Source organism: Primulina eburnea, chromosome 12, assembly GCF_022965805.1.
Source record: "Primulina eburnea isolate SZY01 chromosome 12, ASM2296580v1, whole genome shotgun sequence".
Lineage (NCBI taxonomy): Eukaryota > Viridiplantae > Streptophyta > Magnoliopsida > Lamiales > Gesneriaceae > Primulina > Primulina eburnea.
The window spans coordinates 32,086,801-32,230,979 of record NC_133112.1 but is presented as its reverse complement, the minus strand read 5'-3'; the positions used below and the strand labels follow the sequence as shown (position 1 = coordinate 32,230,979).

Here is a 144,179-nt window from a genome sequence, read left to right as displayed (position 1 = left end):
TCGGTTCCTCTCCGTTCATCGTCGTCGTCGGTATATCGTGCGTATATTACGCAAAGGCACGCTAACATCTTCCCTTTTCTCATCCAATACATCATATATCGATCGCTGAAATGCATGTGTACAAATTGTGAAGTTTTATTACGGTTTTTACGTATTCGTGTTGCGATCTAACATGTTCTTGTATCGATTCATGTCATGCTTGTTTTAGGGGACTGCCATGGTGTTACTTGTTGTCTAGATAATGTTTTCGGGGCAAGACACAACCTCTTGAACGCACCACAACCAGCAGAAACAGAAAATAACCGAGGGAACCATAGGCAGTGGGTTGCTGTCTTGAGTGTTGGGGTTCGGGTTCCATGAGGGGGTGGCGGGCTTCGCCTAGGCAGGGGCCAGGGCTCGGCCAGGGGCTGTTCTTGGTCCAGGGAGGGTCCTAGCCATGCTAGGATTCAGTCTGAACAGCAGGGAGGAGTCCTTGCAAGCAAGGACTCCCACCCGTGAAGGGCACAAACCTGTGCAGTTTTCGTGAATCAGTCCAGGGGTGAGGGATCAGTCCAGGGTTCAAGGGCTGGGCTGGGACGAGTCTTTAGGGTCTTAGGAAGGTGTGGGGGTGACTGGTTGGGGGCCTGGGCTCGTGGGCTGGGTCCTGGAAGCAAACCAAAGAAACCTGCCACACTAGAACTCTCGGCCAGCATAGGGTATTGTTGAAGGCTCACGTTTTCTTGGTGTGGGTCAGGGTCTTGGCAATTTTTAGTGACCAGTAGGCTAAACAAACATGTTGGGCACCTTTGGGCTCGGTTTGGTTCGGGGGTAACTCGATAAAATTAGGAGATGGCTCGGGGTTGAAATTCGAGTGTCAAAATGAGTTTTAAAAATAAAGAAAATTGGAAAACGGCTCACGAGGGTCGGGTCGTGGTCCATAAAAGCTAAAATAATATAAAAAGACTAAATTTAGAATTTAGGAATTTTATATTAAAGTTTGGTATTTTTCGGGATTAAAACACCGTTAAAATATCTATTAAAAGATAAATTGAAAAGTCTAAGTTTTAAGCCAAATAAAATTACGAGAAAATTCTTATAAGCTTAAATATTTATTTGGGACATGTTAGAGTCATGAAATCAAGAAAATAGTCGATTTTTGTAAAAAGTCGAGTCCAGGGGTAAAACGGTCTTTTTACACCTAAAATTAGTAACGGTCATGGCAGTGCCCTAAATGCAGTTTTTTTGTTATTATGTGAATTTTTAAATGCTTATGAATTGTTCATGATTTATTTATGATTTATTCATGATTTATTTTAAATGTCCATGAAATTTTATAATTAAAATTGACATTTAAAATACATGGTGCATGCTTGGTTTCAAAGGAAAATATATTCATGCATAATTTTATAAGGTGATGAAAACATGAAAAATATTGAGGAAAGTGAAGTAATTGTGACTATGAGGAATTCAGGATTCAAGTTTATGATCAAGATTAGGCCAAGGCTCAGTTGACGATCTTGTGTCGCTGATGTCCCCGCCGCCCAGTACTGTGGTTTCACGTAGATGGTACCATCGTCATGTCATGTCATGTCATGTCACGTCAGGAAAGTCACAATTAACGATCTGAATTCAATCAAGAAAAATATAATGTTATGATCATGAAAAGATTCACGTCATGTTATCACGTCATGTTATTATATCATGTTATCATGTCATGTTAAGCTCAAGGAAAGAGGTAAAGGTTCATGTTCCTGTTATGCATTTCATGAAAATATTTACGAAAATCTTCATGCTCAAGTTTATGCATTTTCATGAAATGCTATTTTAAGTACAAGTAATTTCACTACTGCATGTGATTTTATACACGTATTACTCGTTACAAAGATTTGGTGTGTTGAGTCTTTAGACTCACTAGGTGTGTTGGATGCAGGTGATGTTGAGGGAGGGCTTGACGTATGAGATGACTGGACTGAAGGTGCACACAACCCGAGGACCAGCGCTTCTATTGTTTTTCCGCACTCATGATATTGATTATGATTTTACGTTAAAGGATTTTTAAACCATTTATTTATGCCTTAGAGTGGTTTTGGAGAGGAAAATACGTTTTCCCGGTTATTGCTTTTTAGGTTCGGTAACTCATGCGATTATTTTGATTTATGACGATTGCAATTGATTTTTAAATGCTAGCTAGCGAATGTTCTAGATCATGGACAAAAATATTTTATTAAAATATTTTACAAGGACCGAAAAAAAAAAAAAAAAATTTCTAGTACTTTTTAAACACAAGAGCATGGGACGTTTCATGAATTCTCTACGAATGTTCTTCAGAAACTCCTTTCTTTATTCTTCTAATCAGGTTCACGACTAGATGATTTGTTCATCTTCTAATTTGCACTAGAAAAATTAGAAGAGATTTTACGTTGGAGATCAAAGTTTGAGAGACGTCCCAAACTTTTCCCCAAAGAGAAGTGGCCGAAATTTGGAGAGGATGAGGAGAAGGGAATTTCGAAAATTCCAAAGTGTTGGGAGGCTAGGGTTATGGTTTGCTCTCTCCTATTTATAATTAAGTCAAAACCTAATACACATAATTAACATTAATGGGCTTGAATAATTAATTAGGCTAGTCCAACTAGTTAATTAATTAATCAAAATCAATTAAGAACTTTAATTATTTAGTATGTTGGATTTGTACTCCTACAAGCCCATTAAACATACTTCCCACCAATTTTAATTTAATATTTGATAAACTCAACTTTTGAGCTTAATAAATTAAATCGATTATAAATTCAATTATTTAAGTTATAAATTCAACTCCTTGAAGTTTATCACCTCCAAAATTTAATATTTAATAAACTCAACTTTTGAGTTTAATAAATTAAATTATCAGATTTTATAAATTCAACTACTTGAATTTATTCTCCCAAATTTTATAAATTCATAAATTCAACTTCTTGAATTTATTATCTTATAAATTCAACTCCTTGAATTTATTTTTCTCAAAATTTAATTATCATAAATTCAGCAACTTGAATTTACTATATCATAGTATAAATTCAACTATTTGAATTTATTTTCTCAACGGGAACAAACGATCCAGTGCTTGTGTGACCCTCAATGGTTCAGGGATACAGCTAGCCGTGGGTTCACAACTCCTTGTGATTCAGGACATTATCCTTTATGCAGGCTTACCCTTATTTGCCCCATTCTATGTATCAATAATTGATCATGAGAATGTCAGAAATCATATTTCTGATTAAACCTATCGAACCATGGTAAGAGCGTCTAGTAGCATCGCCCCATGTTTCCCTAGGTATCACTGATAATGCCTGCAAGAACCAGTCGATTATGATTAGCGTACAGTACGGTGTCTTCATCTCATATATCCCGATCGAATCTGCAACCATTGGTTCATCGAGGGTTGCATAATAATTCGATAAATATGTGATACATATAAATAGTGGCATCGCGTGTACTATTAGAGAACTCTTTCTCTAACGTACATCTCACACTCTAGCCAGAGATTCCACGCACTATTATTTAATCAGGTCACATAGGATATCCACACCCGTAAGTGAGCGGTGAATCCCCGATTACAATGCATTGCCTCCTACATGTGCCGCAACTGTACCCAACCTCGCCACCTGATGACTCTCCTGGAGCCGATAAACGAGTCAAAGCACAGCCCTAGCATATAGAGCCTCAGTGTTGTCCCGGGTCGTAAGGACTAATGGTGTGCAATCATAACCACATGCTTATTCTCTCGATGAATGATAACCACTTGGAAAGTTCGAGGGAGGGTTGTTCGGTATAATCATCATATGACTACCCATCTGCATGTTTGAACATCTCTATGCCTTTACCAAGAAACGCAGTACACAACATCACAGATGCTAGTTTCAAGCTCAAGCGATCTTTATCCATGTTTTAGGCGGCTGAATCGACTAGGAACAAATTTAGATTATACAGTGTTTACAAACGAGTTTCAACATCGAATTACGATTCATTTGTATTAAAGTATAATCAAGGTCTTTATCTATGTTGATCACATGTGTATACAGATAAAGAAATAACAAACAATGAAATAATGAATTATATTAAAATAAATATTGTTTATTACAATTGAGTCAATAAAATCCCTAGCCAACAATTGGCTTGCAGGGCATCTACTTTAACACCGGTGTGGGTGGAGAACGTGAGGTGTTGTTCGGTGCATGTCACGTACGGGAGGAAGCGTGGATTGCCACAGCCAGAGTTGGTGCCGAAAGGGTATTTGATTGGGATCGTGCCGCAAGTCTTGTGACATGTTTGTGAGGAGATTAAGGTGGGGAGAAGGACGAGAAAAGTGGTGCAAAGCATGGTTTGGAATGAGTTCCTTGACTTCATGTTGAAGAGGTAAATATGCAATATAGCAAGCTAAGTGGAGAGGAAGAGAAGTGAGATTTTAAGGGTTGACATAAATAAACACAATAGATTCTCATATATTACTCAATCAATTATATTGTGTTTGGATTGATGGATTTCAAATCCATAATTTTAAAATGTATTTTTATTGATCAGAGAAGTAAGATCATAAACTTCAAATTTACCTCTTACATGTTTAGAGAGAATTAATACCATAAACTTCAAATTCATCTCTTACATGTTTATATAGTATTTTATGTTAATTAAGATGAAGTTCAAGTTCATACAATTATGATGTCATTTGAAATTCTTTTTATTTTGTATTAATAATATGTAAATAAGTAAGATACCGATTTAAGATTTGATGTATTGCTTCATTATAAATAATAAAACTATAATCAAAATGATTTAAAATTCATCTTCACAAACAAAACCTTAGCTTTCTTCCCAAATTTTGTTCAAAACTAATTATACCTTACATAATTAATTTTTATTAATCTAGCATAAAAATCATGCACGTGCAAATTATTTTATAATGTAATATTTTTTGTAAAAATTGTGGATATTTTTATAATTATCGCTAATTTGTTTTTATTAGAACGATTAATACTTCACCATACAATGCCATTCGGACAAATTACTCCACAAACACATATTTATAATATTGTTTTAACAGTCCAACAATTAGCATAATATAGTTTTGGGAAAACTTGAGAGGACAGTTTATTGTTATTTAGTAAAAGAGTGCTTCTATTCAATAGGAATAAACTTTAAATACTTTATCTTAATTTGTAGGGTTAATGAGCAAAGTTTTAAAAAGCAATAAAGCCTCACAAATTTAAATGAGATTAGCATGAAGTTAAACTGAAAAAATATTTTAAATTTTCTTATCAAATCAATCAAGAGTACCGTCTCTTAGGAGACGGTCTCACGAATCTTTGTCTGTGAGATGGATCAACTCTACCGATATTCACAATAAAAATTAATACTCTTAGCATAAAAAGTAATATTTTTTCATGAATGACCCAAATAAAAGATCTGTCTCACAAAATACGACTCGTGAGACCATCTCACACAAGTTTTTGCCAATCAATTAATAGAATAAAAAGATATCAACATACAAAATCTAAGAATAAATATATAGATATTAGATCACTTTTGTGCAAAGGAGATCGAACTTATAATTTTTACAATTTGTAAAAGGTAAAAAAGAAGGAAATGATACTTCTGTGAAATATTGAAATTAACAAAAAAAAATCATATTATTCTAACTAATCATCAAAACTTCTTATGAAAAATCATATCTAACTTGTTAGTTTCGACAAAATCTCTCATTTTTTTAATACAAAAAGTTATAATAAATAAAATATTTAATTCACAGGCATATAATTTATGTATAAAAATACCAATTATTTAATTTATGTGCTCTAATTCCAATTTTACTAGCGGAGATTGAGTATATTTCAAAGCCCAAATAACAGACACTAAAAGCCCATAAAACCAACAAATATATTGAAGACAAACACAGCATTCTTCGCTACACTGGCGCCTTCTTTGTGCAGGTTAGCTTTGGAAGTAAAATTTTAATTACCAGAAATTAAAAGTGGTTGGGTTTGCACTTTGATTCGATTAATATTTTTCTTGGTTTTACTCTGCACGTTTGATCTACCTTGCCTATTGTAACACTTCTCTGATTTCTTATTGGTTTTTAGATGTTGAAACAATGTTGCACTTGTGGGTTATATTTGTCCAAAGATTGGGTTTTTAGTATTTTAGTCGATTGTTTTAATATGAGTTTGTTCAAAAGATTGAATCTTTTACTGTTTTAATCTTATTAGTTTTATAATTTTTTGCAAAAACGATCTGGTCCTGCAAGTTAAATTTTCAAATGCTCGCTGTGAAGTGTATTCGGCATATGTTCATTAGCTATTTGATAAATTTCCTTTGAAAGTTATGCGGGTTGTGATTTGTGAAAGAATTTTTGGCAGTGTATATGGACAGCCCAGTTTCTTTTGGTAGATGCCTAGAGGATAAAGGTGGATTGTTCCCCTTGAATTGAAATTTTAAAAGGAAATTCATGAAGAATACCAAGAGTTAAGTATTAGACTTATTATGAAAAGCTTTTGAGTGTACTTTGGTCGTCAATTCCCTCTAGGTTACCGAATGCTTATTCTTCTCAAGATGGAAGCTTGAATTTGCCACGAGTCGATGAGGGTTGGGTATAAATACGATCTTTTAAGATTTTGCCTGATATTTTTAAATATGTTGGCTCATGAGCTTTAAATTTTTGAGAAATATCTGGATCTATAGGTAAAGATTATTGGCAGAAAGCTGATGGTTTGATATTCACCGTATGTTCCAGGAACAGTGTCTATTGTATGTTCAAGTAATTCTCGTTTACTATTTTTGTGGGTGATTAATTGTGCAGTGAACACTGAAACTATTTTAATTAATACTTCAATCATGCATTAAATAGTGTACAGGTGATGCGGTGATGAATAAGCCTGCAGGAGAGCCCTTCCATGTCAAATATGTAGTTTTTGTAGGCTACATTGATGGGCCTCTCATCAACATGAAGAGACACACCATCATCTTTTCAGCATACATTCGTCAAGTGTTTTCTTGTCATTCACAGCCAAGTTCGAGCATCCACAATCTCTCAATTTTTTGCTTTTCTTGTTCTTCATTCCGAATGCTATCTTCCTTTGGGTCAACCACTATAAGATCTTTTCCTGATTATTCGCCAAAGAAACCTTCCATTAGAGACTCTGAATTTGTCCACCACATTTCAACTGTCATCAAGCAACGCTGCTATGAGCACCTTCGTCGAATTTTGAAGCCCTATGAATCCAAATTCAGGCCTGATCATATCATCTGGGTTCTCATGGAGATAAAGAATGATTATAAACTAGTATTGAATTTCTTTGACTGGTATTGCATACGAAGGGATCCATCATTTGAGGTCTGTTGCATTATTATTCAAATTGCTGTTGCTGCAAAAGATCTAAAATTGGCTCAAAAACTTTTTCATGACCTCCTGACAAAATCCAATGCCGATGGTAACATCTCATTCTCCCAGTTTCTTGAAAAGTTAATATACACTTACAAGGATTGGGGTTCAAATCCACTCGTCTTTGACATTTTTTTCCAAGTTATTGTTGAAATTGGCCGTCTTGATGATGCTAGAAAGATTTTTGATAAGATTCTGGCCTATAACGTTTTTCTATCTGTTGATTCATGTAACCTATTTCTTTCCCGATTATCAAAAAATATTGATGGTCCCAAAATGCTGCTAAAGAATTTCAGTGAATTTTCTGAAGTGGGTATTAAATGGAATACTGCATCATATAACATAGTGATGCACTCACTTTGTCAATCAGGAAAAGTGAGAGAAGCTCACAACCTACTTATGCAAATGGAATTAAGAGGTTGCATTGCTGATGCTATAAGTTACAGTACCATAATTAATGGATATTGCAATATTGAAGAACTCCAGCTGATGTTAAAACTATTCGATACCATGCGGCAGAAAGGAGTAAAGCCAAACAGGTTTACCTTTAATAGTGTAATCCTTTTTTTATGCAAGAATGGTAAAGTTATGGATGCAGAGAAGATCTTGAGAGAGATGATGTGTGAGGGAGTTTTTCCAGATAATGTTGTTTACACAACTCTCATTGATGGATTTAGGAAAATTGGAAATGTTGGTTCTTCATTTAGAATGTACGAGGAAATGCAGACTCTGAAAATAGTTCCTGATTTTATTGCATATACTGCTCTAATTTGTTGCCTATGTCAGAACGGAAAAGTTTTGGAAGCTGATAATCTCTTTCGTGCAATGATCAATATTGGATTAAAAGCAGATGAGTTTACTTATACAACTCTTATTGATGGTTATTGCAAGGCTGGTGACATTAAAATGGCATTTTCTCTGCACAATGAGATGATTCAGATGGGTTTGGTTCCAAATATAGTAACATACACTGCACTGGTTGATGGGCTCTGTAAACATGGGGAGGTTGATACTGCAAGTGAACTTCTTCATGAGATGGGTGAAAAGGGACTTGTTCTGAATATTTACACTTGCAATTCACTTCTCAATGGCCTTTGTAAATCGGGAAATATAGCTGAAGCAGTGAAGTTAATGAAAGATATGGAGGTGGCTGGAATATTGCCTGATACTTTTTCCTATACCACACTTATGGATGCTTATTGCAAATCTGGAGAAATGGTTATGGCACACCAATTGCTTCACGAGATGTTGCAAAAAGGGATTAAACCAACTGTTGTTACATTCAACGTACTGATGAATGGTTTTTGTGTGTCGGGGATGCTAGAAGATGGCCAGAAGCTGCTAAATTGGATGTTGGACAAGGGTATGATGCCTAATGCCACCACTTATAACTCTCTTATGAAACAATACTGCCTTAGAAATGATATGCGTTCGGCAATTGAAACATACCGAGGGATGGGCCATCAGGGAGTTGTGCCAGATGCAAATTCATATAACATAATGATTCGAGGGCATTGTAAAGCGAGGAATATGAAGGAAGCATGGTTTTTGCATAAGGAAATCATCGAGAAAGGGTACAATCTCACGGTTGAGAGCTATAATGCGCTAATCAAGGGATTTTTGAAAAGGAAAAAGTATCTAGAGGCAAGAGAACTTTTTGAACAGATGAGAAAAAAAGGGCTATCTGCCGATAAGGAAATTTACTGCACCTTTGTGGATGTGAACTACGAGGAGGGCAATATTGATTCAACTTTCGAGCTTTGCAATGAAGCAGTGGAAAGATGTTTCAAAGATGGAACATAAAGGTCTATAAAACCAACAGATCTTTTGCACTTTACACTTTATGTTGGGTGAGCGACCTCTACTCGACCGGCTGAGAAACTTGGTAAATCCACTTTTCATCTTATTCTTTGTTCTTGGTTTTCTCATTAATTTGCCGACACATGCTAATCTGCAGCCTGCATGTTCTATGGTAAATGCATACATGCATACTAACATGAATATAATAAACAAATGTATATATAGAGAGAGACAACATGCACACGTGTATAGACACACATGTATATGTCTATATACGTGGAACCACATAGGATTTTTATGACTTCGACATGATTAGTATGAATGTAGTATTATAATGCCGATTGATTGAGTGAAAATAAAGTTGTTTCTTGTTGTTTTGAGAAGAAATAGGAACAGTACAATTTGGAAATACACATGGATCAAGAAAAACTCATTTTATTCAATTGGATTTTTCATTTTTTTCCCTCCAAATTAGATAGTTTGCTGTTTCTCACTTCCTGGGCATAACTAGTCAAATGCATACTAGGTATATGCTAGTTATCGTTTTAATATAAACTGATTCCCGTCCTCGAGCAAAAATTTGTGGAACACTTGTTGCTTTGACATTTCTGTTTGGCCAAAAAGTGATTCGTATTCATTCATTGCTTTGTTAAGGGCTAGTTGAAGTCTGAAGAATGGCCACATGGTCGCTTCCGGATTAAATTTTCATGAAAAACATTCTTGGACCAAGGTTGGTTGATTCCCTGAATTCCCCATTAAATTTTAAACTGCCCTGTGTTTTTCATTCTATTGCCATGAAAATACAGGAAATTCGGGAAATTTTGAACCTAAAATCTGGGAAGTTGTAGGAAGTTTATCCTGAAATTGCGCAAATAACATATTTTCTGTTCTACTTGAAAAGAGGTAAATAAGAAAAGCATGTGGAGTGGCGTCTTGCTTTTTGATTAAGAACTTAAGGATGCCATTATGGATGGACAAAGGAAACACGTACGATGATTATTGAAATCGGTGCTCTGGTCAGTGCCAACTGCCAATTTCACAAGTGTTATCGGAAGAAGATAAATCTTTTAAATCTTTGCAGATGAATTCTGGGAATCCTTGTTAACTGGTGTTCATTTGGTGCGACTTTATGTTGCAAGAGTTCCATATGGTACGTGACAACAAATTGCCTCAACTCCAGGCTTATTAGGCATGCTTGATCTGGCGCTGGTCACTGATTTGTGCCTGATATGTGCTTGTGCTGTTCTCAGGCGTTATTTCTGTTGATTAAGATAGCTTATACATGATGCATCACTTATTCTTTACTACAATTACTTATATTTTTTAATTGAAAATTTGCGACTTTACAGAATGAGGGAGGCACTATTATCTTTTCTTAAGAACAATTTTGAGGTCTGAGAGTAAGTTGCAAGAAACATTGGAAAATCAAGCATAACTCTGCTCATGCAGTAAGATGCGCCTGTGATTCTTGTAAACTATGGGATATGGACACAAACCAGAGGACAATTGTTTTCACAACATAATATTGTTCATCAAATCAAACTGCCACAGAAAAATAACCTCATGAAAATTGAGAAGCAACCCAAGAAAATGTCACTGAAAATTAAAGCTACATAACTGATTACTCCTACTGTTATTATCCTGATTACTCCTATTGTTACTATCCCAACATTTTTCAAAACGAACCTTACTGATATGTTACAAGAAAAGTTCCATAAATGCCAACACTGCAGAAACCAGAAACATCAATCCCATATGAGGAATTGCCACGACATAACCACGAGAAGGAGAAGCCTGAGGAGGCTTTGTAGTGGTTATCACTTCTTCCTTTGAGCAAGCATAGCTACATCGACTTGGACGAACTACCCTGTACACTCCACTCTGTGTTAAAATGTACACATCTTTTCTGTTATCTTGCCCAAATGAAAATATGAACTTTAAAGCAGGAAGATCGCTATTAGGCACTGATTCACACTTGATGGGAGAGTCTGTAGCACAGCTAAAGGAAATGTCAGTAGTCGTGAAGTTCCCGCTGTTTTGTGGTGTTTCTGATGCTGCCCAAATATGACTTGCATATAGATCTCCATACAGGTAACTAAAAAAAAATGAGCACAGAAAATTAAAATGACAGATTCAATTACGTAGATGTCATAAAGAGATTTTTATATTATAGTTCTAGCCACAACCACAACCCCGGGCTATGTGAAAACATGATAACAGTAGCTTGATTTCACCTTCCATAAATGCATGGATCAGTCTGTGCACGATAGAAAAATCCACCGGATATTGCTGCAGAACCGAGCTTATTTATCTCAGAATGGTTGTATCCCACCACAGGGAAAATGGGATCGATTGAATCAGCAGAAGTGTTTCCTCCTGGACTTTTTTGAGGCTCGAAAAGAAGAGGGCCTTCGTATACACGCCATCCATAGTTTCCTCCCTTAGTTATTATGTCGACTTCTTCATATTGATCCTGAATAAAAGTAATATTCAGCAGGCAAAAAGGACTGAAAATTTAGCTACAAATCTTTAGGTGAAAAGGCTTTGAATCTGAACCTGTCCAACATCAGCACAAAGGAAATAGGAAGGCCTTTCTGAATCAAAACTACAGCGCCAAGGATTTCTTAGTCCATAGGCCCATACTGAAGGTTCCATTTGTTTATCTTCCAAAGAAGGGTTATTTTGTGGAATACTGTAGTTTCCCCATAGGCTATGCTTAGCTATGTCCTCTTCACCTGAAAACCAAAAATTCGTTACACTGGAATGATCAAAACTGACAAAACTATAAAAAAAATCTTGATTGATAAGCTCAGAATTTGATGATATGCATCAGAAACTGAAAAGATTTCAAAGTTAATCTACCAGGAAACTACGATAACTTTTTTTTTAATTTGCATGGTGACTTACTTGGTATATTGTCTACATCAACCCTCAGGATTTTTCCAAGTATTGACTTCTTATTCTGCGCAAAATTGTATGGATCACCTTTGCTTCCTCCATCTCCCATCATTATATATAAGTAACCATCTGCTGGACCAAAAAGAATTTGGCCACCGTGATTTGAAGAGAAAGGTAGCCCCATAGTAAAAGTTCTCCTCACTTCAACTGGACTTGCTTTCTCTGCCTAGAATCAGGTATAAGACATCTTAGATTCATTTAGATGTTTCTAAATAGTTTAAAAAAATCCCATTCAGATATGGAGAAAAAAGGTTTACTGTAGACAGGCTTGAAGAAGTCCCATTAGCAGTATACTCAGCAACAACCACATGATATCTGCAAGGCTTTCCTGAATCCACTGAACTTAACTCTGAAGGATCACACGAAACATCTGAGTTACACGCACATCTCCCTCCACAGGCTGGAGACTTCTCTTTGTCACAGTTAAATGATGCAAAGAATCTACCATTTGTTGCATAGTTTGGATGAAAAGCCATTCCCATCATTCCAAAGCTCGCATCCAGATGAACTTGATCGGTTAAGTCAACAAACGGACTTGATTCATCGAGCCCTAATATATCCCCTGAATCTTGATCAGGGATAGTGGCTAACCAAATTTTGCCTGGTTGGCTAGAGAAAAAGGCGCGATTGGATCCATCAGGATGAGCAACCATATTAAGATAAGATCCATTGTCAATTTTTTCGAGGCAAATACCTTTAGGGGGAGATAATGTATCACTTTGGTTGAGTGAAACAGGTTTACCACTGAAGCAAAGAGATTTTTCGTCAGAAGAACCAGAAAATGAATTGCAAAAATCAGACTCTGATTGCCAGAGGTCAGTTAGAGTTGATGAGGTTGCGTTTCGTGGCAATTCAGCTTTGGTTTGCAATGCCGGAGCAAAGGGAGAATTCAAGATTGATACGGTTTTACAAGCTTCCCATACAGATGAGCAAAAGCTATTGTTTGTTTGGCTTGACAAGGACGAAATTGCTACACCACCTGTGGTGTTGCAAAGTATTGGAACTGATCGTGGATTTGAATTGACCTCAAATAGTTCTGCAGAGAATGGATCACAAGTCTGCAGTAAAAAGAAAAACATTCATAAGCAATCTTGAAGATAAAGCTGAGTGTGTTCTTCATTGTTCAAATCATCAATCATGTTAATCTTACGAACTGTAAAACCAACTCTTTCTATTTCGCACACAACCCGAACTAAGATCAAGTCTCGAGAAACCAACTGCTTAACAAGTCGTTCATAAATGAAAATCAACGTGCTCTAATGAAATTGCAATTGAATTTGAGTTAAATTTCCACCATAAGTGTAGACTCATGCATGAAATTTAACTTTCTGTTTTGCATTCGGCCATGGTTGCCCAGATCTCCAGATAAGGATAGTTTACAAGATTATTCTAGACAAACTGACAGTAAAAGAATCCAGGATCAAGAAAATCTGGAACACATCTTTCACGGGATTGCTTAAAACAACAAAATCTCACAACGAAATTCTTCCACAGCTCAGGCAAGAATTCCGGCCAGGTCCCCAATTTCCAACAAAAAGCCGATTGAGAGTACAACAGAGAAACTAACCGCACAGATGATGGACTTCACAACAGCAGCACAGACAGAATCAGATATATTCATAGCATCAAAACGCTTCCGCAGCTGCAGATCTTCTGCTGTATTGCAGCACACTTTCCCATTGTAAGGACAGAATGCTAAATGCCCCTTTACGCTAGTAGGTGCTCCTATACACATAATTACACAACTGAAAACATGAATTCAAAAAAATGGCAAGGAAAAAAAATCAAGAAAAGACCACTCGGAAAAACAAAACACTACCGACTTTCTCAACTGACTGCACTTTTAAGTCCAAGAAAATGGCACTCAAGAATCAAGAAAAACAGACACTTACTCAAGCTAGTGCACAATGGCAGCGAATAAGAAGGAAGAGGGAGCAGCAGCAGTAGACTGAACAATGTGAGGAAGTTTAAAACGCCATCCATTTTCCAGTATTGTAGAAAGAATAATTGGACAGTAACTATATGTAGCAACCACTCAATAAATAGCGTCTCTTATCTGGTACCCAGAAACAAAGCTAGATTTGTTTAATAAAACACAGCCTCTCTCATTTGAAATTTGAAAAGGAACATATATCAGTGCATTTATTCTCTGAAAGCCATGTCCTGCCATAAAGGGGGGGGGGGGGGGGGGGGGGGGGGGTGGACTTTTGCACTCAAACTAGTATGTTGACTTGTTTGTGAACAAAATCTGAGTGGGTGAAAGTTGTTCAGCTCAGTTAAGAAAATAATGAAGTTCGAATAGAGAAAAGGCCCAAAAGATAGCGGAAGTGGGTGATTGTTGGTGGCACTAAATGAAACAATTTGGCATTATTTGTGCTTTTTAAATTTTGGTTCTTGTACCTTTTCAAGAATTCAAAAGGTTGTAAAAAGCTAAATGCAGTGCATGTGCAGGTGATGATAGTGAAGAAAGTGGAAATGGAGAATGGGTGCATCAGCATGAACTAGGTAGGGGCTTCATTTTTGTCCTTCAATGGAGAATCGACTCGTGTCACCCCTTTATAGTAACCAAAAATGAGAAGATTGACAAAATAGATAGATGTAGAACATATCTAAGTAGTGCGAACTACTTTTTTGTGTGGTCGATTACTTTGTAGTTTATTTGATATCAAAAATTTTAAATTTGGAACGAGATCGTGGTTCGAAATTATACGATAAGCTTATAATGAAATGATAAGCGTATATTGTAAACTATTCAAATTTATTTACTTGTCCGACAAAAATCAAATATATTTTCTTACCTAATCTATATGTTTATTTCAGTCTATCCATAATTTATCAAATTGTTTCAAATTGAATATGTTATATATGTCAATTAATTATTAGTTCAAAGAAATTAATAAAAAATAATATGTTATAACAACATTTATAAAATTCTATAAAAAAAATTTCACAAAAATCTATAAAAATCTTGCAAAAAAAATCTAAATGAATTCACATAAATCTGTTTATAAATCCGTGAGATTCTGTAAAAGTTAATAAAAATCTATCAAATCCATAAAAATATACAATTTGGAAAAATCATTAAAAATTATTAAAACTCTGATTTGAATACACCTCACTAAGTTAAGGTGGAGAAGTATTTTTTTTATTGAAGAATAATCATAAATTATTGAACATAGACGTTCAATTATTATTGGATAACGTGTCATTATTATTATTATTATTATTATTATTATTATTATTATTATTATTATTATTACTGATTTAAAATATAAATGAATAAATTTTTAAAAAAAGTTCGTGATATAACTTTAGCATGGAGCGAAAGAAATACAAATGGATAATCAAATCAATTGATAATTATTACACCTATTATTGAAATGAGAAATATCAACAGTTCTAGAATTGAAGATTCAACAGTTATGTGAGAAACCGAACTTCAATTCAACAGAGCTAAAAATTTCAACAATTAATAAATTCAGTAATCGATCATTTTTCAATAAACAAAATTCAGCAGCAGCACAAATTCACCAACAGCAAGCATTGTGCAACAGGTTACATTTTCAGTAGCTGACCATTTCCAACAGGTGAAAATTCAAAAGCCGAAATCACATATCATGTCAACAATCAGCCGATGATTCTGATACAAACTTATAACTTTAGCATTAAACTCAAAATCATGTCATATAATGACAGATAACGACCATTAATTGAGAGGCTAATCACAGATTTTTGCCTATAAATGCATACAAATTTATGAGGAGTTACACATATTCTGAGCAAATCACCCAAAACTTAGAAGAAATATTTCGAGCTAAGAGAGGGAATTTTCGAGCAAAAGTCCAATAGTATTTTCGAGCAGCAATACAATAACAAGAAAAATAGAAAATTTCCAAGTGTCAGCCGAAATTATTTTAGCAAATACTGTAAGTGAGGTTTCTATTTTAACTCGTGATATCTGATTTAAAACCGAGCAGCATGTATTGTATGATTTTAAAATTGATTTCAAAATATGTATGTTTGAAACACTACAATTTATGAATGAATGCTAGGAATATACATTCCAAATATGCCTTATTCATGTTCTTCTTGATTGATGCCTCACTATTTAGATGATTAAAATATAAGAGACTGACATTAGTTAGCCATAAATTTCATTACATGATCAATGCATAAAATAGATATTGTTTATTTCTGAAAAATATGTGATTTATGTTCCGTTTTTGTATATGCGATTTCTGTTAAAAATGATTTTAAAAGTTGAGATGATTTCCTCTATTTACCGAGTAACAATTATATCACTCATCAACTCAAACCCTTCTTAGATAAGAGCGAAGAAACTATAGAAGATGAGAGCAAACCAACTCACAGGGCCCATCGGATAACGTCCCCAATTTTTTTAGTAGTTTTATTTCTGTTTTTCATAATTGGGGATGCTTCGCAAAATTGATGTCGGAACGACCATTTATTTCAAGAACATAACATATTTTCGTTTTAATCGGAGATAAAACAACTGATTTGCACAATTTTCTTACCCTAATTTATGTTGTGTGTATGGTAGGTGAAGAAAAGTGGCGATTGTGGGAAAGATAGGGAGGGATTATGGATAAGAGACATTGAGTGGTCCTTTGATTTTGATTTTGATTTTGATTTGATTTGATTTTGTAATTAAATGGGACCAACAACCAATTTTGTAATGTTTTATGATTTACATTAAAGTTTATTAATTTAGACATTATTATCATAATTTTAAAATATAAGTTATTATTTATAAAATAAAAATGATCATTTTTTATTTAACAGATATAAAAATCAGTTTTTTTTTCTAATTTTGAATAATTAAAATAATTATTTTTATTTTAATAAATAATTAAAATAATTCTATTTTATTTCAATATTTTTGTTCATAATTATAATATTGGACGAAATTCACTCCAAAGCTTTTAATTAACTAAGTTCATTTTTTTAAAACAATGATTTATTTGTATATTGGTCTTTAATTAGGGGTATATTGGTCTTTAATTGTAATTTTATAGATGTTTCTCGAATTCATTCATACTACATATGATATTATTGACTATTCTTTTTTTTTTTTTTGGAATAAATATTATTGACTATTCTAGTGACTGTTATACGTGCAATTTTTTTTTTTCCTAAATTGAAGTTGAAATCTTGTTTGAGATCGATCAACCATGACTCAACAAGATTGAATGCATTAGTTACGATTTCGATTGAGATTGAATTTTTAGAAAAAAAAAAACTTAATTATAAAATATTGATTGATGATGTTTGAGAGAACCACAAATTTTTTTCCATGTAATTATTTATTTAAATATATACATGTATATGAATGTATTTTCGAACTATGATACTATTATAAAATAATAAATTCGAAAATATTAAATAATATATGGTATTTGAATTTTCAATAAATATATGAAATTAGAAAATCCAGTACAATATATTAAGTAATTTTGAAATTTAAGTATATGATATCAATCAAATTTGGAATAAAATATACGAAATGCAGCTTTTGTTCAAAAGTAAGTTAATAAATTCAATTCAGTCTAGGTACATCATGAACATGTACAAGAAAACAATCTACATTCAACCATATAATACAATATAAATTTCAAAAATTGCATATACTTAGGGACCAAGTTTTCAAATTTGGTAAGTTAATATATATGGAAGAATTATCTCAAAACTATGGAAGAAATATCAACCAAATTATAGTAAATTTTTACCTCACCACCGATAAATATCTCACTCCATTCTCAACAATTACACCCTCACATTTACTATATATTTCGAAAATCATCTCCCAAGTGCTGCAACATTTTTGAAGATTTTGCAACTGTCCATTTTTCGAGTGATACGTTCAGACCAAGTTTCGGTCAAAATCCGTTTTACACCGTTCAGAATACACTATCATATTTCAAATTCATCCAAATCCAACAGACATACATATGGTTTTTCGTCCATAAATTTGTCAAAAAGACTTCCAAACCTGTAATGCCCGAGAATTTGATTAACATAATCTGAGATGATTTATTGATTATGAATTGATAAGATTATAACCGGGCCATTCCGAGATCAAATTTGGGCAAATAATATAGAATGTATAAATTGGACCGAAGGTGTGGCACCCGGGCGGAAATGTTTAACCGCCCGAGCGCCAGTGTCTAAGGGAGAAACCCGAATGTGTCGCGCCCGGGCGGAAGTTTTTGACCGCCCGAGCGCGATTGTTTATTTTGTGGGGTTCGAGAGTTCTGCGCCCGGGCGATACTTTCTTACCGCCCGAGCGCCAGGCATGCAGAACGAAAATTCGCCACTTGCCTCAGCATGCAACGTGTGAATATATATATATATATATATATATACACACACACACAAGAGTCTTCATCCGTCCAGCAAAGAAAAGAATCGAGAAAAAGGAAACGAAGAAAGCTACGGATAAAGAGTGAAAAATCCTTACGCCTTTTGCAAGAAATCCGTCCGTCTGATTTCAAATCTGACTTCAGTACTGAGTTCCTATCGACGAAGTCTACAATTGGACGTAAGTTTTGTTGCGTTTTGACATGTTTCGAAATTATGATATTGTCAGAATTGAATAAGATTCATATATGATGTTCTTGTCATATTAGACATCATAGAATCGAAGTCAGATTGAGAAACAGACTGATTATGAAATTGTTATGATTTTTGGAATCGATTTGACTGAGAATTCATATCAGATATGTATTGTTATTGAGATTATGACTGGTATCGGTACTGATTACGAATTCTGTTATTATATCTGTGATGTTGGAATCGACGGGGTTATCCAGACAGTATTGTTATGCCGTCGAAACATCAGTTGATTAATATCTATCAGATTATGTGTTTTGATTTGAGTATTGATCAGAACAGGTTCTGAATTGAGTTGTTCATTGATATTATATCTGTTCGGTATTGATATTACCAGATTGGGAATGGACCGAGATAGAGTCGGGATTTCTTCTTCTTCTGAGCGAGAAGATACAGGTATAAATTAATGTTGAGTTGAGATTGCACAACTCGAGTGAGGTTTGACTCGAGTTTCCCTAAATCACATACTTTACTTTATTGAATTGATATTTGCATTGAGTTGATTTATGTACTTGTTCTCTTGAATTATAGAAAGCAGGTATTGGACGAGTAATCTTGTGACAGAAGTGCCTGATAGTGGTGGTATCGCCACGGGCACATTCCACGATGTCTCAAGATAGGATATTAGCGATAGAGCTACAGTCCATGACGGTTAGGTCAGGACACCGGATGTTTGGTTATATCGAGTAAATAGAATTGGAATTTCTTCTATTACGGAATTCGATATAGGAACACCATATTTGGTTATATCGAGTAATAGGATCAGAGTTCCTTCTATTACGGAATTCGATATAGGAAAACCACATCTGGAAACCGGGATCCCTAGGCTAGGATTGAGTCTAGTCTAAAACGTAGAGTCACGAATCCGAGTGACAGCTATATTGATTTATATTGCTTGATATTGAATTATGTTCCTGATGATGGTACATGTTTAGAATCGAATCTATTCTTGATATTGATTTATGTTCCTGATTAGGGTACATGTTTAGAATATGATTTATTCTTGTTATTGATTCATGTCATGATTTTGATATAGGATATGATTTTCTGTTATATGCTTTTATATTGTTTATATGATTGCATGTATACATGATTTATACTGGGATATTTATATCTCACCGGAGTTATCCGGCTGTTGTCTTGTTTGTATGTGTGCATGACAACAGGTGGGGCAGGATAAGGGTCAAGAAGAGAACGAGGCTGGACTAGATAGCGTGGAGATCCGGGCTTCAGAAGCAACTTAGGATTCAGTACGGATATGTAGTTGAACCTAGTGAAATTATTGTTGATCGTACAATAATTGTTAAGTTATGTGTAATATGTGATTTGAATTTAATCAAATTACGTTTCCGCTGTGCATTTTAAAAAAAAAAATTTAGACCCTGTCTATACTAATTGATTAATTAGTCATAATTATTATTTAGAACATGATTAGCGTCCGGGTCCTCACAAAACCGATATCCACTTTTCAAAATTTATTTGACGTAATTTGAACATAGTGTGAAAGGTTAAGCCCGATCAAACAGTTAAGTCGACGAGAATCCTGAAAGGTGACTGATTTTCCAATCGAAATGCTGCTGCGTTTTCGAAGTGTCGTTTGCGTGATTCTTATGCGGTTTTCGAATTCTTCAAGCAATAATAAAGTAAGTGAGAAGTTTCGGTCGAACATTATTTTTTCCTTCCCCATCTCGTGATACGATATTATGTTTAGACATTGTGAGGATTTAACTAGATATGGGCGGGAATACCATCATACGATAAGTTTGTAGCACTTATATGGCGTGATTGTAATCGTTATATGGTCTCGATCTCTTACAGGATTAAAAATTAGATACTAATATCAGTAAACTATGGAATGTAGATAAATCTCAGTGCTTATGCCAAGTTATGGTTGTTATGGATGATATGTTATTTTGAAGATCGTGTATTTGCTATGTATGTGCCCGAACGACCTCACTTGCTGAGTGACGACCATATCACTCATCTCTTATTATACCATTCCCAGATAACTCAGAAGAGAAAATCGAAGAACACAAATAAGACCAGTTTTGGGGTTGATAATAAGAGAGAGTAACAAGCTTATTTTAGTTTTTAATTCAAGTTGTAAACGTTTCCGAAATTTTTTATTATTTTTAGAGTTTATGTTGTAAAGCCGACTATATTTTATTGTATTTATGAAATAAACTGGTTTTGATTTATACTGTATTGCGAGACTTGTTGTTTGGAGATTATGTGATTATTAAACAATGTCGGTGTCGACTAATCTTGGGCTCGAGGCGTGACTATGAAAATGAAGAAAACTGACTCTTACTCGAATGCGACTCATTGTCATTACTAGTTTGGATCCAATGTGTCCAATTAATGAAATTGTCTTTATATCATCTATTCTAAGCTTATTTTTTTATATAAATAAAAAGGGTCCAATTATTTTTTCACACCAGTCCATTAATCAAAGATGTATAGCTATATTTCTTAAATAAACATATTCGAATTTTTTTATATTTATTTTTTAAAATAATAATTCTTTTTTAACATTCAAATAAAATGTGAAACGGACAAGCACAGCAACATGGATCTTCCGTTAGAAAAATGACACCAAGTTTATTAATAATAATAAAAAAAAAATGCAACAGCTAAAAGAAATCTGATCTAGATAATGGAAGCGCGTCATTCTCACGTGAATTGATTCAGAAAAAAATAAATTAAAAATTTCGGATAAGGATAAAGATCGGGCCAGAATGGGCTGAGCCGCAAAGGATTTTTGGACTCGATTCCTTCCAAAAGTGGCCTATCTACCGACATCATGGAAGCAAATGTAATTTGTAGGTGTATTTGTTTTAAATAGAAAAAATGTAAATTCAAATTGAAAAAAAATGGAAACTGAATTTTTTAATTTGGATATAAAATTTAAACTAAAGTTAATATGGATTGGTTTTTGATTCTATATATCCAAATCAAACTGAGAAAACCAAAATTTAATTTAGATTAATAATCTTATTTATATTTATATTCGGATTATATATTCTATGAATTATATTTAGTGAATTAAGAATATCATGTTAATTTTTAGTTGATTGTTATTTATTGAATTCATTTAAACTTTATATTTAAAGATTGTACTAAAAAACTAAATAAATGATAATATATTATATAATATGAGACGGAAAACGATTCAGATAACAGATTATATAATTCTAAAATCTCGGTTCTTGTCCACGACGAAAAGCCGGTTCGCGAACCCCTTATCGAATAGTCTTGTAGAGTACTGGAGTATTTCGATTGTCTGATATAAGAACATAATGCTGATTGAGCGAAAAGATCCTAATATTAGCGGCACATAATTAATTAGACAATGCTGGATTATTATTTCCCATCACTATATAAATCCTCCTGAAATATGTTCATATACTTTCACTACATTTGAATCAAAACAAGTTCTTTTTCTTACTTCTAGGTTTTGATATACCACTGAAAGTTATGCTTTGTCAATCTCCCTCTCCTCGTCGACAAAGCTTCTGCTTACTTTGAATATAATGACATGTCTTTCTTGTTCTTGCGTCGACTTTCTTCTCTAACAATCGCGGTTGCGATATCGTTGAAGACTAATGTTTCTGCAAGGACATTATTGGTCATGATGATGATGAGTTGATAGTATGAATCAGGTAAACTTTGAAGTAGAATCTCTGCACGTTCAACTTCTGTTATTTTATGGCCTAAAGAAGTGAGTTGCGCAAATAAAGTATTTAATACATTGATATGATCGATTACTGCTGAGGAATCCGTCATTTGAAGATTGTAAAGCCTTCTCTTTAATAAAATCTTTTTGTGGATTGACTTGTCCTCGTACAAATTTATGAGATTATCCCAAATATCTTTTGCAGTTTCCTTTTGAGCAATTCTCGATAATACTCTCTGTCAGAGCCAAATTCAAATTGACAATAGCATCACAATTCATCTCATTCCATTAATCATCATTTGTGATTTCTTTGGGCCTATTATCCAATAGCTGCCAAACAATTATCCTTTCGTAAAACTGCTTGTATCTTCATTTTCCATACCATGAAATTGATTCCATCGAACTTTTCTATCTCGAACTTTGCTGCCATTCTGATAATTTGATAGACAATACGAAAAAATTTACCACAAGAATCTATTACCTTAATATATCCCTTGAAAATAATAATAAAAAAAAACTACCTCACAATATATTGAAACAAGCTTCTCGATATTCTACCGAATGAGAAATTTTGGAATGAGAATAAGAAAAAAAGAGCTTTTTATAAATGCATTTCTCAAATGGGAACTCATGGGAGATGAGAATTGAGAAGAAAATGTTCCATAAATTTTAGTCAAAAAGAGCTGCCAAAATCATTGACATCCAACAAAATGACCTACCTCAATTAAGGCATGCCTCTGCCCATGACAGCCAATCCACGGCGCGGGTTGTCCTAACTAGAGCTTAGCAATATCATATCGAAAAGTTCTACTAAAAAGAAGAACCTAAATTACCCAAACAAGTACAGGCGATTGATAATTTTGGATATCTGGCATCCTTTTTCTCTTGATGCGTCTATGAATCTTTATTCCCATAAGCCACGATAATGAAATTTTACCACTTGAATTAATTTATTGAATTCCATGTGGTTTGTGTTTGGATCGATGATTTGATTCGAGAAATGATTTTAAGTATGAATTTCAGACGATATAAAAATTGGATTTAACAGAAGTTCATTTAAAAATGTTTTAGTAGAGCTTAAATCCACTTTAATTTAATTTCATTCGAACAAGTAAAAAGTTTCAAGTCGTGTTCTCAAGTACATCGACCCAGATGCAGCAAAGATGCGAAATCATCAGTTACCTCGACATTGTTCTTGGATCCACTTTGAGATGGCTTCAGGTGACGGAGATTGTTCTTGAAATCAGAGCGCTGGATCGAAACAAGACTCCAGAATTGGCTGAAAGAGCATGTTCCTTTTGCTCCGGCGATGTGTTTTTCCGGAGACTCATCAGCTTTTGGAGCTTAATAGGAAGATCCAAGATTTTATAAAAGCTGGTTCTATTAAGCTATATTCAACCACAAAATCTATTTTGGTGCAACTTTTACACTAAAATAATGCGATTTCTGTACCAAATACAAGTTATCTGGCTTAAATTCTTGTCTACTATTTTTCTTCGTGATGGAATCTAATTAAAAAAAGAAGCCATTTCAGGCCATTGGCCGACAAAACGGGGGCACAAGAAAAAATAACTAAATGTGTTTGAAAGGAACTGAGTTGCGAAGTTCCATCCATGATAAGTTGAAATAATTGAAAATTTTGGTTGATTTTTGTATAATATGCTATCAAATTTCAATTTTTACTTTCTATATTTTGAATTTTGCCATTTTTTGTATTTTTCGGATGGATTGATGATATGATATAATACAAGTAAGCGTGACATCGACATCAAGTCATATTAAAAAAAAACTAAAAATTGAATTATAAAATTTATTATGATGCTAAAGTTGAAAATTAATAACATAGAAGACTAAAATATCAAAAAAAGCAAATATATAACATCAAAATTACAAATTTTCTTGATAGAAATAACATATTTCTTATCATTACTTTTGCTTGTTTGCGTTGGTCAATTTAGCATCTGTCTAGGATGGCGATATTTAAGATGCAATGAGAAGGGTGAAATTTTCACGTATGTACAATGATAGGCATTCCCTCTCTAGCATATACTGTTAAGTAGAAACTCTATTGTAGAAAATGAAGTTGAAACAAGAAAAATGAATAATATAAAAGGATTCTGGCTTAAACCACGAAAATGATTTGCTGTCCTTGAGCGATATTTGCACTCTCTGTAAGATTGTTATCGGGTTCTCAAATGGATCAAGATCAAGATCAAGAAAAAGGATAATATAATCTAGAAATTTCAAAATTTTCAAGTTTTTAATTTATAATTTTCGAAATTATATAGATAGAGAAAAGTCTACATGATAAACAAATACAGATATGGGAAATTCAAAAGTTTGCTATAAGAATTTAGGAAAATTCAAGAGTCTTATTTTTTGGATAAATTATCATCGAATTCGAAATGAGATATGGAAAATTTTGGTATTTAAGGGGAAAGATTTAATCGTACTGCAAAATAAAAGATATACCAGATGCTAGAAATTAGACATGGAATTCGAAATTTCAGGCCTGGACAGAGATTATTTTCGAAATTATCCAAATAGATGGATATATAATTTCGAAATTATCCAATAAAATGGATAAAGAATGAGAAATTATCCTAAATTTAAAGTTTGATTCAAAAATTCAAATATGAGGATAATACACGATCATGATAGCAGTCAGCCCCTAAAAATAGGAGGACCATTCAATTCAAAAATCACACCTAAATTTCACTTCATATTTTCGAAATTCTCTATAACTCTCCCTAAGAATTTTTGAGACTTTGCTCTCCCAAGTTCTGTCAGTGTCGAAACACTGCTGCAGTCCAGATCCGGAAGTAAAATTCTAAAATCCCAGTGCACAAGAACCCCTCAACGTTTTTTTCACTATATTTGAAGTAAGTGGGCTTGTTTTAAAAGTTAAATTTTCGGTTATGCAATTTTCGTTTTTTCGAAAATGCGGTCGAGTGCAATTCTTCTTCTACCCCCTTCTTGATACAATTATCGTATGTTTTATTTGTTGGAAGTGTGGGGATTCAACTGGATATCGATGAGAACCCCAATACAATATGTTTATAGCTCTTACATGGTGAGATTGTAACCGTTATATGGACTCGTCTCCTTAAATGAGTAAAAATTAGGGACTGATATCAATACCATGGAAAGTAGATGAATTTTAGTGCTTAGTCAAAGTTATGCTTATGTTGATGATAGGAATCATGTTATGCATGGTATGTGTTTTCGAAATCATGGGATATTGTTATGTATGTGGCCCCTACTTGCCGAGTGACAATCATATTACTCACCCGTTACTCGCCCTTCCCAGATAAGATAGATAACATATAGAGGAAGAAGAAGGGACCTGTTTTGGGGCTGGTAATGGACGAAATTATTTAGCTCATATTTCATTTTTTACCCGTTGTAAATGCTTCTGTACAATTTTATCGCTTTCGAGAATTTCGTTTTAAAGATAATTTTACGTTTGATTATGAGTTATAAACTTATTTTTTATTTGTACTGTACTTTGATGCTTGTTGTTTTCGATTGTGTGTTTGTAAAACAACGTCGGTGTCGACTAACATCGGTCCTAAGGCGTGACATTTTGTATTATTTATATAGAAAAAATAAAAAAATGATACAGAACTTGAAGAATGTAATTTTCATAAATTTGAGAATTGTTGGTTGTGATGCCATTGATGTTGTTTGTTAAAGAATTTCAAAGTGCCATATATTTATACTATTTATACTATATTATTAAGTGTGAGGACATTATAATAACTAACTAGAGAGGACACCAACTTTTTCTTCCAATTCTACCCTTATATGATACTAATATTACACTTTTGTTTTTTGTTTCTGTTTTTTTAATTTCAGCACACACTTTTATTTTTATTTCAACAATTCAAATATCAATTTAGTCCCTCCATAATTTGTCAAATTTTACTTTAGTCCATAGATAATGATAAAAAAGATTGTACACATGCATCGCGTGTGCAAAATAACTAGTTATTTATAGATATGGAAACACCTTTTCAGCACAGCTTTTCGATCAAAATATAACTAACACAACACTTAAAAAAAAAACTGGTCGCAAGTTTTGAATTTAAAAATTAGAATAACATAAAGAAATAAAAAAACAAAATAGTCCAAAACCGAACAGACACATCATCTCGTCATTGATGTGCTCTTTTTTACTATTCTATTTTTTTCTTTCTTTTTTCCTTTTCTCTTTACTCTGCTATCTTTTATCATTCTCTTTTTATTTGTAATTTTGAACAAATTCCAACATATACCCCTTAAATTTAACCTTGAATTTATAATTATAAATTTTATGTGAACTTCCCTACAGGGAAACATAGGATCATTAAAATTATTTAATTTTATGTACATTCACTCGTGTGTGTGTGTGTCTATATATATATATATATATATATATATATATATATATATATATATATATATATATATATATATATATATATCTGTGTGTGTGTGTGTTTGTGTGTGTGTGTCTTAAATCTATTACGTATATTGACTTTATAATTTTTTCTTATGATTATTTTCACATTAATAATTTATATATAGTTTATCCCACCCAGATCCAATTTTCTTGCACAGTAAATCCTCAATAAAAAAAATAAAAGTTCGTGCTCGAATGAATTGCAAGTGCACGAGTCAGGTTATAATATAGTGTATGGAGTATAAATATTGTTCCCACATAGATTGATTAGACAAATTTAACTTAAATACAATTCTTTAATTAATTAAAACAAAAATTGGATTAATGAATTAACTTGAATTTCAAATAAAATAATTTTCCAAACATGATATAAATAATATAAATCAAATTAATAAACAGACAATTATTGGGATCTTGGTTCATCTACCCCTAAATCTCTTCTAACGATTGAATTTCAAATTTTCAATTATTAAGTCATGCTTTTAACGGGATTCTCTAGTATATCAATATACTCTGTCGAGCTATATTGATCTAATTAACAAAATGCAGTAATCAGGTGTCCTTGTGTTATTTAACAATTGCAGTCGCATTAACGAACCGTGAAGTTCTCTAGCTTTCGACCTATTGAATTATGACTATCAACATGAATCCAACATCATATGTCTATGCAAGTTATAGATGTGGAAAAAAGAGATGAGGAATTGACGTACTTTCTCATTGATCAACCCCGTAAATATACAACTAAAACTCCTTAAACATAGGAGTAGTAACAACCTAGTAACAAACTAAATAACAAGAAAAAAAACTCTAACTAAGGGAAATATCAGAAAGATTACATAACAAATATGAGTAAATATCTTCTATGATTATCCTAATTATATGGTGAGCTTCTAGATGTTCCACAGTCCCCCTCAAGCTCGGTCATAGATATTAAGAAGATTGAGCTTGTTACATATGTCTAGAAAGCTTGGTCGAGAGAGGGGTTTTGTAAGGATATCCGCCAACTGATTTTGAGATGATACATAGTTCATGGAAATAGTCTTTGCCTCTACTTTCTCACTAATGAAGTGTCGATCAATCTCAATGTGTTTAGTCCTGTCATGATGCACTGGATCTGAAGAACCTAAAGGGGGGGGTGAATAGGTTCTTTTAGGCCCTTTAGCGTTTTTAAAACGAGTTTGCAAAAATTGCAAGCGGAAGACTTGAGGGACAATCACAAATAAAATGAATGCGTAAAGTAAGTGCGTAAAATAAATGCGTAGTAAAGTAAATGCGTAAAGTAAAGAGGGATAGAGATGTTTATGGAAGTTCGACGAAGAATCGTCTACGTCTCCCCTTCTCGATGAGGATCGAGGTATCACTATATCGACTTGGCTTTAGGAGCTCCAAGCTAGCTTTTACAACCACGCCTCGATGCGTCTACTTGGCCTTGAGGGCTCCAAGGATAGCCACGAACTTTACAACCCACTCGAGAGTATTACTTTCACTCTTTTTCTACAACTCTTTTGATATTACAACTCTTTTAATCAACGCACACAAGAGATAGTAGAAAGCTTTGTAAGAGACAAGAGAGTGGAGTGGGATGTTTTAAAATGCATCCTCAAAGGCCAATTTATACTAGTCTTGGACGCCAAGGTTCGGATCTTCTGTTTATGATTCGGAACGTCCGATGTGATTGAAATCAATTTGCGTAATTTTGGGATGACTTCGGATCGTCCGTTCTTGACTTCGTAGGGTCCGAACATATGCTTCGGAGGGACCGATCAAACTTCGTTGCTTCCGAACAGTTCTTTCAGACAGTGATGAACAACTTCGGAAGGTCCGAACTCAGGTTCGTACCGTCCGAACATTCCCGCGTTTCTGGAGATTTGAAATCTTCAACACTTCGTAACGTCCGATCATGTCTTCGTAGCGTCCGAAATCTTACTCGATCAATCAGTCATATCAATTTGTCTCCGCATTGAAGTGATTTGATTGCTTGTGTTCGGAACGTCCGATCACGTCTTCGGAACGTCCGAACGCTCTCCTCGCAGCTTCCGAACAGCTTCTATTTTGCTTCTGAATTGCATAATTTCGGACCGTCCGAACCGAATGTCGGATCTTCCGAACGTAACCTGTTTCTTAATTTCCTGCATGCCTCAATATAAAACATTAGTACATTTTTAATCCAAGTTTTGGTATCATCAAAACAAAAACTTTGGGATATGTTACAGCATTAAAAACATTAATCTCATCCTCGAGATTTGTATGCGTTTAAGGCGTAACAATCTCCCCCTTTTTGATGATCACAAAACTTGGTTAAAAATTGAGATAACAATAATCAACATAATCGAAATGTTATTAAATAACTCCCCCTTAATCAAATAACAAGTCTAAGAGGTTGAATTAAGGCGAATTTATTTAATAACCATTTAATAGCAATTTTAACCAAATAAATTCTCCCCCTTTTTGTGATAAGCAAAAAGACATAAGCATAAAGAGAGACAAATAAACAGGTAAAATATCCACTAATAAATGCAAGTCTTTTATACAATGATGCATAAAGATAAAATAAACAAAAATAACAAAAACATAATCTAAGATTCCGCATCCCGCGACTCTCTATGTCTCCTCATCTCAGCCTCGATGGAATCCAGACGCGAAGAAGTCTCGGTATGATGGCGCTCTAAGGTAGACTCTAAAAGAGAAAAACGAGTGTCGAAACGAGTCTCCAATCGCTCGAGATACTCGAAAATCCGATCGTAGGGTCCAGAGGGAGCAGGCGGAGTGAAGCCATGAGGAAGGTCATCCATGGTCATCAAAGGAGTGCTAATAGGGTCGGGAACACGCTGATGGGATGAAGAGGGAATATCAACCGAAGGGGTAGGAGTGGTACCCGTAGTAGGGGGACCAGCGGGAAATCCTCTCGTCTGAACATGAGGAGGAAGGAGACCGAAGGGAACATGAAAGTGTTCGGTCGGACGATAGGACGCAAAGATGCGATCCTTGTCGATGACCCAAGAGGATAAGACGGGATTCCAAGAGAGTCCCATCTTAACAACAGTATCATGGTCGATAGTCTCGCGAGGAGAAATAGATAAGGATTCTTCATCTGTAAAGTCAATGTCAAAATGGGCTAGAATCCGGTTAATGAACCGGCCAAATGGAAAAGAGACGCGAGTAGAAGAAGCCGCGTACTCCATGGCATACATAAGAAAACGGGAAAGGTTAAAAGGACGCTGGGAGACTAAATAATAGAGAATGTACAGATCGAGATATTTGCAAGTGGAGAGGTCTCCACTGCGAGGAACAATAGAAGAAGTGATGAGCTTCAGAACAAGCTGAAGCTGAGGAGGAAGGTCCTTCGCATGAGGACGGTCATCGGCAGGAGTAGGCGGACGACCGAAGATGGTGGACAAGGCAGTGACTCGATCAAAAGTGGGGTCATTCTCAGTCCAAGACTGAGAAAAGAACTCACTCGGTCCGTCTCGAGGAAGATCGAACCAAGTGGAGAGGTCGGCGGTAGAAAAAGAAATGAACCGACCCTGAACAATGGTAACAACACGAGTGTCATCACCACCAAGAACTAAGGAAAAGTTCGCATAGAACTGATGTATGAGAGAGGGGTAGATGAGATCGGGTACGGAAGGTAGAAAGAAGTTTCCCCAACGTTGAGACTCAATAAGAGTAATCAACGTAAAGAAATTTGCACAAAGATAATCGGTGTGAAGGGTACGACCAGGCAGAATGTTACGGGTTTCGAATTCAGGTGGGATAGGACGAGGGTTGGGTGGTTGGGTAAGATCATGGTGAAAGGCACCGTGACGAGGGCGAACATTTCGGCCAGCTACGTTACGGCGCGGAGGCATAGTGAGTAGTGAGTGTTTTGTGTGGGGAAAGAAAGAAGGAGTGAATGAGCAAATAAATCAGAGGATCCGAACGCCTATTTATAGGCCATGTTCGGACGGTCCGAACATGAGTTCGGAAGGTCCGGAATTTGAACGGAACGGTTATCTGGCAAACAGTTCGGACGATCCGATTAACAATCGGACGATCCGATCACAGAACGGAGGCTACGAAGCGTAAACGGAGGGTCCGAAGTCTGACAATCACGCATGGGAAAGCGCGAACATTAAATGACATCGGAAGGAGTTCGGACGATCCGATGTTTGTTCGGATGGTCCGAAGAGGGAATCGGAGGTTCTGGAACCTATGGTCAGGTTCGGACGATCCGAACACGTTCGGTGGATCCGAGGTGAAACGGAGCATCCGAATAGGAGCGTTGATTCCGAAGTAGCCAAGATGAGGAACACCTAAAATTTAAAAATATTTAGCACATAAATGAATGTTGAGCCATAATTATGGATAAATACAATTAATTTGTATTATCCGTCATTATAATGCTCACATTAATAATACTCCCCCTCAATTTAACAAATATGTACGAGAGTATTCGACTAGTGTTTACAACTCAATCATGCCAAGTTCACCACGCAAACGAGTAAAAGTAGATTCATCTAGTGGTTTTGTAAAAATATCAGCAATTTGATTCTTGGTGTTAACATAGTGAAGTTCAACATCATTTTGCTCAATGTGATCACGAATGAAATGATGTCGAATGTCAATATGTTTAGTACGAGAATGTTGAACTGGATTCTTTGTTAGACATATGGTGCTTGTATTATCACAAAAGATTGGAATTTTTGAAAAAGTAACACCATAGTCGAGTAATTGATACTTCATCCAAAGAATTTGTGCACAACAACTACCGGCAGCCATATACTCGGCCTCGGTCGTTGAAAGTGCAACACAGTTTTGCTTTTTAGAAAACCATGACACCAAGCAATTTCCCAAAAAGAAACAAGTTCCACTAGTGCTCTTTCTATCCACCTTATATCCTCCAAAGTCGGCATCACAGTAAGCTTTTAAATCGAAAAAAGAGTTCTTAGAATACCATAATCCGAGATTTGGAGTATTTGAAAGATATTTGAAAATGCGTTTTAAGGCGAATAAGTGTGATTCCTTTGGACATGATTGAAATCGTGCACACAAGCAAACACTAAACATAATGTCAGGTCTACTAGCAGTCGCATAGAGTAGGGAGCCAATCATGCTACGAAATAACTTTTGGTCAACAGGTTTACCTCCCTCATCTTTGTCGAGTCTGACTGTCGTGCTCATAGGTGTGGATGAGGCTTTGGAAGACTCCATCCCAAACTTTTTTAGCATCTCCTTGATGTACTTTCCTTGGTTGACAAAGAAACCATCCTTGCATTGCTTGATTTGGAGACCAAGGAAGTAGTTGAGCTCGCCCATCATGCTCATCTCAAAATGATCCTGCATAAGCTTAGAAAAATCTCTACACAAGTGTTCATTAGTAGCACCAAAAATAATATCATCTACATATATTTGTACTATCAGCAAATTATTATTTTTAGTCAAGGTAAATAAGGTAATATCAACTTTACCTCTACAAAAACCATTAGACAGCAAAAAGGTAGATAATTTCTCATACCAAGCTCTAGGAGCTTGTTTCAAACCATACAAAGCCTTATCAAGTTTATACACATAATCAGATAAGTGCACATCTTCAAAACCAACAGGTTGCTCAACATACACTTCTTCTTTCAAATCACCATTAAGAAAAGCACTTTTAACATCCATTTGAAACAATTTAAAGTCTCTAGAGCAAGCAAAAGCAAGTAGCATGCGAATGGATTCTAGTCTAGCAACATGGGCATAAGTCTCATCATAATCAATTCCCTCTTCTTGACTATATCCTTTAGCTACTAGCCTAGCTTTATTTCTAGTGATTGTACCATGCTCATCTAACTTGTTCCTAAATACCCATTTAGTTCCTATGACAGGTCTATCAGTGGGTCTAGGTACAAGATTCCAAACTTTATTCCTTCTAAATTCATTTAGTTCATCTTGCATAGCAATAATCCAAGAATCATCAAGTAAAGCTTCTTCTATGTTCTTAGGCTCTATGTGAGAAAGAAAAGCAAGATAATTGCACATATTAGAAGAGCGAGTAGATACTCCCTTCGATGGGCTTCCAATGATGAGGTCCATGGGATGATCCTTGTGTGTAGTCCACTCCTTTGGAAGAGGTGCGTCCTCTTGATCTTTAGGAACATCATCTAGGCTTGTGGACTCCAACTTTTCGCCAAGGATATCTATATCATCATCATCAGAAACAACAGTTCTAGGCAAGCAAGGGTTAGTTTCATCAAATATGACATGAATAGATTCTTCAACTAGTAAAGTACGTTTATTAAATACTCTATATGCTTTGCTAGAAGTAGAGTAACCAAGAAAGATACCTTTGTCCGATTTAGCATCGAACTTACCCAGGTTGTCCTTACCATTGTTGTGGATGAAGCATTTTGATCCAAAAGCGCGGAAGTAAGAAATGTTAGGCTTTCTCCCTCTCCATAGTTCGTATGGAGTTTTCTTGAGAATTGGCCTTATTGATACGCGATTGATGATGTAACAAGCAGAACTCATTGCTTCAGCCCAAAAATATTTTGGTAGAGAATGCTCACATAGCATGGTCCTTGCAATCTCTACTAGGGTCCTATTCTTCCTCTCAACGACACCGTTTTGTTGAGGAGTTCTAGGACAAGAAAAGTTGTGACCAATGCCTTTGCTTTGACAAAAAATTGAAAAATTTTCATTTTGAAATTCCGTTCCGTGGTCACTACGGATTTGTTTGATCAAAAGATTTTTCTCATTTTCAACCTTTTTGACAAAAATTTTGAAATGATCAAAGGCATCATTTTTGTGGGCTAAGAACAATGTCCAAGTAAAACGTGAAAAATCATCTACAATGACAAAAGCATAAGATTTTCCTCCTAGACTAGTTGTCCTCGAGGGACCACATAAATCTAGGTGAAGTAATTCAAGGGGCATAGAAGTGGATACAAAATTTTTATTTTTGAAAGATTCCTTTGTGTGTTTACCAAGTTGACAAGCATCACAAAAAGAATCTAATTTTAAATTCAGCTTTGGCATTCCGGAAACTAGGTCAAGTTTTAAAAGTTTTTCTATGGTGCTCATCCCAACATGACCAAGTCGTCTATGCCAAAGAATGTTGTCATCAACATTTAATGTTACAAGGCTTTTTATTTTTGAAAAAGATGAAATCTTTAAATCGACCTTGTAAACATTTTCACTTCTATAACCTTTGAAACTAATGGTTTTGTCAGTTGTGAGTGATACAGTGCAATCGTGTGGTGTGAATTTGACTTCATAACCCCTATCGCACAATTGACTAATGCTTAGGAGGTTATGTTTAAGCCCTTTCACAAGAAGTACATCATCAATAATAGTAGAGTTAGATATACCTATTGAGCCGATGCCTTCTATGATCCCTTTGCTGTTGTCTCCGAAGGTCACCGATCCCTTTTCTTTTGGTCGAATGGATTGTAGCAGCTTCTTTTCTCCCGTCATGTGTCGAGAGCATCCACTGTCAAGATACCAAGTGCTCGATGACTTGTCTCCCCTTTGTCCCTACAAGGTTGAGATACAGTTTGATAGTTGGTACCCGTTTCTTTGGGTCCTTTGGGGTTAGTAGTAGTTGGGGATTTGGGGATCCATTTCCAATAACTATTTTTGTTGTGTTGGTGTCTAAGTTTCTTGCATTTAGGTCTTATGTGGCCTATCTTACAACAGTAAGTGCATGTTGGTGGTGTTCTTGGTTTTGCCTTTGCGATAAGACTAGCGAAGTTGACTGATTTCTTTTCATATCCTAGACCTCCTTTGTCGAAGTTACACCTTTGCATGCTCAAGAGGTTTTCTAGTTTACCGCTACTCACATTGAACTTGTTGAAGGCTTTCTCTAAGTCTCTTAGGTTTGTTTTGAGCTTAGTGTTGTCATGCATCCTAGCTTCTAGTTCAGTTTTAAGTTGCTTATTCTCATTTCTAAGTGACTTAGCCTTATTGTACATACTAGTGTAAGCGGAGAGTAATTCATCGTAAGAGGGTACCTCGTCGTCATCCGAGTCGGTCAGATGATCTTCCTTCGCCATGAAGCATAGGGTAGACTCCTCTTCGTTGTCGCTGTCGCTCCACGTGGCTAGAAGGGCCTTTTTCTTGTCTTTGCCGGCCTTCTTCTTGGAGGGACACTCGTTTGCATAGTGACCCTTTTGTTGACAGTTGTAGCAGGTCACTTCCTTCTCAAACTTTTTGTCTTTCTTGTTGAAGTTGGAACTCCGCATGAATCTTTTGAACTTTCTAGTGAGGAGTGCCATTTCTTCATCGTCGCTATCTTCAAGTTGACTGGTCAAGGCGATCCCTTTCGCCTTTACTTTGTCGTCATCTTTCTTTGTCTCCTTCCGGGTAGATACTTCAAGTTCATGGGTCTTTAGGGTCCCATGAAGTTGATCAAGGTCGTAGGATGCCGCATCTCCCTTGTTGGATTCAATGATAGCCGTGCGCTTTGCATCCCATTCCGCCGGTAATGCTCGAAGGGCTCTCCTCCACACTTGTTTAGTTGGGTAGTTCTCACCAAGTTGGGCAAGCTCATTGATGATTTGGGTGAGCCGCCGGAACATGGTATCGATATCCTCCTTGGGTTCCATCTCAAAGGTCTCGTACTTGAGTTGGAGAAGGTCTATCTTCGTTTCTTTGACTTGATTGGTTCCCTCGTGGCAAATCTCCAATTTGTCCCAAATCTCTTTGGCAGAGGTGCAAGCCGAGATTCGGTTGTATTCATTCATATCTAGAGAACAATGAAGAATATTCATAGCTTTAGCATTTTGAGAGATAAGTTTCATATCGTCCTTGGTGAAGTCATCCATTCCCTTAGGAATTTCCTTATCATCCACCGTTTTCATGGGGATATAGGGACCTTTCACCGTTATTTTCCAAAGGTCGTAATCGACGGATTGGATGTATAGAGATATTCTATTTTTCCAATATCCGTAATTAGTACCATTGAAAAGAGGGGGACGATTTGTGGATTGTCCTTGGGCATACTCGCTTGCTAGATTGGCCATTTAAAAGATTTTGAAAAAAAAACTTGGCTCTGATACCACTTGAAGAACCTAAAGGGGGGGGTGAATAGGTTCTTTTAGGCCCTTTAGCGTTTTTAAAACGAGTTTGCAAAAATTGCAAGCGGAAGACTTGAGGGACAATCACAAATAAAATGAATGCGTAAAGTAAGTGCGTAAAATAAATGCGTAGTAAAGTAAATGCGTAAAGTAAAGAGGGATAGAGATGTTTATGGAAGTTCGACGAAGAATCGTCTACGTCTCCCCTTCTCGATGAGGATCGAGGTATCACTATATCGACTTGGCTTTAGGAGCTCCAAGCTAGCTTTTACAACCACGCCTCGATGCGTCTACTTGGCCTTGAGGGCTCCAAGGATAGCCACGAACTTTACAACCCACTCGAGAGTATTACTTTCACTCTTTTTCTACAACTCTTTTGATATTACAACTCTTTTAATCAACGCACACAAGAGATAGTAGAAAGCTTTGTAAGAGACAAGAGAGTGGAGTGGGATGTTTTAAAATGCATCCTCAAAGGCCAATTTATACTAGTCTTGGACGCCAAGGTTCGGATCTTCTGTTTATGATTCGGAACGTCCGATGTGATTGAAATCAATTTGCGTAATTTTGGGATGACTTCGGATCGTCCGTTCTTGACTTCGTAGGGTCCGAACATATGCTTCGGAGGGACCGATCAAACTTCGTTGCTTCCGAACAGTTCTTTCAGACAGTGATGAACAACTTCGGAAGGTCCGAACTCAGGTTCGTACCGTCCGAACATTCCCGCGTTTCTGGAGATTTGAAATCTTCAACACTTCGTAACGTCCGATCATGTCTTCGTAGCGTCCGAAATCTTACTCGATCAATCAGTCATATCAATTTGTCTCCGCATTGAAGTGATTTGATTGCTTGTGTTCGGAACGTCCGATCACGTCTTCGGAACGTCCGAACGCTCTCCTCGCAGCTTCCGAACAGCTTTTATTTTGCTTCTGAATTGCATAATTTCGGACCGTCCGAACCGAATGTCGGATCTTCCGAACGTAACCTGTTTCTTAATTTCCTGCATGCCTCAATATAAAACATTAGTACATTTTTAATCCAAGTTTTGGTATCATCAAAACAAAAACTTTGGGATATGTTACAGCATTAAAAACATTAATCTCATCCTCGAGATTTGTATGCGTTTAAGGCGTAACAGGATCCTGGGACATGCTGATGGATGCTTGATTATCACATAGCATCCTAATTGGGCCATCAACACTGATTTGTAGGTCTCGAAGCAGCCGCTCAAGCCAAATTCCCTCGCAAACTCCATGTGCAAGTGATCTCAACTCTGCTTCAGCACTACTCCTGGCGACGACCGATTGTTTCTTGCTTCGCCATGTAACTAGATTGCCCCATACATATGTGCACATTCCGGAAGTGGATCTTCGATCGGAGACCGAACCACCGTAATCAGCATCTGTGTAAATATCTATATGTCGGCTGGGAGTCTTTCTAAATAAAATTCCTGATCCTGGGGAAGCTTTTAAGTATCGGAGAATGCGCATTACGGCTTGCATGTGTATCTCTGAGGGGTCATTCATGAACCTGCTGACCATGCTTACAGCGAATGTGATATCAGGTCGAGAATGAGCCAAGTAGATCAATTTTCCTACTAGTCTTTGGAATCTCCCCTTATCAGCGGTTTGCTCAGTTGTTCTTGGCCGTAACTTGAGGTTTGGGTCCATGGGAATATCCACAGGTTTGCATCCAAGCATTCCAGCTTCCTTGAGTAAGTCAAGGGTGTACTTCCGTTGTGCCACTGATATTCCATTCTTTGAGCGTGCTACTTCCATTCCAAGAAAGAATTTCAGCTATCCTAAGTCTTTGAATTCAAATTCAGTAGACAATAACTCCTTCAGTCTTTTTATTTCTTCCACGTCGTCTCCAGTAATTATTATATCGTCTACATAAACACTTAGTATCGCACATTTTCCATGAGAAGAGTGTTTTGTAAACAAGGTATGGTCGGCGTGGCTTGGATGATAAGACTGTCGTTTGAGAACTCGAGTGAATTTACCAAACCATGCTCGAGGAGATTGTTTCAAACCATATAATGATTTCTTGAGCTTGCAAACTTTGTTGGGATTTAACCCGTTATTGAAACCCGGTGGTATGCTCATGTATACTTCTTCCTCTAGGTCACCATTGAGGAAGGCATTCTTGATGTCGAGTTGAAACAATGGCCAGTCAAGGTTAGCAGCAAGAGATAAGAGAACTCTGATTGTGTTAAGTTTAGCCACTGGTGCGAAGGTTTCACCATAATCAACCCCGTAGGCTTGAGTGAATCATTTTGCCACCAAACGTGCTTTAAGCCTCTCAACTGACCCATCTGCATTGTATTTGACGGTGAATAGCCACCTGCATCCCACCGCTTTCTTTCCCGGCGGTAACTCTGTAATTTCCCAGGTTTTATTTTTCTCTAGTGCATGGATCTCCTCATAAGTTGCAGCCTTCCATTTTGGTACTTTGAGAGCATCCTCTACAGAGGTAGGTATTTGAATCTGATCAAGATTTGACACAAATGCCTTGTAACTTGTAGACAGATTCCCATAGTAGATAAAATCTTGCATACGATAGGGGCCACAATCTCGAGATGGTTTTCTCACGGCAATGGGTAAGTCCTGGTTAATTTGATTAAAAACAGGAGTTTCATCATGAGTATGAATATTACCTTGTTCGGTTACAGGTTCTGAAGCCGGAGTAGAGTCATGGATGTGTTGGTGTGTGTTCTCTTGTTGGACTTCATGGGGAAACTCAAGTGGTGTCGACTGATCATTCAGGAACAAGTACTGGGATTCACTAGGAACATGCTGGGATTCACTAGGAACATGCTCCCCCCGAATGGCAGTACTGGAAGAATAGAAGGGTTGTTTCTCCTGGAAAGTGACATCCATAGTGGTGTAGAATTTCTTAGTGTGTGGAGAGTAGCACTTATACCCTTTTTGTGTGGATGAGTAACCAACAAATATGCACCTAAGGGACTTGGGATCGAGCTTATTCTGATTGTAAAGATGAACATAGGCTGAGCAACCAAACACTTTAGGTGGAAGGTAGGATATAAGGCGAGTGTGAGGATAGGCAGATAAGAGGGCTTGTGTCGGGCTATTGTAGTTGAGGATACGAGATGGCATGCGATTTATAAGATATGTAGCAGTAAGTACTGCTTCCCCCCAATAGAATTTTGGTACATTTGAGGTGAACATGAGTGATCGTGCAACCTCAAGAAGATGTCGATTCTTCCTCTCAGCAATGCCGTTTTGTTGGGGAGTTTGAACACAAGAACTTGTGTGCACGATTCCATGGGACTTGAAGTAGTGCCCAAGTTCGTGGTTGAAAAATTCTCCAGCATTATCAGAGTGGAATATCTGAATATTAGCATGGAATTGGGTTAATATCATGGCATGAAATTGTTGAAATAATGAAGCAGCCTCGGATTTGTTTGTCATAAGGTACACCCAACAGAGCCGAGTATTATCATCAACAAATAATAAGAACCATCGAGATCCGGTAATATTTGCAATTTTAGACGCTCCCCAAATGTCACAATGAATCATGGTGAATGGTTTAGATGCCTTGTATGGACGAGGTGGGTACGAGTTGCGAGTATGTTTTGACAGTTGACAAATATCACATGAAAATGTAGTGACATCTTTATTAATAAATAATGAGGGAAACATTTTCTTCAGATACATGAAATTGGGATGGCCTAACTGATAGTGAAGTAATAGGATATCACTATGGTTGCTGTCCTGAAAGCTAGAAATATTATGTGAAGATGCGAGAGAGCATTGTGGAGGTGCAGTGGGGTTGTGAGTGCTGATGATGTAGAGTCCAGAACACAGTTTAGCACATCCAATCATCGTCCCCGAGCCCAGAGCCTGAAATAAACAAGAATGATCATCAAATGTTGTGAGACATTTCAGGTCCTTATTAATTCTATGGACGGAGAGCAAATTGCACTGGAGTTTTGGAATATAAAACACGTTATCAAGTTTCAACTTTGGAGTGACGGTAACTGATCCAATTCCTTCTACCATGGAATGTGTACCATCGGCGATCATAATGGAGATAGGATGGTCACATGGTGAATAGGATGTGAATAAGGATTTGTTACCAGTCATGTGATCTGACGCACCAGAATCGACAATCCAGGACAATTGAGCATCCTGGACATGAAGAGCTTGAGAAGTGTTACCTCGTTGTGCAACATTGCTGGAGCCTGCTGGCGGTGATTTATGGGCTTGGAGGATGATGCTGTGAAGAAGATCAAGCTGCTCCTTACTAAATAAATTGGAGGTTGATGGTGGGCTTAAGGTTGCAGCGTTGGCCTTGCTTTCTGGATCACTAGAATGGTAGGCAGCGTTGGCCTTGCTTTCTGGATCACTAGAATGGTAGGGTGGCTTTCCATTCGGTGGCTTTCCATGAATTTTCCAACACGTCTCACGAGTATGTCCGAGCTTCCGGCAATGATCGCAATACGGACGTGGCTTTCGTGGTTTATTGTCAGATGTAGCTTTTGCCGCAAATGGCTGGTTGGAGTCCGATGAGTACATCGCCAATGCCTCCACAGGGGTTGAAGATGACAATGGTGTCTCGCCCATCATGACTTTCCGCCGACTTTCTTCATGTCGAACAGATGAGAATGCTTCTTGAAGTGACGGTAATGGCTTGATACCGAGAATACGGCCCCGGACATCATCAAGCTCCTTATTCAGTCCGGATAACATCTTGAACACACGCTTGGTCTCAATGATTTTGTTATAGAGATGGGCATCTGTAGGGCATGTCCACTTGTGTTGATCGTAGAGGTCTCGTTTCTGCCAAAGTCGAACAAGGGAGGTGTAGTAGTGAGTGACTGAGGAATCGCCTTGTCGGAGGTCATGAAGGCTGCTCTCTATCTCGAAGAGCTCAGACGTGTTATCGATGTTGGAGTATGTTGTTCTTGCGTGATCCCATATCTCTGCCGCATTGTCATACATCAGAAATCCTTCACCGATATCAGTGGTCATGGAGCTGATGAGCCATGTCTTTACCATGTTGTTATTTGTCTTCCAGACTCTATGGCCCGAATCGTCTGATTCTGGAGCTTGGATTATTCCAGTCAGGTAGTTGTCCTTGCCTTTACCACTCACAAACATCAAAACTGATCTGGACCATGCTAAGTAGTTTTGGCCATTAAGCATGTGATATGTGATGAAACTGGTAAAAGAATCTGACGCTGAAGAAGTAGAGATAACTGGTAAAGGTGAGGTGGCCATGACGTGAAGATGGTGTTATGGCTCTGATACCATGTGGAAAAAAGAGATGAGGAATTGACATACTTTCTCATTGATCAACCCCGTAAATATACAACTAAAACTCCTTAAACATAGGAGTAGTAACAACCTAATAACAAACTAAATAACAAGAAAAAAAACTCTAACTAAGGGAAATATCAGAAAGATTACATAACAAATCTGAGTAAATATCTTCTATGATTATCCTAATTATATGGTGAGCTTCTAGATGTTCCACAATAGATTCATGAATTATGTTATTATGTCATGTTACAAAATCTCATCTCAGTTTTAATTATAACACATAAAATCTCTTCGTAGTTAATCAAATTCTAAAGTTGCAAGAAAAATCAATAACACAATCAAGTATACTTAAACAAAATCCAATTTTCAAAAAGAATTCACGACATAAATGTTTGGGGATATGATCCCCTTGATACGTACAATTTCAGGATTAGATGAATCATTTGCACTTTTATTATTCTCACATGTCATTTTTCCCAAAAGAGATTAATCATCAAGAAGCACATTATGAATATCATTTTCTCCAAAGCATTTTTCATCAATTGCCCAGATAATGTCAGCTTGGTTATCATATCGTCCTTTGTAAAAATATCACTCATCAAAATAGAGTTACGATATGACCTGCTATTTGTTAGATTTTCCGTTACGACAATAGATGAATTTTGATCTTGAGAATTCATATTGCCTAAAAAACAACTAGATATTTAACATTTTTTATCATAAAAATATAGTCTCAAATAAACTATAAAAATTCAATTACTAATAGTAATTTTATGATATCAAATGTAACATAAATGTCATTTATGCTTTAAATACTAAATTAAATAATTTACCGTTTTCTTAAAAATAAACAAAATTCATTCATCATTTATAAACAATTTTTTTCCCTATTTTATACAAGTGACATTATATTGACAAATGGTAGTTCAAACAAAAAGTAAAAAAAAAAATTAATTACTTAATTTAACATTGGTTTTGAGTTGAGAAAACAAATGTTACCTTTATTTAGAACACTTTCATGATTGGATAAAGTTTTTTGATCGAGCTTTTCTTGTACAGTAAACCTCCAACAAAAATAAAATAAAATTTTATGCTCGAAAGATCGCAAATGTACGAGTTGGGTTATAATATAATATATGGAATACCAGTATCGTTCCCATAGAGATTAATTAGACAAATTTAACTAAACATAATTCTTTAATTAATTAAAACAAAAATTAGATTAATGAATTAACTTGAAGGTCAAATAAAATAATTTACCAAACACAATATAAATAATATAAATTAAATTAATAAACAAACAATAGTTGGGAGTTTATATATTTTTGTTTGAACATCTTATTTCCGTTGGCGCAGGTTTGTATTATTCTGCATGCCACCATCCCCACAAATCAATAAAGAAAAAGGCAAAAGTGACGATGCATGATTATATATAAAATTTACATAGATAATATACATAGTAAAAAAGTACATTTTCTGGGAAAGGCGAGATTTATCTTTTAGCGCTTTTGTGCATACTCTGGAGTATTGTGAATCATAAAACGTGTTTAACCATCGTTAATTATTTGACATTTTTGTTTGGATTTGATTGGATTTAAAGTAACTAAGAATGTATTAAAAAAATAATAGTAATTAAGATTAGGTCCCGTACTAAAATACAACAAATAGGACCAAAGTTTTTAAATAAAACTTTTTAACAAAAATGTATTCATTAATCACAATGATGAGTTGATTCCATGGAGTGTCTATAATTTAAGCTCACAAGATATATTATGAATTTTATTTAATGATTAAATAGAATACGAAAGAATGTAATATATCTAAAAAATTATCAAGTTTATAAGCCGCTTTTTTTTCCCTACAAGGCTACAATTTAGAGGTTTTCTTAGCTCGGTCCTTATTGTTTTATCTGTCAAAATAATGTTTATATCCAGGGTCAAGCTTGGTTCGATTTCAGATAAAAATTCGAATCAATATATATATATATATATATATATATATATATATATATATATATATATATATATATATATATATATATTTATATATATTATCAACAAACCAAACCATGTATTTTGGTTTGGTATAGTTTTGATGACTAATTTTAATTTTTGAGTTTTATAGTGAACTAGTGCATGAGATATTGCAAATTGAAAAAAGTGAAAATTTGATAGAAATTGAGTGATCATTTATTTGAATGTGGAATTAAATAATTATAAGTAAAAATCATACATTAAAATACTTATGCATGTTAGAATTTTGAAGCTTATAAAAACCTAAACTTTTAAGATTGTAATTTTGTTTATTTGACTTAAATTACAATGTTGGGTGCAATAATTGTCCCTGCTAATTGGTAGAGCAATCGAACCGTGGTGCTTGAGCTGCTGTGCGGTTTAAAAGATTTGAGTTGCACAATTACCACCAGCTATAGCTTTTGGTAAAGCGGTAAACGAGTGTCCTACAATTGATATCAAAGCCAAGGTCACGGGTTCGCTTCTCATTGATCGCAAGGAGTGCAATTATTTGGAGGGAGATTGTTGGGTGCAGTAATTGTCCCTGCTTGGTAAAACGATCGAACTGTGGTGCTTGAGCTGTTGTGCGGTTTAAAAGATTTGAGTTGCACCATTACCACTAGCTGTAACTTTTGGTAAAGCGGTAAACACTTGGTGCTACATACAATAAATAAATTTTCAATGTACGTAGTTGGACAGTTACAAAGCTCACTAATAATAGAATATAAATATAAAAACAAATAAATTTTTTTAGATCAAAGAAAAATGACACTACATTAACATTAAACATCATCACATAATTTTCTATATTCATGTAATCGGTTTGAATCGCTTTGATTTATTTTTTTCGAGTATGTTTCTTATAAGACGGACTCACAAATTTATATACGCGATATGAGTCGATTTGATCCATAATTACTCTTAAAAATAATAATTTTGATATAAAAAGTAATATTTTTTCATGAATTAGTTTAGATTGGAGATTCGTCTTACTAAATTGACTCGCGAGACAATTTTACATAAGTTTTTTTTTTTTAATCTAAAACTTGAATCAACTGATTTTTACTGTTTGGTTGATTTTAAAATCAACCCAAACCATAATTTTCTGAAAATCGAACCAAACTATGTCTAGAGTTCGACCTTCTATGAGGCTATCTCTAAGGGCAACTCCAACGCTGCGTCAAAATGGTGTAAAACACCATTTTGGCGCAGCTTTTGGAGCTCCAACGGGGCTGCGCTATTTTGGTGAAATAGCGCAGCCCCTCTCTCCCTGCGCCAAATTTGGCGCAAGGAGAGACCCCTGCGCCAAATTGGCGCAGGGGTCATTTTTTTAATTTTTTTTAATTTTTTTAATGTGTATTTATTCTTAATTTTGTGTTTTAAAAATTGTAAATGGTATATTAAAAATTGTAAATGTTATAAAATAAAAGTATAATATTTATTTTAATAATTAGATATTTAATCTTAAAAAAATTAAAAAATATAATTGTTGATTTTTAAAATATTTATTTATTTATATTAATTATTAATATTTAAAAACTAATTTGATTTAATGATTTTTAATTAAAATAATCTAATATTAACATTAATTATAATTATATTGTTAAATTTATAATTAAATAGTAAACAAAAAGAATATTCTAGGAATATACTTTTTAGTGTAAGATTTGAAGTAAATGGGTTGGAGATGAATGTTATATTTGATGCAGAAACTGCACTATTTTGGTGCAAAAACTGCACCAAAATAGATTTATGGGTTGGAGATGGCCTAATACTCCACTTTGGTACGTCTAAATTCTAAAACAAGGCCCTATTATTTCAAAACAAGAGCGCAGCGCAATAGATTCTTGGCAAGTTGTTTGATAAATACAAAAGTGCGTGAAAAATTATAATGGCCATTTGTCACCGAAATTTATAATGATGAATCATCCTTGGAATCTTATTTTTTAAATAAATATATAATGTATTTTTATTAATTTCAGGATGCTTCACTGTGTACTGACTTGTAGGTCTGTTGTGAGACAATACCACATATCTTCAATAATGCTACAAATCAACTCTGTCTATATTTACAATAAAAAATAATATCATTGACATAAAAAATAATATTTTTTCATAGGTAACCCAAATAGAAGATATGTCTCACAAAATTGACTCATAAAACCGTCTCACAAGAGTTTTTTTGTTACTACTTAGAACACGTGTTTAAGCCAACAGCTTGCTAATGTACTTCTTCGAGGTAAGCAAAAATGTAGACTCCATATATTCCAAATGGACGATAATTTATGGGTAAAACTATAATTTTGATATTGTACATTTGTCAATCTAAAAATTGCCAAAAAAAAACACAAAGAAACATACATGCGTAGAAAAATTCTTTGTTAAAAAAAAAATTAAAACTGAAATGATTAAAATTGTTTGAATAAATCTCAACATTTGATTCAAATAAAAAAGTTATGACATTGTTTTAAAAAAACAAATCTATTATACATCTCTTTGCGTTGTGGGTTGGACTACCATAAGTTTCTTTTAGTTGGTTGGGTATGAGAATTAATTATACATGTTAGGGCCCAATAACCTTGGCCGGTCAACTTCGTGATAAATTTTTTTAAAAAGGTCATGTTAATGGAATATGATGTTTGGCCTTTTAAAAAATAAAAATGAAAATAAATCTTTCATGTATAGAATCAAAATAAATAAATAAAATTATTGATAAATATATGATAAAATACAACTTAAGTATGAAATGTTTCTAATTGTTTAAAGATTTGTTTTAAGGACATCTTTTATTAAACTCATTGATGTTTTGTTATTATGGGTGTCAAGATGGATTCAGGCCGGGTCTTTTGTATGATAGCATTAAAAAACTGCTCAACGCGAATGTGAACCAACCCAAAAACTCTCAACCCTAACCCGATTTTTTTTAAAATAATTAAATAAAAATTTAAAAAAATAATATTTTAATTTATACTCATAATAACAAAAGCTCTCATATATAATTTAAATTTGTATAAAATTGAAAATATATTTACTAAATCAAATAAACAATTGTTTAAAAATAAAAAAATACAAAATAAATAATAATTTTTTTTCAAACATACAATATATAAAAGTGTAAGCAATACTTATTAATTATATTTTTTTTACAAAAAAGTTGAAAATTTTCATGTCACCAGAACCCGACCCGATTTTTTTTGGGGGGGCCAGATATCGGATTCAACTCGATCTGACCTGAACCCGAAAACTCTCAACGCAATCATGATTTTATCGGGCCGAACCGGGTCAGCCGACGGGTCGGGTCTTTTGACACCATGTTTGTTAATTCATATACAATTGTGATTGATTAATTTATTACATACATGGTTTGTGTGTTTTTTTGTTGTATAATATTTTGTATACCTATATTGGGTAATTCTGGATGTACAGGGGAAATATTAAACCACATACAATTTTTTCTTATTAAGTACAAGGAACAAAAATTGAAGGCACAAATATATTAAATTTTGAACGCGAGAATGTGGAAATATATTAAAGCAGAATTTCGAAATATTCAGATTAAGCTTACAACAACCTGTTGCATGCATCTCATATATTTATTAAACAAGATTAGAAGCAGGGGAAAGCAGCTTGGAGAAAGAAAGATTAGAAGCAGGGGAAAGCAGCTTGGAGAAAGATTTAACATCTAAACTCGACCAAAAAACAGCATATGTTGGTTTAGCAAAAAAGTCCAACTTGAAAGGAAGATTACTATAAGATACAGAGAAACAAGGGCTAACCGATCGAGGGTTGCATGAACTTGCTGAAATAATCCAAGTAAAACCAAACTAGTTAGGAAGAGTTTAGGATCCAAGTTTAGGTACTATAAAAGTTAACACTCGCCTCTGCACTTCGTGATGCTGCGGTAGGGGGAACATTTTGGAACAAAGGAGAAGCTCTATTTGAAGAGAGGGGAAAAATGAAGTTTCAACTAGAGAAATTAAAGATGGGATGAAAATTAAGCATGCCTGAAAAGTGTGTAAGATCCTTTAGCCTTAAAAGAAGATACAAACCCATCATGCAGAATTTCATGGTGACGATTTTTGTGTACTTAAATTGAGAAGTAGTCTAGAAATTAGGGATGTAATCGAGTCGAGCCGAGCCGAACTCTTGAATGTTTGAGCTTCGTTCGTTTATAATCGAGCCGAGCTTGAGCTTTATTTAACGAATATATGCATGGCTCACGAGCTTATTTAAGCCTTTATCGAGCCTAAACAAGCTTAATAAAAATGAATTATACATTTAAATTTTCATTAAATTAATTAAAAATAAATTATATATTTAAAGAAAATTATATTATTCTTATTAAAATTTGTAAATTTATTATAATAAATAAATTTAATAGATTTATCTATAAATAATATGCAAAATCAATAAATCAAATATCAAAACTATTATTTTTTTATCTAAAAGATTACTCATGAACTTACTAACGAACATGTTCACGAGTTAACAAACGGTTTGTTTACAGCCGAATACTGTAAAGCTTGAGTTTGGTTTGTTTATCTTAACTAATCTCGTTAAACGAGCTCAAACGAGCTTTTATCGAATCGAGCTTCGAATAGCTCACAAACGGTTTGGTTCGTTTACATCCGTAATAGAAATAAAGCTAGGACGCTTTTTTTTCCATTTACTTGGAATTAATAAACCACTTATTTTTAATTGGTTTGGTTCGGTGGTTTATTTTTATCCGAAATTTGAACAAAACAAATTTTTTCGATTTAATTGATTATAAAATCAATTCAAACCATTATTAACCGCAAAACGATCCAAACCATTCAGTTTCTGAACACCCTAGTTTCAAATCAAAATAAATTGGCTACACGCTAATACGTGTAGCTAGAATCATGAGTCAACTTTTTCTTTCACTAGCAAAACATAAAAAATAAATTTGAATACCAAAAATTATGCAGTATAATATCATGGTGTTGAATTATGCAGTATAATATCAGCATTTCCGCGAGAAAACATAACTAAAATTTCTGAAATGAAAAGCTATATGATAAAAATTGAAATTTTATAATATAGAGAAAGTGAAGAAGTAAATTTACAGAACGAAAATTAAAAATTTTCCGTTTACATTTGGCACGAAGATGAACATTTTTCCATTCTAGGGAATTAAATTTACCAAAAAAAGTGTATCCATCCAACCAAATTAAATATATTTGACTCGTGAGAATATAAATATGTATTTTCTTTTTATTGAAGTCTGGTAGTATGTGCCTATGATCCAAGGTAGACCCACTGAATCCTCGAATGAAGTGCTATTTTCGTTTTAAAATTTAAAAATAAATAATATAATATATAAGAAATGTATGACTTTATAAATGGTGTATTCACATTTTAGTTTTGTGATGTGGAACAATTTTGTTCATGTCTCCCTTATCCCATAGCCTGTCAAGCATTATAGCCAAGGGAGTTCGTGTCACCAAGACATTATGTATATATTCTTTTATGAAGTTTTTTTTAAGGGAAATAGATGCACTTCACCATCAGCCCGATCTATTATACTGCTAAAAAAATGGAAGCACTTCACCATCTTATAAAATGAATGAAAAACAGAAAAAATAATAATCCGAAATCCGCAAACAAAATCAATATCTTTCCAACAATCAGGAAATTCACAACCATCTTACAGGCGAAAACGAATGGAAAACAGACTTAAAGATTCAACAAAGAAGCAGAACTTAAAGAAAATTTCATCTTCATACATTCTTTTTACTTTCTGACTCCTTGCTTCAAGTGCTCTTTCTCTTCTTCACTTGATCACTTCTTGTTGCCCACTGCACTTGTTAACAATTAAATATTTCAGTCAAAACATATGTATCTTAAAAATGTAACAAAACCGATGGGAGAGAAATAATAACGATGAAATTTGTCATGACAAATCAAGGCACTCAACCTTTATAAAAAAGAATAGATATACCATTTTCTTGAACTCCAAAAATTTCTCAATACTTCGGGACTATACCTTCCTCTTGGAAAAATGGGTCTTTGATTAACTAGAAAAACTAGGGTAATACTAATGCCAAATCGAAGCTATCGAACTTCTCGACTGAAAGTTGCGAATACCATGATTTCCATCCTCTTTACGGGTTCAATGTAAGTTTCAGCACCAAAATAAATTGGCTACAAGCTAATACGTGTATCTAGAATCATGAGTTAATGTTCCTTTCACTAGCAAAACATAAACAAATCAATTTGAATACCATCACCTCACATAATATTGCTGTTGCTACTCTCTGTCATTTCCTCGCCTTCTGTCTCTTTCCTGTCCTCATGCTTCTCATCCTCATTGTACTCATCCTTGTTCTCATCTTCGTTTGCATTATGCTATATAGTATCAATTTAAACGAAACGAGTAGACCCAAATTAGGCAGCAATTGCATAATAAACATATTTAGGATTAAGCCTATCATAATGAAGAGTAATTACTATAATTCAACGAGTGAATCATAATTACCAAATAGAAGGAATAATATTGAAAGAGAAAATATACTCTTAGTATATTATGATAATAAAATTGCTAACCTCTCACAACAATGAATTCAACATATGTTAAATATACAAGTCCAGTACATTAAGGGAACAGAGCATGAACATGAATGTGTTTCATGTGATACCCTCTCACGGATATTAATCTGTGAGACGGGTCAACTCTACCCATATTCACAATAAAAAATAATACTCTTAGCATGAAAAATAATACTTTTTCATGGATAATCCAAATAAGAGATCTGTCTCATAAATACGACCCGTGAGACCGTCTCACACAAGTTTTTGCCCATGAACATTAGTATAATTATAAAGACAAAATATAAAGAGGGGTTGTACTTTTTTGAATAAAACAAAAGCAAAAATTCATTCCAACACATGCAACATATAAACAACAAATATACATTGTAATAAGATGAAATTTATGTATTGGATATTCATAGAAACATACCTTAGTACTTATGAAATGATGTATGCCGTCGTTCAAGTCTTTCATTTCAATGTCCTCGCCATTTATGTGGAACTCTCTTAATTTTGGCGTGCTCAGCGATCCCAAAGTGAAAGTTTTCATCAGAGGGCAATCAGCTATTTGTACCTCGACAAGTGATGGTAACTCAAATACGTGCTTCCATTGGCAAAAACTTCTCAACTTACAATTGCCTTCAATATCCAAATATCCCAGATTAGGAAAAACAAAGTTAACATTTACATGTGTCTCATCCTCGGTCACGTCAATCATCTCTTTGCAATATTTTATATATAGTCTATTGAGATTAACAAGAGCTTTTGCGATCGCAGATGATATTAAGTTTATGATGCCATCAACTTTATATATAAACAAGCTCTCAAGATTATGAAAGAAACTAATTGGGATATGACGACACCATATCTTGCTTATTTTATCGGGCATGTCAAATAGACAAAGTGTCTTTGGGCCAATAATTTCAACCTGTAAAAGATAGACAAATTAAATGATAATTCATTGATTGCTCAAAATGAAATCAATTTAATCTAAATGTAAAATCCAAATACACTATGCTTCATCACAACTGTAAAACATAACCACTTCGCATTTTTCTAGCTAACACTATATTACAAATAACACAACAATAACAATACCAACAATTTATTTGCTGAATATACACACACACACAAATATATATATATATATATATATATATATATATATATATATATATATAAAAGATTTTATTATATAAATATTATACAATAATACAATAAATATATATAATACAATCTTTTTGTTTATGCAACAAACATAAAAAAAATATATTAAAGGCAATGGCCATGATAATAAAATAAAACAAAAGCCATTATTGTTGCTCCCACTGTTCAAACCCAATAACAATTATAATGATGAAATATTTGTTTCTTGATATTTATATTATTTAAAATTAAAATACTTAGGTTGGTTTTTTGGGATTACGAAGAAAAGACGTACCTTTTTATTGCAAAATAAATGAAGAGAATGATGGTCGTGAGTCGGTTCTGGATCTATGGGCAAAAAACTATTCAGCCTTGGCAATTTTCTAATCCGCAACCATTTCAGCTTTGGAAACTTGATGCTTTCAACACCTTTGTAGAACGTTGTCAGGCATGGCAGACCAATTAGGTCCAATTCATACAATTCTTGGAATATGATACGGCGATTTCCATCATCCCTAAATATTTCTTCTATTGTGTCATGATTACGAACGAGGAGCCGCTCAATCTTCCCGATTGGGTATTTGAATATTTTGGTTCTGAGTTTTGGGCAGTCGATGATTTCTAGTTCTATCAAATGGGGGAATTTTATGATTTCGACACCTTGGGTGAAAGCTAAAAGGTTTGGCAGATAGTACAGTTTCAGTATCTTCAACTTTGGGAACTCAATAATAGAAACCTCTGAGTTGCTTTCCATTTCATTCCACAACACTTTATCCGGGATTAATTTTCACAAAATAATAAAAATCCTCTGAATTTTTTCACAAAATTAATTTTCAGTTAAAAGCAACAACAATAATTCATATTTTGTTGTAATAATTCTCCTCTATTGCTTAATTTTTTTTATTTATCTACTTTACCATTACATTTATATGTTATATCAGTTGTATTACAACTTCTTTTACATATTTAAGCGGATTTATCCAACAGTCTGTCACTAGAAAACATTAAGCTAATGGAGATGGAAAATCCTATGTGAATCTGCTTCAATACGTTGGCAAGACCCCGAAGGAAAACCAATTACAAATAGAGCGAAGTCGACTTATTAAAAACCGCAATCCTTCTTGGTGTATTTCCTCGAATCTGAAACAGAAAAGGCGATGAGATTAGAGACGAGGTTGGCTGGCAATCTTCCTACAGTACCATCTATGTCAACACCAAATGTTCCCTAAGTTTTATGACAAGTTCAATCTATTTAGATTATTCCATAAGTTCCTGAAAAAAATAGTACATTTGAGGCATTTTAACATCAGAATGAACAAGAGATTAATGCAAAGTGAAGAAATCAATTGGATTTCATATCATAATATACAATCCCCAAATACTATTCAATTATCAAGAAACAACATATATAATAATCATAATTACGAAAGCGTACCCATGAATTTGCAGTCAATTTTCGGTGATGATCTTCAAAATGCAGATTTCTTTTAAGCCAGAGAGTTTTTGTAGATGAGATACAAAAAACTTGAAACGTTATAGCTTTCGTCGATCACCACGTCCACGCTCTAATAAATAATAAATAATAATAATTTAAATGAATGATTATTATTTCTTTGTAAATTATATATATATATATATAATAAATAAAATTAAACAATATATAATAACAGAGTTACGCATAGGATAGCCTGAAATGCATCCAATTCATCGGGCACTGAGATGTTATATGTTACTTTATTGATGGAATAATCAACGTTTTCCCCACCCGAATCATCCACGTACTGAATTAAATCAATTTAAAATCGCATTAAATGAATAGTTGCATTTCATAATTTCAATTAACACTACCCAATGAGGCACACGCATTGCGTGTGTCATGAATATGGAGCTAATATATTAAATATTAATTATATTAAAACATCATTTCAACAAAACTTTTTGTTGTTGTGATTATATTTTAAACTTTTTACAATAAACAGTATATCACAAAATATTTTTAAAATATATTAAATTTAAAAACAATGTTTACAAATAGGTTAGAATAATAAATTTTCATTATACGCTTTATTGGTTCAATCTTCCAGTAACGAAATTTATTTTTTATATTTGTTACTAAGAAAATTATTTTCATAAATAATGCAGGAAATAACTTCAATGAAAACAATGTCATTAGTAACATACGAAGATATCCACGTCCACGTCGATATCGTAACCTAGCAAGAAATTTCGGTGAAAGTGAGATAAATTACCAGTGGCAATTGTCTGAACCAAGAATTTGTATACATTGCCAAGCTCAATTGTTTCATGGTGAAACATCACAATTCTGCTATAGAAATGGAAGTACAAATTTGGATCATATCCCTTCTCCCATTGTATTGCAAGAGTTGTATGCTGCTGATAATGAGGAAGGCAGACATATACATATCTACCAAATACATTATATACACCAGCCCTTAGAATAACTACATTGGTACTTTTAATAGACCATATAATAATGCACAAACCCTTAAATTAAATACTTTGGTCATTTTATTATACGAAAAAATGTCTCTTCTTTCATATTTCATTAAATTTAATATTTACCACTTATATGTTTTAACTATAATCTTTCATATTTTTTTATTTCACTTTATAAATAATTACTATATTAATTTATCCTTAGATATACCTACACTTAAACATAACATTCATATATAACGACTTGAACGTCAACATAAAGTAAAAACAATCACATGTCAACTTGAACTTGCAACTTCGAATCCTCGGTCTACAAATTTTAAATAAATCACAAATCCAATTTAAACATATAACCAAACATCAAAAACTCAAATAATTCATCTACTATTGCCTGATACTAAATTTATTTATTTCCCCAAAAATCAAAACTAAAGTATATATGACTCTAATATATTGAACATTCATGGTATTATCACATTATGACACAAAAATAATCTGTACAATGAACTTATTCATGACAGACAATAGATTTCGAAGCTTAAATAATTTGACAGTCTAAATTTGTTAACTTACATGATATAGTTTTTTAACATAAAAATCGAAATTATTCTTCAGCCATAATAACATCTCATGTGAAAAAATTTAAACTTCCATGTACACGCTATAGTCACACATAATAACCACAATTTATAAAATTAAAAATTAAAACTCCAGAATTTTGACCATAAAATTTGACATTAATGTTGACCAAACAAAGACAATCTGGATAATTATTCATTAATCCTAAATATCACATTCTTTCCCCACACACGTTTTTGGGACCTTATTACAACTCACATCTTACACATCTCTACCGAATACATCATACAGGAAATGTTTGTACCAGAATTGTTTTACCTTCATCTTTCGGTGGAAGCCCACGTAATATGTACCAAAGGTATCAAGATGCCATGACTTTGGTACAAACATATGGAAAACCAGATATAATGCTTACAATGACATGCAATCCGAATTGGAATGAGATAAAATATCAACTACTTCCTGGACAATCACCTCAAGACCGTCCAAATTTTATTACAAGAATATTTCGGTCAAAATTTGAGGAATTTAATAAATACATTGTGGATAGAGGGGTTTTAGGTAAGGTCTGCTCTTATTCGTACGTCATCGAGTATCAAAAAAGAGGGCTTCCTCATGTTCATATGTTAGTGATATTTGAAAATAATGACAAGTTGTGTACTCCCGATCACTTTGACTCAATTGTGCGTGTTGAAATACCATTACAAACAGAAGAACCCAATCTACACAAAGCAGTTGTCCACCATATGATACATGGGCCATGTGGACCAATCAATCCTAATTGTCCATGCATGGTAAGTGGTAAATGTAAGAAGAACTTTCCAAAATCATTTGTAGAATACACATCTCGAGGAAATGATTCATACCCTTTATATCGAAGACGTAGAGGTGTCCAAGTATCAATTCCCAACAATGACAATGTTTTAATTGATAATGGTTGGGTTGTCCCATACAATCCATGGATTTTGTTGAAATATGATTGTCATATTAATGTTGAAGTATGTGGAGGGATTAAATGTGTCAAGTACATATACAAGTACATCCATAAAGGTCCTGATCGAGTCGCACTAGAGTTACGAAATAGGCAAAATTGTGATGAAATCCAACAATATATGGATGGAAGGTGGATTTGTGCGCCTGAAGCATTATGGCGAATTTTCTCATTTGAGTTCAGCAGGATGTATCCTTCAGTCATTAGGTGACAAATACATAAACCAAACCAACATATGATTTATTTCGACCCACAACAACGTGTGATTGATATACTTGCAGATGATGACATCTCAAAGACTATGCTTACAGAATTTTTCAAAACAAATTGTGATCCTGACTTGACTGGAAAGTATTTATATCGAGAATTTCCACAATATTACACATGGATAAAATCTGAAAAAAATGGATTCGTCGAAGAAGCAACAATAAATTGGTTGGAAGAGTATATGTTGTGTCGCCATCTGAAGGTGAGATGTTTTATCTTCGTATCCTTTTAAATCATGTTAGGGGCCCAACATCTTTTGAACATCTAATGACTGTGAATGGGGTGACATATTCAACATTTAAGGAGTCTGCTCAAATGAGGCAGCTTCTCCAACAGGATGATTATATAAAACAATGTCTGCAAGAAGCACGCTCTGTTAAAATGTCATCTTCATTGAGAAGGTTATTTGTATCCATACTGGTGTTTTGTCAACCAACAATGGTTCGAGAACTCTAGGATGAGTTCCATCCTTACATGTGTGAAGATTATGGTAAAGAAATTTCATCAAGTAACTTAATCATTAATAAGTTATTGCTTGAGATACGAAGGTTGTTGCATCATTACAAAAAAAACTTGATGATTTTGATTTGCCATCAATAAGTGCTGAGTTCTTAGAAGACACACCACTACCAAGAATAATTGAGGATGAGCTTTCTTATCAGATTTCTGATGATGATTTGAGATCTATTGAACGTTTAAATGCTCAACAGAGGATTGCATTTGACACCGTCATAGGACGTATTATGCATAATCAATCAAAACTTTTCTTCATCGATGGTCCTGGAGGTTCTGGTAAGACTTTTTTATACCGCTCGATGTTGGCACATCTAAGAAAAATGGGTAAAACTATAATTGCGGTAGCAACATCTGGGATAGCTGCGACATTGATGCAAGGTGGAAGAACCACACATTCACGTTTTCAGATTCCACTTAGACCAACTGCATCAACACTTTGCGAAATACAAAAACAGATTGAACTTGCAGAACTAATAAGGCGTGCATCAGCTATAGTATGGGACGAGGCTCCAATGGCAAATCGCTGTGCTTTTGAATCCGTCAGTAAGAGTTTCCAAGATATTATGGAAAATCAAATAGCATTTGGAGGGAAGACAATGGTTTTTGGTGGTGATTTCTGACAAGTGTTACCAGTTGTTAAACGAGGGTCAAAGTCAGAACAAATTGAGGCAAGTATTTCAAAGGCAACATTTTGGCCTCGTGTAAAGATATTACAGCTTCAACAAAACATGAGAACTGCTCAAGATATTGAGTTTTCGCAATTTCTCTTGCGCATAGGTGATGAATGACAACGTACTGTGAATCATGATTTCAATAAATTACCAGATTCACTTATCATACCATGGGAAGGTGAACAATCAATTCAGATGTTAATTGATTTTGTTTTTCCTAATATGATAAATCATGTTAATGATGAAAACTATATGATCCATAGAGCCATCATCACACCAAAAAATGTTGATGTCGACAATATTAATCAAATGCTCATTCTCAAGTTTCATGGTGAGGAACAAGAGTATATATCTTGGGATAGTGTAGAAGACGACAATCACAATCTTTTTCAAGAAGAATTTTTGAATTCCCTTAGTCCAAGTGGTTTGCCACCGCATAAAATCAAATTGAAAGTAGGAAGTCCGATCATGCTCTTGAGAAATATTGCGCCCGAACTTGGTTTATGCAATGGAACAAGATTAATATGTCGCGGTCTTGCTAGAAATTTCATAGATTCCGAGATCATAACAGGTCCTCATAAGGGCACCAGATTCTTTCTACATAGAATGCCCTTGAAAAGTGAAGATAACTCCGGATTACCATTTGAGTTGACATGTCGACAGTTTCCCATAAGGCTTAGTTTTGCTTTGACAATAAACAAAGCACAAGGTCAAACAATCCCAAATATTGTTATATTTTTGCGTAACCATGTGTTCATCCACGGTCAACTATATTTGGCACTTTCAAGAGGAGTATCACAAAATTGTACAAAATTTTTGGTAAAAGACGGGAATTTACATCATCGATCTGGTGTATTCACAAGAAACGTGGTTTTCAAAGACGTGTTGCTACCTAATAGAGAATGATAAAGTGTAAGTAAATCAACTCTCTTTATTGTAAATATTAAAAAATACATTATGCACAAATATTTACTTTAATTGTGTGTGGAACCCAGGATTTGAATATGACGAAAAGGTGATTGGGTTTATCAGAGACTATAAGAGTGTATTTCATCTGGGTATGTTTTCTTTCGTTTTTTATGGAATTTTTTAGTCTTTTATTTCTTTAAATTATGATTGTTTTTAGCATACCCTTTGTATTTCATTTTTTGAGTAATTTTAGTTAGTTTCTGCTAAACTCGAACCTTTTTCAGCTGTTTTACTAGTGGTATAATTAGTTTCTTATAACTTACTTTGATAATTTGCAGTACAATTAAAAGAATTACCGCTAGCAGAGTTCCTATCTCAAAATTTGAACTTTTATCCGACACATTTGCATCTTTACTGATCTGACATATTTTAACACAGATGATAGAGTTTGTAATTTACTGTCTTTCATGATTCAAATATAAAATGTTTTGGTGTGATGATGACTATGTGTCGTGAATGTTTTATATATTAGCTCCATATATTCATAACACACGCAACGCGTGTGCCTCGGTGACTAGTATATATCTATACTATCTATAAATATGTAAGTTTGAATTGTGAATTTACTTAGTTACCCTTTCACTCATCATTACTTCACTAATTTTTTAAATTTTTTACTTAGTTACCCTTTCACTCATAATTACTTCATGGATGTGTTTAGGGGTTTTATTTTAACATCATTATGATAATTTTGTTACTTAAGAGAATTTTATTTGACAATCGCTATATGCACTTCATTTAAAAATATTGTGATTTTGGTTTTTAGTAATATTCATTATTCTATTAATTTTATTTTTATTTTTTTCCATTGTGAATAATATTTGGATGAAAAATATCTTTGTTAATTTGATAGAGCTATCATTATGTTATAATCACACGAATTGAAAAATGTTATATAAATAAATGAATATATTTGATTTATCGTCACCATGTATTTTTATTTATTGTGTTTTGATATTTCATGACCCGAATTCTTATTTTGAATGAAGTTTTAATTAAAACATAATTAATGAGTTGTTAATTAAGTATTATTAAGGATTAATAATTCGGGATCAAGTTGTTGGTATCCACCGAATTTTAAATGGATAACCCGACCTACTTCGGATTACATTATCTCGAGAAATCCAACTAGACCAATGAGATTCTGACACGTGGCAGATAAGATTGTTTCGGATTTTGTGAACTAGTCCAGATTCAGCCTATAAATGGAAGCCGATTCTTTTGTTTCCTTCACCGCATTCTTCAGAGAGGGTTCTAGTTATACCATAGTTTCTAGTCAGTTTCGAGGGCATTTTGGTGTCGGGAAGTTTCGGAGCTAGTGTCGACTCGAGGAAGGGTCGGTGATCTGAGATCGAGACATCATCAGCGGGCTGATCGACGGACGCAGGTATGATCTTAAATCCTTAGATAGTGATTTAAGGATCATTAGGGAGAACTTGTAGCATGTTTGATCTGGTTTGTTAGTGATTTCTTTATGTTGGTATTGCCTAGGTTCAGAGCTTTCTGTCAGATTGTTTTAGTGAGGTACGTGATGTACTGACTGAGATATCCAAGCGTAGTATACACACTTATATGCTGCATATTTATCTGTTGCATGATACATGTTTTACTGCTTTGGCATATTATGCATGACATATCATGTTGAGCCTGATATCTTTTGAGATATACCTCGTTTGTTGGGGCCGCTCAGCCCTATTCTGTATTGTGGACGATGGGGCATCGAGAGCTACAGTGTCTGACAGGACCCGCGGGCTCTGATGACCTGGACATTGCAGGTCCACGTCTTGATGATGAGTGTGGGAGCCAAAACATGCCTAGGGCAGATCAGAGACTACACACTCAGGCGCCTCTAGACTGAGCATGAGATTCTTGACTTGATCCTTGATATTCGAGCATATTGCATTTTGCATGCATCATATCAGTTTGTATACTCGTACATTCTCGTATTGGGCGACTGTCGCTCACGTCCTTGTTTTCATCTTGGGCACCCCATTCCACGGGGCAGGTCTTAGGTTGGACGGTTCGGGCGACCAGGGCAGTGGCTAGAACAGTTGGGTTTCAGTGGTGATCCAGTGGAGGTTTCTATGGTTTATCATTTTCTCGCTCAGGGTTATGTTTTGTTATGGTTCTATTAATGTTTAAGACTGATGTTATTGTTTTGTTTTCATTTGGGTTGTAAGATGATTAAGTATTTGGTTTCCGCTGTTTAATTATGGTTATTAAGTTTAATGTTGTATGTTTATTAGTCTGTTTAGTAGTGGCTCGGGTAAGGGCGCTACATTTGGTGGTATCAGAGCATACAAAGATTTTTGGGACATTAGTATTTCTGTTTTGAGGATTTAGAGGTTGATTTTCGTTTCCTTTCAGATGTCAGGAGATGGAAGCAGTCACGGGAGTGTGGGAAATGGCCGTTATGGCGACGATGAGGCTGGCCGAGAACATCGTCGTAGAGATCGTGACGGAAGGCGTCACCGAGATCATGATGAAAGGAGACGTAGGAACCATGTCAACATTATGGATTTCATGAAGATTGGACCTCCTCCGTTGACCGGAGATGAGAATGCTGATGTTGCTGAAGCTTGGGTTGATATCTTGGAGCAGTGTTGAGTTGGGCACGACCGGAATCAGCTCAAGAGATAAGAAGTTTTCTGGGTTTGGTAGGTTATTACCGGAGATTCATATCAGGATTTTCTCAGATTGCCAAACCATTGACTCAACTGACCTGTAAGAATGTGCAGTTCGAATGGACTCATGATTGTGAAAATAGTTTCAATGAACTGCGTCAACGTTTGACAACTGCACCAGTTTTAGCCCTGCCATCTGGATCAGGAGGGTACATTGTGTACACTGACGCATCACTTCAAGGACTTGGGTGCGTTTTAACTCAGAATGGTCATGTGATTGCATATGCATCCAGGCAGTTGAAGAAGCATGAAGAGAATTATCCAGTTCATGATCTGGAATTGGCAGCAATTGTGTTTGCTTTGAAGATTTGGCGACATTATCTCTACAGAGAGAGATTTGAGATTTTTACAGATCACAAGAGTTTGAAGTATATCTTCACTCAAGCAGAGTTGAATATGCGCAAAAGAAGATGGATGGATTTGTTAAAAGATTATGATTGCGAAATCAAGTATCATCCAGGATCAGCGAATCTTACAGCTGATGCTCTTAGTCGCAAGGTGAGATTATCTGCACTTCAGACAAGTTTCATATCAAGTGTAATCCAAGATTGTTGTTCTCTGGGATTTCACTTCCGTCATAAGAAAGGAATGGAACACATTCGAGTATCGAGCATTTTATCTGAACCGATGTTGTATGCCAAAATCAGAGAAGCTCAGTTTTCTGATCCGAAGGTGGAAAAGTTAGCAAGGTTAGCTAACGGAGACAACACATCTGGCTTTGCATTCCAAACAAATGGAACCTTGTGTTTGTCAGGAAGAATCGTAGTTCCAGAAGATTCTAAATTGAGAGACGAGATTTTATCTCAAGCTCATAGGAGTAAGTTGAGTATCCACCCTGGAAGCATGAAAATGTATAAGGACTTGAAGACCAAGTTTTGGTGGAAAGGTATGAAGAGAAGTGTTTACCATTTTGTAGCCAAGTGTTTGGTTTGTCAGCAAGTGAAAGCTGAACATCGCCGACCAGGAGGATTACTTCAGAATCTTCCTATCCCTGAGTGGAAGTGGGAGCATGTAACGATGGATTTTGTCACCCACTTGCCGCTGTCTTCTAAGAATTGTGATGCAATTTGGGTTGTTGTGGACCGACTGACTAAGTCAGCACATTTCATTCCGTATAGTCGGGAATATAGTTTCGATCGCATGGCAAGACTATACATCCAAGAGATTCTTAAATATCATGGTGTGCCAACAAGTATAGTCAGTGATAGAGATCCACGCTTTACCTCGAGGTTTTGGGGAAGTTTTCAAAAAGCGTTGGGAACGACTTTGAGTCTGAGTACTGCCTATCATCCAGAGACCGATGAGGACTATTCAGACACTCGAGGATATGTTGCGTGCTTGTGCTTTGGATTTTGGACCAGCATGGCATGATCATCTGCCGCTTGTTGAGTTTGCATATAACAATAGCTACCACAGTAGCATTGGTATGGCTCCGTTCGAAGCATTGTATGGTAGACGTTGTCGTACTCCTTTGTTTTGGAACGAAGTAGGAGAACGACAAGTGCAAGGACCCGAATTAGTGCAACAAGCGATTGATGTAGTGGAATTGATCAAGAAGAGAATTAAAACTGCACAAGATCGTCAATCGAGTTACGCGAATACCAAGCGTAGACCTCTACAGTTTCAGTCAGGGGAAAAAGTTTTCCTTAAAGTTTCACCGTTCCGCAGGGTGATGAGATTTGGACTCAAGGGAAAATTAGCCCCAAGATTCATCGGACCTTTTGAGATCTTGGAATGTGTTGGAAATTTGGCGTATCGATTGGCTTTACCGCCGTATTTGTCCAGCATTCATAATGTCTTTCATGTATCGTTGCTACGACGGTATGTAGCAGATGAGTCGCACGTTCTTAGTCCGACAGATGTTCAACTTGAAGAAGACTTGACTTATGTTGAGCAGCCGCTTTTAATCCTGGGTAGGAAAGAGAAAAAGCTCAGAAACAAGACCATTCCACTTGTTCTAGTGCAATGGCAACGCCGAGGTACTGCAGAAGCAACTTGGGAGTTAGAGAGTCGTATGCGCTCAGAGTATCCTCATTTGTTTTGAGTTGTATTTTATTCAGTTGTATTGTACTTCAGTTTTGATTTCGAGGACGAAATCTTTGTAAGGAGGGGAGGATGTCATGACCCGAATTCTTATTTTGAATGAAGTATTAATTAAGACATAATTAATGAGTTGTTAATTAAGTATTATTAAGGATTAATAATTCGGGATCAAGTTGTTGGTATCCACCGAATTTTAAATGGATAACCCGACCTACTTCGGATTACATTATCTCGAGAAATCCAACTAGACCAATGAGATTCTGACACGTGGCAGATAAGATTGTTTCGGATTTTGTGAACTAGTCCAGATTCAGCCTATAAATGGAAGCCGATTCTTTTGTTTCCTTCACCGCATTCTTCAGAGAGGGTTCTAGTTATACCATAGTTTCTAGTCAGTTTCGAGGGTATTTTGGTGTCAGGAAGTTTCGGAGCTAGTGTCGACTCGAGGAAGGGTCGGTGATCTGAGATCGAGACATCATCAGCGGGCTGATCGACGGACGCAGGTATGATCTTAAATCCTTAGATAGTGATTTAAGGATCATTAGGGAGAACTTGTAGCATGTTTGATCTGGTTTGTTAGTGATTTCTTTATGTTGGTATTGCCTAGGTTCAGAGCTTTCTGTCAGATTGTTTTAGTGAGGTACGTGATGTACTGACTGAGATATCCAAGCGTAGTATACACACTTATATGCTGCATATTTATCTGTTGCATGATACATGTTTTACTGCTTTGGCATATTATGCATGACATATCATGTTGAGCCTGATATCTTTTGAGATATACCTCGTTTGTTGGGGCCGCTCAGCCCTATTCTGTATTGTGGACGATGGGGCATCGAGAGCTACAGTGTCTGACAGGACCCGCGGGCTCTGATGACCTGGACATTGCAGGTCCACGTCTTGATGATGAGTGTGGGAGCCAAAACATGCCTAGGGCAGATCAGAGACTACACACTCAGGCGCCTCTAGACTGAGCATGAGATTCTTGACTTGATCCTTGATATCCGAGCATATTGCATTTTGCATGCATCATATCAGTTTGTATTCTCGTACATTCTCGTATTGGGCGATTGTCGCTCACGTCCTTGTTTTCATCTTGGGCACCCGAATTCCACGGGGCAGGTCTTAGGTTGGACGGTTCGGGCGACCAGGGCAGTGGCTAGAACAGTTGGGTTTCAGTGGTGATCCAGTGGAGGTTTCTATGGTTTATCATTTTCTCGCTCAGGGTTATGTTTTGTTATGGTTCTATTAATGTTTAAGACTGATGTTATTGTTTTGTTTTCATTTGGGTTGTAAGATGATTAAGTATTTGGTTTCCGCTGTTTAATTATGGTTATTAAGTTTAATGTTGTATGTTTATTAGTCTGTTTAGTAGTGGCTCAGGTAAGGGCGCTACATGATATATTTAGATTAATAAATACTTATAAACAATATGTTATTCAAACGATTTTAAAAATTATTTAAATCTTTATTTTTCATTATCAGTCACGAATTGTGAATTTACTTAGTTACCCTTTCACTCATCATTACTTCACTAATTTTTTAAATTTTTTACTTAGTTACCCTTTCACTCATAATTACTTCATGGATGTGTTTAGGGGTTTTATTTTAACATCATTATGATAATTTTGTTACTTAAGAGAATTTTATTTGACAATCGCTATATGCACTTCATTTAAAAATATTGTGATTTTGGTTTTTAGTAATATTCATTATTCTATTAATTTTATTTTTATTGTTTTCCATTGTGAATAATATTTGGATGAAAAATATCTTTGTTAATTTGATAGAGCTATCATTATGTTATAATCACACGAATTGAAAAATGTTATATAAATAAATGAATATATTTGATTTATCGTCACCATGTATTTTTATTTATTGTGTTTTGATATATTTAGATTAATAAATACTTATAAACAATATGTTATTCAAACGATTTTAAAAATTATTTAAATCTTTATTTTTCATTATCAGTCACCTACGTGCATCGCACGTGTTCATTCCTAGTATATATATATATATATATATATATATATATATATATATATATATATATATATATATATATATATATATATATATTATACACTCACACACACACTCATCAATTTTCACAAATTAGTTCATTCATGCAAACATATTATTATACTCACAAAATCTTATATCTATTATCTTCATCATCTTAATTTTCTTTGTAAATGAATGAAAATATTAGATAATTTTCTTAGAAATTTTGTTAATATTCCAAACATGGAGAAAATAAAATACATTTTCTCAAATTTCACCAATTCCACCAAATTATCAATATTTTCAACTTGATTCTTCTATGCAATATCAACCAAATTTTGCAAATTTTCTGTTTGTTTCATCATTTCTCATGTCGTCTTCGTTTTCATCGATTTTCTGATCGTCAAGTCACTGACGGAAAACAAACAGTTAACTACGACTTCTATCCCAAAGATTGAACTACTTCTATCCCCAAAGATTGAACTGTATGAACGTGAATCCTAACTGAGCTCGCAAATTTTGAGAAAGCGCATTTGAGGTGTTCCAAGCTCGATAGACAATTGTCAGATTTTCAACTTGTTATGGGTACATAAAAAGTTAAAACATATAATGTTAGTATGCATTATTTTGCACAATATGATTGTTGAATATGAACGAGATTGCGTGACAAATTCATACAACGATTAAGGAGACGAACCCTCACAACCTATCCAAGGCTCAAAACGATGATTTCATGATTATCTCTGAAAAATTCCGAACCACGTGAAAGTCAAATACATCACCAACATTGTACCAACTTAGTTGAACATTATACAAACAAAAATTATTGAATTCGTATTTTACATTTTTCAGGACGTTTAATTTATATGTTGTTTTTTGTTTTATGCAATTGTGATTTTTTTTCTCTTTTTTTTGTACTCTTCATTTCAAATTTAAGATAAAGTTTTAATTTTAATAAAATTACACTTTTAAAATAAGATGAAATAGTTTTCAATTATAAAAAATTACAAATTATATTATAATATATTTTAAATAATAATAATTTAATGTGTGTTAATAAAATTGAAAATGTATTTATTAAACGCAGTTTTTTTTAAAATCGGGTCGCACTGATCGGTCTAACCCGTTTTACCGGGAATCGGCCACTAGTTCGATCCGACCTATTCTATAAATCGTTTTTTAACAACTAAAACTGATCATGTATCGGTCGGATCGATCATGAACTTGTGAACCAGTTTAAACAACATTTTTTAAATTTTTTCTTATATATATTTTTAAAAAATTTATTTTTATATTTTAAATTTTGTTTTTGTTATATATATATATACATATATATAATTATTTGGGTTTTGAAATTAAATTATAACATTTGTTACTTCCTCACGTGTATAAATCACACGACCCACTACCCCTGTATAAAAAATAAAATTATAACATTCGTTAAATAAAATAAAATTATAACATTTGTTAAGTGGGGCCTCTTGCGTATACGCGTTAAGAGTTATGTTATTAATTAATTAACATAATTGATTAATTAATTACTGAATAATAATTTTATGATTACCTTTCCCCAACCCTAAGCAACTTTCCTTAAAATAAAGTTAATAATTGCAAGACACTCACGAAGATATAGAAACACATATAGAAACACCAAAATTTTCCTCAATTTGTTTTAATTGAGAAAATATAGTAGTTATAATTGAGTCTTGAAATCGAGATCTGGTCTCAAACTCGAGAATGAATCGATTGAAAAAAAAAAGGTTAAAAAATGGGGAATGGGATTTGTTTTATGTTATCTGAAATATATATCTTGTATTTACATTATCTAACTTTGTATTTTTATTTGACAAAAACTTGTGTGAGACGATATCACGAGTCGTATTTGTGAGACAGATCTATTATTTGGGTCATCCATGAAAAAGTATTACTTTTTATGCTAAGAGTATTACTTTTTATTGTGAATATCGGTAGGGTTGACCCGGCTCACAGATTAAAATCCGTGAGATGGTCTCACATAAGACCCACTCTTTTTTATTTATATGATTTCTTGTTTGTATTAATAATAATGAATAATTAAGAATAGGGTCCCAGCACCATCACAGCGGAAGTTACATTAATTTAGCGCATGACCATGATAATTGTATCTTCTAGCTTTTCTAAAACAATTAATTTAATATTTTTAAAATTAGATAATGTTTATTTTATTAAAAATTGTGAGTCTTTAAATTTTAAATTTTCTTCTATTTATAATTATACTTATTAGTACTTTTTCGACTAATAAGAAATTTTGACGACAAAAAGAAAATATTTTCTTAACCTAAACAGCTTAATTAGTCAGTCATACATTTCAGCTTATATTTTACATGAAAATTTGAAAACTATAAGATAATTTTTTTTAAAAAAAAGAAGGAAAATAACCTAGAATATGTCTGACTCCCTATGTATTTAATTTATCTGTCAATGTAGATAGATTTTTTGTTAAAATTGGAACTTGGACCTAACTCAACTCCAAATGCTAGTTCAAGGGGGGAGGATTGTCTAAGTCCATATATGTAACTTCCAAGTTATTTATCCAACCGATGTGGGACAACTAACACACTCATCACGTCCAAGAATGAACATTTGGAGCGTGAAGTTTACAAATGATCCAATTATGGGCAGAACGGGTGACTCAACTATAGACAATCCAACACATAACCGTGGAACCTGGGCTCTGATACCATGTTAAGATTGAAACTTGGACCCAACTCAACCCCAAAAGCTAGCTCAAGGGGAGAGGATTGTCCAAGTCCATATATGTAACTCTAAGGTTATTTATCCAACCGATGTTAGACAACTAACATTTATAATCTGATTTTATGATTTTACTGAGGAATATCACAAAATTCTAGCTATCAAAATGGCACCAAATTTGTCGTGAAACACCATCCATCCAAAGCGTCGGTGGCGGACAAAGAAATGTGGGCAAAGGAAGCATAGGTTACTATTCGTGCGGGCCAAACTTCAGTGAACAATCCATTCAGAGAAAGGAAAAAAAAAAGAAAAAATGTGATTTCACGAATCTTTATTATGAACACGCATCAATACTTCACTAATTTTTTAAATTTTTTACTTAGTTACCCTTTCACTCATAATTACTTCATGGATGTGTTTAGGGGTTTTATTTTAACATCATTATGATAATTTTGTTACTTAAGAGAATTTTATTTGACAATCGCTATATGCACTTCATTTAAAAATATTGTGATTTTGGTTTTTAGTAATATTCATTATTCTATTAATTTTATTTTTATTGTTTTCCATTGTGAATAATATTTGGATGAAAAATATCTTTGTTAATTTGATAGAGCTATCATTATGTTATAATCACACGAATTGAAAAATGTTATATAAATAAATGAATATATTTGATTTATCGTCACCATGTATTTTTATTTATTGTGTTTTGATATATTTAGATTAATAAATACTTATAAACAATATGTTATTCAAACGATTTTAAAAATTATTTAAATCTTTATTTTTCATTATCAGTCACCTACGTGCATCGCACGTGTTCATTCCTAGTATATATATATATATATATATATATGAAGAATGCAATGCCTCTTAAAAATGAAATTTATATGTATACCTTTAACTTGTAAGTCTCTTGCGTGAAAGACCACACCCCCTGCACGTCCATCTCATCATCACAATAAAATTATTCAAATAAAAAATATATAAGGAAAGTGTTGTTTCTTACATCCTCGATATTTGATTCTCTGTGTTATCCATATAAAAATAAAAGAAGATAGATTAAAATTGAAATTCGATAAATAGGACAAACAAAATGACCAAATTTAAAATATTACTAAAAAAATAAAAACCGATTTAATAAACCATAAAAAAGAGTAATCAATGATGTTACATCTGTATAGGCCATCCAAGCCACCACTGGTTTGAAAGTCGACCCTTTCTTGTTGACCGCAGCCTTACTTAGTCACAAATAATTCTGTTTAATCTACAAATTATAATTAACACCAAATAATCATATACAACCATCACAAGTATACATACATATATACACTCGGTGATGATCTTCGACCCTGTTTTCTTGACGAGGTTGTTATGTTCTCGCCTCCTGATAGGGTTGTTCCTGCCTTGCCTCAGCATGAGACTGTTCGGGTCCGCTCTGAGGACGCGATGATGCTGAGGTAGCTCTACGACTCCCTCTCTTTCCTACCATTTCTACATCTCAACTCAAACTTTCCCAAAACTTTCCCACAGACGGCGCCAAGTGATACTCACGAGAAATTTAGGGTCCGATTTCTGCAAGCGTCACTAGTACAGACGCAGGGTTTTGAAAGTGTCCTGGGCTTGAAATCACGAAGAAGACCGTTAGAAGGGGGCCATGAGGGTGTCCTGGCGTAGCCCTTCCGACGCTCAAGTCAGTGACTGAGGATAAATGGAGGAGCAGCTAAGGGTGCTGCTGAAAACAATATAGTGAATGAATCAATTGAACGCTCAAATCTGATATTTATAGGAGAATACATGGGCCCTTGGTGGACCTGTCTTCCATTTGGGCTGGGGATGAGCCAAGGATAATGAGCTCATCCATGGGATATCAGAAAATATGATATATTTTTTGAATAACTCTATATATGCAAGGAGTTTATGAAGAAGAAAAACTGCATTTGTTAAGATATAGATGATAATTTGATAATAATGTTTGAATTAAATATTTCAATTATTTAGTCTTATTTTTTCCTTGAAATTTAAAACAATATTTTTATTTCATACAATCACCGAAAAGTTTAGAAACTGGCACATCAAATTAAAGTTGCTGATAAAAGTACCCTTGCACAAACTCTCAATCAAAGGAATATTCTACAAAAGGTAGATAATATTTATCTTTCAATTTATATTTATCGTATATGTATATATAATAAAATTTAATGTGTTAAATGTACATGTACAAATATACTTATCATATCGACGTCGAAATGAAATAAATAACAAATAGACATAACATTAATTCATTTGGATAGTTAATTTTTACCATAACAACTTTTTTCAAACGGCACGTAATTTTTCCTAGTAAAGACAAACGGGCGAATATAGTAACTCCAAGGCCCTAATTGCGATCTTTAATGGAGTTATTTAACGGGATTCAGATCATCTACTATGTTGAAAACACAGCACCAATTGTTGTGCAATTTTTACACGAGATGATCACATGATCATCTTGTTTAATCTGACAACTTTTTAAATTTACCTCATATGGTGTGATGTCCACAAGATGATCACGTGATCATCTCGTGTAAAAAATGCACATCACTAAATGCTATGTTTTCAACCCAGAAGAAGATCCAAATCCTATTTAACGATTCAAATTCATTGCGCCATGAGAACAACTAAAGAAGCCTTAGGCATACTCAAAACAACATAACTAATCATTATTCTACTATATGAGGCCAACAATTTCAAAAATAGAAGAACTTCACTTTTCTTAACCATATGTTGACTTTTAAATCTCCAATAGTACTTTTTGTTCATCATATTATTTAGTATGAACTCACACTAACCATCAATTTGGGTAATCAAATTTCAGTATTATAATTTTTTTTATTAATAATTAAAATTTGATATTGAGAATTCCTTGTTCGAGAATTTTCAGTATGTTTACGTGTTATGTATTATTGCCAACAATTGATACTTTTTTTAAGAAAATTATTCCTAAATTTTCTTGCCCAAAATTGACCAAAATCAGGATTGAGCAACGACTTTTGTAGTAGGTCTGTTGTGAGACGGTCTCATGAATATTTATCTGTATAAAAAGTAATACTCTTAGCATAAAAAGTAATACTTTTTCAAAGATGACCCAAATAAAATATATGTCTCACAAAATACGATCCGTGAGATCGTCTCACACAAGTTTTTACCCTCACAGATTATTTAAACTAATGTAACTAATAAAGAGATTATAAGGAAACTGATAGTTTTGACATTGTGCTGATGTATTAACTTCACAATGTATATAAATATGGCCGACCTCAATATTTAGTACTTATTTAAAAACATATGCGACAATAGTTGTTAATCAAGTATATTTTAGAATTTCAACACATGGGCTATTTTTAATTTTTTTTTGGGAATTATAATGTCATGTGTAGTTAGAGTAAATAAATTTAGGGGTAAAGTTAATATATATTTTTAACAAATATATATTGAATTTGATATTTTTTTAAACTATTCGATGATTATCTAATATTACAAACACAAAAATAAATCATTAATAAATATTTCTAAAAAATGATAATTTATCTCGCACAACTAACAAGCTAATTAAAATTTTTATTGCACTAATAATAATAACAACAATAAAAACAAAAAATAATTTCAATATTATCAACAAAAAAAAATAACGTTATCTTTTAAGATTCACTCGTACGAAATGACAAATCAATAAAGTAACATAATCACCTTACAATATTAAACACGTTTATCAAAAAATAACATTATAAAACAAAATTAATTTAATAATAAAAATAATACCTGTCAAATATTTCAAAATTACTGATGTTCTGTAAAATAATGCAGTGTAGTTCCGACAAAGAAAAAAATTTCTTTAACGACCTTTAAATTTTTTGCGCAAAAAACCAATAACAAAGCAAAGAAGTCGAGGTCGAGAGAAATGCAAAGAAGTAGAAGAATGCACAAAGAAATCGAGAAATTACGTGCAATTTAACGGACGGAGGCGAGGGCACACAGCCTAGAACCCGCGACTGAATGTCACATATTCCTAGAATGCTTGACACCTTTGTTTTTGTTTTTGTTTTTGTTTTTTTAAAAAAAGAAGAATCCGGTACAGTATTGGACGGATTGCGATATTTACATAAACTCCTCCATTTTGCAATATTTTAATGATTTATTTTCAAAATAATAATATTTTTTTAAAAAACCCCGGTATAATGAGTCAACTTTTTCTTCACTAGCAAAACATAAAATATAAATTTGAATACCAAAAATTATGCAGTATAATATCATGGTGTTGAATTATGCAATATAATATCAGCATTCTCACGAGAAAACATAACTAAATTTCTGAAAAAGAAATATATATGATAAAAATTGAAATTTTATAATATAAAGAAAGCGAAGAAGTAAATTTACAAAACAAATATTAAAAATTTTTCGTTTATGTTTGGCACAAAGATGAACATTTTTCCATTCTAAGGAATTAAATTAACCAAAAAAAGTGTATCGATCCAAGGTAGACTCACTAAATACTCGAATCAAGTGCTATTTTCATTTTAAAATTTAAAAATAAATAAAATAATCTATACTATTATAAATATATGAGTTTCAATTGTGAATTTACTTGGTAACCCTTTTTCAACTATTATTTAATTAATTTCTTATTTATTTTTTTAGGTGACTTTTCAATTTTCTTATCTAATTACCTAATTTGTTTAATTAATACATTTCACATCTTTATATTTTCTAAGCTTTATAATCAAAAATGCGTACTTAATTTTTTTTAAACTTCAAGTTACAATAATATATAAATTTTTGGTTAGCGGTTCGGACTTATCTATCTATATCTATATCTATATCTATACTATTATAAATATATGAGTTTCAATTGTGAATTTACTTGGTTACCCTTTTTCAACTATTATCTATCTATACTATTATAAATATATCTATATCTATATATATACTATTATAAATATATGAGTTTCAATTGTGAATTTACTTGGTTACCCTTTTTCAACTATTATTTAATTAATGTCTTATTTATTTTTTTAGGTGACTTTTCAATTTTCTTATCTAATAATTACCTAATTTGTTTAATTAATACATTTCACATCTTTATATTTTCTAAGCTTTATAATCAAAAATGCGTACTTAATTTTTTTTAAACTTCAAGTTACAATAATATATAAATTTTTGGTTAGCGGTTCGGACTTAATTTTTTAAACTTCAAGTTAAAAAAACATATATGTTTTATAACTAATTTGTTTAATTAATACATTTCACATCTTTATATTTTCTAAGCTTTATAATCAAAAATGCGTACTTAATTTTTTTTAAACTTCAAGTTACAATAATATATAAATTTTTGGTTAGCGGTTCGGACTTAATTTTTTAAACTTCAAGTTAAAAAAACATATATGTTTTATAACTAAAAATATTTCAAACTTTATTTTTTAAACTTCAAGTTAAATGAACATATAAATTTGTGGTTAATATTTTTTAAACCTACAATATATTTTCTATTTTTAGCGGTCCGGACTTAATTTTTTAAACTTCAAATATTTTCTATGCTTTTTTAAACTTTATAAGTTACATTATAATATAAATTTTTGGTTAGCGGTTCGAACTTAGTTTTTTAAACTTCAAGTTAAAAAAACATATATGTTTTATAATTAAAAATAATTCAAACTTTATTTTTTAAATTTCGAGTTGATTTAACATATAAATTTGTGGTTAGTATTTTTTAAACCTACAATATATTTTCTATTTTTTAATATATTTTTTATGTTTTATAACCAAAAATGGTTCAGACTTAATTTTTTAAACTTCAAGTTACATGAACATATAAATTTTGGTTAGCGGTTCGAACTTAATTTTTTAAACTTCAAGTTAAATAAAAATATATGTTTTATAACAAAAAATAGTTCAGACTTTATTTTTTAAACTTCAAGTTAAATGAACATATAAATTTGAAGTTTAGTATTTTTTAAACCTACAATATATTTCTATATTTTTTAACAAAAAATTATTCATATTAATATGTTAACTTAAAGTTAAATAAAATATATAAATTTGTCATTATACCATTCATATTTATCTATAATATGCATCCATACATTTTTGTTTATTTAATATTTGATTTATGAAAATAGATCAAAATGAACAAATTAATCTTCAATTTGGTTATTACCAGTTACCTCATAATTTGTCATCCATGTTGCTCTTCTTCTAAATCGTTGAGATCTTTGTTCATTTTCTGTTTCATTGACTGAAATATGTTGATTGATTATTGATTGTTGCTTTTACTCTACAGATTATGCATTCTCCAAAGGATGTGTCATCCATGTTGCTCTTTTTTCTAAATCGTTGAGATCTTTGTTCATTTTCTCTCTCATTGACTGAAATATGTTGATTGATTATTGATTGTTGCTTGTACTCTACAGATTATGCATTCTCCAAAGGATCTGCATTTCCTCTCCATTTTCTACATCAAAATCAGCTTGAATTGGTTGTCTAACAATATTTTCATCAAAGAAAAACTACTGAACATCATGAATATTTTTGGCATTGGGATAACTGCATCTACCGATTATCGTGTTAGTATCTATTTGGTTCAACTTTGAACACAATTCTTTTTCTGCGCATATATTTTACCTTGTTGACTTGTAACTCAACTGAGTTGAGATAAAACGATTGTATTTTGTTACCTCAAACCAATCATACCGAAAGTTTTAATATGGTATTCATTCATTCACCCCCTCTAAACATCTAGCCGGTCCTAACAACATATGAGATTGAGTACATGCTGATAATCATAAACTAAAAAACGAAAGCTAGAGAAATCCATCATTCTTTGTTGCAATTGCAATTATTAAATAACAAAAAGACACTTGGTTATTGTATATTGTTGAATTAGTTAAATATAATTTGACATAGTATATTGATAAAATAATGAATTCCTTCAAAGGCATTGCTTAAGAATTGATATGTACATTAACCGATATTCGTACAGTCGTTTATTAATTATTTTAATTTAAATTATTTAAATTGTGTTTGTTTCATCCTTTTATTTTAATTTCAATTTATTTTATTAATTTATCAAGTTTTTGTTCAAGTTAATTAAAGAATTGTTTTTAATGTAGATTTGTAATATATCAAGTTTTGTCGGACGATATCCGTACTTGTTATTAAAACTCGACATGTACACAGAAATAACAAACAAATTTATATAACGAAAATTAAATTATTTAAAATAAACATGTGAAAACATGTAAATTTCATATATGTAATTAATATGAATTTATAAAAATTATAATTTTCATTTTTTTTATTATATCAACCAATTTTATCTCAGATAAAATTGTTTCCACGTGCAACGCACGTGCATATTTCTAGTATATAAGAAATGTCTGACTTTATAAATGGAGTATTCACATTTTAATTTTGTGATGTGGAACAATTTTGTTCGTGTCTCCTTTATCCCATAGCTTGTCAAGCATTATAGCCAAGGGAGTTCGTGTCACCAAGACATTATGTATATATTCTTTTATGAAGTTTTTTTTAAGGGAAATAGATGCACATCACCATCAGCCCGATTTATTATACTGCTCAAAAAATGGAAGCACTTCACCATCTTATAAAATGAAAGAAAAACAGAAAAAATGATAATCCGAAATCCGCAAACAAAATCAATATCTTTCCAACAATCAGAAAATTCACAACCATCTTACAGGCGAAAACAAATGGAAAACAGACTTAAAGATTCAACAAAAAAGCAGAACTTAAAGAAAATTTCCTCCTCATACATTCTTTTTCCTTTCTTACTCCTTGCTTCAAGTGCTCTTTCTCTTCTTCACTTGTTATTGCCCACTGCACTTGTTAACAATTAAATATTTCAGTCGCAACATATGTATCTTAAAAATGTAACAAAACCGATGGGAGAGAAATAAAAACGATGAAATTTGTCATGACAAATCAACGCACTCAACCTTTATAAAATAGAATACATATACCATTTTCTTGAACTCCAAAAATTACTCAATACTTCAGGACTATACCTTCCTCTTGGAGAAATGGGTCTTTGATTAACTAGAAAAACTAGGGTAATACTAATGCCAAATCGAAGCTCTCGAACTTCTCGACTGGAAGTTGCGAATACCATGATTTCCATCCTCTTTACGGGTTCAATGTAAGTTTCAGCACCAAAATAAATTGGCTACAAGCTAATACTTGTATTTAGAATCATGAGTTAATGTTCCTTTCACTAGCAAAACATAAACAAATCAATTTGAATAACATCACCTCACATAATATTGTTGTTGCTACTCTCTGTCGTTTCCTCGCCTTCTGTCTCTTTCCTATCCTCATGCTTCTCATCCTCATTGTACTCATCCTTGTTCTCATCTTCGTTTGCATTATGCTATATAGTATCGCATTTAAACGAAACGAATAGACCCAAATCAGGCAGCAATTGCATAATAAACAAATTTAGGATTAAGCCTTTCATAATGAAGAGTAATTACGATAATTCAACGAGTTAATCATATTTACCAAATAGAAGGAATAATATTGAAAGAGAAAATATACTCTTAGCATATTACAATAATAAAAATGCTAACCTCTCAAAACAATGAATTCGACACATGTTAAACATACAAGTCCAGTACATTAAGGGAACAGAGCATGAACATTAGTATAATTATAAAGACAAAATATAAAGAGGGGTCGTACTTTTTTGAATAAAACAAAAGCAAAAATTCATTCTAACACATGCAACATATAAACAACAAATATACATTGTAATAAGATGAAAGTTATGTATTGGATATTCATAGAAACTTACCTTAGTACTTATGAAATGATGTATGCCGACGTTCAAGTCTTTCATTTCAATGTCCTCGCCATTTAAGCGGAACTGGCGTAATTTTGGCGTACTTAGCGATCCCAAAGTGAAAGTTTTCATCAAAGGGCAATGGGTTATTCGTACATCGAAAAGTGATGGTAACTCAAATGCGTGCTTCCATTGGCAAAAACTTCTCAACTTACAATTATATTCAATATACAAATATTTCAGATTAGGAAAAACAAAGTTAACAGTTACATGTGTCTCATCCTCAGTCACGTCAATCATCTCTTTGCAATATCGTATTTGTAGCATATAGAGATTAACAAGAGCTTTTGCGATCGCAGATGATATTAAGTTTCTGATGCCATCAACTTTATATATAAACAACGTCTCAAGATTATGAAAGAAACTGATTGGGATATGACGACACCATATCTTGCTTATTTTATCGGGCATGTCCCATAGCCTAAGTGTCTTTAGACCAATAATTTCAACCTGTAAAAGATAGACAAATTAAATGACAATTCATTGATTGCTCAAAATGAAATTAATTTAATCTAAATGTAAAATCCAAATACACTATGCATCATCACAAATGTAAAAAATAACCACTTCCCATTTTTCTAGCTAACACTAAATTACAAATAACACAACAATAACAATATCAACAATTTATTTGCTGAATACACACACACACAAATATATATAAGATTGTATTATATAAATATACAATAATACAATCAAAATATATAATACAATCTTTTTGTTTATGCAACAAACATAAAAAAATATATTAAAAGCAATGGCCATGATAATAAAATAAAACAAAAGCCATTATTGTTGCTACTACTGTTCAAACCCAATAACAATTATAATGATGAAATATTTGTTTCTCGATATGTATATTATTAGCATATGGACATATTTATATTATTTAAAATACTTAGGTGGGTTTTTTGGGATTACGAAGAAAAGACGTACCTTTTTATTGCAAAAGAAATGAAGAGAATGATGGTCGTGAGTCGGTTCTGGATCTATTGGCAAAAAACTATTCAGCCTTGGCAAATTTACAATCCACAACTCATTCAGCTTTGGAAACTTGATGCTTTCAACACCTTTGTAGAACGTTGTCAGGCATGGCAGACCAAGTAGCTCCAATTTATACAATTCTTGGAATATGATACGGCGATTTCCACCATCCCTAAATATTTCTTCTATAGTGTCATGATTATGAACGTGGAGCCGCCCAATCATCCCGGTTGGGTATTTGTCGATTTTGGTTCGGAGTTTTGGGCAGTTTATGATTTCTAGTTCTATCAAATGGGGGAATTTTATGATTTCAACTCCTTGGGTGAAAGCTAAAAGGTTTGGCAGTTTGTACAGTTGCAGTGTCTTCAACTTTGGGAACTCAATAATAGAAGCCTCTGTGTTGCTTTCCATTTCATTCCACAACACTTGTTCAATCGTGTCACATGAAGAAATTTCAAGGCTTTGAAGTTGTACAAGACTCCTTGCTGTTGCCATTGAGAAGAGATATCGTAGATTGGGACAACGGAGAATGGTTATGGACTTGAGGCTGACCAGTGAAACATTCTGATTTGGACTCTTCCACAAATATCCCAACTTGGGAAGATGTTCAACAACCAGTGATTCTAGATTTTGGAAGGAATTGGATCCCTCTGGAATTGTACCATCAATTATCTCTTCCAACTCTCCGAGTCCTATCAGCTTCAGGCGCTCCAACATGGGGAATTTCCAATCGATTGCATTCATCAATTTCTTCACTGTCGAACAATTTTTAAATACGAGCTCCCTCAAGCTTTCAATCTCACCTAGATTAAAATTAGTTTGAACCATCTCCAAGTAATGCTAGGGACTGGGTGTTCTTTCCTAGTCGCCGAATCCAATTTCCTACTGTCACGTCTCTCGCTAATTGGAGTGTGATTCTTCTCTCATGCTTCATGCCATCAAATAAAAATGGGTCCATCTCACAAGCACGAATTTGATATCTTCTTAACTGCTTTGAAAGCAATATCTCTTGGGCGACCAAGTTGGGATCAGATATATCAATCTCCAAGCAAGTCAAATTGCTGAGAGACTCAAGTTCTGAAAGACTAGCATTCCTTTCTTCACTTACATTTCCCTTTGCTTCCCATTTGTTAAAGCAATCAACTATCTTCAATTCCTCCAACCCAACCAAGCTTGATATGACACCAGCCACTATTCTTTCGAGTTTCTCGCAATCCCTCAATTCTAATAATCTTAGAAATTTCAATCCCCCGACATTTGCTGGTAATTCTTCAATTTTGTTACAGCGCCAGACGTGAAGAATTTCCAAACTTGCCAACTCTCCAACAACTGATATGTCTTTCACCTCGCAATATTTCAAGTGCAACTTTTTAAGTTTTTTTAGGAATTCCAGAGATGATGGAAGTGATTTAATTCTTTGATTTGAGAAATACAAGACTGTCAGCTCCTCCATTCCTTTAAAACAAATATCATTGACATCAAATCCTTCGGGAAATTCTGAATAATTGGAATTCAGAATCATCAAGAGACGAAGATTTGGAAAATCCAACCCAACAGGAAGCTTGGCATTGGCAATATTGGAAATTTCCACCGACATCCAATTGCAATTGCGAGATGAATCCATTGAGCACACATTCAAAAACCCTTGCTTTTCTTCTGAACCAATGAAAATAGCCACATCACGAACAACATCATGCATTTTTACCTCATGTTCATTTCTACCAGTCATCAATAAAAAACGACTTCTAAGCCTCTCCAATAAATGATAAGTTCTGTTTCTTCCATCTTCGATATTGTTGATTCCCTTAAACATGCCTAACCCAAAGCTGAGCAAAGCCAAGTCCTCAATCCGGATGTTATAATCTTCGGGAAACAAGCAACATAGCAGGAAAAGGGACTTTTCACTTTCAGTTTCCAAGAAATCGTAACTCAGTTTCAGAGGCATATAAACATTTTCCAGAACTTGCGGGAAATTCGTCGGGTTAGCTCCTCTCAGTTGTAAAAGTGCATCTTTCCATGACTTTATATTTTTCTTTTGCAGAGCTTTACCAACGGTTGCAAGCGCAATTGGCAAACCTTTGCATTCTGCTACGACTTCTTCTGCTATGGGACGCAAATATAAGTCATCAATGCAATCACCAGATTTCTCTCTAAAAAGTGTCCAAGCTTCTTTTTTGTCTAAGACTTGAATTTCAATAAATTTATCGGCTTCCATTTCTTCACATACATCTTTGAGCCGAGACTGTCAATATAATTTTGCATCCTCCGTAAGGAACTCCTATATTCTCCGGCTCAAATCTTTTCCAAACATCATCAAATATTATGAGTTTCTTCTTCGAATCCATTAGCCTGGTGCGCAATATATGTGCTCTACCATCCAAAGTCTCCTCGCTCAAACCCAAACGTAATATTTCTGCAATTTGCTTCTGAATTTTAAGCTTGTCAGTTTGTTGACTGACAACTACAGTCACAATCTCATCAAATTCTTTTCTCACCCTATCCTCAATTCTTCGCACCATAGTTGTCTTCCCAACACCTCCCGCGCCGCAAATCGCTATCATGCGGGCGTTGCCATCTTTCAAAGATTTGATGATGTCTTCCTCCATGATTTTTCTCGATTGAAACTCCAAATTTGGTGGACGACAGATAGGTACCATTGCTGCCGGAGGGGGGGGATCAGCAATCCTAAGCAAATTTCCTTCTTCTCGTAGTTTTGCTATGCCTTCTGCTGTTTCTTTGGCACTCTTTCCCACCGAGTACCGCGGTATTATATTCCATAGCTTAAGATCACCGCAGCTTTGCAAAATCCTCGTCGCCTCCTCAAGCTTCTGAGAGCCTTCATTCGACCAATTTTGGACATCAGTCGTAGGAATCTCGGCACGAAGCCGAGCCTCTTCAATATTTCCCTCAATTTTGCGCCTTTTCCTTTCCAAACGACCCATTTCGTCCCTCAGACCTTGAACATTTCCTTCCAAGCACCACCAATAATCAATATGGCGCTTGACGGGAGGGCAAAGGGCCTCAGGAACTATGCATTTTGCAACTTCTTTAAGCGGATTTAACCAAGAGTCTGCCATTAGCAAACGACTGAATGGAGATGGAAAATCCAACGTGGATCTGCTCCACTATGTTATCTGAAACAGAGAAAGATGGAATGAGATTAAAGAAGAAATGGGATTCAAAAATTTGCCGACAAAATTACTACCTGATAATGAAATTTATCAAATTTTAAATTTATAATTTTTTTAAAAAAAACTGGTATGCATTAGCTTCTCAAGATCGATCCGAACTTACAACAGATTCCATGTAAAGAGAATTTTTATTTGAGGTCCCTGCAACAAAATATTGACTAATTTTCCTCAACAATTGCAAATGAAAGCATTTTTCTCTCACTTTTCTTCCACTGAACATAAAAGGCGATGAGATTAGAAACGGGGGGTTGACTTGCACTCTTCCTACAGTACCATCTTTGTCAACACCAAATGTTCCCTGATTTTTCTGACAAGTTCAATCTATTTAGATTATTCCACAAGTTCCTGACAAAAATAGTACATTTGAGGCATTTTAACATCAGAATAAACGAGAGATTAATGCAAGGAACTCACTCTGCTGCGATCATGACCGAAGGAGCACTGCTGGAACGGATTATGGTTCATGAGAGATAGATTCCATTTTCTTCTTCTGCTTCAGTAATCCTTGATTTGTTTTGGGCAGGAAGATAAGTTCTTGTTTTGGTTCTTGAACGGAGGAGGAGACCATAAGATTCTTAGATAAGAGTCAAGTGATGTAACTCCGATGGGCCAATTGCTTTTCATTTCCATAATTATTTACGAATATATATTTAATATTATATTACGGTGATAAACAGTGGATTGATAAATATTATTCAAATTAGGAAATTGACATTTGAATTTAATAAATATCAGCAGCATACAATATTTTTCCATTATTGTCACGCACGAGACCGAGGCGTCGGTGACATCCGATATTATTAATAAAATAACAATAAGCTTCGTAGCAAATAATAATCCTAGCCGGCAGGATTAGGAAAAAGGGCATCTCGGTTTAATAAAAATAAGCATTAAAGTTGTCAATACCTAACGTAAATGATAGAAGCGAGTTATCTAATTAGAAATATAAATGAGTAATTTCCATTCACTTTGTCTGTATTTGAAAAATTATCTCATGCCAAAAAGATGAGTGTCAAATACAAATTATCCATGATTAATTATGGATTTTTTTTATTAACACGCCATATAGAAATTCAAAGAAAAAACAAAAAACAAATGTGTATAAAATTAATTTAGTCAAGCATAAAACCCATTGAAAATGCGGCATATGTAAGGAAAAATGATAGTCCCAAATTAGTAATAAAAAAAAGGGGAAATTGCATATACTACCCTCGTGATATCCCGAGTTGGCGTAAATCTCCTCGTGAAAAATATATCATCTAAAAACTCCCTGTTTTTTTAAATGTCCAGCTTATGCCCCCTCGCCAGTATGGTTTATACAACACGCGCCTAAAGTTGCGAATTGTCATTGTTTTATGAGTTTTGTTGTCTAAAATGCCCTCGTTCGGTATAGAAATAGAAGACCTTTTCTTCTTCTTCATTTCGCGACTTCTTCATTTTCCCATTTTAAAAACCCTACATTGATCCAAAATTATGAATCCAAATGTTGATGTAAGATATCCCCAAACTCCAATGTGCAAGTGCAATGTTAGGGCAGAGATTAGAGTTGTTCAAACCGAAACCAAACCATCGAAGGGACGTCTGTATTATTGTTGTTATTCTAAAAAATGTGGCTATTTCCGCTGGTGTTTGCCTGAAATTGTACGAGGTGTTGATGTTGGAGGTTCCTCCGAAGTGAAGTCTGAGATGGACGCTGGGAATACATCGACCTCAACGCCAAGGCCAGCAACTGAGAGCTCACCCGACAACGGCAATGAAGAAGTGATAATTCAATTTAAGATTTTTAAAGTCCGATCCAACACCTAATGCAGATGCAAGCTTTGATGAGTTTGTGTGATGGATTCTAGTTATTTTGTAATAAGGTTCCTTGTGTTAGGTTGATGTAATTTGGGTTATTGAGCTTTGCTTGTAATTTGGGGTTATTGAGCTTTGCTTGCTTGTAATCTGCAGTAACTATGTCTTGTTCATTATGAAAACGTTGTTCAACCAACTCTAATGTAATCTGAAATATTTAGTATGTCGATTTATATCTTTGTTATTTTAGTATTTTGCAACATGAAATGCAATAAAATGCAAAGTCTTGACATCAAAGTGAAATGCAAATAAATACCATTGATATAATAAGGTTGCAAAGTCTTGACATCAAAGTTTTCACATCAAAGTTTTCCTTACAATCAAAGGTACACTGGTTCGAAAAGTAACAAAACGACACTGTAGAACCCGTAACTTAGACTACGTATAAGTCATGCATAATTCCTAGTATTTAAATTAAAATGATTTTTTTCATTGCATGAGTATTTAATTGCTTTTCTTTGAATTTATTTATTTTACGCAGTAGTCTAATCGTCATCTTTTCAGTATACAAGTGAGGCCGGACTGGAGATGGAGTATTGAGATAAATTAGTAAAGTCATGTTTAATTATTTTATGCATTTTATGCATAATTCATGCATGATAGGATTTGCTTCACGAAATTTTAAAAGTTCGTGCATTAGAATTTTAAGTTGCATTTCACGTTCGAGCGAGGATCGGAGACCGGGGAATCTTCAGGAAATTATTTTATTTCACGATTAATTTTTTATAAATTAATTTAGAGCATTTTTAGTGTATTTTTCTAAAATAGGATTTTGGGATATTTTACCCGCAGGACTTTATTTTTAACGGTACGCAAATTTTATCGAATCGGGAGACTTTTTATTGGTTCGGCTATTATTTTCAAAACATTTTCAACTCGATATATTTTTCGGGAGCGTGTTTGGATTTAATGGGCCTATTTTAAGCTTAATGGGCCCTAAATTCATTTTATTCCCTTTTTAATCCAACCCTTGGCCCATTAACATTTTTCCTAACTATATAATTAACCCCTAAGCGTGCTTTACCCTAAACCTAATTGTGCATCAGCCGACACCCACCTCCCTCAAGCATCCTCTCTCGGTTTTCTGAACCCAGCAGCCGAAAGCTTTGGATGTTGATTTGTTTTGCAAAGAAAATTCCACCGAGTCTCCATTTGCTTCGTGTTTGGTTCCTCCTCTCATTATAAGGCACGCTTTTACTCTTATTTTTGATCATGCACGTCCTAAGTATCCTGTATAATATGTATGTGTGCATTCAGTTTTATGATCTCGCATGTGGGTGCGTTTTTGAGAGCTTTTTACCATGAAACACGCATCATGTTGTTCCAACCACTCACATTTTCTGGTTTTGTGCAAGGGATCGCTGAATTGTTGTTGATAAGGGAACGTACAGGAGGGTAAGGCGAGGCTGGGTGATGGGTTAAGGTTTGAACAGATTTTTGGGAGGGGGCCGAGAGTGTAGTGATGCAAGCTTTCGTCGTTTTGGGGTGGTGATCGGGGGAGAGATTACACCAATGGCCGAGGGCTAAACTGGGCCATGTACTAGTTCCTGGTGGACTGGAGACACGGCTTGGTGAGGCTTGATAGCTGCTGGATCTACCCCCATGGCAGATCGATCGTGTCCTAGCGTGAGGAGGGGTAGCCGTGAGCTAAGTTTCTGTTGGGTCTCGGTTCGTCATAGGTCGTACGATGCATGGGGCTGGTTGTGTGTTTAAGGAGGGTGCATTAAGGTCTGGTCTAGGTCTATGATGGGCGGGTTTCAGGGCTGGTGCATCGAGAGTTAGCTGTTGGAGCGAAAATTTGGTGAAGGTGCACATGAGGTGGCCATAGGTGAGAGGACCGTAAGTTTATTCGGTGATGGAAGCTTCAGCCGTGAGATTAGAGTCTTCATATCATGGTTTTAGGAGTAATCTAGTGTTTGTATAATATGGAAAAAAAAAAAAAAAAAGAAGTTGGGAAATTTTAGTAAATTTTTGGAACGATTCGGGTTAAAACCGGGACCCTGTCCAAGTTTTAAAATGAATTAGATAATTTGAGATTTTGGCTCGTATTTACGTCTAGGAATATTTTAAATATGTTTTGGGATGTTTTAAGGAATTTGGTAAGCTCCGGGTCAATTTTTGAGGTCCAGGGGTAAAATTGAAATTTTTGGGTTTCCAGGGGCAAAATGGTAATTTTGCACCCGGGGTGAGATTTTTGTCCTAGCAGCGCCCTGATCACGAATCATAATATTTTTAAATGTTCATGCATCACGTTTACATTTTTATGCTATTATAATAATTATGGTGCATGCTTAAATTTAAAGGAATTAAGTGAGGAAGTGAAGAGCACTCCATCTCCGCCGCGCCGAGTCGTTAATTTGTTTGTTTTCAGTCAAAACAAACCAAGGCATGTTTATATCTCCTTTGACTCTTCAATCAAGTCATATAGATATTTTTTAAATTATCTCAAGTAAATTATTCTAATACAGGATATTGAAATTTTTCAGATTTGATGATGCCATTTAATTATATTACGTGCATAGAAATATAAAATATTCATTTTGAGATTTATGCGATATTGCTTGTGGTCACTTTACTATCATGATTAAACCCGGTCGCCAGTTACCGGTCAGTTCAGTTGTTTCACCCAGTACTGTGGCAGTGGTCTGATCAGACGTACATTACTAAGTCTTGTCGCCAGTTACAGGCCCGGTCGCCAGTTACCGGTCATTTCAGTTCAGGGACCACATGCGTAGACCATAATCTCACCAGAAAATTATTACAAGTTATTTCAGTACAGGGCTCCAAGGAGCAAACATTTTACTATGATATTCAGTTCAGTTATGCACGTATTATAATTGCTCAGGACATGATATTTTTATCACATGCAAATTTTACTATATTATTTACTCGTTATTTACGATATATGCATGTTGAGTCTTTAGACTCACTAGACTTGATTGTTGTAGGTACTGATGATGTTGGGACCGAGGGCGAGGACCAGTGAGCTAGCTTGGGTCGGCGGTAGTGGCACCCGAGGACCTCAGTTCAGCATTTGCAAAATTTTATTTTTAATGCTCAAACATTTTATCGCTTGTTGAATTATTTTAAATTGTTACTTTGCAAATATTTACTTCCGCTGCTATTTTAAACATTTAACACTTTTTGGCAGTTTGTCTATGAATGAGACTATTAATTATTTAAAAGAAAATTTTTAAATTTTCCGCAAATTTTCAAGTAAGGATTTTCGGGCCTTTACAGTTGGTATCAGAGCCTATGTTCTTGTAAAGGGTTACACTACTACTGATCACAAGAAGCTCACGAAGCCACGTCTTCGGTCTGTAAGTTTTACAGTTCAGCATTTTATTTAAAGCATGAATTATTTTGTCAGCATGCTTCCAGATTTTCAGTATTTCAGTGTTCAGTTAAAATAAATTAAGGAATTATGCATGTTGGTTACGTACGGGTTATTTTTGGAACAGTATGCCTCCTAGACGTCAGTAGGACGCCCGCGAGGGGGCCGTGGGTACCGTCATGTGAACGAGTTTGATCAGAGACAGGAGGGGCAGGCACCTCCTCCACCTCCTCCACCTCCTCCTCCTCCACCTCCTCCACCGCCCCCACCAGACATGAATGCCCAGATGCTAGCTGGGATGACACAGTTCTTCGCACAGTTTGCGGGGAACAATGCTGTGGTGACTAGGCCGACAGGGCCCGAGGCTGTTTACGAGCGATTTATGAAGATGCGTCCAAAGGAGTTTTCTGGGACTTCTGACCCCATGGTTGCCGAGGGATGGATCAAATCTCTCGAGGTCATTTTCGAGTTTATGGAGCTAGGAGACGCAGACCGAGTCCGGTGTGCCACCTATCTGTTCACTGGAGACGCCCGCTTATGGTGGGAAGGAGCTTCGGTAGCCTTGACTTTGGCTACACTTTCTTGGACCCGCTTTACGGAGGTATTTTACTCCAAATATTTTACTGATGAGGTGCGTTCACGGTTGACCAGGGAGTTCATGACCCTGAGACAGGGAGAGCTGACTGTTACGGAGTTTGTCCGTAAGTTTGAGAGGGGCTGCCATTTCGTGCCCCTGATTGCGAATGATGCGGGTGCCAAGCTGAGGCACTTTCTTGATGGACTACGGCCGATCTTGCGCCGTGATGTTAGGGTGGCTGGCCCTACTACCTATGAGATTGCCGTTTCTAGAGCTCTGGCTGCAGAGCAGGATCTTATCGACATTGAGAGGGATCGCTTGGGGAAGCGACCAGTCCAGGTACCACACCGCCCTCCTACTCAGCAGCATCAGCATCAGCATAAGAGGCCTTTTCACGGCCCGCCCAGATTCAGAGGAGGACCTCAGCAGCAGCAGCAGGGACGTGCAGTCCCGAGGCCATTTGAACACCCACTCTGTCCCAAGTGCTCACGCCGCCACCCTGGAGCATGTATGTTTGGCTCAGGGAAGTGTTACAAGTGTGGTAGCCCAGACCACACGCTGCCGTATTGCCCTCAGAAGAACCTACCTACCCAGGGCAGAGTTTTTGCTCTCCATGCTGCGGAGACGAACCCCGATACCATGTTGATGACAGGTACTTTACAGTTTTAAGTCTAATTTTGCATTCCAATGTTTTGGGAATCGGGATTAAGAGTTTGAACTTAGAATTGCAATAGGGTTGCATGCTCTACCTAGTATTATTTTCGGAATTTAGTTAGAATAACTTGGGCCTTTGCATGTCTATAAGCTTAGCTCTTGTGATTATTGGGTTCAACATAGCGTTCTAACCTTTCAGGGAGAATTTTCATAGCTGGCTCAGCTACCAAAGCCCTGATAGATTCAGGGGCTACCCATTCATTTATTTCAGAGGTCTTTGCAAACTTTCTCAAAGTTAAGACCATCGGGCTAGATGTAGCATATTCAGTAGTGTTGCCTTCAGGCGAAGAGATGGCAGCCACCAATGTGATACGAGACATAGATCTGGAGCTCCATGGAAATCTGGTCTATGCGGATCTTGTAGTGCTGCCGATGCCAGAGTTTGACATCATTCTGGGGATGGACTGGCTATTACGGAACAGAGTTTTGATCGATTTTCAGCGGAGATCTATTCTAGTCCGACCTCCTGGAATGACACAGTTCTTATTTGAGCCGGACAGGTACTTTCCCTTACCACGCATTATTCCTTATGTCCAGGCTAGGAAACTCATGCATAGAGGGTGTCGGGCATTTTTAGCGACTTTTATATCTGTCCCCGAGGCGCCCAGTCAGTCAGCTTCAGATGTTCCGATTGTTAGAGACTTCTTGGACGTTTTCCCGGAGGACGTCTCTGGTATACCACCTGAGAGAGAGGTGGAGTTTTCTATTGAGCTTATGCCAGGTACGGCTCCGATCTCCAAAGCACCGTACCGACTAGCACCGACAGAGATGGCAGAGCTTAAGAAGCAGATTCAGGAACTTCTTGATAAGGAGTTCATTCGCCCGAGTTTTTCACCATGGGGCGCGCCAGTCTTATTCGTGAAGAAGAAGGATGGCTCTATGAGGCTTTGTATTGATTACCGGGAGTTGAACAGGGTCACAGTGAAGAACAAGTACCCACTTCCGCGGATTGAGGACCTATTTGATCAATTGCAGGGAGCTTCGGTGTTCTCCAAGATAGATCTGCGTTCCGGTTATCACCAATTGAGGGTCAGAGATGCCGATGTTTCCAAGACTGCCTTCAGGACTCGTTATGGTCACTATGAGTTCCTTGTGATGCCGTTCGGTCTGACGAACGCGCCAGCGATCTTCATGGATCTCATGAATCGCGTATTTCAGCCGTATCTTGACCAGTTTGTGATAGTATTCATAGACGACATTCTCGTCTACTCGAAGAATCAGGAGGATCACAGCAGACATCTGACCACAGTGCTGCAGACATTGCAGAAGCACAAGTTATTCGCAAAGTTCAGTAAGTGCGAGTTTTGGTTAGAGAAGGTGGCGTTCTTAGGCCACATTGTTTCTAGTAGTGGTATTGAGGTAGACCCAGCGAAAGTTGCAGCAGTCAGAGATTGGGTAGTGCCGCAGAATGCATCCGAGATCCGTAGTTTTCTGGGGCTAGCAGGATATTACAGGAAATTCATTCAGGGATTCTCCTCCATTGCCGTTCCACTCACATCATTGACAAAGAAGAATGTGAAGTTTGTGTGGAGCGATGAGTGTCAGAAGAGCTTCGATACTTTGAAGCAAGCTCTTATCTCAGCGCCAGTTTTGGCCATGCCGTCAGGGCCCGGTGAGTTTGTTCTGTATACCGATGCTTCGAAGCTCGGTTTGGGCGCAGTATTGATGCAGCATGGGAAGGTGATAGCTTATGCTTCTCGACAGTTGAAAATCCACGAGAAGAATTACCCTACCCATGACCTAGAGTTGGCCGCCGTTGTTTTTGCTTTGAAGATCTGGAGGCATTATTTGTATGGAGAGAAGTGCCAGATCTTTACCGATCACAAGAGCCTCAAGTATTTCTTTACGCAGAAGGAGCTGAACATGCGTCAGAGGCGTTGGCTGGAGCTTGTGAAAGATTATGACTGTGACATTAGCTACCACCCGGGTAAAGCTAATGTAGTTGCGGATGCATTGAGCAGAAAAGTCGCAGTGATGGCTCACTTGACGATTCAGAGACCTCTTCAGACTGAGATGCAGAGGTTTGGTCTAGAGACTTATCCTCGAGGTAGAGTTCCCCGTCTATCTACCTTGACTATTCAGTCCTCCCTTCTAGACCGTATTCGCAGTGGTCAGGCAGCAGATGAGCAGTTGACTCAGTGGAAGCAGAGAGATGAGGCCAAGGACAGTGTCTTGTATTCAGTCAGCGACGGTATAGTGCGATACCGAGACAGGATGTGGGTTCCTAGCAGTGATTCTATCCGAGCAGACATCTTATCAGAGGCCCACATGTCCCCGTACTCCATTCACCCTGGGAGTACGAAGATGTACAAAGATCTGCAGTTGTTGTATTGGTGGCCAGGGATGAAGAAGGACATCAGACGATTTGTATCCGAGTGCCTGACTTGCCAGTTAGTGAAGGCCGAGCATCAGAGACCAGCAGGTTTGCTCAAACCTCTTCCTATTCCCGAGTGGAAGTGGGAGAACATTACCATGGATTTTGTGACCGGTTTGCCGAAGTCAGCCAGAGGATCGAATGCCATCTGGGTGATTGTAGATCGTCTTACCAAATCAGCGCACTTCTTGCCTATTAAGACGACTTTCACCATGGTTCAGTATGCAGAGTTGTATAACCGGGAGATAGTCCGACTTCATGGTATTCCAGTTTCGATCGTATCCGACAGAGATCCCAGATTCACTTCATCATTTTGGAAGAGCTTGCATTCGACTTTGGGTACGAAGCTGCTGTTTAGCACAGCTTTCCATCCGCAGACAGATGGACAGTCGGAGCGAGTTATTCAGATTTTGGAGGATCTTCTTCGCGCTTGCGTCATTGATTTCTCAGGGAGTTGGGAGTCGAACTTACCATTGGTAGAGTTCACCTATAACAACAGTTTCCAGTCGTCTATAGGTATGGCTCCATATGAAGCACTGTATGGCCGCAAGTGCAGATCTCCTGTTCATTGGGATGAAGTAGGAGAGAGAGCAGAGTTGGGTCCAGAGATTGTTCAGCAGGCAGCAGATGTAGTAGTCAAGATCCGTGATAGGATGAGGACTGCTCAGAGCCGACAGAAGAGTTATGCCGATCAGCGGAGGAGAGACTTAGAGTTTGCAGTGGGCGATCATGTCTTCGTGAAAGTGGCACCTATGAAGGGTGTCATGAGATTTGGGAAGAAAGGGAAGCTTAGTCCGAGATTCATTGGACCGTTTGAGATCCTTGACAGAGTTGGGACGCTTGCTTATCGTGTGGCTCTTCCGCCGAATCTGGCCGGAGTACACAATGTCTTTCACGTCTCGATGCTGAGGAAGTATATGGCAAATCCTTCGCATGTGCTAAATTTTGAGCCGCTGCAGCTTACTCCAAACCTGTCTTATGAGGAGAGACCAGTGCAGATCTTAGACAGACAGGAAAAGAAACTCCGGAACAAATTGGTACAGCGAGTCAAAGTCAAATGGCTTAACCATTCAGAGGAGGAAGCTACATGGGAGTCTGAGCCGGATATGAGGAGTCGCTATCCAGAGCTATTCGGTGAGTTTTAATTTCGAGGACGAAATTTATTTTAAGGGGGGGAGGATTGTAGAACCCGTAACTTAGACTACGTATAAGTCATGCATAATTCCTAGTATTTAAATTAAAATGATTTTTTTTCATTGCATGAGTATTTAATTGTTTTTCTTTAAATTTATTTATTTTACGCAGTAGTCTAATCGTCATCTTTTCAGTATACAAGTGAGGCCGGACTGGAGATGGAGTATTGAGATAAATTAGTAAAGTCATGTTTAATTATTTTATGCATTTTATGCATAATTCATGCATGATAGGATTTGCTTCACGAAATTTTAAAAGTTCGTGCATTAGAATTTTAAGTTGCATTTCACGTTCGAGCGAGGATCGGAGACCGGGGAATCTTCAGGAAATTATTTTATTTCACGATTAATTTTTTATAAATTAATTTAGAGCATTTTTAGTGTATTTTTCTAAAATAGGATTTTTGGGATATTTTTACCCGCAGGACTTTATTTTTAACGGTACGCAAATTTTATCGAATCGGGAGACTTTTTATTGGTTCGGCTATTATTTTCAAAACATTTTCAACTCGATATATTTTTCGGGAGCGTGTTTGGATTTAATGGGCCTATTTTAAGCTTAATGGGCCCTAAATTCATTTTATTCCCTTTTTAATCCAACCCTTGGCCCATTAACATTTTTCCTAACTATATAATTAACCCTAAGCGTGCTTTACCCTAAACCTAATTGTGCATCAGCCGACACCCACCTCCCTCAAGCATCCTCTCTCGGTTTTCTGAACCCAGCAGCCGAAAGCTTTGGATGTTGATTTGTTTTGCAAAGAAAATTCCACCGAGTCTCCATTTGCTTCGTGTTTGGTTCCTCCTCTCATTATAAGGCACGCTTTTACTCTTATTTTTGATCATGCACGTCCTAAGTATCCTGTATAATATGTATGTGTGCATTCAGTTTTATGATCTCGCATGTGGGTGCGTTTTTGAGAGCTTTTTACCATGAAACACGCATCATGTTGTTCCAACCACTCACATTTTCTGGTTTTGTGCAAGGGATCGCTGAATTGTTGTTGATAAGGGAACGTACAGGAGGGTAAGGCGAGGCTGGGTGATGGGTTAAGGTTTGAACAGATTTTTGGGAGGGGGCCGAGAGTGTAGTGATGCAAGCTTTCGTCGTTTTGGGGTGGTGATCGGGGGAGAGATTACACCAATGGCCGAGGGCTAAACTGGGCCATGTACTAGTTCCTGGTGGACTGGAGACACGGCTTGGTGAGGCTTGATAGCTGCTGGATCTACCCCCATGGCAGATCGATCGTGTCCTAGCGTGAGGAGGGGTAGCCGTGAGCTAAGTTTCTGTTGGGTCTCGGTTCGTCATAGGTCGTACGATGCATGGGGCTGGTTGTGTGTTTAAGGAGGGTGCATTAAGGTCTGGTCTAGGTCTATGATGGGCGGGTTTCAGGGCTGGTGCATCGAGAGTTAGCTGTTGGAGCGAAAATTTGGTGAAGGTGCACATGAGGTGGCCATAGGTGAGAGGACCGTAAGTTTATTCGGTGATGGAAGCTTCAGCCGTGAGATTAGAGTCTTCATATCATGGTTTTAGGAGTAGTTTTGTTATCCTGCACACCCACCGTGCACACCTCCGTGAGTACCTATGAGGTGTCACTCACCTATTGGATGTGATGGAATATAGAAAAATTGCGCATCCAATAGGTAAGTGACACCTCATAGGTGCTCACGGAGGTGTGCACGGTGGGTGTGCAGGATAACAAAACTAGTTTTAGGAGTAATCTAGTGTTTGTATAATATGGAAAAAAAAAAAAAAAAAAAAAAGAAGTTGGGAAATTTTAGTAAATTTTTGGAACGATTCGGGTTAAAACCGGGACCCTGTCCAAGTTTTAAAATGAATTAGATAATTTGAGATTTTGGCTCGTATTTACGTCTAGGAATATTTTAAATATGTTTTGGGATGTTTTAAGGAATTTGGTAAGCTCCGGGTCAATTTTTGAGGTCCAGGGGTAAAATTGAAATTTTTGGGTTTCCAGGGGCAAAATGGTAATTTTGCACCCGGGGTGAGATTTTTGTCCTAGCAGCGCCCTGATCACGAATCATAATATTTTTAAATGTTCATGCATCACGTTTACATTTTTATGCTATTATAATAATTATCATGCATGTTTGAATTTAAAGGAATTAAGAGAGAAAAAGTAAGAAAGTGAAGAGCACTCCGTCTCCGCCGCGCCGCGTCGTTATTTTGTTTGTTTTCAGTCAAAACAAACCAAGGCATGTTTATATCTCCTTTGACTCTTCAATCAAGTCATATTGATATTTTTTAAATTATCGCAAGTAAATGATTTTAATACAGGATATTGAAATTTTTCAGATTTGATGATGCCATTTAATTATATTACGTGCATAGAAATATAAATATTCATTTTGAGATTTATGCGATATTGTTTGTGGTCACTTTACTATCATGATTAAATCCGGTCGCCAGTTACCGGCCGGTCGTCAGTTACCGGTTATGAGAGCATTACTAAGTCCTGTCGCCAGTTACAGGCCCGGTCGCCAGTTACCGGTCAGTTCAGTTGTTTCACCCAGTACTGTGGCAGTGGTCTGATCAGACGTACATTACTAAGTCCTGTCGCCAGTTACAGGCCCGGTCGCCAGTTACCGGTCATTTCAGTTCAGGGACCACATGCGTAGACCATAATCTCACCAGAAAATTATTACAAGTTATTTCAGTACAGGGCTCCAAGGAGCAAACATTTTACTATGATATTCAGTTCAGTTATGCACGTATTATAATTGCTCAGGACATGATATTTTTATCACATGCAAATTTTACTATATTATTTACTCGTTATTTACGATATATGCATGTTGAGTCTTTAGACTCACTAGACTTGATTGTTGTAGGTACTGATGATGTTGGGACCGAGGGCGAGGACCAGTGAGCTAGCTTGGGTCGGCGGTAGTGGCACCCGAGGACCTCAGTTCAGCATTTGCAAAATTTTATTTTTAATGCTCAAACATTTTATCGCTTGTTGAATTATTTTAAATTGTTACTTTGCAAATATTTACTTCCGCTGCTATTTTAAACATTTAACACTTTTTGGCAGTTTGTCTATGAATGAGACTATTAATTATTTAAAAGAAAATTTTTAAATTTTCCGCAAATTTTCAAGTAAGGATTTTCGGGCCTTTACAGACACAATGAACATTGTTAGCATATCAATGTTTTACAGCAAAGATTTCCCTCGACATGATGCATTTGCCACTGCACTCACAAATACACTTCCCATTGCACTTGCTGTTGCACTTGTTGTTGCATTTTCATGTGTTCTTGCACTAGCACGAGCATGAGCACGAGCAGTGATAGAATTACCACTACAAGACCTTGCCTTCGGTGGTTTAGTTGCAGTAGAGGATTGTTCTTGCTGTGAGGATGATGGATGTCGTTGTGAGACCCTCATGTTCTTGCTTGAAGACAGTGATTGATGTTGTGATACTGGAGGTGAAGTTGCTGCTCTTTCACTCTCGGTAGGAGTTGTGCCCAGATTAGAAATTGTTCTAACACTCGTGGATGCATTTGTTTTTCTTCTCCTGCTTTGAATTCTTGAAGAGCCCTGAAAAATGAAGACAAACTCAGTCATTTATTCATTACTCAAGCATCAACAAACACAATCTCAATCTCATACCTGATAACACCTAGATCTATCATGCGTAGGATTTGTGCAACTAGATTTATTATGGCCTGTTTCCAAACAATCTCAATCTCATACCTTTAAGTTTTTCTAGAGCAGCTTTCTTGGCCCTGTATGTTTTATATTTGCTCACATCTACATTACATTTTCTTCTTATAACTCTTTTAAGCTTCTCCACTGGAATTGTAGGATTCTCGCACACAATCATTTCAATTCTTTTAGACAAATATTTATATGTCGCCAAGTTGTTGCTACTGGCCCTAACACATGTATGTTTTCCAGTAAGAGTTTTTACCTGAAATGTTGGCCCTCCCTTTACCAAACTGGCATGCAATCTCCATTCACATCCGGCTTTGCACACTGCAGTAACCCTACTTTTCTCATTCTTTTTAAACACTAGCTCCACTCCAGATCTCACAGTCCAATCAACAAGAACACTTCTAAATTCGTGCACATCTTTGAATTTCATACCCACTACCAGTTCAAACCTTTTCATGTTCATTCTGTCAGAGAAGAAATGATGTTTTCGACAAGCTTCCTCATCATCAGAACTTGCCAAACTAATAAGTTCATCATCTACCTCAATGTCGCTATACCAAAACTCTGTGGCCTTTTCATCTTCTTCATCATTCTCTGTAGAAGATTCTGAATCCACATCCTCATCAGATTCATGAAAGCTACCATCTAATGAGTCTTCATCATCTCCAATTGAAACATCATCAAGTCCAATGTGATTATCATCTATCGGGTCACTCCCAAATGACTCACTTGTCCCACCTTCATTATCATCAGTTGCATTCAGTACTTGTGGTCCAGCCTTTGTATCATCACTTGGATTACTTCCAACACCAATATTTGCATCTTTCAGTGGAGTGAAATAATTTTCTTGTGACCACAATGTTATAACACTATGATTCCTAAAGCACTTACACATCGTGCGGATCTCTGCATCACCAACAATCTGCACCATTTCAGTGGTAAATGCATTTTTCGGCAATTTAAAGAAAAAATGCGCATTCATTTGTTGTCCTCCCGCCGCTTTTAACAATATCAAACAAGTCATCGAGGCAAAACCTATCAAGATCAACATCTGAAATAACAAATTTCTTACCACCTCTGTATATGTTGTTGCGCTGCTCATCAAATTTCCCACCATGCCACAACTCAATCCTAACTGTCGATTCCATGATGTCTATATGCTGTAAAGAAAAAACATTAACTTACTGAGATAACCGACGAAAAGCCCACCCAGCTCCAACGCTTGATTTCGAGAAGCTTAGGGCAAAAGCTTCATCGGATTCTTACACAGCAAAAATGAAAATGAAATAATTGAGCTTATTATTTAAGGAGGGGCATTTTGGACAATAAACAAATTTTGTTTGACTAAAAGCATGGTTGGCATGCGTGAGCTGGACATTTAAAAAACAGGGAGTTTTTAGATGATATATTTTTCACGAGGAGATTTATGCCAACTAGGGATATCACGAGGGTAGTATATGCAATTTCCCCTAAAAAAATCAATACTTTTCAACAATCAGGTAATTTGCTCAATTTTCAACCATCTTACCAAGAAAATGAAAGAAAAACACAAAAAATAAATAAATGACAATGTTTTGAAATATGCAAACACACTAAGAGATTATTCACTCGATTTTCAACCATCAACCGTCTTCTGCTATGGGACGCAAATATAAATCATCCATGCAATCACGAGATTTCTCTCTAAAAAGTTCCCACACTTCTTTTTTGTCTTAGACTCTTATTTCTATAAATTTATCGGCTTCCATATATATATATATATATATATATATATATATATATATATATATATATATATATATATATATATATATATATATATATATTAGATATATATATATGTGTGACTTTATATGTGAATTTACATGTATGTCCTTATTTATTGCTTACTTTACATTAATTAATTGCTTATTTTATTTTACATTAATTATTTACTTTAAATGTGTTTTTTTTCTCCTTACATTAATTTTTATGTCTACCCACATTATAATATGTTATTTTTACTGCAATGATTTAGATTTTGTATTTATCTTTTCATTATGTAAATTAAATTAAATAAAGTTTATAAATAAATCATTATCATTATCGAATTGTGAATTTTCTTTGGTCTCTTATTAATTTTTTTCATGTCCTCATGTGACATTATGCTAGAATTTATGTGTTTAAATTAAAGTTTTTTGCAACCGAAATTTTTTTGCGGTTTATATTTATAATTTATTTAAATAAAACACGGTAAAAGATCGTTGTGGTTTGAGCCGTCAATTTGGCTTGGATCTGTCGGGTTGGCCTGTACCGCCAAACAGTTTAAGTGAATTGGATTGAAATTTTGTCGACTCATTTAAGGTGAGCCTAAATGAGCTCGCACGAGTTTATATTAAATATCTATATATCTAGTATTATCGATTTTTAATCATGAATTCTTGTTATAAAATTGAAAATATTATTTTGATTTAAAAATTGTGATGTTACTATCTTGTCCAAAATTATGAGTCGATACATTTTGGCAGTCGCTCAAAATTGAGTGTCAAAGTTGACATTTATCTATTATATATATATATATGTGTGTGTGTGTGTGTGTGACTTTATATGTGAATTTACATGTATGTCCTTATTTATTGCTTACTTTACATTAATTAATTGCTTATTTTATTTTACATTAATTATTTACTTAAAATGTGTTTTTTTTTTCTCATTATTCATATATTAAATATGTGTGATTATTATTATTTAATTTTTTTATGTTTACCCACATTATAATATGTTATTTTTATCTAATGATATATTTTCATTATATAAAATAGTATTTTGTTTTTTTATGCATACCCAGGGCCGTGCTTATTAAGAGGCAAATGAGTCCAACGACTTAGGCCCATCGCTTTTTTAGGGCCCAAATTTTTTTTAAAAAATTATTATTTATAATACTAGTTACTAAATAGCTCAAAACCAAGTGGAACTTGCTTAGCCTGTTATCGATTTATTTCATAATCTTCCCAAATATTCATCTGCAGACAAGTCTTAATCGACTCCAGTCGGTGCGTCTTCTCTAGGTTTGATTGAAAGACCCGTGAGGAGCTGTAAGTCTATTTTTTTGTATTTGCTTTGTTCGGGCTTCTAATTTTTTATTGTAGTTTTTTATTTTCTTCGGGGTTTTATGTGGTATCTATAATCTACGATTTTTCACCGAAATTTTGGTAGATGTAATGCTTATCTGGCTTTCAAATGCTCATATTGCATATAAAATCTTGTTGACTGTCCCGGGTACAATAGCAAGTGCAGAGCGAAGTTTCTCAAATATAAAGATCATCAAAACTTTTCTCCGATCAATCATGTCACGAGAAAGATTGGTTATGTTATCGATTGAGAAAGAAATTACTGAAACTTGATTAGTATTTTTAGCTCTAAAACTGTTATGCGTGTTGTTTTTTAGTGATCATTTTGGACATATTTGATATTTTTATTCCTTTTGTTTTTTATATTGTCTTTGACGTATTAATTTAATTTGAAAAATTGATATGGAACTAAAAAAGATATGAACACACATTATGATTCAGAGGCCTCTTTTTAAAAGTTAGACTCAGGCCCAAATATTGTTAGGATCGGCCCTGTGCAAACCCACATTATAATATGTTATTTTTAATGCAATGATTTAGATTTTGTATTTATCTTTTCATTATGTAAATTACATTAAATAAAGTTTAGAAATAAATCATTGTCATTATCGAATTGTGAATTTTCTTTGGTCTCTTATTATTTTTTTTCATGTCCTCATGTGACAGTTTGCTAGAATTTATGTGTTTAAATTAAAAATTTTTGCAACCGAAATTTTTTTGCGGTTTATATTTATAATTTATTTAAATAAAACACGGTAAAAGATCATTGTGGTTTGAGCCGTCAATTTGGCTTGGATCTGTCGGGTTGGCCTGTGCCATGTGTTTTTTTTCTCCTTATTCATATTTTAAATATGTGTGATTATTATTATTTAATTTTTTTATGTTTACCCACATTATAATATGTTATTTTTATCTAATGATATATTTTCATTATATAAAATAGTATTTTGTTTTTTATGCATACCCACATTATAATATGTTATTTTTAATGCAATGATTTAGATTTTGTATTTATCTTTTCATTATGTAAATTACATTAAATAAAGTTTAGAAATTAATCATTATCATTATCGAATTGTGAATTTTCTTTGGTCTCTTATTATTTTTTTTCATGTCCTCATGTGACAGTTTGCTAGAATTTATGTGTTTAAATTAAAAATTTTTGCAACCAAAATTTTTTGCGGTTTATATTTATAATTTATTTAAATAAAACACGGTAAAAGATCGTTGTGGTTTGAGCCGTCAATTTGGCTTGGATCTGTCGGGTTGGCCTGTACCGCCAAACAGTTTAATGAGTTGGATTGAAATTTTGTCGAATCATTTAAGGTGAGCCTAAATGAGCTCGCACGAGTTTATATTAAATATCTATATATCTAATATTATCGATTTTTAATCATGAATTCTTGTTATAAAATAGAAATTAAAATATTATTTTGATTTAAAAGTTGTGATGTTACTATCTTGTCCAAAATTATGGGTCGATATATTTTGGCAGTCGCTCAAAATTGAGTGTCAAAGTTGACATTTGAATTATATTTTTGGATTCCTGACAATATGTTCGTCAACATATTATTTTTAAGTTAGTTTTATCAGTATCGTGAGGGGTAAATATATTTATTACAATATATAAATATTATCATATCTTTAAATTAATATCCATTTTCATGTTTGACATATTATGAGTTTGGTAAAACGAGAAACAATAAATTCAAATAAACGAATACAAAAAGTCTGGGGCGAAACCAGAATTATATGGTAGTGAAAATTAATATATAAATTTTTAATGAATTTATCGATGTTAAGATGTATCACAAATCTTATATCATAATATATGAAATTTCAATCTTATAAGTGAAATAAATCAAACATATATGAAATATAATAAATTTTATTACATATACAATCAAGTAATTTATTATAATTGTATTTTATTCTACAAGAATTCTTATCAAACTCAGTTATTGTGGATTTAACATCTATTAAATCAGCAAACTAAAGAGCGTGTCAGTTAAACTAATTGAGTAGTCACATATTTTTGGATTTTTTAATTAATTTTTTATTTTGATAATTTGTTTCATTTAATATTTTAAATTATAAGACAATGTCACTATAACTAAAAACGCATTTTTTTAAAATATTCGTAAGGATTCAATCACTGACTCATATGAAAAAACATTTATCGACATACTATATTGAAAATATGCTAATTAATTCAGCGCATTTGCTGAATTTTTTTAAATTAATTAAGAAAAATTCATTTACAATAATCATATTTAATCTTTTTGGGCAATGCAAAAATATTTTGCCTTCTAGATCACTCCATTGAACATTTGAAGTTTAGAAATTCCTTCAAGCATAAGATTTATGGTGTGAGCTGAGCATGATGTCCAAAAAATGTTGGATCTTTCTAATGCTAACACATTTGCGGTAGCCATGTTGTTTGAGGCATTGTCGGTCAATTTGCACCACATTTTGAGCCCCAACCTGATCAATACATGCAGTAACATATTCAAAATTGTATTTCGCTATGAGAGCTTCATTTGAAGCTTCTATCGATGAAATAAAAGAAGTACCCAACTTACAATTCACACAAAAATTAATTATACTTCTTCTTTTCCTACCACTCCAACCATCAATCATAATAGAGCAACCATTATTTTCTCACTCTTCTTCCTGCTTCTACAGAGTTTCTTTTGTTTTCTCCACCTCTCCTTTTAAAAGTGGTTCTCTAAGTCGGTATTGTGAACGAGGGATATAGCCAGGACCATATTGTTCTAAAGCCTCAAGTTTTATTTTATTTTGAAAATGTCATTGTCAATTTCATGAAAAGGAATTCCGGCTTCATACACCCATCTTGCCAAATATTGATGAACTTGGAGCAATCATTTGTTAGCAATTGCATCAGTAATATTTTGTTGTCTCATTTTTCTTATTTGCACTCATAGAAGCATCATAAACATTAATTGGCTTTGCAAATTGATCAATAGGTCCCATATGAGTTGAGCTTTTTTACTCCCTCTCTCAATGATGGAAATTTCTTCATCTTCATCTTCATCTTCACATCTATTCAAAGACATGACTACATCATTCCTTAACTTAGATCCATTCCATAATTTTTCCCGCTTCTTAGACTTATTATCCTCAAGTGATGAACAACACTTTTCTTTTTGCTCTCCAGTTGCCCTTGTACACGCTTTTACACCTTTTCCTAGAATAACCGAAATGGAGATTTTGTGCCTATAAATTCCGCCGGTCATAATTTTACCAAACAAAGTACACTTGACAGCTTTGTGATTTTGAGGATCTACTAACACAACAGTATCCCATCCAATATCCCCAGAGTCCCTTTTCAATTCACTGTCTATAGAATGAGAATTTGATGCCAATGAAGAATCATTTCGTTCCATCGATCCCTACAAAATTCGAGCTAATAATACACAATGCAAGCTAATAAAATTTTTATTGGAAACTACATTTTTTAAACACAATTCATTGTTCATTTTGTTTTAAAAAAATCATGGCATTATAACTGTAATATCCCAAGTTTTTATTGTGCTATGATCAATGATTTCATGTGTTATGGTTAAGGGATATTCATATATTGATATGGTCAAGTTGTGGTGATGGTTATAGATAATGTTATTGTCTATGGTTTAGTGAAACTATAGTGGCCTAGTTTTTGATGATTATGGGAATGGATGAGTGCTTGTTGTGATGGTTTTATGCTGGAATTTAGAAGAAGTTTGGTTGTTATAATTCATAAGAAATGAGTGGTTTAAGTAAAGGTTTGATATTAAGTCGAGGTGAGATGTTTTTAGGTGTTTAGGACGGGATTTTAGCGTTAGCGCAGGGGCGCTGCCCCTGCCGAGGCAGCGCGGGTGCGCTGCCTGTGCAGGGCAGCGCCGCACCAGCGCTGCCTTGCGTTTTATTTGCGAAAGTGCTATTCCAAATTGCGATTTTAAGGTTGGGAATGAATTTATATCGCATTGTTTAGAGATCTATCTTCATTTCTTCCCTTCTCCTTCTCTCTCATACGTTTCCTTCTCATTTTCTTCCCCAAAATTCTCTTCTCCAAATCTTCATCCAAGTTCAAGAATTTTTGAGGAATTCTTAGCATCTCCTAGTCTAGGTGCAAGCTACAAGGTAAGAGCTGAGTTATTCTTTGGTTTTGCAAGGAATTGTTGGGTTGAAGGGTTGCGTTGACTTTATGGATCTATGTAAATATGGTGTTAATTCATAGTTTTTATGGTGTTTATTGTTGTAGGGATTCTTTTGAGGTCATCTTTGCAACCAAGTATTGATTGGGTTGTAAGTAGAGGCTATTCCTTGTGCTCACATGATATATATGTATCCAAGCCATTTTTATTGATGTCTAGCTTCTTTTATGGATATGTTATTGTCATATTTGTTGTTATATACTCATTGATCCAAGAATTTCATTGATTTCATTGATAAAGAAGCTAGCAAGCTATTGTGCTTATCAAGTGTTTGTTCAATTGTCCCAATGAATTTCATATGTTTCAATCCAAGGAATGATAGTAATTCATGCATGTCATTGGCCAATCACATGAAGAGTATCTCTCAGAGTCTGGTATATATTTTCATATATCACAGAGATACTATCCATAGGTTTTCTCTCACAGTCCGATATATATTTATATATATTAACAGAGATAACATTCACAGGTCACAGATTACAAATTACAGACTATCATTTCCTTTCATGGTTATCTCTCACAGTCCGATATATATTTATATATATCAACAGAGATAACATTCACAGATTACAGATAACAGAGCTATTGTTTCATTTCCTTTAATTCATGTTATGATTATACCATCTATATTGATTCTTTCATTATTGTTCATTGAAGATGGTATTGGTTAATGTTTATTGCCATTGCGATGTTTCAAGCCAATCCATATAAATATGTATTTATTATATAAAGTTCTCTACTTACTGAGTTTTATATCATTTCAGTTAATGTCATGTGCTGCAGGTAATAAAAAGATTTGAAGCAGATTGTCCAAGGAGGAGAAGTCATATAGCTACTGTAATGGAAAAGTTTTATTTGATTATGTTAATGATTTTATTGGGGTGTGTTGAATATTTAAAGTTTTAAAAATATCATATATTTGATTATATGTAATATTGGTATTTGAATTAGATGTTTGAGATTATGTATTGTATGTATTGTAAGAAAATGTTTGAAATTTATGTACAGTATATTTTCGGTTAAAGTTAAATGCTTCCGCTGATGTCAGGTTATTTTTGAATTTAAAATGTTTATTTAAGTGGGGTGTTTCAATAACACATTCATTCTCAAACAAAATTTCACAATAAGAAAATTATACAGTAAGAAACTAAGCGTAAATGGGTGAACATAATGAAATACTACAAAAAGAGAGTTGCCGATTTTCATTTCTGTAGTTTTGCCTTTGCCATCGGTGATGACATAGTTTAGGCGTTTATTATTGGTGAGATTTCATGGCAAAATCAGAAGAGAAGAATGAAAAGAAGAAACTTGTGTGAAGCCGTGAAGTTGGAAGGTGGAAGGTCAACATCTAAATTATAAACCCAATTTATTTATTATTTTAAAATAACAAATAAAAAGACACGCTAATCATAATTAATTACGCTTAATAACGCTTAATTAGGTCAAACTATAGTTGACCGCTTTTGTTCCGTTTTTCTCCAAAGCGGAGCTTTTTCGGTGTGCTTCACGCTTTTTAGAATACTGATTATAACTTGACCTAGTGCACTTGCTAGTTTTCCTAACCAAAATCGTCGGTCATTTATACATATACCGACCAATCATCATCACAGTCGCCGGAAACACTATTTGTGGACGGCCAAAGCAAGTCAAACCATAATTTAATTTTTTACAAAACTATGGTTAAAATCGGTTTAAAATTTCAAAAAACTTTATATACGAAAGTTGTAGATTGGCAAGAGATAAATCCACAGTAAAAATCCCAGCCACGTGCGGAGGCCAAAGCTCGCCCATGCGCCAGAACAGAGGGGAATGAAACTCACGCGCTACTCCAATGATCGTATTTGAGAAGGCTGGGCACTTCTTCGTGCTATCTCGGTCATTCTGAAAGTTTCATTATTTTACGACATGCATTTTAATTATTATGAATTTTTAATGCTTTAACCAACACTCCACATTACGGATTTTGTACAAAAATGACTTCAAATTTTTAAAACACCTGTTTTCAATCCTAACCCTTGAAATATAATTTAAATTATATTTTAGGAATTTATCGTTTCTTTGGTTGAAAACAAAGATCAAATAGACGCCTATTTAAATTATAATTTAAATGAATGATTGAATTAAATAATGAATTACTCATTCAGGGCCATGAACAACGGTCAACACACCGATGTTAAGAACACCGGAAGAAGAATAACGTAGCATTAGCATTACAAATTGCACGTGTTTACTACAAATTTAAGCGTAATAAAGTATTTATAATTTTCAATATCCTAATTCAATCAAATAATTAATAATTAATGGAACCTCAGACGAATACATAGCCGGAGAGAGGGAATTAATTCGTTTACTGTTACATAATCACAAACCCAAAAAAAAAAAAATTAAAAATAACCAAGCTCAAGATTATCTGACAATTTGTCGGATCATTGGTGTGCTGTCGTTGAGTCACAAAACTTAAATTCTTACTCTCCAAGTAAAATGAGTATAATTGTGAGTAGGATTGAATCCACAAAAAACTAAAGATTTATTTATTTCGAGGAAATACAATAAAAAAGGGATTTGTTTTCGGATAAGAGCTAATTAAAATAATAAAACTAAAATTAGAAAGCAATAAAAATAATAATAAAACTAAACGCAAATTAAATTACAGCGATGAATGATTAACGAATAAGAAAATTCAATGGGTTTCCAATATTCAATTGTATCATTATTCATCGGCTAACATATTATTTATTTATATAGTTTCAAGCAAAATAACCTTAGAATTATAGGGATAGCCGCTAAAATCCTTGTGTTTTCTTAATTTAATTGACTAAACCTCAATCCAGTCAAAAATTATCAATAATCAACTAGGCACGATAACATTCCATGCTGATTAAAAATAACAGTTTCGTTTTGTGAAAACAGTTAATTCTAAAATCTAACAATCGAGATAGATGCAATTGATCTAGTTTCGTTGATTTATTTAGACTAAATATGCTCTGGTAGCACAACACATCTAATCTATCGCTATCCACGTTCCGATCTTTCATTACAATTACGGATCACTGAATTCATAGATAGTAGTAGAAAATTATATATCGAATTGTTAGATTAATTAACATACAACTTTTATATTAATAAATCATAAACCAACAAATACTTGAACAAACAAGAATATTACATTGAAGTGCAAAAAATCTCACAGTGATAAATTGAAATAGTAAAAATATTCATTGAATCATAAATAAAAAATTTAGCCTAGAGTTGTAAAGAGAAGATGAGAAATTCTTGTGTCTTCTTCTTGTTCTTCACGTTGAAGAGGTAGAAGGAGAAGAGAGAATTCTATTTTTTTCCAATTGTGTGTGCTTCCTTCTCTTCTTCAAGTAGATGATTAATTAGGCCAAAAAGAAAAGTCCATTAACTAAAAGAAAATCCAGTTTTTAAAATATCTAAAAAAGGGAATATAAGGAATAAAACTCTATCTAATATCTATTTATCTAAAAAACAACTTTTCTCTCCAAGAATTATTTTTATGTCAAAAACCATAATTAGAATTCTAAAATTTGGCTTAATCTTCACAAAATTCGATATCTATTCCTTGAATTTCTGTCAGCTTCAGTTTCACATACAACATAAGATCACGCCTTGTGGAAAATCCATTTCTAAATTTTTTCTGCTTCAATTCCTTCATAAAGTTCATATTGACAATTTTAAATGTGATATAAAATCATCTTTCTTAGCTCATATTTATCCCAAGAGCAGAAAAATTCATCCTACTATAAAATAACACAAAAACGTATTAATTAAGAACGTCGGAAGTCACAAAAAGAGAAATATGACTACAAAAATACAAACTATTACGAGCTTATTGATCATAATTCTACCTGCATTTGTCATCTTATCTTATAATTTTAAATTTTATAATTGTGGTGAATATAAACAAAATAAAGTACGAAATTCCAATCAGCCAATGTAATGTAATATTATTTATTAATATTTATATTGATAAATGAGCGAATAGATAGTCAAAATAGTTTTTGAAAAGGCAATGAGGCCCATCAAAATATATAAATGATTTCCTTTGTATTGGATAGAAATCATACCAATGAAATATCAAACCAAGCATTTCTTGGTTGCCCCAATAATTTTAAAAAAAATTATGAATTAAAGAAAAATTATTTTATCAGCAATTCCAAATTAAATCAAGAAATTCACCAAAAGAGAATATTATTTTAAATATAAATATTTCATAATATTTCCAAATTTGTAAATCATCAAAATTTACCTCTAGCCAGGAATTTATGATAATTGATTTTAGTTAAAAAAAATTAATGAGATATAGTAAATATAAAGATGGTGAATCATGTGTAGCGGAAGATTTTATCATTATTAAAATAGTTATTCATAAAAAAAATTAAATTTATTTATTCCTTGCAATTTTGGGATAAAATAGATATAATAGCCGACTAGGATTAATATATGTCCAAATTTTTCAATCTTTTTCAATCAATTAAAGCACAAACAATGCATGTTACCTTTGTGTGTGTGTGTGTGTGTGTGTGTGTGTGTGGACCAGTGGTCAACTTGGAGAGCAAGTTCGAAACCAACTTGGAGAGGTTTTATCAACAGCATTAAAATTTGTTTTCTCAGAACAAACAATAATTATATTTAATATGATAACAAATAATATTTAAATAAAAAATTGAAATTATCCCCCACTTGATAGATTTGTCCACATGCCGGATTAGGTTCAGTCGAGAAAATCCCGACTCTTTACTGGCCCACTCGTGCCGGTTAAGGGCCGGGTTACGGAACCGACGGTCCAGGACGGACTCGATTAATCGAAAAGTTCGGGTTCGATTTGGCCCGATTCAATAAATTTTTTTTTAATACAAAATTTTAAAAAACACTTGCGCGTGTTTGTGTGTGTATATATATGTATATATGTATGTATGCATTTGATATTGGAGTACGGTATTTTCATGGTAATTTGCTTTTTAATTAATTAATATTTTTTTATATGTTAGTCGGAAATGTAAAAAGAGCTTCGAGTATCCAAATGTTGACTATTTCTATCGCAGTTGATAACATATTTAATTTTTAGGCAAAAATTTGTGTGAGACGGTCTCGCGGGTCGTATTTGTGAGACGGATCTCTTATTTGGGTCATCCATTAAAAAGTATTACTTTTTATGCTAAGAGTATTACTTTTAATTATGAATATGGGTAGCGTTGACCCGTCTTACAAATTAAGATTTGTGAGACGGTCTCATATGATACCCACTCTAATTTTTAAACCTGCTTATTCAATGTGTTTATACTTGGACCTGAGAGATATTTTTTTATTATTGTTTACTATATATTTAAGTTTGTGATTTCGTGAGATTTTTATTTATATTGTGGTGGACCATCGTGGATTGCAAATGGGAATTTCACATTAATCTACAATATAAGGTTCGAGATGAGACCAAATTTATAACTTTTTTGTGATTTTAAAGAATTACGAAGATATTAGGTTTTTAATTTTATAAAAATTATTTTAAAAAGTAGAGTAGATGCTGACAAATCCTTCAACCAGAGCGAAAATTTTATATTTTTTAAAGAAAAAAATCACAAGAATTTATTTTATATCATTATTTATGGGACTGTCCCTTTTGTAATTATGTCCATCCGTAGTCTTGTCTACGTAATCTCTCTTTCTTTTTTTTAGGGGACATGATCTATTTTTGCGTCAAAAAGATAATTCGAATCGTACAAGATTTTGGTATATTAATATTAACTTTTAGTTTTCGATTATTTTAGTCAAATTGAAGTTATAAAACTAAAATATATTAATGTGACGTTGAAAAATATTGATGTGACATCGAAAACAACTGATTTGTTAGATGTCAAGTCATTTTTGGACCAAAATAAATAAAAATAAATATACCAAAAACAAACTCCCAAAATTCAAAATTGAACAAACTAATATACTAAAAAAAATCATTTCTCAAAATAAAGAGAGAGCAAGAAACTGAGCCCACAATATTTACTTAATATCGTTATCATTATTCATTTTATTGAAGATATTAATATTATTCGTTTTATATTTTTGGCTATAAAATAATAATATGTATAATCTGCCTATTATTATGATAGGCCGACTTGGGCAACTTGCCTACATGCAAGTGTTAATATCGTCGAAAACGCCATTTGTTGATACTTAAACGTCAAACTTTAATGAGACCAAATTAGGATAATTAAGCTGATTTGTCATGCAGTCTAAGTTTTATGTTAGTTTAATTAATCAAAATTTTGATCTTAATTTCATAAATATATTATTTTGGCAATTTCAATCTGATTTTCGTCAAAGTATTGACATAACAACGAATAATGTTGTAGGATCGAGTGCTTGTCGTTTTATCAAAAGCTAAAGTTGGTGGTAATGGTGCAACTCAAATCTTTTAAATCACACAGCAGCTCAAGCACCACGGTTCGATCGCTCTAGCAAGCAAGGACAATTATTGCACCTAACAATCTCCCTCTCAATAATTGCATTCCTTGCAATATATCAATGAAAATCGAACCCATGACTTTGGCTCAGATACCAATTGTAGGACCAAGTGTTTGCCGCTTTACCAAAAGCTATAGCTGGTGGTAATGGTGCAACTCAAATCTTTTAAACCGCACAGCAGCTCAAGTACCACAGTTCGATCGCTCTACCAAGCAAAGACAATTATTGCATCCAACAAATGTGACATGATGTCAGATAAAATCGAACTAAAAGTATAAAAACAAAAAAATAAAATATCACACTAAAACCAAACTTTGATTAATTAAAAGAGTTAATCTCTATGTACTTACCAAACGGAATTTGGAAGTTGTCTAATTAAAATGCACAGTGAAAATAAATTGTTATTATTTTTTTTTTTCAAAAAATTGAGTTGTGCACCAGCATATTTTGTATAATAGGTCAAGCTTGGACTATATTGAACAACTCGAAGATCTTTTTGAAATTTAAAATACAGACAGTGTTATTCAAATTAAAGTTTGATTATAAAATAAATTCAGTATGTGAATAAATATTTAACTTTAAATAAAATGAAAGATAGATTTATAGATTTATGTAGCTAAGTTCATCGAGCTAGACTCAAGAGTAATATTCATGCAACCTAAAAATGGACAAAAACATGAAAATGATATGGAAAAGTTCTATCCAAAATTTGCAAATTGAGTACATCGACCAAGCCAAATTAAATTTGTCAGTTTATGCAGGTTCCAGTTTTATTATTTTATTATATTTCTATTTCAATTTCAATTGGACAAAGTGCATGATGCCCTACATAGCTAAATGTCTAAATCATATTTGACTTGATGGGATGAATTTTTTTCCCTAGTTCCACGAATATTAGTGTTAAGTATTGTTGGAAAATAATTGGGTTTTTGGCTAAATTAATCTTGAAAATAACTTGAGTGGACTTCGTTCAACAAAAGTTGAAATTAATTGGAAAATTGAAATCTAGATTTCGAATAAATATTTTTAGAATACCAATTTTATAAAAACAGATTTCGGGCTTTTAGGTGACTTGATTTCTTGGCTTTAGTTAGGGCTTAGTTTGAGTTTGAACCATATAACTTTGAGTCATGCATGATTAAGTCATATGGGTCCATATATTGGGACTACAAGTTAAATTTATAGCAATTGTTGTCTAAGACAATCTAAAATCGAGTGTTTATCATTTTATCAAAAATTACAGTCGGTGGTAATGATGTTGCTCAAATATTTTTAAATCGCATACTCAAATCTTTTTAAATATCATATCATCCCAAGCACAATGGCTCAATCTTTCTACCCAACAGAGACAATTATTTCACCTCAACAAACTCCTCCAATAATTACATTCCTTGCAGTCAATGAGAATCGAGCACATGACTTTGGATTTGATACCAATTGTAGGCCCGAACGTTTGCCGCTTTACCATATAACAGCCCAAACATCGTGTTTCTACACAGCAAATTAAAGATAGTTATTGCATCTCAACAGCTCACATGAGTGTGACGTGGAGGGACGTTAGTGCCATATGGACAAAGTATGCTTGTGTGGCAGTGCCATTTGGACACCATATGGTCGGGTCGATGCCACTTGTTTAACATATGTTTATTCCACGTACGTGAGAGAAGTTTATATGATGTGCCACATTTCTGTCAATCAAAAGTTAAAAACTAAAAACCTTTTCACAACTGTCATAAACATCTCCAACAATTTCCAAAATAAAGAAAGAGCAAGAAGATAAATGGTCAACTGAGAATAATAGACTAGTCTTTTTCCCTATTTAAGTTTTAGCCCTTGTAATAAAAGTTTTTCTTCTTTTTTTTATATATATGAATATGATATGTAAATGTATCATTCTTCGGCACAAAAAAGTACATAACCAAATGTTTATATCACATGAGAATATAATGCAAATTAAAAACGGCCACGCAGATCACCCCAAATTTTATATCACACTACGGATATATAGCTAAAGGATCAACCATGGAGAGAAGCATAGCTGTTGATGAGAGCCAAAGCGTTGCTGGTTACATGAGCCACATTCACAATCTTCCCCCTTACGGTTGTCTTTACACCGCCGGCCATGGAATTTCCGGCGAAGCCTTCCATACAGGTGTCCTCATCCGTCAAGGCAGCGCTGACCCACGTCTGAATGTCGCTCATCATTAACCCGAAATTGGAGCTATTGATTTGGTTCATCTCCGCCATGGAGCTGCTGAGTCTGTCCACCGAGTCACCCAGCTCCTCCATGCAGTCGTGCATGGCGCCCAATTCCCTTGGGGTCATCTTGGTGCCTGTCGAGAGCCTGACCATGTCACCGGAGGTGGCGCGGGCTGTGTCTATGCTGACAGATAGGGCTGCGTGAGCAAGCAGCTTGGGACTCCGCTGTATGGCGCTTGCACGGCTTGAGAGGGAGGAGAAGCAGAGGGTTGGATATGCCGTGGCGCTGCATGAAGTTCTGATGAACTCGGTGCTGGTGGTTCCGGCGGCGGGTCTGGCGGCGGAGGCCAAGTGAAGAGATGGAGAGATTAAGATCAGAGCAGCTGCTAATAGTGATACACGAAAGTGGCTTTCCATTTTAATTAATTAATTAATTGTTATTTTCTCTATGCTTTTTTGTTGTTGTTGTGGAATCATGGGAAGCTAATATTCGTTTATTTATAGGGAATTTCGTTAACTGAATCGGATATTATCCACTTGCTCAAGTACAACTCATTAATTATTATAATTATATATATATATATATATTTGAAATTATTTTAATTATAAGTAAAAAAAATATTTGTTCACATAAATTAAATTACGTGCCTAAAATGATAATCAAATCACATTCTTTATGTAGGAAAAATTGATATCTTAATTTTTGGAAAATCAATTTGAGTATAAAAATATATTTTTTAGTAAGAATAAACATGATTGTAGAAAAACAAATAGCCAATAAGCGAAGTATAGACATAAGAAGTATGTCTCTTGTGAGACGGTCTCACGAAATTTTATTTGTGAGATGAGTCAACCCTAACGATATTCTCAATAAAAAGTAATACTCTAATTAGCATAAAAAGTAATATTTTTTCATAGATGACCAGAATAAGAGATCCGTCTAACAAAATACAACCCGTGAGACCGTCTGACACAACTAGACATAAGTTATTTTGGAATTGATTTTAAACTTAATTTTGGAGATTAAAAAAAACAAAATGATGTACGAAATTCCAATCAGCCAATTTAATTAGTGAATTAACAAAGGAAGATCATGATGTAAACGTGCAACTGCTTTATTAAATATTTTCAATTAATCACCAAATATAAAAACGAAGATATTTTTCAAAATGTCCTTTGTTCGAATAGGCAAGCATATATTTTTCCTTTTAAATATCTTCCCATCAATCATATAAATAAAAAAAAATAACGTAGTACCTAAGAAAAATAGAGGATAAAGTAACTTTGTTTTTTTGTTTTTTTTTAAAGAAAATAAAATGAAAATTCATTTTTTCCCTAAAAATATGAAAAAATCGGAATATGAAGTTGGATGGTTCAAAAGTATTTTTGGAAGAACTTCATAAACATAACAAATACTAATTACTGTATGAGATTTATCTTAAATTAATCGGATTTGAGGTTTTTCTTACGATCGACGGAAATTCTTAATAACTTCATAATCAACCGTGACGATAAATCACCAACGATTACAAATCATTTTTCATCAAAGCTCGATTATAAGAGTGAGAAAACGAAAAAGATTGAACATGGAAATAAATTCACATATTAATCCAACAGCTAGCAAATTAAATTTTATTTATAATGTTTCTAAATTTGTAAGTGCCATCCAATCGAAGTAACCATTCGATCGAAACAGTTTTAATAGATTTGTTCTTGCTTTGTAAAATGAAAGATTTCACAATTCTTTAAAATTATAAATTTCATACCCAACAAAATTTTTAGATTTATTCGTTTATGAATGTTGGGATCAAATAGGGGAAGCCTTGTAGTTGTGTAATACCCGGATTTGGATCATCTACTGTGTTGAAAACACATCACTAAGTGTTGTGCACTTTTTACACGAGATGATCACGTGATTATCTCGTGGAAAAAATTCATCTTTTCAACACAGTAGATTATCCAAATCCGGTAATATCCGAAGAATAATCCAAATTTGGTCCCACATGATTTTTACGCGAAGTCACACGATCCCGTGAATCTTCCATGAGTTAATCAAATCTTAATCATCGATCTTTCAAGAAGAGATAGTACACATATATATGATAGAATTTCCCGATCAAATGCATGGGCAAGTGGCCAACTTGGAGAACCAACTTGGAGAGCAAGTGCAAATTTGTCACATTCTAGACTCCATTTGGGAAAAATATCAAAGATTTTTCTTTTGTTAAAATAACAACTCGTACATAAGATAGGTCCATGGAGACAACTTTTGTAGTATATCACGGTCTTAGTGCATGCATGATTGTCTCAAGATATTTATTATCTTGATTTTTTATATAATTTTCAGTCTACGTTTCATCTTCTTTCCCAAAATTTCCCCAGTTTTTTGCATCTCAAGATTATCAACAACTAACTTTTACTCTTCCCTATAAGCAAATTCATCTTATATCTAATTGAAATACTGCCCATTCTTGAAATTTTTGATGAAGACCAATTAGGTTTAAGGAAATTATTGATGGTTTTGATCTAGAAATTTTTTGTTTCGATAGATTGATCAGAAGAAAGACAAAAATTTGTGTGAGACGGTCTCACGGGTTTATTTTGTGAGACGGATCTCTTATTTGAGTTATCCATAAAAAAATATTACTTTTCATGCTAAAAGTATTACTTTTTATTGTGAATATCGGTAGGGTTGACTCGTCTAACAGATAAAGATTCGTGAGACCGTCTCACAAGATACCTACTCTAGAAGAAATGATATTCCATAGCCTCACATTCATATATTTTTTCAATCTATATGCCATTTGAATTTTTTTAAAAAAAAAATTTATGTTTTTTTGAATTTTAATTTGGTTAGAATTTGTTGCGATGTCAATTTCATTTTCATAAAAACTTATGTGAGACGGTCTCATAGGTCAACTTTGTGAGACGAGTCTAAAAACCAACTCAATTCATAAAAAAATTATGTTTTTTTGAATTTTAATTTGGTTAGAATTTGTTGCGATGTCAATTTCATTTTCATAAAAACTTATGTGAGACGGTCTCATGGGTCAACTTTGTGAGACGAGTCTAAAAACCAACTCAATTCATAAAAAAATATTATTTGTTATGTTGAAGATACTACTTTACACTTCAAGTATGTATCACCAGTTTCATAAAATAAATATGTGAGATCGTCAGAAAGAAACATACTCATTTTATTTCACAACGTAAAGATATGACCCTTTTTTTTTTTCTGCTTCGACTCCAGTAATTGCTAGTGAAATTCAAGCAGTGATTGAATTCACTAAAAACACACCACATAATTGAAACAGAGTTTTAATAAAATTTCTTATTTAGTCAAATCATCATTAGGATCGATTATGTCAATGAAATTGAATTCTTGAAGTCATATTATGATTATTTTGGTTTCGAGTGCAAGATAAATTAATAATTAGGATGCTATTACTCGGACCCGATGAAAAAATGGAATACTTCTTATGGACTCGATGACGGATTTTTTTTTTTGAATTCGCCTCGGAGCCTAAAACTATCAGGTACGATGCAAAATAATCTGGCATGTGTGTTTGATTTTTCATGAATGAAATTTGCACGTGAAGGTGGATAAGTCATCATACAACCATCGTTGGATGGCACAAACTATGCTTATTGGAAGATTAGGATGAGAGCCTTCATCAAGTCGATCAACGAAAATGTTTGGCGATCAATCGTGTCCAATTGAACATCCTTCTGGAAAAATACTCGGATGAAAAACTTGTTTGGAACAAGCTATGATCTTTCTCACGTAGATTTGATGTAAAAGTGGCGGTCATTGAAGAAGCAAAAGACGTAGATGCGACGAGGTTGGATGAACTGATGAGATCTGTTATAAAAATTGAATTGAAATTCAAATGGAAAAGGAAGTAAAATAAATCGCTTTGAATGTGGAATCACAAAATCATGCGGAAGTTGAATGATAGAAAAATGATGAAGAACTGGTTCCATCTTTTAACCAACTTACAAAAACATTTAATAAAATTTTAGATGGAATGAAAAAGAAAGTTAAATTCTGAATTACTCAAACAGTAAAAAGTCATATAATTTTATAGTAAAAACCGAACCTTTTTTTTAACCGAACTTGAGCTCAAATTATTTTGTTTGATAGTTCGCGAACTTTAATATTTTATTAATATAATATAATTATATATCAAATAAATAAGTTTCGAGACTTTCGAGTACTACTTCCGAACAATAATTCAAATATTTCGCAAACATATTCGAATCTTTGAGTCAAAATTCGAGCTTTAATTCGAACTGTATTCGAGCAAAAAGTTTTAAAATTTTCGAACTTCGAAATGATCTCGGTCTTGAATAGAACTAATTTAAGCCAAAATATGAACCTTCAAATTTTCTTCATTTTAGGCGCGATTCAGTTTGTTTAATCCCCTAATTGGAGGTAAAGGAAAGTGTAAATCCAAACGAATAAAGAGTGAAACTTTTTGTAAGAACTCAAAGGCCCAAACCACAAGGTACAAATCCGTGGTTTCTTATCATCTTAAACCCTTCACCCTATTCAGACCAAGCCCGACACCCAAACCCAAATGCTACATGAACCGACCCGAAACCGAAAGGGCCCTCACCTTCGACGTCGGCGACACATTCATCCGCCAGGAGAGCGCCACCGGCCGTGACCTCGCCGTGCTTTCCGCTGCCGTTTGTAAAAAATCCAATAATGCCCACCGGGTGCTCGACGCAATGTGCGGCCGCGGAATCCGCTCCTTGCGCTACCTGGTGGAAGCGGACGCCGACTTCGTACTGGCCAACGATGAGAACGAAGACTGCGGGACAATTACCTCCGGGAATTTGGAGAAGGCGGGGAGGGAAAGGAAGAGGTGGCTGGTGACGCATTCGGATGCGAACCGGGTGTTTGCCGAGTGCTTTTTGAAGAGGGATTATTTTGACTTGATTGATATAGACTCGTTCGGGAGCGACGAGCGAGTCGAGCTTCTTGCGGGATGCTATGCGTGCCGTGAAGTTGAATGGGCTTTTGTATCTTACTTCCACCGATGGGTTTACTTCCGGTGGTCATCGGCCTCAACATTGAGTCATGTTAGCTTAATTTCGGTTAGTTTTTCAATCTTTTATCTAAGCCGATCATTCTGCTCGCTGGAGGTCTGCTTCCGATTCGAAATAAATAGATTCTATCTAAAATTATATCAAAGTTTAAATGCAGAATTATTTCTTGAATTTCACTAGAGAATGGTAGTTGTATTCTGCTTGATTCTTAAAGTCAGTTTGTGGCTATTACTACTTGATTTCTAGTTCGTTGGTTGCATAGGGAGCATACATTAGGCCAACACCATACTCGAATGAAATTGGCCTACGAATGCTTATAGGTCGGGCTGTTCGGGAGGCTTCTGTGTTGGGTTATCACGTTGTTCCGTTTTGCTCATACTACTCCTTCCACGGTCCCGTGTTTCGAGTGATGCTCCAAGTTAGACGTGGGAAGCTTCCCAAAAACAGGTCTTAAGTGGTTACGAATCGTCTGTTTTGTATATGAATCGTATCATCTTTTTTTAAACTCAGTGGTTGATTATGTTGTATTTGAATAACAGGCATTATGGCTTCATCAGCTACTGCACTCAGTGTGGAAATTCTCGGGAAGTTCATGGACGGAACTTGGCCACATATTATGCACTTGCAGTAATGTAAGCCTAACTTACCATCTTCTGCTGCCATGTTAACGAATCCAGAGAATCTTATTATATTGCTTAAGGTTTAACATAATGGACTGTTGTGTTTGCTTAAGATTCCCATGTTTTTGCGTTCCTACTTTAACTGTTTTATAGTAATACTGAGACTCGGTATTAAGAAACACTATTTCTCAAGAACTGTTGCATTTCTTGTTTAATATTGAAATATTGCGCTTATTATTTTGTTCTAGGTTCCAGGTTTGCTTGTTGTTTCATGGCCTCTACGGACAGGACCTCTTCATTATGCAACCTTTCTAGGCGAAATATGGGATTTGGCGGAGAAATGGGGTTGGATTAGCAATGGAACTGGGAAAAATCTTGAGACATTGATCAAACTAATGATCGATGAAAGTGACCCCTTGTTGCCATTTGGATACATCAAGTTACAAGAGGTATGCTTGAAGTTAGTTGATCAAAATACGAACTGTCTAAGCCGTGCGACCGTAGTGCCGTTTCACTTTCACTTACTCGTCCACTCATGGTTTCTGTACAATGTTACAGGCTACGAGTCGAGCTAAAGCTAATTCGCCTCACCTGGATACGCTATTAAGAGCAACTCCAATCCTTGCTCCAACTGGAGCAAGGATTTTCACTCCAATCCAGCACCAAAAATGGTGCTGGACTAGAGTTGCTCTAAAAGCAACTCTACATGTGGCGCAGCACCACATCTATTTTATTTTTTTTTTAATTTTTTTAGTTTTTTAATAATTATAAATATTTAATATTCTATTATATATTAATTATATAATTAATATTTTTATTTTTAAATTTTTAAAATAATTTATTCTTGAAACATAAATAATAATTTAAATTTTTTAAAATTTTTTTAAAAATTAAATAGATTGTATAATTCTATTTTTTTTAATCGATTTTCTAATAAATAATGAAATAATATAATTACATTTATTATGTATAATTGTGTAATGAAATTATAAATAGTTATTATTGAATTTAAACTTAATATTATAAGAATATTCTGAGATATTCTTTTTAGTGTAGAATGTAGTGTAGATAGGTTGGAGATGAATTTAGTGTTACATTATTGTAGTGCAGAATATAGTGCAGAATGTAGTGCAGTGGGTTGGAGATGGTCTAAGCACCCTACACAAGGTACCTGGCCTTCTAATATTTATACCGCAAAATTTTCCCTTGAATTTTTAAGAAAATATTTCCGCTGGTACCCAATTCAAATGCCACTTTACTTTTGATTGTTTTGGCTGCTAAGTTTTTGTACTAATTTTGCAAAAATTAACTTGGGAGGTCAAATTGGAGAGCAAGTTCGAAATCAACTTGGAGAGGTTTTATCAACAGCATTAAAATTTGTTTTCTCAGAACAAACAACTACTATATTTAATATGATAAAAAATAATAACATTTAAATAAAAAATTGAAATTATCCCTCATTTGATAGACCTGTCCACGGGCGGATTAGACGGATCGAGAAAATCCTGACTCTTAACTGGCCCACTCGTGCTGGTTAAAGGCTGGGTTACGGAACCGGCGGTCCGAGTCCGAGCTCGTTAACCGAAGGGTCTGGGTCGGGGTCCAATTCAATTTAATTTTTTTTCTTCAAAATTTTAATAAAAATTTTAAGAAACGCTTGCACGAGGGGTTGGTGGTGCTCCAAGAAAGACGAATCGTGAGCGAGAACGAGAGATATAATTTAATGATATATCTTATATCGTGTTGTGTTATATGCTTATTTGGGGGACGATACCAAATATTAATTAATTTATAATGTATCTCGTGCCTATCAGCTATCTGACAGTTTTGAGTCAAATATTTCGCATGCTGTCAAACCATTTCACGCGACCTTACATGAGAAGACAAGTTAGTTTACTTTTTATTGGGAATATCTTCCCAATATCTTAACATAAATTGATCATATCCATCTTTATATTTTAGTTAAAGTTGATGTGTTGATGATCAAAGAGTTAAAATTTAATCAATTTGTAGGTAAGAATGTAAACAAATCAAGCTGTCCGTGAGTTATTTGGAGCTCAGCTCTGAAAAAACTCATTCGATCACTACCAAAAAACGGAAGGTTTAGCGACGGATAAACATAAAACCGTCGCAAAATAAACAAAACGACGGTTTACTACCAACCGTCGCTTTTTTAGCCACGGTTTACTACCAACCGTCAGTTTTTTAGTCACGGTTTAATAAAAACCGTCGTTTTTTTACCCACGGTTTATTACACCGTCGTAATATTTTGCGACAAGTTTTAATAAACCGTCGCTACTAAAAACACGTGACGGTTTAATAAAAATCGTCGTTTTTTTAGCCACGGTTTAATAAACACCGTCGTTTTTAAGCCACGGTTTACTAAGAACCATCGCTTTTTTGGCCACGGTTTTAGTAAACCGTCGCTTTATTTAGCGACGGTTTAACGTCAACCGTCGCTTTATTTAACGACGGTTTATCGTCAACCGTCGCTGCCATATTAGGCGTCTTTTATGTACCAGTCGCCATGTGCGACGGTTTAACACAACTCGTCGTAATATACAGCGACGGTTAAATAAAACCGTCTTAATATAGCGAAGGTTTTTTATAAACCGTCGCCGCCGATCTAGATCGGCGATGGTTTCGTGTAAACCGTCGCCGATATAGATCGGTGACGGTTTATATATAACTGTCGCTATTAGAGACGGGTTTTCGAGACTACCTTGCCGGATTGAAAATTTTAAATTTTTGTATCGACACTAACTGTCGCTATTAGCTGTTTAACGTGATTGAAAATTTTAAATTTTTGTATCGTAGGCTACCTTGCCGGATGCTGAAATTGAACTTCCAATTATTAAACAAGTCGCAGGAGGTCCGTTGACGAAAGTCAAGACTTACCGAGGTTATTGCATTAATGGATTTAACTTTCATACAGTGCATGACATTTCGTTCAAAGGTACAAACAACCCGGGGCTTCAAGTCAGTGGTCATATGAGTAGTGGAAATGTCACTGAGTTTTATGGGCAAATTGAAGAAATAATAGAAATTGAATACCCAGGTCTACCAATGAAACAAGTTATACTTTTCAAGTGTCGCTGGTTTGATACACATCCTCGCTCGGGCACACGCATACACAAAAAGTATAAAATTGTTGACGTCAATCGAAAAAAGAATCTGGGATATTACGAACCATTTGTGTTTCCTACGTATATATGAACATGTACGTATATATGATTTTGTGCACTTAATTAAGATATATGAAAAAAATTATAATTTTTTAAATTTAGATAACATACTCCGATATGGCTCCCACCAGGTAGACAACAACCGTCGCTATTGGCGACGGTATTACATAAACTGTCGCTTTTTGCGACGGTTTACTAAACAACCGTCGCTAAGTGGCGACGGGTTTTGACCAACAGTCGCTATTATTTCTATATGTACCGAGTTCCGAGAACATTTTCTTCAGCGATTTTCGACTTCCTTCTCTGGTAGTATCGAAACTCTATCATTCTTTCCGCGTGCAGTTGAGGTTTTTGGTGTTTACTAACATCTCTTCGTATTAATTTCGTAGATTCGCTCGTTCGTGTGAACTTCCAGCGTTACGTAGAACTGCGTATCTTCGTTCAAGTGAGATTTTTAAAGCGTTTTCTTTACTGAAAATTTGCCATGTATTTGTTATTTTCGCGTAGTAGTTTTGTGATGAATTTTAGCGTAATATGTTGTTTATGAATTGTAGCGTTGTAGATTATTTATTTTGTAAAGCATGCATGATTTTGTTGTACAAGATAATTAAATTAATGTTATTTGTGTATATACTTATAAACTAGAGTTTACAATATAATTTAATTAAATTAATATTTAAACACTTGTAGGCTAAAAAATGTAACAAATGATATAAAAGTTGGATGTATCGTAGGTTGGAGAATGAGTTCGTAAGTGGTGTATTTTGTGTTGGTGTTAAAGACATTTGTAATAACAAAATTTTTGGGTTTACAGTTTAAATACTATGTCTGGACAGCAGGATGATTCCCCGCCTCCTCCACCGCCTGATCACAGGATTGAGCTTACCATCTTGGATGGGATGTAAGTAAATTTTTTTTAAAACTTAAAATCATTTATTGAAAAAATTTCGTGGTAATTATTGAATATTTTGAGGAAAAATATTACAATGACATGTTTTTTCCCTGGTTATAGATTTAACCCACATAATAGCAGTGTATCGAGATACATATCGAGACAGTTCTCAGCGCAGACATGTGATCCAGGCTGGTCGTGGAGGCATGTCACACCTGAGCAGCGGCAGTGGTATTGGGACCAGTTCTGTGTAAGTCTTTATTAAAACAATTAATTTCTACACGAACATGTTTCAAAATTTATTAAATTTAAATTTAAGTTAAATATAAAATATTGCAGTTGAGGTATAGATGGGCGGCTGATATTGATGCTCAGGTGCGAGACTTGTGGCTCCGTACTAGTGCCACCCTATACCGCCGGACCATTTATAGCTGGAGGAGCACAGACAAGCATCCACCGACGGTCACGCCTGAGAGATGGGCTGGTTGGACAGATGCATGGCAACAGCAGGACTGGCAGGACAGATCCGCGAAGAACAAGGCCAAACAGGAACAGCGAGCCTGCAGGTGTAGGTACGGGGACGTCGAACACATTGCAGGTTCGAAGACGTACAACGCTCACGGGCAGGATTTGGCATTTCTTCCATTTTAATACTTTTCATTTTTACTTTAACATATATATTTATTTTTCGTTAATTATAAATGTTCATGTTTTACAATTATTGAATTTATTTTAGCGGGCACGACATGGCAGAGATCCTACGTCGTGGGAGCTTTACGTTCACACACATCGACATGAAGATGGATCTTTCGTTGACACGCGATCCCGACTGGTCCACGTAAGTTTATTGAATTTCGTTATTCTCATTAACGTCACATTACGAAAATTTGATTTCATTCATTTTTAATCAACATCACAGGAGGATATGGAGCGCTCCATGGCTGAGTCGGTAACTCCTGCAGGTGATGGATCAGAGCCTGCTGTGCCCAGCCCGCAGTCGGTAAACAGCATGTTCAAGCTTGTTGTTGGGGGGAAGAAGAAGGGGAGGATGTATGGGTGTAGGTCCATGGCCAGCACCTTGTATCCCGATGAGATGGCTCCGGGTCGACGTGGTGGGTCATCGAGTGTCGGTCAGTCGTCTGAGTCCCAGCAGATGGCAGACATGCGCCAGACTCTAGACACATCGTTACGCCGTAACGATGAGCTTTACGACAGGATGCGGGCTTCAGAGGCGGAGAACGACCCTAAGCGAACTGCCCGGTCCAAACAGCGTGCGGCCTGATGTGTGCGGCGTAGCTCCCTGTGACATGCCTGCAACTAGGAGTCTGACATGCTCCTCTAGTGTGTTCATGCGATCTCTTAGCATGGCGTTCTCCGCCTCTGAAGCCCGCATCCTGTCGTAAAGCTCATCGTTACGGCGTAACGATGTGTCTAGAGTCTGGCGCATGTCTGCCATCTGCTGGGACTCAGACGACTGACCGAAACTCGATGACCCACCACGTCGACCCGGAGCCATTTCATCGGGATACAAGGTGCTGGCCATGGACCCACACCCATACATCCTCCCCTTCTTCTTCCCCCAACAACAAGCTTGAACATGGTGTTTACCGACTGCGGCCTGGGCACAGCAGGCTCTGATCCATCACCTGCAGGAGTTACTGACTCCGCCATGGAGCGCTCCATATCCTCCTGTGATGTTGATTAAAAATGAATGAAATCAAATTTTCGTAATGTGACGTTAATGAGAGTAACGAAATTCAATAAACTTACGTGGACCAGTCGGGATCGCGTGTCAACGAAAGATCCATCTTCATGTCGATGTGTGTGAACGTGAAGCTCCCACGACGTAGGATCTCTGCCATGTCGTGCCCGCTAAAATAAATTCAATAATTGTAAAACATGAACATTTATAATTAACGAAAAATAAATATATATGTTAAAGTAAAAATGAAAAGTATTAAAATGGAAGAAATACCAAATCTTGCCCGTGAGCGCTGTACGTCTTCGCACCTGCAATGTGCTTCGACGTCCCAGTACCTACACCTGCAGGCTCGCAGTTCCTGTTGGCCTTGTTCTTCGCGGCTCTGTCCTGCCAGTCTTGCTGTTGCCATGCATCTGTCCAAGCAGCCCATCTCTCAGGTGTGACCGTCGGTGGATGCTTGTCCGTGCTCCTCCAGCTATAAATGGTCCGGCGGTATAGGGTAGCACTAGTACGGAGCCACAAGTCTCGCAACTGAGCATCAATATCAGCAGTCCATCTATACCTCAACTGCAATATTTTATATTTAACTTAAATTTAAATTTAATAAATTTTGAAACATGTTCGTGTAGAAATTAATTGTTTTAATAAAGACTTCCACAGAACTGGTCCCAATACCACTGTCGCTGCTCAGGTGTGACATGCCTCCACGACCAGCCTGGATCACATGTCTGCGCTGAGAACTGTCTCGATATGTATCTCGATACACTGCTATTATGTGGGTTAAATCTATAACCAGGGAAAAAACATGTCATTGTAATATTTTTCCTCAAAATATTCAATAATTGCCACGAAATTTTTTCAATAAATGATTTTAAGTTTTAAAAAAAATTTACTTACATCCCATCCAAGATGGTAAGCTCAATCCTGTGATCAGGCGGTGGAGGAGGCGGGGAATCATCCTGCTGTCCAGACATAGTATTTAAACTGGAAACCCAAAAATTTTGTTATTACAAATGTCTTTAACACCAACACAAAATACACCACTTAAGAACTCATTCTCCAACCTACGATACATCCAACTTCTATATCATTTGTTACATTTTTTACCCTGCAAGTGTTTAAATATTAATTTAATTAAATTATATTGTAAACTCTAGTTTATAAGTATATATACAAATAACATTAATTTAATTATCTTGTACAACAAAATCATGCATGCTTTACAAAATAAATAATCTACAACGCTACAATTCATAAACAACATATTACGCTAAAATTCATCACAAAACTACTACGCGAAAATAACAAATACATGGCAAATTTTCAGTAAAGAAAACGCTTTAAAAATCTCACTTGAACGAAGATACGCAGTTCTACGTAATGCTGGAAGTTCACACGAACGAGCGAATCTACGAAATTAATACGAAGAGATGTTAGTAAACACCAAAAACCTCAACTGCACGCGGAAAGAATGATAGAGTTTCGATACTACCAGAGAAGGAAGTCGAAAATCGCTGAAGAAAATGTTCTCGGAACTCGGTACATATAGAAATAATAACGACTGTTGGTCAAAACCCGTCGCCACTTAGCGACGGTTGTTGAGTAAATCGTCGCAAAAAGAGACAGTTTATGTCATACCGTCGCCAATAGCGACGGTTGTTGTCTACCTGTCGTCGGCGACGTTTTTTGCACAGTCGTCGCAAAAAGCGACGGTTTTAAGCATCGTCAACATCGCGACAGTAAAAAAACCGTAGCAAAATCTCGCGATGGTTTTTACGAAAAACCGTCGCAAATGAATAGTTTTTTTAAAAAAAAACTTTACAATTTTTTTATGAAAAAAATTATAATTTATTACAAAAACTTGGTGGGACCCATATCGGAGTATGTTATCTAAATTTAAAAAATTATAATTTTTTTCATATATCTTAATTAAGTGCACAAAATCATATATACGTACATGTTCATATATACGTAGGAAACACAAATGGTTCGTAATATCCCAGATTCTTTTTTCGATTGACGTCAACAATTTTATACTTTTTGTGTATGCGTGTGCCCAGAGCGAGGATGTGTATCAAACCAGCGACACTTGAAAAGTATAACTTGTTTCATTGGTAGACCTGGGTATCCAATTTCTATTATTTCTTCAATTTACCCATAAAACGCAGTGACATTTCTACTACTCATATGACCACTGACTTGAAGCCCCGAGTTGTCTATACCTTTGAACGAAGTGTCATGAACTGTATGAAAGTTAAATCCATTAATGCAATAACCTCGGTAAGTCTTGACTTTCATCAACGGACCTCCTGCGACTTGTTTAATAATTGGAAGTTCAATTTCAGCATCCGGCAAGGTAGCCTACGATACAAAAATTTAAAATTTTCAATCACGTTAAACAGCTAATAGCGACAGTTAGTCTCAATACAAAAATTTAAAATTTTCAATCCGGCAAGGTAGTCTCGAAAACCCGTCTCTAATAGCGACAGTTATATATAAACCGTCGCCGATCTATATCGGCGATGGTTTACACGAAACCGTCGCCGATCTAGATCGGCGACGGTTTATACAAAACCGTCGCTATATTAAGACGGTTTTATTTAACAGTCGCTGTATATTGCGACGGATTGTGTTAAACCGTCGCACATGGCGACTGGTACATAAAAGCCGCCTAATATGGCAGCGATGGTTGACGATAAACCGTCGTTAAATAAGCGACGATTGACGTTAAACCGTCGCTAAACAAAGCGACGGTTTATAGTAAACCGTCGCTTTGTTTGATTAGCGACGGTTCTTCAGAACCCGTCGCAATATATTACGACAGTTTAATAAAACCGTGGCCAAAAAAACGACGGTTCTTAGTAAACCGTGGCTAAAAAAGCGACGGTGTTTATTAAACCGTGGCTAAAAAAAGCGACGGTTTTTATTAAACCGTCACGAGTTTTTAGTAGCGACGGTTTATTAAAACTTGTCGCAAAATATTACGACGGTGTAATAAACCGTGGCTTAAAAAGCGACGGTTGGTAGTAAACCGTGGCTAAAAAAGCGACGGTTGGTAGTAAAACCGTCGTTTTGATTATTTTGCGACGGTTTTATGTTTACCCGTCGCTATATAGCGACGGTTATAAGAAAACCGTCGCAAATGTGACGACGGTTCCTTAAAAACCGTCGCTAAACCATCCGTTTTTTGGTAGTGTCTATATCATTAATCAATGATCCACTTTAACATTAAAAGCTTGGCTTGCTCATATCATACAGATTCAATTTTAAATATATGTTGAACAAATTAGAATCTTAGGATTCCAAACTTGGATTCTAGCTATAAAAAACCCATCATTTTGTCATATTTTGGTAAATGTTGAAAATATAAGTTGGAAATATTGAAAATTAGAGTGTGATGATGTATGTAATGATGTAATTATTTTTGGATTATTTTCAAAGAGATTCTATAAATAGATCTCTCAATTTGTGAAGAAGATATACAATTGAGTTGAAAATTTTTATAAAGTGTGTAGTTTAATATATTTTGTGAGTTTGAAATTTTATTCTGTAAATTTTTTTTAACACGTTATTAACACGAAACTCTAAGGTTCTCCATATTTTTCAAGTTCCAAAACAAAATAAAAAACTAACAATATTCAGAAGTAAAAATATATATTTTACCGTTTATTTATTTTTATTGTGTTACTGTTTATTTATTCTGTATATATATAATATATAATATCATGTTATTATATAAAAAGAGTCTATGAACCTCATTGATTGATCAAGAAGGAAATCCAAAAGGAACTCAATAACATGATGTGATTATATTATTGTACTATTTATATATTTTTATTGTGTTATTGTTTATTTATTGTGTATATATGATATATAATATATTATTATTATATAAAAAAAAGTTTATGACACTCGTTATAATAACGTGATGTGATATATTATTACACTATTTATATATTTTTATTGTGTTATTGTTTATTTACTGTGTATATATTTAATATATAATATCATGGTATTATATAAAAGGAGTCTATGACACCTCATTATAATAAAGTGATGTGATTATTTACGGTAAAAAGTAAAAATCTCAAACTCATAAAATATATTAAACTACACATTTTATAAAATTTTGTCTACTCAATTTTGTTTTTCTTCACAAATTGAGAGACCTATTTATAGAATTTTTTTGGAAATAATCCAAATATAAATACAACATTACACACTAATTTTCAATATTTACAACATTTAATATTTTATTTTCAACACTCCCCCTTGTGATGATGATCATGATAAAATGATTGTCTTCATTACGTGTTTTTACACTACCTCGTTAAAAACCTTATTAGGAAAAATTCATTGGGATAAAAACCATAGTAAGGAAAAAAGAGTGCAGTCACGTAAACTCTCCCTCATGTTAACATGAACGTTTCTTCACAAATTTCGTAGATTGCGCAACTCAATATTATATATACGCTTTCTGAATATTATCGTAGAAAGTGCATTTGTGAAGAGATAAGATGAGTTTTCACTTGACTGAATGTGACGAATATCAATATCTTTATTCTTCATAAGATCTTGGGTGAATACGAAGAACTTATGGGGAATATGTTGAGTTCTATTGCTTTTTATGTATCTTTCTTTCGTTTGAGTAACACATGCAACATCATCTCATATAGTGTCACAGGTTTCTTGTCGAATGATAATCCGCATGAGATTTGGATATGTTCGGTAATTGCTTTTAGCCACACACATTCACGACTTGCTTCATGCAGTGCAATAATCTCGGCGTGATTTGATGAAATTGTTACGAGTGTTTGTTTCTGTGTACGTCAAAAAATTGTAGTGCCTCTAAATATATATCCGGTTTGGAAACGTGCCTTATGTAGATCAGATAAATACCTAGCATCAGCATAACCAATTATGATTTGATTGGTATCTTTAGAATACAAAAGTCTCAAGTCTGTCGTTCATCGTAGGTAACGGAATATATGTTTAATTCCGTTCCAGTGTCTCTTTGTTGGGTATGAGCTAAATATTGCCAATAAATTTACAGCAAAAGATATATCAGGTCTTGTGCAATTTACAAGATACATAAGCATACCGATAGCACTTTGATATGGTACTTCTGGACCAAGAATAACTTCATCATCTTCACATGGATGAAATATATCTTTTTCTTTGTTTAATGATCTAAGAACCATTGGAGTACTTAAATGATTTGATTTATCCATATTAAAACGTTTATGACCTTTTCTGTATAATTTGACTAGTGACCAAATATTCCATATTTTTTGTTCAATTTGCAAACCCAGACAATACTTTGTTTTTCCAAGGTATTTCATTTCTAATTCTTCCTTCAAGTACAACACAACTTCTTGAATTTCCTTATTTGTTCCAATGATGTTTAAATCATCAACATATACAACAATAATTATGCATCCGAATTTGTTTTCTTAATGAAAACACAAGGGCATATTGAATTGTTTACATGTCCCTTTTTCATAAAGTGTTCACTTAGCCGATTATACCACATTCGACCGTATTGTTTTAATCCATATAATGGTCTTTGCAATTTCACAGAATAACATTCTTTATGTTTTGAACTTTGTGCTTCAGACATCTTAAATCCTTCAGGAATTTTCATACACACACACACACACACACACACACACACATATATATATATATATATATATATATATATATATATATATATTACTATCTAGTGATCCGTATAAGTAAACTGCGACAACATCGATAAGACACATTTCTAAATTTTCAGATACCGCCAAACTAATCAAATACCGAAACATAATTGCGTCTATAACAGAAGAATACATTTTTTCATAATCAATTTCAGGCCTTTGAGAAAAATCTTGTGCAACAATTCTAGTTTTATATTTTACTATTTTATTTTTCTTGTTTCGCTCTCGAATAAAAATCCATTTGTACCCCACATGATTTACACCTTCAGGTGTAAGGACCACAGGTCCAAAAACATTACGTTTATTTAGCGAATCTAATTTAACCTGGATGACATCTTTCCATTTTATCCAGTCATGTCGATTTTTACATTCCCAAAAGATTTTGGTTCATTGTCATTTATGATGTCAAATGCCACATTGTAACGAAATATTTCATCAATTTCTTTTATATCTTTTCGGTTCCATATTTTTTCAGCATTAATATAATTGATAGTGATTTCACGATTCTCATCATTTTGTGGTTCTTTTTCATCATCATGTATTTCTACTGGAATATCATTCTCTATTTTATGATCACCGTGTTTTTCTATGCTTTTTCTCTTTTGATGATTTTTATCCTTGGAACTGATTGGTCTTCCACGCTTCAACCGTTTAATGACATTATGAATGTCTTCAATTTTGTTTATTTGAAATTTCAATTCGAGTAGGGGCATTTATAGTTCACAATTTGTGTCTGCAAATGCATCTGGTATTTGATTTGCTATATTTTGAAAGTGCACAATTTGTTGTACATCTTTTTCGCATTGTTTAGTTCTTGGATCCAGATGTAACAATGATGATGTATACAATGTAATTTCCTTTTCGATATATTTCTTTTCTCCCCTAACATTGGGAAGATTTCCACATTAAAATGACAATCAACAAAACGTGTTGTAAACACGTCGACTGTCTGATGTTCAAGATATCAAATTATTGATGGGCTATCATAACCAACATAAATTCCGATATTTATTTAAGGTCCCATTTTTGTTCATTGAAGCGGTGCAATAAGCACGTATACCATACATCAGAAATTCTCAGATGAGAAATGTCTGGTTCTTTAACAAAGGCAAGCTGCAATGAGGAATATTTATGATATGCACTTGGTCTGATGCAAATTAATGCAGCAGTACGTAAAATTGCATGTCCTCATATAGAAACAGAGAGTTTGTTTTCATAATCATTGGTCTAGCAATCAATTATAGACGTTTAATCAATGATTCAGCTAATCCATTTTTTGTATATACATGAGCAACAAGATGCTCAACAGTGATTCCCATTGAGATACAATAATCATTGATAGTCTAGGAAGTAAATTCACCAGCATTATCAAGTCTAATTTTCTTGATTTTATGATCGGGAAATTGATTCCGCAATTTTATTATTTGAGCAAGTAATCTTGCAAATACCACATTTCGAGTTGATGATAAACATACATGTGATCATCTGCTGGAGGCATCGATCAATATCATAAATTATCTAAATGGTCCACATGGTAAATGAATTGGCCCACAAATATCACCCTGAATACGTTCAAGAATCATAGGTGATTTAGTTTGGATTTTAGTTGGTGATGATCTTATAATAAGTTTTTCAAGAGAACATGCTTTGCATTGAAACTTATTATTTTGAAAGATCTTCTAGTCTTTCAACGGATGACCATGTGTATTTTCTATAATTCTTCGCATCATTGTTGAACTTGGATGTTCTAATCGATCATGCCAGTTGATTAATATTGAAGAATTATCAACTACGTCGATTCAATTGGACATATATGTGTATAATGTAATCCAGTAGGGAGCATTAATAGTTTTTCAAATACATATTTCTTTCCTGATTTATATGTGGTAAGACACATATATCTCATTTCCTTCATTTATTTTCTGAATATCATACTCATGAGAATATATGTCATTAAAATGCAACAAATTTCTTTTCGATTGTGGTGAATACAAATCATCATTTATCAGAAATTTTGTATCATTAGGTAACAAAAATTGTGTTTTACCACAACTTATAATCAAGTCTACAGGTCCTGATATTGTATTCACCATTGTTTTTGTTTGTTTTAGTTCTTAGAAATATCTTTTATCTCGGAGAATAGTGTGCGTTATACCACTATCAGATATACAAATTTCCATGGGATTAGTTCCTTGTTTAGCTTTGTTCATATCAGTTTCTATATTTGAACTTCAAAAAAAATATGCAATGAAAAAAATTACTGAGAATACATATGTAATTTATTGAAAAATATAAGACATATCATAATTATACAGTAAAACATTATCATATGAATACATGAAAAATAAAATATTTTACATTTCTATTCCACCAGTATATTGATCATTTTTAGAGAATTTCATTCAGAAAATCTGCAGCATCAACATGAGTTGAATCACTCAAACGGACATTGTGTTCAGTGAAGTTAGTCTCTTTTTTTCCCTTTATTGATTCTTTATAGAGCTTACAAAGGTGTTCGGGGGCTCGACAAATACGAGACCAATGTCATGGAATGCCGCATCTAAAACAAGAAATTTCAGATCTTTTTGAGTGATTTTCATCAACACTCATGTTCTCATGATGTCTTTTCAGTGGGTGGTTCGTGAAGCCCTTTTGAGATGAGTTATAGATGTAACTATCTCGATTGTTTTCAAAACCACGGCCGCGACCACGACCACGACCACGACCACGACCACTTCCACTTCCACGTCCACGACTATGAACTCGACCAAAACCTTGTTTTTGACTTTGATTTTGATTTCTAGGTTTAAAGTCATTTTTACTTACAACATTTAATTTTGGAAATGTTGTTGATCCTGTGGGTCGGGACTGATGATTTCTCATTAGCAACTCGTTGTTCTTTTCCGCCATAAGAAGAAATGCGATAAATTCAGAATATCTCGCAAATCCAAGCTGTAACGCCCCAGATTCGACGACTGTCCTCACTGTACCAAGACGGGTCTTTCCAGCGTGCTTATGTCCTCACTCACACGCACCCTAGGAAACTTCCCAGGAGGTCACCCATCCCAAAATTGCCCCAAATCAAGCACGCTTAACTTTGGAGTTCTTATGTGATGAGCTACCGAAAAGAAGATGCACCTTCGTGATATGAGTAGTACCAATCAAATCTTTTAAGCCCTCTTCAACTGTTCAGTCCATTACATTGCCCAGTCTCGGAATCCCTCTCATTCCCGTGTGGGTCGGTTCATTCATGTTCCCTTCACCTAGAAGCCTGCCAGGAGCCGCTCATTGTCCGTGCAACTGATGGCACCGGCGTTCACCCCCCGCCCTCTTCGGCCCCGGGCCTCACATGCCCACCAGCTTCCGCTTGGTTCGTCCCCGAACCACACCGTACTAAGAGAGGTCGGCTCTGATACCACTTGTAACGCCCCAGATTCGACGACTGTCCTCACTGTACCAAGACGGGTCTTTCCAGCTTGCTTATGTCCTCACTCACACGCACCCTAGGAAACTTCCCAGGAGGTCACCCATCCCAAAATTGCCCCAAATCAAGCACGCTTAACTTTGGAGTTCTTATGTGGTGAGCTACCGAAAAGAAGATGCACCTTCGTGATATGAGTAGTACCAATCAAATCTTTTAAGCCCTCTTCAACTGTTCAGTCCATTACATTGCCCAGTCTCGGAATCCCTCTCATTCCCGTGTGGGTCGGTTCATTCATGTTCCCTTCACCTAGAAGCCTGCCAGGAGCCGCTCATTGTCCGTGCAACTGATGGCACCGGCGTTCACCCCCCGCCCTCTTCGGCCCCGAGCCTCACATAAGCACTCTATATTGTCGTTGTAGAGTTATATTTGATGCGTGAAAAGTAGAAAATGTTTTTTCAAGCATTTTCGATTTCCGTAATCTCATGTCTACAAAATTTTAATTGCAAGATTATTCGATATATCGTCGAGTTGTAATCACCGACTTTTTTAAAATCTTGGAATCTTATTGTATTCCATTCATCACAGACAGTCGGAAGTATAACTACCCTTATATGTTCAAATCTTTCGTTTAATCCTTTCCATAAAGCCATAAGATATTTTTCAATGAGATATTACATTTTAATCATTCATCAAGATGTCGACGCAAAAATATTATAGCTTTTGCTTTTTCTTGTGATGATGAGATACCATTTTCTTTAATGGTCTCACTTAGACCCAATGACTCAAGATGCATTTCTACAGCGAGAGTCCATTGCATATAATTTTTTCACGTAATGTCGAGCGCAAAAATTCGAGCTTTGCCAAATTTGACATGGTGATACTAGGAAAATAACAATGCATTTTATTAGTTAAGTTCTAAATAATTAATATGACAATAAAAAGTAACAATAAATTATAAGTATAAGCATTCTTAAAAATAAAGAAAAAAACGAGGCAGATATTCTCCGACAAATACAAAACTAGTGAGTATAATAACCAAAATAATTATACAAAATAATCTTGAAAGAACCATCTTCTTTTTCGAAAATTTTGAAGAAGAAATTTTTAGGGAGGAAGAGTAAGTTTGGAGTAATTGAATGTATTTGTAAAATCATATTTATATGGTAAAAACTAGCCGTTTATGATCGTTACAAAATTTTAAAAAATAAATGTATGTATATGAAAATTTTATGGTAATAATATGATGTATATAATGTTAATCATGTTTAAATAATTATGTATATCACATTATGATATTATAATGAAGTGTCAGTGACTCTTTTTATATAATACTGTGACATTATACAAATATATATATATAATTATTATATAACACAATAAAAATATATAATAGTGAAATAATCACATCACGTTATTACAACGAGGTGTCATAGACTCTTTTTATATAATAACATGATATTATTCACATATATGTAAAACAGTAAATAAACAGTAACACAATGAAATTATATAAGCAGTGTAATAATATAATCACATCACGTATTATAATGAGGTGTCATAGACTCCTTTTATATAATAACATGATATTATATACTAAATATATACACAATAAAAATAAATAAACAGTCAAATAAATATTCTTATTTTTGAATATTATTACCTTTTTCTTGTATTTTGGAGCTTGGAAAAATATAGAGAACCGAACCTTCGAGTATCGTGCTGATAACGTGTTAAAATTAAAAATTTACGGTAAAAATTAAAAATCTCAAACTCACAAAATATATTAAACCACACACTTTAGAAATTTTTTCCACTCAGTTGTGTTTTTTTCATAAATTGAGAGACCTATTTATAGAATTTCTTTGGAAATAATATAAAAATAAATACATCACTACATACATCATCATACACTAATTTTCAATATTTACAACTCTTATTTTCAACACTCAATCTCTTATTTTCAACATATATATATTTTTATTGTGTTATATAATAATTATATATATATATATATATATATATATATATATATATATATATATATATATATATATATTTGAATAATGTCACAGTAAAAGGAGTCTAACACCTAATTATAATAATGTGGTATGATATACAGAATTATTTAAACATGATTAACATTATATATATCATATTATTACCATAAAATTATGCATATGCATACATTTATTTTTTAAGATTTTATATTTGTATAAACGGTCATAAACAGCTAGTTTTTGCCCTATAAATATGAGTTTACAAATACATTCAATCACTCCAAACTTACTCTTCCTCCCAAAAAAAAAATTTTCATCAATTTTTCGAAGATGAATATGGTACTTTCAAGGTTATTTTGTATAATTATATTTTGGTTATTATACTCACTAGTAATGTATTTATCGGAGAAATATCCGCCTCATGTTTTTCTTTATTTTAAAGTATGCTTGTACTTATAATTTATCTGTTATTTTTATTGCAATATTAATAGATTTAGAACTTAACTAATAAAATGCATTGTTCTTTTTTTCTAGTACCACCATGTCAAATTTGGCAAAGCTCGAATTCGTTGCGCTTGACTTTACGAGAAAAAAATATATACCACTGATTCTCGATGTAGAAATGCATCTTGAGTCATTGGGTCTAAATGAGACCATTAAAGAAAATGGTGTTTCATCGTCACAAGAAAAAGCAAAAGCTATGATATTTTTGCGTCGACATCTTGATGAAAGATAAAAATGTGAATATCTCATTGAAAAAAATCTCATGGCTTTATGGAAAGGATTAAAGGAAATATTTGAACATATAAAAGAAGTTATACTTCCGACCGCCTGTTATGAATGAAATACGTTAAGATTCCAAGATTTTAAGAAAGTCAGTGATTACAACTCGGCAATGTATCAAATAGTCCGCAATTAAAATTTTGTGGACTTGAGGTTACGAAATCAGATATGCTTGAAAAATATTTTTCACTTTTCACGCATTAAATATAACTCTATAATAACAATATAGAGTGCGTTGATTTGTGAGATATCTGAACTGATCGCATGTATTCTCGTGGCGGAAAAGAACAACAAGCTGTTAATGAGAAATCATCAGTCCCGGCCCACTGGATCAACATCATTTCCAGAAGTAAACGTCGTTAGTAAAAATGAATTTAAAGCTGGAAACCAAAATAAAAGTCGTAGACAAAGTTTTGGTCAAGTGCGAAATCGAGGCCGTGGTTGTGGACGTGGAAGTGATCGTGGTCGCGATATTGGTTTTGAAAACAATCGAGATAGTTACTTCTATAACTCATCTCAAAAGAGCGTCACGAACTACCCGCCAAAAAGATATCATGATAACATTAGTGTTAATGAAAATAACTCAAAACTATTTGAAAGTTCTTGTTTTAGATGCGAAACTTCAGGACATTGGTCTCGTATTTGTCGAGCCCTCGAGCACCTTTGCAAGCTCTATAAAGAACCAATAAAGAAAAATAAAAAGAGACCAACTTTACTGAACGTAGTGACCGTTTGAGTGATTCAACTCATTTTGATGCTGCAGATTTTCTGAATGATTTCTCTGAAGATGATAAATATATTGGTGGAATAGAAATGTAAAATATTTTATTTTTCATGTATTCATATGATAATGTTTTATTGTATAATTATGATATGTGTTATATTTTTCAATAAATTACATATGTATTGTCAGTAATTTTATTCCGTTGCATAATTTTTTTTAAGTTCAATTATGGAAAATGCTATGAACAAAGCAAAACAAAGAACTAATTACATGGAAATTTGCATAACTGATAGTGGTATAATGCACGCTATTTTCCGAGATAAAAGATATTTATTGGAACTAAAAAAATAATGAATGCAATATCAGGTCTTGTAGACTTGATTAAAGGTTGTGTTAAAGAACATTTTTGTTATCTAATGATACAACAATTTTTTGATAAATAATGCTTTGTATTCACCACAATCGAAAAGAAATTTGTTGAGTTTTAATTGCCAATATTCCCATGAGTATGATATTCAAACAATAAATGAAGGAAATGAGAAATGTGTCTTACCACATATAAATCAGGAAAGAAAGATGTAATTGAAAAACTATCAATGCTCCCTACTGGATTGCATTATACACATATATGTTCAATTGAATCAAACATGATAGTTGATAATTATTCAATATTAATTAATTGACATGATCGATTATGACATCTTGATTCAATAACGATGCGAATAATTATAGAAAATACACATGGTCATCCGCTGAAAGACTAAAAGGTCTTTCAAAATAATAAGTTTCAATGTAAAGCATGTTCTCTTCGAAACTTATTATAAGATCATCACCATCTAAAATCCAAATTGAATCACCGTATTTCTTAAAAGTATTTAGGGTGATATTTGTGGGCCAATTCATCCACCATGTGCACCATTTAGATATTTTATGGTATTGATCGATGCCTCTAACAGATTGTTACATGTATGTTTATTATCAACTCGGAATGTTGCATTTGAAAGAATGTTTGATCAAATAATAAAATTACGGAATCAATTTCTAGATGATACAATCAAAAAAAATTAGACTTGATAATGCTGGTGAATGTACTTCCCAAACTTTCAATGATTATCGTATGTCAATGGGAATCACTGTTGAGCAACATGTTGCTCATGTACATACACACAATGGATTAACTGAATCATTGATTAAACGTCTACAACTGATTGCTAAACCAATAATTATGTAAATAGAACTCCCTATTTCTATATGGGGACATGCAATTTTACATGTTGCTGCATTAATTCGAATCAGACCAAGTGGATATCATAAATACTTCTCATTGCAGCTTGCATTTGGTAAAGAACCATACATTTTTCATCTGAGAATTTTTGGATGTATGGTATAAGTGCTTATTGCACCGCCTTAACGAACAAAAATGGGACCTCAAAGAAATATTGAAATTTATACCGGTTATGATAGCCCATCAATCATTCTATATCTTGAACTTCAGACATGTGATTTGTTTACAACACGTTTTACTGATCTCCATTTTAATGACGAAATCTTCCCAATGTTAGGGGGAGACCATCTGCTGGAGGCATCGATCAATTGGCCCACAAATATCACCCTGAATACGTTCAAGAAACATGCGTGATTAAGTTTGCATTTTAGCTGGTGATGGTCTTATAATAAGTTTTCACGTATAAATTCATTTTTATTTACGACATTTACTTCTGGAAATGCTTCGAAGAAAGATGAGTCGATTAGACTACAAGAAATTGTGAATGAGTAGAGCGGGTCGGGAATGGTGATTTCTCATAGCTTCTCATTGTTCTTTTCCCCCACAAGAAGACATGCGATAAGTTCATAATATATCGCAAATCCACACACTCTACATTCTTGTTGTAGAGTTATATTTGATACGTGAAAAGTGGAGAATGTTTTTTCAAGCATTTCCGATTCCGTAACCTCATGTCAACAAAATTTTAATTGCGTATTATTCGATACATTTCCGAGTTGTAATTACAGACTTTCTTAAAAGCTTGGAATCTTAACGTATTTCATTCATCACGGGTTGTCGGGAGTATAACTTCCATTATATGTTCAAATTTTATTCTTTAATCTTTTCTATAAAGCCATGTGATTTTTTCAATGAGAGATTCACATTTTACTTCTTCACCGAGATGTCGACGCAAAATATTATAGCGTTTGCTTTTTCTTGTGATGATGAGCTACCATTTTCTTTAAAGGTCGCATTTAAACTTTAAGGCCCTATAAATAATTATCCGGTAATTTGGCATAAATAGAATAAATATTGAGTTGTAAATTAAAATAATTATTTATGTCAAATAATTTTAGTAAATGTGTTAAAAATATGTATTTTAGAATATCGGAGAATTTAATGATACAAAATATATATAGAGTTTAAATAACACACGAGAACAAAATAAATACAAATCGGGGAGAAATGAACTGGAGATACTATTTTAGTAACCATTTAATATTAATACACACACACACACACATACATGACATACACCCCATTTATAGTAGAGAAGAAAGGAAGGAAACCCCATTTCCCGCAACCCTTGGAGCAGCTGCGGTAAATTCGCCATATCTCCTTCGTCCCAAGTCGAAACTCAAAAACTCTTGTAGGGTTGTCTTCCTAACATCCATAGCTTCGATTCAAGCCGTAAATCACTAATTTTGAGCAAGGATTCGGATAGATCGAAGCTGTTGTTCCGGTGCTCTGTTTTCTGCGCGAATTCTACCGGATTTGGAGAGTTGTTTTTGTGTTGCTGCGATTTTTACGGCTTGAATTTGTAGAAACATCTAAACAAACTTTGTAGTGCTTTAATTTAGATGTTTTTCATTGCTGTAATCATCGAATTTCAATAACAAACGGATTTGATATGATTTTTCTACCAAAATGTGTCAAAACCAAATTCTGCATTTAATCTGTGTAGAAATGCTTCTAAAATTAGGGATTATGACCTTCGTTTAGTCGGATTCTGGATTTTTGTTTAAAATTAAAGTTGTAGAGCTATGTCTTGTCTTCGAGATGAGACTTGAATCGTTAAATTCCAGTAAGAATTGAGCAAGTTATGCTTGTTTTTACTGAAACTGCTCAGTATCAGATATTATGTCCGAGAAGTTGTAGAGTGGCAGGGTTTCTTGATAATTTTGGGATTAATCTACTGAAATTCAGAAGATGATTTCTTCTAGAAAAACTTAGATATTTGATTGTCTTTCATTTATAATTGGCAGATATTGATTTGAGTCAATATTGAGGGAGATATGAATTTTATCATATGAAGTGCCGAATTTGGAACTATACCAGAAAGTAGTTTCACGATTTCTGTTTTTGGGTGTTTAAATCGTGTCGATATGATTGAAATTATTATTGATTTTTCTGGTGTAAGGGGTTATTATTCGGCTTATTGTTATGTGTTTTAAGCCGTGGATCTTGAAGTAAAGTCGATATTTGGATTTGTCAAGTTGGCATAGGTATGTTACAGCTGAGTAACATACGACGGTAAAACATAAATTATGTTTTAATTGTCATTTTGTGTTGTACTGATCCTACCTATGACTTGTTGACTGTTGTAAGCTGTTAAATATCTTCGTTGTGATATATGTTTATTATTGTGACATATTATTGGCATTTAGCATATGACATACCGTTATGACAGTCATGTTGAGCCTTATCGTTTTTGTTAGCCCGTTGTTGATATCCATTGTTATCTGGCACTGTTGTTTATCTCGGGATTATGGTATGGCTGGTAGGCACATGAGGCCGTAGATGTGATTGAACAATCCCGTGGTTAGTGCAATCTTTCGAGGTGAGCACTGGGATTGTGTCATATAGTTCGTTCTGTTGTGACATCATGTTGTATCGTATCAGCTGTATGGAGGCTGAGTCAGGGTGTTATTCAACACAGCCTGGAGTACCTGTCATACTTGGCGGGGTGATTTAGATGCATGACGATGTATCTCCCCTGTGTGTTGTTGCTCGAGCATTATTCCAGTTGTTATCGTACCGTTTATTGGCTCATGTTATCCCGATTATCGTTGAGCCGTTCATTTATTGCATATTGCATTTTATTATATGATTATGCATGATTTATGTTTATTGTTGTTATTGTTGAACTGTTTCATACCAGAATCCTAACCTCAGTTGTTTTCTGGGGGCTGCTGTGGTTGCTATTGGGACCATGGTATAACTCCCAAGTGGTTTTACAACATCATGCCGAGGTTCCGCCAGTGGAGCTCGAGATTGAGGTTGGATTGCTTGGTTCTGTTCAGTGGAGTCTCCCAGTTAGTCTATATGTATGTCTTGAAGTTTGATTCAGTCCTGTGTTAGAATTTATTTGACGGGGAGATGCCTCGTGTATCTGTAGTGATATTTGGTTGTTTTTGTGATGTTCTGAGTCGACCTTGTCGTTTTTATGATCTGGTAAGTATTTGGTAAGTTTTAATTTCTGCTTAGTCCAGGCCAGTGCGGCTATAGGTTGTTTGATTTCGGTTTTTGTTTTAATGACTCTATTCATAGTATATTTTGATATAAATTGCTGCTTGAGTTTTTCGGATGTCCTATTTGTGAGGAGGTAATGTCGAAATTTTTCTAGGCCCCGAGGTCCATTTTAAAGTAAAAAAACCGTTTTCCGCTACTTCTGTAAATCAAATAATTATTTTTTGATAAATTAATTGTCATTAGCATAAAAAAGCCCTCACAACATAAACTAAAAAAACTTCATGACCAGAATATAACAATCGAGTCATTTCTGTGGAAGAAACTAGAGGAATCTTGGCTTGAGAACCACAGCCATAGAAATTCTATTAAGAGCAAAGTTAGGCTTGAAACGAACTATTCTTCAATAACAGTCAACAGTGGCACGATTTGCAATCAAAACATCCATACCAGCGATACAATAAAAGTCATCATAGGTAGTACTATAAGATTCGGATACAATACATTTTCATCATGAAACAACACCGCATTGAACACCCCATTATCAATGATAATCATTTTACCATTGGAGTAGCAACAGATAGATTGAAATTCATACTAGTGGTGCTAAGATCATACGAAACAACGAATGCATGAGAAACAAAAGAATGAGATACTCCAGTATCAAATAACACTCGTGCTGTAAAACCACATAAAGTACAGTTACCGGTAATGACAGTACCTGGAGCTGTTTGAGCTTCATCCTCAGTCAAGGCAAATACACGAACAGGTGACTGATTTTGCTGACCACCCTGCCCTTTGGACTGATGTGAAGGGCGACTAGACTGGTGGGAAGACTGAAATGATGTTGGGAATTTATTACTTTGAGCTCCACTACCTGCCTGTGCTGATGTTTTCGTCTTACTAGGACAGACTCTAGCAAAATGACCCGGCTACCACAATTATTACAAACCCCTTGAACTCCAACACACTGATTACTTGAATGTTTGCCTTCACAGTGATCACAGTTAAAACTAGAATAATGCTGACCACTACGATTCCCCGAACTTCATGAACTCGAAGGACTAGAACCAGACTTCTTAAATTGCTTCCCATGTGAACGAATAGATGCAGAAACAGATGCACGGAATTGTCGTCTCCCCGACTGATAATGTTGGGTAGGCACTCGATTGCCACTCCTCTTTAGAATAGCCTCGGCCTTTTTTGCTATTTCCACTGCTTCAAGATAATTTAGTGGCTTACCGGTAAAAACAAAAGGGTGCAGACGATCGTATAATCCTTCAATGAAACTTTCAACAACAACAACTTGACTTGCATCAACATGAGGAGCATATCTCAGCATAACATAAAAAGTATCAGCATACTCCGCAACTGAAATATCGACATGTTTCAAGTTATGGAACTCCGAAGCCTTTGAGCTGTAAAACAATGAAGGACAGTAACTCTCCTTAAACTTCAGCTTGACTTTTGTATCAGCTGAAGGTCGATGGATCCATCTACGTGTAACCACAGTACTAGGCGACGGCGACATCAGCGGCACTCTCACCCGTCAACTGAGCCTTGACCTATCATATCATCATAACATGTCAATGGAAATACGATCGTCGGGCTCCCTCTGGGGCTTTCTCCCGTAAACAGGCTCCTCTGGGGTCTTTTCCCTCACGATATTTCCAATCATATCATCGTCTCATCGTATTAGTCACAATCAATTCACCTCCTTTAACTTTTCATAATTTCATCACTTATAAAAATTCATGGGTATATAAATCATTTTTCTTTTAAACCAAACATTGAACATATCTTTTAGCATTAAAGTTTCATCATAAAATTCCATGAACATATAAATAAACATTTTAACATGTATTACAGCATTTGGGGCACTGCTAGGACGTCTAACCATTTTTAGGTGTAAAATGACTGTTTTATCCCTAGACACATAATTTTCCATAATTATCCTTATACCTCGAAACGACGTCCCAAATCATTCCAAACTTAACCGATTACCTTAAAAATCTCCCTTAAATATTCCTTAGACTTAAAATTTATCTTTTGGTGATTTCCTCGATTCGTTTTTAAACTTAGACGTACATCTCCGTTTTGACTCGTATTAACTCGAAACTTTCCCAAACTTTACCAAACTTGCACCAAAGATTAATAACACTTAATTAAACTATATTTAACCCAATTCAAGTCCATTAAAGTCTTTGAACATGCCTAGAATTGCTACTAAATTTTCTACCCTAAATTTGAAAACCGTAGGCTTCACCCTTGACACCTTCGGCCCTATCCCTTTTCCACCACGACCAGATCCTAGACCACTCTCCTAGGACCATGACCGTGCCTATAGCAAGCCACTGGACCAACCACAACAGCTCTAACATGCCTAGCCCCTCACCCGCGCCCTAGGAAGCCACGCACGACCCCTTTTTCGTGCGGCTCCTGCCTCCCCTTGTTCTAGTCGTCATGCAGCCTCCCTAGGACCTTGGCTCAGCCCTCTTAAGACCTTTGGATGTGCCCCTAATAGCCTGCTAGCAGCCTCCATCGCCTAAAGAAAAAAAAATGCAACCTTAGCCTTCATAAGCCCTCAACTCGATAGGTCTTCTCCCTGAACCATACCAAGCCTCACTCCTCTCATCTAGAGCCACAAGACCACCCTCATAGGACTCCTGGACATGCCTTAACAGCAGCCAGCCGTCCAACCCTTCAAGGACACCCAAAGAGAAACCCTAGCCCCATAAGATACAATTTTCGTTAAACGTTGGCTTACCTACGGTCCAGCCTTTATGCAGCCTTGTCTAGGCTCCTAAACCCACTGAAATTCATCCTTTTTTATTGACCTTGGATGGCAGCCCCTTATGCATCATATACATGAGTTTTAAATCATACAAACATAAGTTTTTGATCATGGAATGTCAAAAAACGAAAATAGAAGATGTGCATCATGTTTTTCATGCAAGAATGGTTAAATACACATAATATGGTGTGACAGATGAGAAAAAGAGAATTAAGGCTTGTCTTTGCGTTTATTACGCACGAAAATGAATTGAGATGCGAAGATCGTCGACGTACCGAGGACCTTGGTGATTTTCCTTCAACTCCACGTGAATTTCCTTCCGAAACTTTCGTGTGGTGTGTGCTTCTTGCTGATGAAGAGTACTAGTAGGGTCTAGGGTGAAGTGTGTGTGTTTTAGTATGTTTAGGTTAGGGTTTTGGGCGTCATTTATTAATTAAAACACAAGTGCAAGATTAGGTTCATTAATCATGGAAAATTAGACCCATTAGATAATATTTAAAATATTTTGTTTAGAAAAAGTTGTGAAAATATTAGCCGAGTTCTCAAAAAGTTCAATTTTTGTCGAAAATCGAATGTCATTTAAAAATACACATCGGTGTATAAAATCACCTCAAAACACCTCATTTTCGAAAATACCACACAACATTTACCATATATTAAACAATTAAAAATATTTATTTAATAAAAATATTTTTCCTCATATGGACCTCGGTCTCCGTTCCTCGATATGACTCGAATACCCTTTAAAACACAGTTTTATGCATTCATGTAGAAAAATGCATTTTAAACATGTAATTATGCACATTATATTTAATTCATGCAAATAAAAAATTTAATTAAAATACATAAGAAATTTGATAATTTGCATGCATGTGATTAGGGGTGAACAACATTTCAGTTTAAACCGAATTAACCGACCGAACCGAGCCAATTCGGAAATTTGGTTCGGCTATTTCGGAAATTCGGTTTTCCATTTAAAAAAATTCGGTTATATTGGTTACGATTTTCAAAATTTTGAAATCGGCTAACCGAATTAACCTATATAATAAATACTATTTTTTAATAAATTTTTTATTTTTTGAATCAATTTATATATATATTTTAATTTTTAATTTTAAAATCAACTCTAATTTTAATCTAAGGTCTCGTTCTCACTTCTCTAACCGAATTTCTCGTTCTCACTTCTCTATTCTCCACACTTGACTTCATCTGTCATAAAGAAAAATTACATATATAATTAATGTTAAATCACATATTTTTAAAACTAATCGGTTAATTTGGTGGCAACGCCACTCTATAGACTAGCTGGAGTATATAATGTGTTCATATCTCAAAGCTGCGTAAGTACATGTCGAACCCCTCACATGTACTAAATTATGAGCCTCTACATTTGACTCCGAATATGTCATACGAGAAAAGACCTATATAAATTTGGACAGGCAAGAAAGAAGACTCCGAAACAAGGTTATACAAATGGTCAAAGTCAAGTGGCTAAATCACTCGGAGGAAGAAGCTACTTGGGAAACCGAGAGAAACATTAGGAGGAGGAGTCACTACCCGGAGTTATTCAATAAGTTTTAATTTCGAGGACGAAATTTCATTTAAGGGAGATATGAATTGTAAGGTCCAAAATACGATGACATAATCCAACTACATTAAAATATAGGAAAATAGAAAATGACTAATTAAATGGTTTTAAACGCATGTATGGTGTGCATGTTTACATGTTTAAAATAGGGATTTATATTAGGATGCATAAAACAGTGTTTTAAATATTATTTGAGATGCGATCGAGGAACGGAGATCGGAAACTATATGAGGGCAAATATTTTATTAAATAATTATTTTTAATTGTTTAATTTGTGCTATATTTTAAATAAAATTTTCGAAAATGGGGTGTTTTTATACGACGAGTCGTATTTTAAATCGGTGATCGATTTTCGATGAAAAATATGGATTTTTTGAAAACTCGGCTAATATTTTCACAAACTTCCCTAAACAAAATATTTTAAATATTATCTAATGGGCTTAATGGGCCTAATATACTAGGTTAATGAGCCTAAACTTGCACCATGTGTTTTAATTATAATATAAGCTAAAAACCCTCACCAAAACCCATACAATCACACGCCCCTTCACCCTAATAACACTAGGACTCTCCATTAGCCAAGATACACACACATTACACGAAAATTTTGAAGGAAAAATCACGTGGAAGTCGAAGAATTTCAGTAAGGTCTTCCCATCGTTAACGTCCCTCACATCGCAAGTTGATCGTGCACAATATACGCAAAGACACACCTTAATTTTCTTTCAAACATCTTTCACACCATATTATGTATATTTAATTATCCTTGTATGAAAAATATGATGTACTACTTTTATTTTTGTTTTTATGGCTAGACATGCATAAAACTAGAGTTTTCTTTTTTTAAAAAAAACAAATCTTGCTAATGATGCACAAAGAGGGTGCCATGGCAGGGATACTTGAAGGGATGTTTTTCCACATGTTTAAGAGTCCCTAAAAGCACGATTCAAGGCTGGAACGTGGAGGCTAAGGGCTGCACGATTTTTGGGATTTAGGATAACTATGGCTCGAATTTTGGGAGGTTTAGGAAAGGGGCCACGCGGGGTGTCTTCCAAGCAAAGGGCTGGGCTCTTGAGGGTCTTAGCCTCGAGCCATGGTGATCCATGCAAGGCTGGGGAGGTTAGGAGAGGAGGGGCGCACAGCTAGGGCACTACCTAGCCGCGACCATGAGGTATAGTATAAACCATGCACCTTCGCGTGCATGGGCTGGGGCTGGGCTAAGAAGGTCTTGAGGGGATCGGTCTAGATCCTAGGAAGGTTGGTCGGGGGGACTGGTCCACCCTCTTAGAGGCTAGGTCGAAGGAATGGATGGTTTGATCAAACTAGGTTTTCGAAAAATAGGGACAAAATTCAGTAGCTGATATTGGCTTGATCGAGGGTCTTAATTGGCTTGGGTTGTATATGGTATAATTAGGTGTTATTAAGCTATGGTTCAAGTTTGGTTAAGTTTCGAGGTAATACGAGTCAAAACCGGGATGTACGTCTAAGTTTAAATATGAATTGAGAAATTATTCGAGAAGCTTAAGGTTACGTCTAAGAAATAATTATAGGTATATTTTAAGGTGTCATGTTAAGTTTGGATGGATTTGGATTGTATTTTTAAGGT

At 34.6% G+C, this 144,179-nt stretch overlaps 10 protein-coding genes, 3 long non-coding RNA genes and 1 pseudogene across 32 annotated transcripts; 4 read left to right on the top strand and 10 right to left on the bottom strand.

Moving 5' to 3' along the window:
- Nucleotides 1-5,921: 5,921 nt before the first annotated feature.
- LOC140807226 (uncharacterized) lies at nucleotides 5,922-10,541 on the top strand. 8 transcript variants are annotated; one of them, XM_073163986.1, is made up of 4 exons: nucleotides 5,949-6,599; nucleotides 6,691-6,766; nucleotides 6,857-9,275; nucleotides 9,845-10,541. In XM_073163986.1, the coding sequence occupies exons 2-3, from the start codon at nucleotides 6,734-6,736 to the stop codon at nucleotides 9,191-9,193; spliced, it is 2,370 nt and encodes a 789-aa protein (XP_073020087.1). In that variant the 5' UTR covers nucleotides 5,949-6,599; nucleotides 6,691-6,733; the 3' UTR covers nucleotides 9,194-9,275; nucleotides 9,845-10,541. The 8 variants fall into 8 exon arrangements, with proteins under 8 accessions (XP_073020091.1, XP_073020087.1, XP_073020093.1 ...); XM_073163992.1 differs by having other exon boundaries at nucleotides 5,949-6,766; nucleotides 6,857-7,439; nucleotides 7,761-9,275; XM_073163991.1 differs by having other exon boundaries at nucleotides 5,949-6,766; nucleotides 6,857-8,753; nucleotides 8,901-9,275.
- Nucleotides 10,542-10,675: 134 nt separating this feature from the next.
- LOC140807227 (HIPL1 protein-like) lies at nucleotides 10,676-14,498 on the bottom strand. Its single transcript, XM_073163993.1, has 7 exons — nucleotides 14,041-14,498; nucleotides 13,716-13,873; nucleotides 12,406-13,206; nucleotides 12,098-12,314; nucleotides 11,747-11,925; nucleotides 11,425-11,663; nucleotides 10,676-11,285 (listed from the first exon to the last, which is right to left on the bottom strand). The coding sequence occupies exons 1-7, from the start codon at nucleotides 14,129-14,131 to the stop codon at nucleotides 10,889-10,891; spliced, it is 2,082 nt and encodes a 693-aa protein (XP_073020094.1). The 5' UTR covers nucleotides 14,132-14,498; the 3' UTR covers nucleotides 10,676-10,888.
- Nucleotides 14,499-22,041: 7,543 nt separating this feature from the next.
- LOC140807637 (uncharacterized) lies at nucleotides 22,042-24,082 on the bottom strand. Of its 2 annotated transcripts, none has more exons than XR_012112727.1 (2): nucleotides 23,288-24,082; nucleotides 22,042-22,877 (listed from the first exon to the last, which is right to left on the bottom strand). It is a non-coding gene; the product is annotated as an uncharacterized lncRNA (long non-coding RNA). The 2 variants fall into 2 exon arrangements; XR_012112728.1 differs by having other exon boundaries at nucleotides 23,637-24,082.
- Nucleotides 24,083-37,057: 12,975 nt separating this feature from the next.
- Nucleotides 37,058-37,711, bottom strand: LOC140806808 (secreted RxLR effector protein 161-like). Its single transcript, XM_073163339.1, has one exon. The coding sequence runs from the start codon at nucleotides 37,709-37,711 to the stop codon at nucleotides 37,058-37,060; it is 654 nt and encodes a 217-aa protein (XP_073019440.1).
- An 8,719-nt stretch (nucleotides 37,712-46,430) lies between these two features.
- LOC140807963 (disease resistance protein At4g27190-like) lies at nucleotides 46,431-80,527 on the bottom strand. Of its 12 annotated transcripts, none has more exons than XM_073164941.1 (5): nucleotides 80,337-80,527; nucleotides 76,684-79,865; nucleotides 75,700-76,197; nucleotides 75,159-75,356; nucleotides 48,790-49,038 (listed from the first exon to the last, which is right to left on the bottom strand). In XM_073164941.1, exon 2 carries the CDS (start codon nucleotides 78,944-78,946, stop codon nucleotides 77,546-77,548), a length of 1,401 nt encoding a protein of 466 aa, XP_073021042.1. In that variant the 5' UTR covers nucleotides 78,947-79,865; nucleotides 80,337-80,527; the 3' UTR covers nucleotides 48,790-49,038; nucleotides 75,159-75,356; nucleotides 75,700-76,197; nucleotides 76,684-77,545. The 12 variants fall into 12 exon arrangements, with proteins under 12 accessions (XP_073021036.1, XP_073021042.1, XP_073021035.1 ...); XM_073164937.1 differs by lacking the exon at nucleotides 48,790-49,038 and adding an exon at nucleotides 80,026-80,267 and having other exon boundaries at nucleotides 74,536-75,276; XM_073164940.1 differs by lacking the exon at nucleotides 48,790-49,038 and adding an exon at nucleotides 74,536-75,079.
- LOC140807965 (uncharacterized) lies at nucleotides 49,059-51,693 on the bottom strand. Its single transcript, XM_073164942.1, has 3 exons — nucleotides 51,224-51,693; nucleotides 50,213-50,710; nucleotides 49,059-49,599 (listed from the first exon to the last, which is right to left on the bottom strand). Exons 1-3 carry the CDS (start codon nucleotides 51,680-51,682, stop codon nucleotides 49,483-49,485), a joined length of 1,074 nt encoding a protein of 357 aa, XP_073021043.1. The 5' UTR covers nucleotides 51,683-51,693; the 3' UTR covers nucleotides 49,059-49,482.
- On the bottom strand, nucleotides 78,951-79,808 carry LOC140806807 (probable disease resistance protein At1g61190). The gene has a single exon (XM_073163337.1). The coding sequence runs from the start codon at nucleotides 79,806-79,808 to the stop codon at nucleotides 78,951-78,953; it is 858 nt and encodes a 285-aa protein (XP_073019438.1).
- Nucleotides 80,528-82,568: 2,041 nt separating the features above from the next.
- On the top strand, nucleotides 82,569-93,103 carry LOC140808415 (uncharacterized). Its single transcript, XM_073165544.1, has 3 exons — nucleotides 82,569-84,162; nucleotides 84,725-86,339; nucleotides 92,819-93,103. The coding sequence occupies exons 2-3, from the start codon at nucleotides 85,385-85,387 to the stop codon at nucleotides 92,854-92,856; spliced, it is 993 nt and encodes a 330-aa protein (XP_073021645.1). The 5' UTR covers nucleotides 82,569-84,162; nucleotides 84,725-85,384; the 3' UTR covers nucleotides 92,857-93,103.
- Nucleotides 93,104-93,242: 139 nt separating this feature from the next.
- On the bottom strand, nucleotides 93,243-94,646 carry LOC140808398 (uncharacterized). The gene is made up of 2 exons (XM_073165522.1): nucleotides 94,095-94,646; nucleotides 93,243-93,528 (listed from the first exon to the last, which is right to left on the bottom strand). Exons 1-2 carry the CDS (start codon nucleotides 94,625-94,627, stop codon nucleotides 93,372-93,374), a joined length of 690 nt encoding a protein of 229 aa, XP_073021623.1. The 5' UTR covers nucleotides 94,628-94,646; the 3' UTR covers nucleotides 93,243-93,371.
- Nucleotides 94,647-100,781: 6,135 nt separating this feature from the next.
- LOC140807516 (uncharacterized) lies at nucleotides 100,782-101,854 on the top strand. The gene is made up of 3 exons (XR_012112712.1): nucleotides 100,782-100,898; nucleotides 101,020-101,063; nucleotides 101,756-101,854. It is a non-coding gene; the product is annotated as an uncharacterized lncRNA (long non-coding RNA).
- A 7,483-nt stretch (nucleotides 101,855-109,337) lies between these two features.
- LOC140808268 (21 kDa protein-like) lies at nucleotides 109,338-110,131 on the bottom strand. Its single transcript, XM_073165342.1, has one exon. It carries the CDS (start codon nucleotides 110,063-110,065, stop codon nucleotides 109,466-109,468), a length of 600 nt encoding a protein of 199 aa, XP_073021443.1. The 5' UTR covers nucleotides 110,066-110,131; the 3' UTR covers nucleotides 109,338-109,465.
- A 4,221-nt stretch (nucleotides 110,132-114,352) lies between these two features.
- Nucleotides 114,353-119,996, top strand: LOC140807728 (uncharacterized; annotated as a pseudogene).
- Nucleotides 119,997-120,644: 648 nt separating this feature from the next.
- On the bottom strand, nucleotides 120,645-121,721 carry LOC140806806 (uncharacterized). Its single transcript, XM_073163336.1, has 5 exons — nucleotides 121,691-121,721; nucleotides 121,376-121,626; nucleotides 121,171-121,272; nucleotides 120,880-121,089; nucleotides 120,645-120,794 (listed from the first exon to the last, which is right to left on the bottom strand). Exons 1-5 carry the CDS (start codon nucleotides 121,719-121,721, stop codon nucleotides 120,645-120,647), a joined length of 744 nt encoding a protein of 247 aa, XP_073019437.1.
- Nucleotides 121,722-121,764: 43 nt separating this feature from the next.
- LOC140808055 (uncharacterized) lies at nucleotides 121,765-124,681 on the bottom strand. The gene is made up of 4 exons (XR_012112800.1): nucleotides 123,379-124,681; nucleotides 122,456-122,511; nucleotides 122,000-122,086; nucleotides 121,765-121,888 (listed from the first exon to the last, which is right to left on the bottom strand). It is a non-coding gene; the product is annotated as an uncharacterized lncRNA (long non-coding RNA).
- Nucleotides 124,682-144,179: the final 19,498 nt, after the last annotated feature.

Bases quoted from the DNA above. Each gene is read 5' to 3' on its own strand.
- LOC140806807 (XM_073163337.1), bottom strand. From the start codon at position 79,808: ATGGCAGACTCTTGGTTAAATCCGCTTAAAGAAGTTGCAAAATGCATA.
- LOC140807963 (XM_073164930.1), bottom strand. From the start codon at position 77,475: ATGAATGCAATCGATTGGAAATTCCCCATGTTGGAGCGCCTGAAGCTG. The intron at 76,198-76,683 runs GTACGTCTTTTC...TATCTTTTACAG, and splicing joins ATTTCTTTTGCAATAAAAAG to GTTGAAATTATTGGTCTAAA.
- LOC140807226 (XM_073163986.1), top strand. From the start codon at position 6,734: ATGTTCCAGGAACAGTGTCTATTGTATGTTCAA. The intron at 6,767-6,856 runs GTAATTCTCGTT...TGCATTAAATAG, and splicing joins AGTGTCTATTGTATGTTCAA to TGTACAGGTGATGCGGTGAT.
- LOC140807965 (XM_073164942.1), bottom strand. From the start codon at position 51,682: ATGGAAAGCAACTCAGAGGTTTCTATTATTGAGTTCCCAAAGTTGAAG. The intron at 50,711-51,223 runs GTACGTCTTTTC...TATCTTTTACAG, and splicing joins ATTTATTTTGCAATAAAAAG to GTTGAAATTATTGGCCCAAA. The intron at 49,600-50,212 runs GTATGTTTCTAT...GATACTATATAG, and splicing joins ATCATTTCATAAGTACTAAG to CATAATGCAAACGAAGATGA.
- LOC140806806 (XM_073163336.1), bottom strand. From the start codon at position 121,721: ATGTTTCAAAATTTATTAAATTTAAATTTAA. The intron at 121,627-121,690 runs GTTAAATATAAA...CTCAGTTGCGAG, and splicing joins TTTATTAAATTTAAATTTAA to ACTTGTGGCTCCGTACTAGT. The intron at 121,090-121,170 runs GTAAGTTTATTG...TCAACATCACAG, and splicing joins CGCGATCCCGACTGGTCCAC to GAGGATATGGAGCGCTCCAT.
- LOC140806808 (XM_073163339.1), bottom strand. From the start codon at position 37,711: ATGGAAGTAGCACGCTCAAAGAATGGAATATCAGTGGCACAACGGAAG.
- LOC140807227 (XM_073163993.1), bottom strand. From the start codon at position 14,131: ATGGATGGCGTTTTAAACTTCCTCACATTGTTCAGTCTACTGCTGCTG. The intron at 13,874-14,040 runs GTAAGTGTCTGT...TTATGTGTATAG, and splicing joins GCCATTGTGCACTAGCTTGA to GAGCACCTACTAGCGTAAAG. The intron at 12,315-12,405 runs GTAAACCTTTTT...ACCTGATTCTAG, and splicing joins CTTCTTCAAGCCTGTCTACA to GCAGAGAAAGCAAGTCCAGT.
- LOC140808398 (XM_073165522.1), bottom strand. From the start codon at position 94,627: ATGAATGCGCATTTTTTCTTTAAATTGCCGAAAAATGCATTTACCACT. The intron at 93,529-94,094 runs GTTTGAACTGGT...TTCATTTTTCAG, and splicing joins GACAGAATGAACATGAAAAG to GGCTCTTCAAGAATTCAAAG.
- LOC140808268 (XM_073165342.1), bottom strand. From the start codon at position 110,065: ATGGAAAGCCACTTTCGTGTATCACTATTAGCAGCTGCTCTGATCTTA.
- LOC140808415 (XM_073165544.1), top strand. From the start codon at position 85,385: ATGAATGCCCAGATGCTAGCTGGGATGACACAGTTCTTCGCACAGTTT. The intron at 86,340-92,818 runs GTACTTTACAGT...TGATTGTTGTAG, and splicing joins CGATACCATGTTGATGACAG to GTACTGATGATGTTGGGACC.